At 42.4% G+C, this 144,179-nt stretch overlaps 1 protein-coding gene and 1 long non-coding RNA gene across 4 annotated transcripts; both read left to right on the forward strand.

The window, feature by feature from the left end:
- The first annotated feature begins 27,152 nt into the window (after window positions 1–27,152).
- LOC147428311 (bifunctional aspartokinase/homoserine dehydrogenase 1, chloroplastic-like) lies at window positions 27,153–75,838 on the forward strand. Of its 3 annotated transcripts, XM_086497025.1 has the most exons (19): window positions 27,374–27,488; window positions 45,830–45,909; window positions 46,077–46,144; window positions 46,265–46,642; window positions 47,638–47,726; window positions 47,848–48,151; window positions 69,809–69,861; window positions 69,972–70,201; window positions 70,283–70,370; window positions 70,470–70,583; window positions 70,659–70,757; window positions 70,920–71,114; window positions 72,157–72,239; window positions 72,368–72,593; window positions 72,782–72,927; window positions 73,023–73,158; window positions 73,235–73,318; window positions 74,983–75,075; window positions 75,153–75,838. In XM_086497025.1, exons 4-19 carry the CDS (start codon window positions 46,432–46,434, stop codon window positions 75,396–75,398), a joined length of 2,397 nt encoding a protein of 798 aa, XP_086353151.1. In that variant the 5' UTR covers window positions 27,374–27,488; window positions 45,830–45,909; window positions 46,077–46,144; window positions 46,265–46,431; the 3' UTR covers window positions 75,399–75,838. The 3 variants fall into 3 exon arrangements, with proteins under 3 accessions (XP_086353150.1, XP_086353149.1, XP_086353151.1); XM_086497024.1 differs by lacking the exon at window positions 45,830–45,909 and having other exon boundaries at window positions 27,153–27,488; XM_086497023.1 differs by lacking the exon at window positions 45,830–45,909 and having other exon boundaries at window positions 27,186–27,488; window positions 46,074–46,144.
- Window positions 75,839–137,370: 61,532 nt separating this feature from the next.
- On the forward strand, window positions 137,371–139,874 carry LOC147428312 (uncharacterized). The gene is made up of 2 exons (XR_015185980.1): window positions 137,371–138,226; window positions 139,499–139,874. It is a non-coding gene; the product is annotated as an uncharacterized LOC147428312 (long non-coding RNA).
- The last annotated feature ends 4,305 nt before the right edge of the window (window positions 139,875–144,179 follow it).

A 144,179-nucleotide genomic window follows, 5' to 3' on the forward strand; every position in this document is an offset into this window, starting at 1 on the left:
GTGGTCTTTCTATAGGAATCTAATCTCTCTAGTATGAATCAACCTTCAACAAGTCGCAAAGGGTTTTCTAGGGTTTCTGATGAATTTTGGTGAGACATAGTGCCGAATCTCCACCATACTTTTGTATGGCACTTACATAGACAATGCACTATCTACTTTCTAGGTAATTTTTTAAAAAAATCTAATATGAAAATTTGAACTTGTGTTTTGCTTTTTCCTTTGTAATTCCTCAAAGGTGAGATTTTTGTCATACAAACCTCAAGTGAAGACATCACTCATAAGGTTAGTGCTCTATTTTGATAAAGAGATTGTGTGCATGCTTTAGAAAAAAATGAGGTTTGGATCTCACAAGTGTGTTTCAAAAAATCTTTGATGTTTTATTTCATTTATCTTTTTTTGTTTAGACAAAATTATCAAGCAATTTGCCCATAGTATCCTACTTACATCGTATCCTACTTAACTACTATGACTAGTGTTTACATATTTATACCAATTCACACATTAACTACTATGATAATGCCAACCAAGTATGGTTTTTAGATTAGCATTATGTTAACTCATGACGGCATTCTTATTATTTGTAGTATTTTTTGTCATGGGCCGAGCTTGTCGGTCTTGTAGATGCACGGTCAGTGATTGGGTAATCGTCAATGAAAGACGTACCAAAAACTTTATCAAATGAGATTCCCAGTCTTCTAGTAGCTTCTCATGAAGACTGGGATAGTAACCCATTAGTGGAGCATTTATATATCCTTGAGAGGCTGGATGAAGAGAGAAAATTGGTCGAAATGCCCTTGTGGAGAAGAATAGGAGAAAGAAATGGTTTGACCTCCATTTAAAGAAAAAGGATATCAAAGTTGGTGATAAATTCCTCATGTATAGAGTGCATAACAAAAAGAAAAAGTCGAAATATTGGAAAAGAACCATATAGAGTATGTGAAATTACCCCACAAGGTACCATTCATGTGGAAACCCTTGATGGGGTTGAAACCATTGGATTCCTCAATGGGAGTAAATAAAAAAGATACTATAATCCTTCAAGTCAAGAACAGCTACAATTCATCCGTAAAAAAGAAGGCAACCAAGGTACAAGCAGAGTTGAAAAAGATACAAGCCCAAATTGAGGCTTGAGAGCAACAGTAGTATATAAGGCACCAAAGAGAGGTTAATCTTGGAGTTTCATACGCATTCCAAGTTGAAACACATGACGATTCTATAGAGTCTATGACCTGCCTCTACGATACCCAATTGAGTTAAATAGATTCTATGGAAAAGTATTATACAAGGCATTATTGGACGCGGGATCTCATCATAATTTGCTATACTATGGAGTGTGGTGTCACTTACGAAAACCACATTTATCCAAGAGTACCATCCAAGTTAAGGGTATCCATAAAGGAAACCACTTTGGAATTCTCCACACTCTTGTCGTATAACAATGAAGCCATGGTTCAAAGCCTTTTGGTCGTACATGTTGGCATAATAGAGGGTAGCACAAACCTAGGCTGCAAGTGGATGTCTACAACTAAGTGTACTATCATTTGGGGGACTAAGAGTATTACAACACAAAATCCAAATCCCAGTGTCCTACCACTCAAGAAACGACACATGAGCTATCACCTTCTGAGGGAACACACGACAAAGAAACATCAGAGATATAAGAAGTTAAAACATTTTTTCGAGTGGCACAACTCTTTAAAGCTTCAGCTTCCATGGCTAAGACAGATAGTGTTGCACCTAGGACTTAGCCTTATTTGATAGAAAGTATATATAAATGGGTCCCAAAGGCTTTGTTAATGATCACTCCTACTCTTCAATCTCATTCAAAAAAGAAACCTTGTAGGAATGCGTCCACCCAGCATAAGAAATGCAAGGTTACATCGTGCTGGGTTCTTAAAGAGTTGCTAGAATCCTAGGGCTACTATGACAAAAATGATCAAATCTGGGTACTTAAACGTAAATTGTGTCCTATCGCCTACAAAACCATGTAGGTCAACTCTTGTAACTCCAAAGCTGATTGAGGACCATGGGAAGGGAAAGATCATGAAGTACTCCACACCTCTTTCAGAGCTTGTTTGGGTTCCAAACCAAGATCAATTTATTCCACATAGCTCAGCTCAAGAAGGGGGGAGTCACATGCAACTTCTAGCTCCTCATGTCATTCATCCATTGATGTAGAAGCTTCCACACAACATCTACCTAGCATTGTTAGTCTCCACAAAGCTACATAAGAGGTGTGGAAAAGTACCTTAGCACCCTCACAACTTGATGATGCACCTAAAATGCTGGAAAACTATTGGCTAAAGTCCTCACCTATTACACACTAGAATAATTGGTTTCAAAGGGTGATGACATCTTCTTACAAGATATGATCTACCCAAGGAAGGGGGGATGCAACTTAGCATGTATTTCCTTGTGAATTCCCTCTCAACCTTCCTTCCTTTACTTTTTAACCTCCAAATCTCAGGGAGTGTATACATATATTCTTATACTTAGACTAGGAAAACAACAAAAAAATAAAACAAAGTAAAAGAGCAAGAGCCATCTAGCAACAAAAGTGAGACATCACAAATCCACAAGTCTCACAATGTCACATCATACACACTGAACAACCTAGAATTATTAGGAACCTTATCAAAATCTATTTGTGTTCACAGATAGGGCTATATCACTAGAGTCATCCACTTCTACAATTGGTGAGAGATATCCTATTGACTTTTCTCAAGGATGATGAATGTGTTTTTCTCTTCTATTCAATTAGTGGGATATTGTTATTAACCCATTGTGTGAGGAGAATTATGAGGAATTAGAATGGCTATTGCGTTTAGTGTGACCATGAGTGATCCCTACACAGTAGAGGATATTGTCCCATTGGCACGTGCTTACCCCTTCGACAGAGTGTCTACCCATGCATGGTAACACTCTTAATTTACATATATGCACAAGAATATGAAGAAGAATCAATAGATGATAGTGAGGAAGAGTATGGTCTCACTGAAGATGACTTTATTTATCTTGATGATGAGGATAAGGCTTACTCTTAAGACTCCAAGCCAATCTATGGTCTCACTGAGGATGAATTAATTGATCTTGATGATGAAGATAGAGGCTTACTCTTAGGACTGCAAACCAATCTATACAATATCCTGTTACCTTGAACATATAGTGTGGTGCAAATAGATAGGTTAGAATTAGATATTTTGCTTTAATATTGTTCAATAATTGGTTGATGCATTTTTCCATTGATGTGCCTCATGAAAGCATATTGTATTGTTTACTAATGTGTATAGGAAAACATTGGAGTAGCTTGACTTTTTAGCATCGTGAGGTCCTCATCATGTCTATACCCAAATGCATCAAGGAATTACTGCCATAACAAAATAGGTGTTTCTTGTCCATTCTTGTTGCTTTGTTATTTTTTCTAGCATTCATGCTTGCCTGTTTCAAGAGAAATTGGTAATTGTTTAGTATTATGCTTTAAACTCAATCAAATTTTACATCATAGTCCCATGTTTAGGTTTAATAATCAAGAATTCAGATTGAGCTAGTTTATCCAAGGTAGAGCATTAGAGATCTTCTTTTAAAATCGTAAAAAGATGTCTTCCTAATTGTTTGTAGTTACTTTTAGCTCTTAGTCTAATATTACGCAGCGTTGTGTGCAATGTGTCAATGCTCTCTACTGGGCTTAATTTCTCCTGTCCTTTGGCTTAAGTATTATAAAGAAATTTTTGCTATTGTGATTAGCATAGGGAGGGTAATAGTGTCAAGATGACCCCCCAAAACTACATAATTACAAATCAACAAGTAGCAAGTCCACTCAAAAAATTCATTTTAAAAAAAAAAGAGTTCAAAAGTAAATCAAGGCTCTATGTGGCAACAAAGTCTATAGTGAAAACACTTTGGGGGGTCAGCTAAAGGAAATCTATTCAAGAGATGATTTCATGTGTGATTTCCTTTATTGTACCTCAACTTGAGGGTCTTCTAGGTATAGCCTCTAGTCAGTTTTGAAACATGAAAAAAACTGCTTACATGATTAGATAGCTCTAAATTGACTAGGAAGAATTAGAAAGATTGACTATGGGATTAACAGTTGACCTTTACTACCCTACTGACAGTATAACTAGCAAAGCTAGAGTCCTTGATTTGTTGACATCTACAAGTATCAGTGAGTTTAATTATATTGTGTTTTAATGTATAATGTTCAAACACGTTTGTTTCATATTTTGTCATTGATTACTCTCTATGCTTACTCACTCCATATAATTTTTAACTAGCCATATTCCTATGTGAATGTAGTTATTGTGCTATTTTCTTATGATTTTGCAGTGTTCAAGTAAAGGTAAGGAGACAGAATATTGCAGAGGATGTATGCATTTTTGTTTACCTAAACATTTTGATTGTGAGCATATCCATGGGTCACTACTCTCATCAAGATGTTTATCATTGCTTACCATCCTCGCCACTTGCTCCAGTTTGCACACTCATAGATTGTGAGGAAGAATCTACATCAAGAAAGGGGGCATGTTGACCCATGATGACATTCTTATTATTTGTAGTATTTTTAGTAATGGTCAGGGCTTGTTGATTTGGTAGGTGCATGGTCAGTGATTAGGTGATCATCGATGAGAGATGCACCACAAATTTTATCAGATAAGGATTTAGTGTAGGTTGGCTGAATGTGGGTGTTCGTATGTGAACGGAATGACCCACATAAAAGGCATTGTAACTTAGTTTTGGGTCATTCTCAAAGGTACTAATGTGGAGTGTATGTGAGCGTGAGAGAGAGAGAGAGAGAGAGTGTGTGTGTGTGTGTGTGTGTGTGTGATTGAGCATCAATGGCAGTACGACGGTGATGAGACAGTTGAGCAACAAAGGCAAGCTCCTTCTTTGCTACAATGCGAGATTCCCTCTTTGACAGAAACACATGGAGGTGAGTGACACATTGGCTACATCTGCTTAGCTTGTCTACTGTAAGTTTGTGTGTGATTGTTGCCCTCGTGGCTCGCACGTGGTGCATACCAAGGCCCCTTGTAGTTGATACATCCAAGGTCATTAAAATCCAAGGATAAAAAAGTGAAAACATCATCATCTCCTTTCTTCAAATCTCCTCCACTTGCTCGCAAAATACACAAGTGAAAAGGCCAACCCCTTCTGTGTACAGGTTTTCTTTTGCATTGTTGTGCTAAGAGTGCATTTCTTTCACTAATAAAGCAAAAGTACATTCATTTACATGGACAAGGTGTATTTATTTTGGGGGGTATGTGATTTTCTTCCACAAAAAGTGAGTATAACGATGACTCTTTGGGTGAGTGTGCACAAGAAGTTATGTGCACCCTTTTTTTGGGGTTGCATACTCTTTCAACTAAGAGAGTTAGATAGACTAAATTAAAATCCATGCTCGAAATGAGCCATGAAGGCATGGAGTGAACAAAAAGAATTCCCAAATGTTCATAGGCAAAGAGAGGAAAGGCACCCCACTACATACCACAAGATTGCGTTTCAGTTACAACGATAAAGACGCTAGCATGGGATCCACCCATTCATGAAGGACCAATAGCACAACCAACAAAGAATAGAAGCATACCATCTCATAAGAGGGGAGCATAGAAGCTCCATCACCATCGAAGTTGACTCCACTACTTGCAAATCAGACAAAGCAGGATTCGATCTAGCAACAACAAACAACCTTAAATAGGTTTTGCAACGAGAGCCTTGCACCATCAAGCTCCATCAAGTATGAGGCAAAGGTGCCCAAGGATTCCATGGGATGAGGTACTACTACCACCATCATCTCTTCCCTCCTTTGTCTACAACATCCCAAACGCAACCACCTTCGCTAGATAGAATTGGCCACCGTTGCCCACCCTAGGGTTTGGAAGGACAACCTCCACCACATGCACAAAAATACGCTTGGGCGGCAAAACCCCCATAGGAGGAGAGCACAATCCAATGGGCATCCCCCAAGATAGCTCCTAGCCCTCCACCATGCAGATCTCAACCCTTACAGAAACAAAACCGCCATTCTCGGCTTCGCAATAGATGCAGATACACATCCATTCCCCAAACAACCCACCCATGAACCCTCCCTAGTTGTTGTAGCACCACTGAAGCTAATAACCTGCATCTAGGGTTTTTCACGGAGCAAAAAATCTTAAGATGTGCATATTTGAAGTTATGTGCACATTTAAAGTTTGTCAAGCTATGTGCATACTTTAAAGTTTGTCAAGCTATATGCACATTTTGAAGTTTCTCCTCTAGCAAAGAAACAATAATAACGCCTAAGTGTTGAATTCAAAAGAAAATTTAGGTATAATTTTTTTTCATTTTAAAATGAATTAACCTAAATGCTCTTAGAATATAAACAAGTGATAAGATCACGAGGCCTTCCTTGTCATTAAGTTATTACAAAATAGTCTTAATAATTAGTATAATGAGGTTGAATGGAATAAGTTTTTAATTGTCAGCTTTGCAGTATCAAAAAAATACATGGAGAGAATATTCTCTTCTTGAGAGCTAGGTTGATAGCAAGAGGTGTGCCAAAGAAGTCCAAAACTCCATAAGATCCAAAGGAAAATTTGAAAACCTACACAAGAAGATCTAGACTTAAACTATGAACCTTTTGTAAAGAGGAGAGAGAGAGACACTGATAACAATTTGTGGATCTTAACATGGGATGATTTGGAGCGTATCATGCAAGAGTTGGTGTTCTTTGCCTTTCCCAATGCATGCTACAAATGCCATAGGATTGGTTACTATGCTAGGAACCGCTCAGTGGGTGCACTTGTTCACAGTCAAGTGATCGAAACCACATAGAAGCGGATTGATCGAGATGTCAAGCCATCGATGGATGAGAATGCATGCATGCCAAAAAAAACAACATGTGATAAGGGTATGACTGAGCATGAAGTTACCACATAATCTAATCATTTGACTCCAAGAGCACACGAGAAGATGTAAAGTACTAGATCTGAGTTAAAATTCTTAGACCCTTTGCTATACCTGACATTTGTATAAGGGGACGTGCTTTGAGCTTCTGCTTCAAGAATCCTTTCCACAACATCTTCTAGAAAATTTGCATTTTGATTTGTATTTTTCAACGATTGAGAGATTGGATCCCTCATCGATTTGTGCACTTCGTGGGGCTACCTCAATGACATACCACCACCTCAGGTCCAAATTCTTCGGATAGAAAATCACCTACAAAGAGACATAAGCACGTATGAGATAACATGTGGAAAATTCCCACAATTGGTTGCAGTAAGTTACATGGGCCTACTTGTTCGTAGTGCATGAAAAGGAGGAATACGTTTAGAAGATCGCTTTATTTTTTATCCAATTACACCTCAAGAAAGACTAACTCTCCTCTACGCAATGTTGGAGCACACCCCTCCATGTTCAACCCATCAGTAGTGAAGACCTTTCCATGTACCTTAAGTAGCAAGGGTCTTCCCTCAATGATTTCCAAAGGTGCCTTTCCTGTAGTAGTATGGAAACTGTTATTGTACGCATTCTGGTAGATACTTCTACCATTGTGAGCGTTGATCTACTTCTTTAACATAAGTCTTTAGTAGATCAAGAATTGTAAGGTTAGCTATCTCACTTTGGACACCCGTTTATGGGTGGTAGATTGAAGAGAAATTCAACCTTGTACCTAGATTTCAAAGAGACTTTCCAAAAATTATTGGTCATTCTAGGATCTCTATCTGACATGATGGATGTTGGCAGTCCATGGTGTTTGAGAATCTGAGATATGAAGAGGGTTGCCATTTGGTGTGCCTTAATAGTCTTTTTGATAGGAATAAAGTGTGCTTGCTTGCTAAACTTGTCGACTATTGTTCATATTCCCGTATTCCCATGGATAGACTAGGGTAATCCAAAGATAAAATCCATGGATATACTCTCCCATGGAAAATTAGGGATTGGCAATGGCTGGAGTAATACAAGTTGCTTCCCACTATCATACTTTGTCTTTTGGCATGCCACACATTTTGAAACATACTCTGCTTTCATGGTGGGCCAATAAAAATACGTCTCTACTCCTCAATGAGTAGGTTGAATCCCTCTATGCCCCGCATAGGAAGGAGCATGGGATTCACACATCACTTTCTCATGAAGGGAGTGAGTAACACATAGCCTGTTTGCCATGGAGAAGATAACCATCTTGCAAGGTGAATGGTTCCTCTTTCTTCCCTAAGGCAAGGCCTGACATTATGTCCTTAAAATCAAATTCATAGGCAAATGTTGCAAAGACACCTCCACTCTCATCTGGAATGAAGTGACCAGATATTGAAGAAATACAGCTCTTCAATGGTCTCCTTGGGGCCCCTTGATTGCAAGACGACTCGACAACGAAGGATTTGACACCTTGGCCTCCTTATGGAATCACCATGAAGGAGGATGTCAGTCTTTAGAAAGATTAAAAGAGGTCAATAACCTTTCCCTATAGGAAGAGGTCCTTGTGGGTAGGCTCTTAGATGCACTCTTGCACATTTTCCTCCCACTGTGCTCTACGTCCATTGAGTGGAAAGCATGGAAATGGCTGGGGGGGAAGTCATTTGCTTCTCCCTTGAAAAAGAGCAACTACAAGAAGCTAGCTTTCTCTTACCAACAAGTTGGACATCTCAACAAAACCTGATCCAAAAGGTGGAGCAAGATCAAATGGAGCTAGGTGATAAGAACATCTAGCACTCTAAATGCAAAGATGATCAGTAAGTCTTCCTATGGAGAATGGTTTTTGGTTTTCTAGCAACCGGGGACAAGGCTAGGGTGAGAGGTCTTGGTGATGGAACCTGCATCAGATGTAACCAACAAACCGACCATATATCGCATCACTCGGGGATGTCCAGTAATCAAGAACTTCACTGGAAGAGTCTACAAATGGGTGTTCTATAAGCTAGGCACCCCTTTCTTTAGATGAGACCTAGCGCTAGTATCCAGACGTGTGGTCGATGAAGAGCTGTTAACAAAAAATTGTATAATTAGAGATGTTGTCTTGAAAGCCATATGGGTTTCCAGGAATGAACAACGATTCTAAAAAAAGAACGGAGTACTACATGCAGACCTAGTGTTGGAAACTTGTGGATCACTTCGTTCAAGCAGGAGAAAGCAGCTTGTCGAGAAGAAGAAGATATGACCTTGTAGGGAGGCTATAGGAATTTTTGTAACAAGGATTAAGGGTAAGTATGGGCTCAATGGTCTCAAATCCCTTAAGGAGCTTTGTGCCCATTGAAATGACCTCTTCGTATACATTGGATGATCCGTGTGCAAAGGATATGCCAAGGTTTGATGTACTTTTTTAACTCAATGCAATTTAGGCTCAAATGAGCATTTAAAAAAACAAAGTTTGCATTTTAGATTTATATTGCGGTATAGGTTTACACTTGTGTTGTAGGTTAAGGGTTTAGGTTACTTTGCACTAGAGATTTATGCTTCTATTTGAATTTAGGTTTGCGTTAGGCTTTGAGTTTTTGGTTTTAAGCTTTTTGTATTTAAAGTTTGCATTGTGGTTTACGTGTACAATTTACATGATATTTTTAGGGTTTGAGTTTAAGCTTGCATTGTAAATTTAGAATTTGAATTGTAGCCTTTAGTTTGTGTTTGAACTTTAGAGTTATGTTTGAACTTAGAGTTGTGTTTGATGTTTAAAGTTTGAATTTGAGTTTGCATGTTAGGTTTACATTGTGGTTTCAGTTAAGGATTTGTGTTGTCGGCTTATTGTTTGAATTTAGATTTGTATTCTAAGTTTATGGTTTAAATTCAATTTTATGATTTAAGTAAGATTTATGTTTTAGGTTTACATTGTGATTTCAGTTAAGGATTTGTGTTGTCGGCTTACTCTTTGAATTCATTCTAAGGTTATGGTTTGAATTCAAATTTATGATTTAAGTAAGATTTGTGTTTTAGGTACATGTTTGCATTTAGTTTAATTAACTAAATAAGCATTTAGCTTTGAATTTTAGTTTTATCAACAAGTGCTCTAACCTTATCTCAATCAGTAGGTTTAATATCAAACAATGATCTCAAATAGTAAATCTAGGTTACTGTACAAAAGAAATTATGAGTAGTGATGATACGTGGGCTCTTAATTTCGATTGAAATGTCTATCCCTTGGCCAAGATCAGTGCAAATGTGATTTACATGGGAGTTGATAAATTGTAATGCAACCAGTTCATGCCTTTGGAAAATTTGATCCATGTATAATGGATTGAGTTGTTATCGAGCACAATTTGTTGATATGTACGGATGAGAACATTAAGATACACCTTACGCAATTATTGTGCATTTTGTATATTGAAAAGTGCTTACTTTCAAGTTGTTAGGGCTCTAATGGTGGAAATTAGGTAGCAATTCTGCAACCTATAAGGAGCATTTGTAGACGATCCACCCAAACATAGAATACGACACTTATGTTTAAATCACCTTCAATCTTGGAAAGTGATGGAGGTGATCAGTGCCCCCCTAACCAGTGATCTAGAGATCGATGATATGATTGCCATAATCAAGGACTCAGAGATGCTTGCTTAAGATTACATGAAGCATGAGGCTAGTACCGTATTGTATGAGGGAGCTAGAGTGTTTAAATTGAAGATACTCTTGGTCCTTCTTAATATGCAAGTAAAGATTGTATGGAGAGACACTAGCATCATAGAACTTTTTAGATGTCTCTCTAAGTTTTGCTAACTTCAGCTATGCAATGACCGTTTCTAAAAGCTTGCTTATTGCTTTTTTGTATGCAAGTTGCTTAAGGAGCACATATTGCTAGTAAATAATAGCTTGAGAGATGATGTAAGAAAGGTTCTATGATAGTTGGGGATGGATTAAAAGTCCATTCATGCTTGCCCTAATGATTGCATTTTGTAGAGGGGAGCATGTCAACATGAAGATATATCTAAAATATGAAGCAAAAGGATATTAAATAGATCTATAAGGACAAAAAGTGCTACAGATGTACAAAGACATTTTTTTCTTGTGCCTTGTATTAAGCAATTCTTCCAATGCAAATCAATGGCATCTCTAGTATCAAGACACAAGGAGATGCAATCTTCATATGGTGGCATGGAACCACATTGATGACATATGACCAGATTTTGCACAAGATCCACAGAATTTGCAGTTGGACTTTGGCTATGGTCTACGCTAACCCATTGGGGCAACGTTCCACGTCCTATGGTATATGGTTAATTGTCCTTGTTAACTATAATATTCCATCGTGGCTAGGAACTGAGAAGGGATACTTCTTCTTAAGCTTGGTTGTGTTGTGTCAATATAAAGGAAAGAATATGGATGCAGATCTTTGTTCTCTCCTTGACGAGCTAAAAAATTTATGGATAGGCATAGAAGTGGTGGGCATGAGCCAACATGCAAGTGGGTGTAACACCCTCATTAGAGGCATTCTTATGTGGACAAGCATGACTATCATGGCTATGAAGAATCCTTAGGTAAGCAACCAACACACCCTAAGTGCTATGCAAAATTTTTTGTACCTCATGTTAGTTTAGTTTGTGTGCAAAACTAAAAATAGTGGGTATAATGCAGTATCACGTACGGCACAAGGATATGCACTCATTGAGTACCTATGTTGATGAAACAAATTTATCAAGGTTATCAAGCACATCTTCTAAGGAATCATGATCTACAAGAGGGTTTTTATGGAAAAGGAGCCGGTTAGAATGCCCACTTAGAAATGGTTGGAGCTAAAAGACTGACATGAAAAATGCCTTTCCCTAGGAATGAAGAGGTTCTCAAAATGGTTTATGCTGCCCTATTGGACAAGATTGAAAATCAACCACCTGCTAGATCCAATTCACATACACAAAAATGTGGGAAGTTTATTGTGGGAGCATCTCATTGAAAAGTAGGATACCCTTGCCACCAAGGTGGACTTGAGGGATATGGGTTGTATGGAGTGCTACTGGCTACAAAGAGATGCTCAAAGTCCCTTGGATTTTGATTGCCACCCAAAACCATGTGCAAAGGCCCAAACGCATAATGCACTCACTTAGGACGATGTTCATGAAGGATGTGAATCTCAATCTCACTAGTCAAAAAGTCACACAATTGACATAAGATGTGTCATTTTTTGCTAAATTAACTTGCCAATACCATACTTGATCATATGTGCAATGAGACTAAGTCATGAAACTCATTTTCTAGTTTAATTTTCCCTTGGATGTTGAGGGTTCTTTGTCTTTAAGTGTCTATGCCACAATCTACAAGCTTATGACATTAGTTCATTGGATTTTCCAAAAGGAGATTGACACTACCTCTATATCCACCCGTGAAGTAGAATGCTATAGAGGTGGTTTGTATGTTTGAAACACACTTCCCCACCACCATGCTTACCATTCAAACACATTTCCTAATGTACAGTTGACAAAGTGGAAATACCAAAGATCATGCATTCCAAATGGATGTTATTCCTAGAGCACTTCATGAAGACACTAAAGGGATTCTTTGTCAAAGGATGGTCCCAAGGGGAAGCATGGCCTAGACTTAGCTAGTTCTAGAGTCACTAGTGTACATTAGTGGCTCTTTGGAATTGATTGTAGAGAGGACATGCTATGGAAGAGAGTGGATGATGAGTGCCTAGTTGGCATTGTGATGGTGGTCCCAAGCATGGAGAAGAGAAAGAGCATGGATTTGGAGGTAAAGATCAACCGATTCTACATGCATCACAACCCAATGATGAAAAAGTGCCTTGCTTGATTTGAGAATTCAAATAAAAAGCAAGAAGCTTCACGACATGCCTTTAGAAGGGTGAAACAACTATTTAAACGTTATTATGTAGATCTTGAGCCATTTTTGTCTTTCATGGGTCTAAGATGGTTGCACAATGCTATGATCAGGGCCCAATGTCATAAAATCTAATATGTAACTAACCCAAATCATTTTCTCATGTTGAACTGATCAATCTAATATCTAAGTAACCTAAATGATTTCTCGTATTGAACTGATTATTTAATGTGGGAAAATAAACGGGAACAAGAGCTAGAATATAGACATGTGCTTTTAGATCAGCAACTAAGGTTTTTGAGGTACCAAAGCACAAAGTAGCATATACATAAGATTAGTTAGCATGGTTGACAATAATAAAGAGAGTAGAATGAATATTGACAACTTTGATTTTGCACATGAAGGTGCTACTGATGATGCCCCAATGTTTGTGAACTATCTTGTTACTGGGTTGCAACAAGCTATGCAACCCTGCCTTGCAAGCCAAAGTTAACAACTTCGTGCTTATGGGATTTCCCTACCTCTCCAAGAAGAGAGAGAGCTTAGGAAGCCTCTTGTTGAGACTTCCAAAAGAAGACTCTCTTTGATAAGAGAAGAGGAGGAATCCAATGAATGAGAAAGAAGTGAATCTCCGAATTCCTCTAAAGATGTGGCTCCACGAAGATGGCGGTCTTGACTATGCCCAACTCCTCTCAAGAGGAAAAGATCATCCTATAGTTCTTCTCCTTGTCACTCTAAAAGGAAAGAGAGGAAACAAAGAAAGAAAAAGGCGAGATAGAGGTCACCCTCTTCTCCTTTTTTGTCATCTTCCTCCTGGTTGGAGAGAATCTTCAAACTGCGCCATTCCTTGCAAGTGGTCACCGAATGGCGGAGTTTGAAGATTCTCTCCAACCAGTCTATCCACAAATATGTAGACAAGTTTTGGAATTTACATCTCAAAGCTATTATCTTTCAAAAGATAGACTTCATCGAGCAAAAGAAACAATTTTGTGTGGGATTACCTTAAAAAATGACCGACTATGTCAACTCACAAAGGCCAAGTACTATCGCTAAAGTCATCCACCACAATATGGTTGCTTCTCGCATTAATTTCCAGCAAGGGGCTAAAAGGAATTCCAAGCCCATGGAATACAAAGACCAAAATGATTCAAGGGGGAAGAACAATGCTCAAAACTCTTCCCAAGGTAGCTCCAACAACAACAACAAGACCAAGGAGAAGGAAGTTTACAAAGGTAATAATATACTCTCTCTTGAAGAGCTAGAGGCTTTTTGAAAGGATCATAAATGTTTAGGGAGCAAGGACATGGTTATCGTTCTTGCCCCAAAAGAAATACACACAATGAGACTCCCAGAGCTTCCAGAGTCGAAGCTCCAAAAGAGGATGCTCATTGCAAAGGGTCATCCATTTCCTATGCTTTGGGAAAGGTGAGGGAGCATGATGCCTTCATCCTTTTTGACCCTGGCTCTACTCACAACTTCATATCAACGGAGTTGACCACTAAGTTGGGTATTACAAACTTTTGAGATGGGAGATACTGTAACTGCCGATGGAGCTTTCAAGGGACATCAAGCTTCCATTACTCTCTTGATTGGGAAGTTGAGGCTTCATGTCCAAAGCTATATTGAGAAAGAAGACTTTTTCATCTCCCCTCTCCAACATGAGGATGTTATCCTGGGGGCACCATGGTTCAACCGCATGGCTACCAACATGAAGTTCCTTGAAAGGAGAATTTATTTTACCTACAGGGAAAAGAACATGTATATAGCTAATGAGTCGGGTCGTACTATACCTCTTGTAAATTCACATGATTTTGATAAGTCAATAAAAAGCTCAGTTTCCACATACATGATTTTTGTCAAAGAGTCCATAAGTGATCCTAATGTTTTACCAAAACAAAGTGGTAGGAATCAAGAAACATTAGAGTTGTCTAATTTTCCAAATAGATTCCAAGATGTATTTATCGATGACATCCCTATGGAGTTACCTCCAAAATGAGGGGATGATGACCATAGAATAGAGCTTCTACCTCGAAGATCACCGGCTAATAAGCCTCCTTATAGAGTTTGTCAAGCTCAACAAGAGGATATTATGAGGCAAGTGCATGAACTGGTAGATAAGGGGATGGTGAGACCTAGTTCCTCTCCCTTTTGTTCACCAATCCTATTAGTGCAAAAGAAAGAAGACACATATCGTATGTGTGTCGACTATAGAGCACTAAACTGGATCACCATCAAAAACAGATTTCCCGTACCGCGGGTAGAAGATCTATTTGATAAGCTACAAGGCTCTACCTACTTCAGTACGATTGACCAAAAAGTGGCTATCATCGAATAAGGATAGTGAATGAAGATATTGTAAAGTTTCTTTTTGCACAACGTTTGGTCTTTATGAACATCTTGTCATGCCTTCTAGTTTGACAAATGCTCCAGCCACATTCAACCGCCCAATAGAGAAAATTTTTAGGCCCTATATCACAAGTTCACTGGAGTATTCTTTGATGATATCATCATCTACTCCAATTCTCTTGAGGAGCATAAGCAACATCTAAAGGTAATCTTTCAAGCTTTTGAGGGAGAATAAACTTTTCATTGACCAAAAGAAGAGTGAATTTTTCCTTCAAGAGCTTCAGTACTTAGGTCACATTATCTCTCAAGATGGTATCCATATGGATCCATCAAAGCTAGAGGTAATAAAAGGATGGCCTAACCCAAAGAATCTACATGAGTTACAAAGCTTTATTGGTATGTGCGCATACTATAGATGCTCCATAGAAAAATTCTCTCAACTAGCAGGACCATTACTACCAAAATGCTTTTGACAAGCTTAAACCAGTGCTTTACACTACCAGATCTCTCAAAACCGTTTGAGGTCCAATGTGATGCTTGTGGAGATTGCCTTGGAGCAGTTTTGCTCCAAGAAGGGCATGCCATAGCATACGAAAGTCGAAGACTCAATGCCGATGAATGAGTGTTGGGCATATACGAGAAAGAGCTACTAGTTGTTCTACATGCCCTAGACACATGGAAGCACTATCTTTTGGGAACTTCATTCATCTTACAAACGAACCACCAAAGTCTCAAGCACTTCATGACACAAACCAAACTTTATGACAAACCAATGAGGTGGAAAAATTTTCTTTCGCAATTTAATTCTCATATTGCTCATATTGATGGTAAGCATAATCAAGTGGCCGATGCACTATCACGATGACCAAGGGCAAATGTGGTGTCTATAGCAACTCACAATGATCTATCTTCCATGATAGATGAGTATGCTATTGATTCTAGTGAAACTACCTGTCTCCAATTACACTCCTTTGGAGGGCAAAATTTGTTTTGAACTCATATTCAACTTCTTGCCCCCCTTAGATTTCATATTAGCACTTAATATCATTTCCCTAGCCATACAAACCCACCTCTCATTCGATTCTGGCAACGTCCTAAATAATTTTGCACGAAGGGCCTCACTGTGAATGAGAGGGTCTAGGATGCCTAAGCCTCCTTGATTCTTAGTCTTGGCTATGACATCCCACCTACCTTGTTGCCATGGTCTGCTTCCAATTATTATGTTTCTCCATAGGAACTCCTTGATAGGCTTGAGGAATGTCTTCTAGTTCTTCTACGATAGATAGTAAGAAAGGTGAGGCAAAGGTGATGTATGGTATCAAGAAGGTGTTGATGACCCTTGCCGTGCAATCGAACAAAAGCAAGATGATTTTCCATCTTACCAATCAATGTCTTGTTTGAAGGTCGTCCCCTCCCCCATAGGCACTCCCAAATGTCTGAAAGTGCTGCCCCTCTTACGATCTCTCCAATTCATACATCAAAGTCAAAATTGTCCCCTTCTGAAAGAGAGATTAATCTCGACTTCTCAATACAAAATTGGGAACCAAAATTAATTGCAAAAGTCTAAACCATTTCTAGTGCCCTACTGACATTGTTATGTTCCGCTTGCAAAAACAACAATGGGTCGTCTGCTGCAAACATTTTAATTAGCATTTGGTTGCCATTTTGAATTTCCAATCCTTGGATTTGTCCCCTTGCAACCACCTGCTCCAACATAGCTATTAGAGGGTGGGTGCATGCAGCAAACCAAAGAGGGGCTAAGGGGAAGCCTTGACAAATGGATCTCTTGGCATCAAATGAGCAACTAGTCTCGAGTCAAATAGTAACTCCGAAGAGCTACCTTCACCAAGGGTGAGCATTGTTTGAAAAATTATTGTGGCTTGTGGAGCTCAGTCCCTTGCCACCTTGATATGTGAGCTCTATGTGTCGAGCTCATAATGCCTCCATAGCCATGGAATCTCCGAGCTTCAATGTGTTGCCGATATGAAGCTCGTCCGAAAGAGAGAAATGTTGTGAGAGGAGTAGCACTACAACCTTCGGCTCTGATACCAGAGTGTGTGGTGCATGGAGAGTGAGAGGGAGAAGAAAAGCAGACAACATTGTTGGTGGAGCTCTTAGTGAGGATTGGAATTTCTCACTACTCCTTATTAGGCTCAAAAGAATAGATAAGGTTAGTATGGTCAGTGTGATGGGTGTTCAGCCAGTTGGCGTGAACCCTAGCAAGGAGATTCTGATCCATCCACACTAGGGAGGCGCTACAATATAAAATGCCTATCACATAGGTTCAATAATAATAATTTTTTAATTCTATATTTTCTTACATTTTCACATACAAAAGGGTGTTGAAAAAATGATCTTGCAGAAAAATCACAGATTGAATAGGAAATAAAACCCTTTTATTGATGAAAAATTCATAACTAAGAGGTTTTATAAATATTCCTTGAATGCATGGATATATAGGTTTTACATATAGTGACTCCTTTGAGCATCCACATGTGTGTCTCATCTCCTCCTTCTCCATAGTATATTTTCACCTACTCTCCAAACATACACATGCAAATTGTTGTAGATTTACACACAGACACATATATACACACATAATATCATACATATGTACGCATATACACACATACACAAGAAAAATACAATTTGCATTGTAGATTCGAGCTCGTGTTCTAGGTTTAGTTTGCGTTTAAAGTCTTCATTTTAGGTTTACTTTGGATTTCAAGGTTTATGGGTTACCTTATTAGTTTAAGCTTTGTGTTTGCAATTTAAGCTTATGGATTGCATTTTAGGTTTAAGGTTCCCTTTGTGTTTCATGTTTAAAGTTCACATTTGTGATTTAGAAAGTAGCTTTGTGTTTGCATTTTATGTTAGGTAAATTAAGTTTACATTTGTGCTTTAGAAATAGGTTTGTGTTTGCATTTTATGTTAGGGCAAACAAAACATTAAAATATATGGCATGAGAAAGGAGAACATACTATTCTACTCTAAGAAAGGGCAAGGACAAAGGTCATTGCAACTCACCACCTCACGAGGAAGGATCCGCTACCTCCCTCCACATGTCAGGACAAGGGTCCTACGGGGCAAGGCCCAACCTAGGGGGTCATGGACCTAGGCCAAGGGCCTAGACTGGACCAGTGTGGACTGGGGATCCGCTTAGGGCAAGAGCTAGGAGCTAGGCCTATATAAAGGGCGGTAGGGAGGAGGATCCTACGTCTGAGTCCCCTAGGTCTTACATTGGTATCAAAGCCTCAGGTTTTTCAGGGCAAGGCGTGGTCCTCATCTTTTTTTAGCATGCTCATGCAAAGCAAGGGAGGAAGAAAAAGTCTCGCAGGCGGGCATGGCCGCTTAGCAGGAAGAGAGGAAGACGGTTGGGCTCACCGGACCCGACCCTACCGAGGAGGGAGAAGCGGGGAGAATTCCATAGAATTGCTCCCGTTCGGGCTCAGGAGGTGCGCAAGGGGACAAAGGACAAAGTCTGTCACGTCCGCTGCAGTCAGGGAGCTTCAGCCCGTGCGCTCTCTCTCTTTCTCTGGTAATTGACGCCTCTGCCCGCCATCGCCAAAGCTTGGAGGTGTTTGCCTTTCCATACTTGGCCGCCCAAGGCCTTAGGCCATGTTCAATTTAAGTTTTAGAGTAAGGATCTGCGGAGGCCGCAATTTTTTTGCTTCAAGGGCGTACTCGACTACCCATCGGCAAAGGGCCGGGCTTTCTGCAGCAATCTTGTCGGGCCTTCTTCAGCAATCTTCAACAACCACCAATCCGCTGCATAAATTCGAACATTACAAAATTTTACCGATTGGATACAATGTCCGTACAACCCTTGCATTAAAGAAATCGACATTGGCAGATAAGTTTTCCTTCCAATTGTTTCGCTTGTGGCTAGGTAACAAGATTTTCCACCTTTTTTGCCTCCAACGTACCGAATCAATTGGCATGGTTAATTGATTGCGGTCGTGGCGGTTTCTGGCCTCTCCAAATTCCTATTTGTTAAGCCACGAGCTTTGCACAACTAATTACTATTTGTCAAGACACGCACTTAGCAAGGCTAATTTCGGTGCTTCACAGTACCAAGCAACATCGTCATGGATACCTCGACTGATTTGCTGGATACGGAACTTGCCGACAATCATCTTTTTGACTTTGAACTTCCTTCTCAGGCATCTACTCCTCCTCCTCAAAGTGTACTTGAAATTTTGGAGGATACTAGCAATCTCCTCGATGACAAAGAATACGTTACACGACGTGAATTTCAAATATTTAAGGAACGGTTTCGCAAATTGGTGGTTCACATCCAATTACTGGCTACCCAGGTGGATCACCTTACAGAGCTGGTAATCTTGTACATCCCAGAGGCTACCGTATCTACACCTGTGGCAGTAGTCGAAACAGTCTCCACCAAGGTGGCAAAGAGGAGACTTTCCCCAGTAGACTTTCAGAAAGCCAAATTGCAAAACTTATGTTTCAATTGTATGGGATAGCATCAACCGAAACATTGTCCCCAAGTATTGGATTCTTAGGCCTTTTTGATGGATTTTACCGCTAAGTAGTCAATGAATTTCTTGCATGCTCTTTAGTGGTTATCTCCTCTTTCAGATAACCCTTTTGGTTGGTTGTATATGATACACTACCTTGCTTAGTATAGCATATTCCGTCACGATATACTACATCATGCTTGCTTCTTTGAGCAATTTGTGCCACGTTCGATTCCTCTCCACTTGGACACATGTGTGTCAAAGGGAGCATACATGAGCATCATCACTATATGAGCACATGAGCATTAACGTGAAGCACGGCTTCTTTATGAAATTTTTGGAACATGGCTTCCACAGGTTTAAAATATGTTAAATAACAAGTTTTTGCATCACAAGACCCGATATATGGTGCATGTAATGACATCTTCTTCGTACCACATATGGCTATGAGCCACATTGCAAAGAGTTTTGCCAAACTCCATGCACTTGCCACATCTAGGCGACTAACATACACATTTTTACAGTTTCTTTTAGACTAGCAATGCTTGCCTATGGCGCACAGCAACGTCCTTTAACAATTTAATTCAGACAACAACAAATTGAGCTGTATCCTTGCTCGATAGTGCAAGGCACTTTAGGTATCAATTGATCGAACAAATCGATGTTGCCCAGGGCTTACACCTCTGCGTGCATGGCATGCGAACGAGATTGGCAAAGTTACCCTAATACAATCACGGTCCCATACACGGTCCATGGGACATGATATGACTTCAAGTACCTATCTCTACAAGGGAGTGGTACAAGTACACAATTGTACGCTTATGGGATAAGCTAAACCTCTCTCTGCAAGGATGTGTAGTTGTATGCTTATAGGATAAAACACAGATATGGCTCAACCCAACACTCTCTCTCTCTCTCTCTCTCTCTCTCTCTCTCTCTCTCTCTCTCTCTCTCTCTCTCTCTCTCTATTCCCACTTTCTATGCGGGAAAGGTGAAGCTAGACATGACTTTCTTAAACTCTTTCTAACATAATACAGTATAACAGGACCGGCTATGAGCCATCACTTACCATCTCTTTGCAAATGGACAAGCACGAGTCTTGCCATTAGTTATTTTTTCGACATTATTTTTGCACGCCACACTTTAAGTGTGACAGTCAAGTAGCGTTTTTTAACGTCTTAAACTCATAAGGGCTTATCTTCTCTACCAAGGTGTATGGATGAAGCCATTATTTCAGACTGCATGACTACTCACAAAAACCTCAGCTTATGGATTTTTGGGTCCAGACATCCCAAGGTTATTTGTGCAATATTAATTGCATTTCACTTCGTGTTCCTAGGCCTTTGCAGGCAGGACAAATTAGGCAGGTGCTTTTTACTTCGGATAAGTGAACACAATGTTTAACCTACAGATACGCCACTGTTTGGTTTTGTGTTTTGGTTTTTTATGTAGAATGCATGAAATATGTTTTCATCCATTTTTGTTCTTACGAGAAATGACACGGTCATCTAAGAACCAAGCAGTTTGGGCTGTAGTGTCCAACATAAGTTCCTCCATGATGCAGTTGTAGACCCACTTGTAGGGTTTTTTTGGCACATGTTGTCACATGGGCTGCAACATGGTTTAGGAACTCAAGGAGTTTGGTTTAGCCAGTGTGGAGCAAGGCTAATGAGGGTCCCTCTCACTCCCGTCGTAGAGTGTTTGCAGTTATCTCCACACACAAGTACATCTTGATGTTCTTTTCTCAGACATCCTTAGTTGAGACATATTCCACATGTGGCGAATATGAGTCTCTAGGACTGACACTGGCGCCCACTATTTCAAGTATGTGTCACGACAAGGTCCCTATGTGCTGGTCAAATCTGTTTTCTAGACCATTTTTTGCACGATGTATCAGGAGCAATTTCGGTGGCCAAAAATTGTCGGATACTTAGCATGACTTGTTACGGTACAAGTGCAGCTAAACAACATGACAGATGGTTGTTTTAGCATATAGCAAGGCTATGAGTTGTTAATGAAAAAGTTTCATTGTTTGCACCTAGAAGTGACTTTTGTTTCACCTCATATTATGGTTCAGACGTTTCAGCAAAGCTTGCAAAAGATTGCAACTGAAGTATTTAGTTTTTTTTTAGAACTATTTACATTCCTCTTAATGTGTGCTAGGCACATCACATTTGCCATCAGTATTGGCAAAAATTACCACAGATATATAGGTTCGGATCTGTTTTCTGCTAAATGTATGCACACTAGGTGTTATGGGCCCTAGTATTTAGCAAAGGCTGATTTGCAACGGCATGCATATTCCTCAAGTTGTTGCTTATGAAGCATTTTGCACTCTATGTGCAGTATCTCTAGGAGATTACTTTTGGGTCTACTAATCACCAATAGAGGTCATGGCTCGGTTTGAGTGCTTGTGGATTTTTCAAGTTAACCACGATGGTTATTCCAGACATTGTTGACTCCTCAACAATGTTACACGATATTGTGATTCCCATTTACCAGTCATGTGGGACGACTGTCTGTAAACCGTAAAGAAACACACCTCAGTACTGTCAGTTATCCAAGGGGATATGCAGATTACAAAGTGTAATCTTGGGCTAAAGGATATGCAAAGTGCATACATTAGCACCAAGCATATCCAATTAATAAGCATTTGGAGTTTATTTACTATCAGTTAAAGCATGTTTGCGATTAGGTTTAGTCTCTTCATGTATAAGTCAGGTTCTCAACTTTGAACATTAGTTATGGTTGTTTATTGATGAAATTTGAGAACAAGTCAAGGACTTAAACTTGGCCGATGAGTTAAATCAGCAAGTCACTTTCAAGGAAACTGAAAAAAGTTACACACTTTAGACTGGAACATGTGTTTTCTGTTATGATCTAATGTGTTACCTAAGTAAATGAATGCTATCCATCTATGATGACTTGTATTCTACAGGCTAGGATAAAGGTTTGTTACTACATGCACACGAGATGTTATGGGCCCTAGTGTTTAACACTCTTATGTCTAAGGCGGCATAAGACTACATCTCCAATTGTTTCAAGGATGAAACCTCTCTTTCGAAGGGAAGGAGTAAATCATCAATCATTCCTGTAACTTAAGTTATGAGCATGTTATAAACAAAGGTTTATATTCTGCAACTTAAGAAAGGACAATAGACATGCTAAGAGCATAAACTTGCTACGAGCATAAAATATAGGTGGCTACACCATTCAGAGGTGCTAAGAGCATACATTTAGGATATGCTAAATAGCATATGCACATTACAACTCTTGATATGATTCTTATGGTACGGTTTAAAGATGATTTGACTAGTCTACAGTCAAGTCTATTGCTTTACAACTTTTGTGAAAACTTATTATTTTCACTCTAGTTTTTGAGGATGAAAACTCTTCCTTAAGGGGGGAGTAATGTCAGAACAAGGGTCCTACGGGGCAAGGCCCAACCTAGGGGGTCAGGGACCTAGGCCAAGGGCCTAGACTGGACCAGTGTGGACTGGGGATCCGCTTAGGGCAAGAGCTAGGAGCTAGGCCTATATAAAGGGCGGTAGGGAGGAGGATCCTACGTCTGAGTCCCCTAGGTCTTACACCACAATGCTTTTGAGGTGTTGCAAGACATGATACCCCCGAACAACCAAGAACCACCCTTGACAGCAGGAGAAGAGAGGTTGTCTAGGGATCATAGTGGATCTGATGTTGAGGAAGATGTCCCTCTTTCCCCATGAATCCTATTCTGAAAAGAGAGGTGTCATGTTGGTATATCCAAGAGTATCACCTTGATGCAACCTTTTCAAGAAAATCACATTCTTGGGGAAATCCTATTGTTCTATGGTACTATACCAGATGGGTCCAACGAGGTTCTGATAGGAGTTCATAGGGACTTTGAGCCAAATATTGTCTACCAACACCTGTCCAGAAGGGCACTCAATGTGTTAATCAAGCTAAATGATACTAGGATTATGATCGTCAATGTCTATGCACCCAATGACTCCAAAGGTACAAGAAATCTTTCTCACCTCCACCAATCATATCCGAATGTTGGATCGATTATGGCCAATGCGTGCTTTGTTCCTTTTCCTGGAAGGACTATCAGTTTCGAAGAATGCTTTTTGTATTGGGCTTGGAGTTTTGATGGTAGCATAAACTCATTTTTTGCCATTATCTTCTTGAGGGCTAGCGCATACTTGTCCTACATCAACATTCAAATATTATTTAAAAATAAAAATCAGCATTCTTTTAAATCTAGTTCGAAGATCTCTGATGCTTCGGGACTTAGACACTTACCGGTGCAACATCTGCGATATTAAAGCACAGGCACATTGTACCATGCTCTTTTTTTTACTCTTCTGTAATGTCTGCCTGCATCCAACTATACACTATAGAGAGGAGCTTAGCCATGATGGCTTCCTTGCACGTCACACCCGCTGCATGAACCATCCATAGCATGTTTGTGTATGATAATGGTACATAGCCTGTGTCGTTCAATCTGCGAATGGATAGACAATGGCATATATAGCCAAAGAGACCTTCGCAACATTGAAACCCATTGGGGGAGTTGGTTATCTCAACAATAATAAGTCAAAGATGACTATGTTGTCATGTAGCTCTGCTACCATGCTAAGAAATATATTAGAAAGATGCACATCGGGCTTAATTGAAGCTTACTTGATTAATGATCAGTGTTCAGGGCTTGGTAACAAGCTAATTTTATGGTTCATGTATGTCAAATGCGGCTTTAAAGGGCCAACAAATGCCTTAATGATGCTAAAAAGGAGTATGCTTGAAGTGAGCACAGATGGGAGATTATGATCTAGAACTGTAGTGCTTGAAGTGCTCTACCGGCCTGTCTTTACGGCTCGTTGATTGGAGCTACGGTGCAAAAGTTATGGCAGGTTGAAGTTTAAGTTGATGCAGATCCGTACCGGATTGGGCAACTGCAGCTGAGGGGACAAAAATGAAGTGAATGTATGGGCATGAACTGCTTACTTTGTGGAGCGCATCGGTCTTTTCAGATCAACGATCGGAGTTCGGATTGCCAAGATATTGGCCGTTAAAGATTCACCGAGGGTCAGTTTCGTACCAATCTAGTCCGCTCGGTCGGTGTGCCATCTGGGAGTTTTTGAGCTTCAACCAGGGTTTTGAATGCAGTAGAATAAGTGCTCGAGGAGAATCTTGTCCAAAATGTCATCACTTGCAATGCACTGATAGCTGGGTGTGCTCGGTGGTAGGCAAAAATGGAGCTCGACACTGCTTAGGTCAAAAATATGGAAGCTCGGTAATGCTTTGGCCGATGCGTATACCAAATGTGGTGCCATTACGAAAGCATATAAAGTTCTTGATGAGATTTCAATGCAAAACGTCGTCTATTGGAAAACGTTGATTAGGGGATATGCCCATTATGGTTGTGACATGGACGCTTTGGCTTTGTTAACCGAATGCGAAGGGAAGGTATTTCTCCAATGCATCCGCCTGTGCTCTCACCTTGCCGGCTCGGGGCTATCGGAGAACTACGTGGTGCTATGTAAAGCCTTTGACAAAGTGCGTGCCAAATGGGGTGCCCTTTGAGGGCCGCCCATGAACTTAAAGATAATGGCCGTCCACTTAGTGAAATAAACAAGGGCTTCAAAGTGTGAAGGGGAAAAAAAAAAGAAGGAGCCATGCGTGGATCAGCGGGCAGTGACGCAGAGAGAAGAGACGAGCTCGCGCTGGGCTTGAGGAGGTTCGGACGCCCTTGTGCATGAAGTGATTTCCGATCAGGGCTCCATGCCGCTCCCAAATGTACCGTTTTCAGCAGATTCCGCGCCGATCAAGATATGCCTGCCACATCATCAAGACAACTATCCCGCGCCACGTCAGTCTCACGGTGCCGTGATTGCATGGCGTGGCCTAATTTTGGGGCATCAACGAAGGGAGGAGGCTATAATAAAGACGGGAGATCTTGAAGTGAAAAAAGGAGGGGAACGAAGAAGAGGATTGGAGAGCAAGGAAGCAAGGAAATCTCTTTCTCGTTCTTGAAGCTAATCAAGGGGAATAAGCCTCTTTCTCTCTCGCTCTCTGATACGAGCTCTCTCTCTCTCTCTCTCTCTCTCTCACTCACTCACTCACACACACACACACACACACACACACACACACACACACACACACACACACACACTCTTGCATAAGCAAGGGAGAGAGGAGGGAAGCATGGTTTTTCTCTCACTCTCGGAACTAAGAAAGAAGGAGATCACTCGCTCTCGGATATAAGCAAGGTATGCAAATAAGAGGAGAAGAAGGGAGAAGGAAGGCATCAGAAACCGAGGTCGGCAAGTGGGGGATAGACAAAAGAAATCGAAAAGCTCTCTCTCGCTTGACTCTCTATCTTTCTCTCTCTATTATCTCTCTTACAGATAGAGGGCAAAGAAAGTTGATTAGAGGAGAATTCGAAGCCTGTATGAGCAGCAATTAAGTCAATGTAAAGCAAATAGAGCAGAAAGATGCAGCACATTTGACAATAATTGAAGCATGAAGAATAAGGCAGCGAGCAAAATTTAAGTTTGCAAAATCCAAGGGCAGTTGAAGCAGATAAAGCGACAGGAGGGAATGTTCATCAATCTCATTGGCTAGAGATTGATTAAACATCCTGTTAAGTTCCGGTGTCATTAACGACCCGATTAATCTTGTAAAACGGGAGCCTAAACTCCTAGTTAGCAGATGATCCAAGTGACGGTGCTGTTAACAGCCCGCCTTGGCTAAGGATTAAGTTGTACTTAAAACTTGACTTGATTAATTGAAGTCTACGGTGATTGCCTTAGCCTTTTTCACCCACTGTTCTTATTCTCTCTCACACCTCTCACAACCAGAGGCCCGACGCTTTTCGGCTCACGTTTCGAACACATATCCCCCGACAACGTCCGAGTACAATACTTATTATATTGTACGCTCTACTACTAACAACTCTGTTATTATATTCATACATTCACGAGATACCTCATGAACCCATCCTTACATCCCATTACTAAGGTTGTAACTCATCCGAGATCTCTCTCACCCTCTAAAAGGTGTCTGAAGGATTCGAACACGCAACAACTGCGTGAAGTAACACCGTGTGAAGCGCGCATAGCGAACCCAACATCCACGCGATGTTGCTACGACGGGCAACCCGGACGTTATAAAAAAAGCATCAGTCTCTTGTGTACCCATAACAACCAGCTCCCTTGTGCACGACTGTTATCCTTGCCAATCGCCTCGCGAAGCACGTAGATTTGCAAAAGTATTAGCTGAAAAGGGCGGATACAACATTGCGCACACGAGAGAGAGAGAGAGAGAGAGAGAGAGAGAGAGAGAGAGGGGACACTTTAAAGGAAAAAAAATGCTAAAGATAAATAAAAGAGAAGAGAAACACCTCTTTATATTTTATATGGACAAACAAGGTCTTTTGATTTTTCACCTTCATCTGTCTTTTCATTTCATAAACTCACCCTTCACTTATGCGCATAATAGATTTTTTTTAAATTTTTATTTTTCCTAATTGCTGAGAAACTTGCATGGAAGAGAATGGTAAGTGCGAAGATTCCATTAAGAATGGTAATTGCAATGTGAGTTGTCCGTCCCGTAATTTAAAGTGTTCTAAGAATTTAATTCACGCTACCATTTTGATGCGATTTGAGCAGCCTTATTCTTTATCTCTGTCATCCTGTTCATAGCGAGCACGCAGAGTGTTCCCACGAACACTCTGTTCGCCAGCGCAGTCTCAAGAGAGTGTTGTGCAATGGAGATGGCTGCCGCTGCTCATGGTGTAAATGTAAAGGGCTCTTCTATGTCTCCCTTGGAAGTAGCTTCCTCTTCACTACAGCGTACAGCTCGCACTCATTCATGGCTTACTCCGGCAGGCCGTATTGCCCATCCAAGTTTTATGCCGAAGAAGTTGCGCCATGAAGACTCTCTCAGGTAGGAAAGTGATGAAGTCTTTTTCGGAACTGTGCGTTTCCTGTCTTTTTGAGTTCATGGGACATTATCGTAAAAAAGTTGATATGCCCCGTGCATTTTTTGTGTTTGTTGGTCGTGTCTGTGTGTGTTGCTAGGGCCAATCGTAGAATTTAGTTATCCACATGAGTCCTTCAGCCCATACCAAAGGTTAAACTTTTGAGTAGGAACTCATCTCTGTGTGATCTTCTCCAAAATTACATCACTTGCGATTTTCTTATTAATTTCAACTCTAGCATGCTTGCCATACTGTATACCTTCCTTTACACTCAACCCCTTGGTCAATCAATGACATTGCTTGATTCACTAAACGTACTAACTAGAAGTGAGTCATCTGTGAGTGGAAGGCACTTGATTGGCTTGAATGATTCACAACATTAAGGAACATTGTTGCATCAAACCACTTACACAACGATGATGAGAATCAGTTATGGCTAGAATGGGGGAAATTTAATGCTTAAGCTTGGTGCATTTTTCACCAAACCTCTATCTTGACCTAGCATTCAATCTAGCTTATTTTTAGGATCATGACATGGATGGTTAACAATCCAGTAAGGAAAATTTTAAAGGCTATGGATGACACAAATGCCTCTACCTGTTGAATTCATGACTTAAGGACAAGCTTCACCATTTGTCCATGTATAGTCTGAAATTGGTCGACATGTAAGCACGATGCACATGATTCACTCACGGATGAGCACAGAAGCATGAAGCACACTCTAGAAGTTTGCGGATTCCGTGGCAAGACATAGTCACAACAAAAGCATTGGCACGATTGTCCATCAGGCATTGGTATTCTCTTCGTGGTTTGCCAGAGTCGATAGTTTTAGGTAGAAAAGATCACTTTTTTGTAAGCAATCTTTGAAAAGCTTGGCACTTCGCCACATTTTTCTCTTGCATTCCATCCACAATTTGGTAGGAAGCATAGTCCATTTCTAGTCATGAAAAAGGTAAAAGATGTGTCTATGAAATTGTGGTTGAAGTTGTATCAAGGAGATCCCCAAAGGAGATTCTTAAAGAGGACGAACCATAGATCGTAGACAAAGGTGAAGGCATGGAGTTGGAGCAGTTTGTATCTCGACACCCACGTAGTAGAGTTGGCCGATGAAGAGTTCTTCGCAAATTCCACAGAGTTGTTGGCTGACTACATAGAAGCCATGCAACTCGGTACGAGCACATCACCTTGGAAAGGAGGGTGCACATCTAACCCTATGTGCATGTGGACAAGCTTAACTCCTATTTTCAGGATTTAAGACAACCTAGAAATTTTTATGGCACCCTTGTGAGCCTGTACGCAGGACATGCTTGTCTAGGCACTTTAGATTAGTTGCATACCCTCTGATTGCACATGAGCATAGCCTGTGTCTGCTACGTGTAGGCAATGGGGAGTGTTCTAATACAATTGCATTAGTACCTAGTCTAGCTATTTATCTGCATGTGAAGGTTGATAGTGAAGCACCTCTTATAAGTGAATTATTAACTCATTAATAAGCCACATTTTAAGAATCCTGGAATTTTTATTGGCGTTGCCCGACCCAGCTTTAATCCCATATATTATTGATCTTAGGAGTCACTTCTCAAGTGTAAGTCAATACTCTCTCAATACATGCACCAAGTACCCACAGTACCTCGGCATCTCTGCGTTTTTGCACCAGACCAGGCCATCAGTACGAGTGTTTTCAGTTTTCAGCTAGAATCTCACCGGACCATTGTAGATCTAGCCATCAGTACTGACGTTTTCAGTTTTCAGCCTAAGACAGCAGATCAAGCAACGTTTTTAGATTCAGCCCTTAGTTTCAGCCCATAGCCTCATCGTTGTCATAGATCCCATTCAACATCCCTAGTGTTTTGCATTTTCACCCCTTAGCCTTGCGGATCAAGCATCAATAGCAAGATCCCATCGGCATCTCAGCCCTCAGCCTTGCAGATCCAAGCATTGATAGGAAGATCCCATCAACATCTCAGCATCTAAGATCATTGTATCAGCATTTGTGTAATCTAAAGCAAATACCTCTCTAGCGATAGAGAGGGCCCTTGGAGGTGGTTGGGGACTCCATCAGGTGTTAAGTTTTCTCTCTCTCTCTCTCTCTCTCTCTCTCTCTCACCTTCACTCACATCGTGGACGATTACTCTTCTTTCAAGAGGGGGTTATGTCACAAACTGTTGACGTGGCAACCACTAAAGACCTTGAAGGGGGACTAGGACTCCCTGATCCTAACCCTAGCCAACTTACAGATCCTTGCCGAGGCGCCTAAACCCTCATAGAAGAAGAGGAAGATCAACTTACTCAAGACGGCCGAGGGGCCTAAAACCCAAAGGGGGTTAGGATTAAAATCCTAACCCGAGCATAACTTGCATATGCTACAGCCTAAACCCTAAAAATATAAAGGAGAAGAATAAACTCACGCAAAGGTAATGATGTGGTAGATTGTATAGACAATCGCGGAAATTCCGGTGACTACTGTATGGATTTCTTTGATTACATTGGCAGCTTTGGGGCGTTAGATTTTGTTCATGAAGCTTTTAGAAGTATTGCTTTTTATGTAACTGCTCTTGGGAGAGGCCAAGGGCCTTTAAATATGTGTGTAGGGCTCTCATTTTGGTATTCCACCTTGTGGGGAAGCAGAGAAGAGTCCAAGAGCTTGTACCTTGTTGGAGCAATATAAAGAAATAGCGGAAGGGGCGCGAGGGTTTGGGGCAAGTGCTATCTGGGAGTGGAACTCCACCACTCCGTGTCTCGCATGGGTTCTCTCTCTCTCTCTCTCTCTCTTAGTTCAGTTGTTTTGAAGTGCTAAAAGTCTGTCCTTTTAAGTTGGCACGTGGTGCCGTCCTGTTACAGATATAATTGATAGATTACATGATTCTACTTGTTTTAGCAGAATCGATCATAAAAGTGACTATCACTAGATAAGAATCAATCTTGGAGATGTACACAAGACTGTGTTTGGGACATCCTTCAGATTGTATGAGTATTTGGTCATGCCTTCTGGTCTCACGAATGCCTTGCAATGCTCAATAAGATGATGCATGCAATCTTTCAAGAGCATAGACAGTGTGGGCACATTTTCTTTTTCTCCAAACGTGAAGTAAAACATCGAGAGCTTTTTTTGCAAGTGTTTGATACACTACACAAACATAGGTTGGTGCTTAATGAATAGAAGATTGAGTTCTTTGGGTCAGAGATACACTTTTTGGGACACATTGTTTGGGAGGTGTTAGTATGGACCTTGCTAAGTGGTGGTTATTCGAGATTGACCTAAATTGAAGAATGTAATGATGTTTGTAGCCTTTTGGGGATTATGCTCTTTCTACAGGCTGTCTGTTTGTTGCTTTGCCTGCACACACCAACTTAGAAAGGGGTAACCTTCACAGATTGCAACTTTTGTGAGGCTTAAGCAGAAGATGACTAGTGACGAGTGTTGAATAACCAGAGATGCAGAAATCTTTTGGCTTACTATGACACTTGTGAAAGGAGTTTGGGAGCGCTCTTAATGCAAGAGGCCATTTCATAGCTTATGAGAGTTGGATGCTCTCAAAGCAAGAGAGGGTTGCACAAATTTATGAAAAGGAGCTCTTAGCAGTTATTCATGCTTTTATTGAGTGCAGGCATTACTTGCTAGGGGTAGATTTTAAAGTAACACGAATCATCAGAGAGTTTACAATACTTCTTGTCCTAGAATAAGATTTCAGAGAAGCATATGAGATGGGCAAACATTTTGTCGCCGTTTCGTTTCTAGACAGTATATTTGAAGGGAATAGCGGCAGATGCGTTGTCTTGCAAGCTGCAACCAGCTGGTCTACTGCCCATACAGTAATGAACAGCCCAAAACAGAATCTCAGCCCACAGATGGTTGATAAAATTACTTATTACTTGATAGATAATAGATAATAGAGATCAAGAGACAAAATGAGTGAGAGAATGAGAGAGAGAAGGGATAGGGGGAAATGGGGAAGTGTCACAAACAGGAGCGCACACGAATAATCAACAAGATGAAAATAAATAATCTTTCAACTAAACAGAGTTGAGGGAGAAGTTCGACAGAGTATTTGGGACCAGAAGATGGGCTGGTCCCCCCCCTTAAAGAGAATCCTTTATTAGGGAGAATCTTTTTACAAGCACAAGAATCGGAGAAAACCCCTCCGTTCTAAATCTCTGACTCGATGGTCTTTCCTTCCCGTAAGGGAAATCAGAGAGACGAGCTCTCAATCCTTTTTCCGTCTGTACTCGGAGTCGAGACTCCGCAAAGAATTTCCGAATTCCGTTCCTGGAATTTCCAAGCGTAGGCCGAAGCCTTCTCGCTTCTCCTTCGCGATGAAGTACCTGCAAACACACACACAAACACGTGACAACAATTCGTATGGCGAATCCACAATAGATACCTGTCGCTCTTGCACGGGAAAAGCGACTTCCGTGCTTCGTAGTCTCGCGATCTCTTGCGTTATCTGGCGACAGAGTCTTCTCTTGCTGACGTTGGTAACTCCCTTTCAGTGAGGGCGGTGCTTTTATAGCTCCTTCGCCACGGCACGAATAGCTGCTCGCTTAGAGATCGCGGCAGTTTTTTTTTTGCTGCTCTACCCGAAATAGGGAGAGAGAATTCGTTGGCTGGTTTTGTTGCTTTATTTTTGAAGTGGTTGCCCACTTATTAAGTGGGCGGCCGGCATATTTTAAAATTGGTCTGAACCTGCCCAAAAACTCAATAAAACCTTATAAGTTAAAAATAATGCCTTTCACAACACTTCCCAGGCGTCCCTGGATGCAACCTCATGCACGAATGCAATGCAAACATAGATTCCTCGCGGGAAAGCGTCTGCTCTTCCCGGAAAACTCGTTAAAATATTCCGCTTTTTAAGAAAAGCTTCTCAGAACCCATCTTTATTCTTGTGCTTGCTTCTTTACGCGTATTTCTCTTTCCAGTTTGGGTTTCCTGCCAGACCAACAAGATATTCCCTTTCCGATGCTCCCGTCACCCCATCACGTGACGCATCAGGAATATTCGTTTCTCGGTCTCTCCCACCGAACTAATGGTAAAACCCCTTCGCGATGCTTAATGTCACCCATCATATGACACATCAGAGTTTTCCGTTCTTGATGGCTTTTAATAATTCCAATAGATCTATAGTTCCTAACCTTACGGTTCAAGTGCACATCTTTAAATATCCTAATTTCAATAAAAAGAAATTACTCGAGAAAATAAGAAAATAGTCCATTTAGCAACATCCCTCTGGCTTCTAAACAGTTGTCGTCAACTGTAGTGCTTGTACATATCCTTTCAGAATCTCGGGATAGGGTGCTAATTCTTGCTCGGTCATCTACTAAGCATCTAGAGTAGAATAATTCTTAAACTTTACCAAATACTTCCGTGTAATCTTCCCGGACTCAAGTGGCCGCTCTTGATGATGAATGATCTGTTCCGGTTGGAGTATTTCTTTCGTTTCCTCAACCTCAGGAGGTTCCTCAACAATAGGCTGACTTGGAGGCGGTCCCACATATGGCCGGAGTAAACTAACATGGAAGGGATTGTGGATCTTCCAATTAGATGGTAAGTCTAATCGGAACGTCACATCGTTCACTTGGTCAAGTATTTTAAACGGCCCATAATAGTGATTGGAAAGTTTTACCACTTTCCCTTTATGAGTTGCTTGTTTCTTTAGTCTTGTCTTCTCAAACTTGAGTAAGACTAGTTGACCGACTGTTAAGTCCAGATTACTTCTGTGCTTGTCTGCAGCTTTCTTATGTTTTTCCTGAGAGCGCAAAATTGCTCTCTTAACTTGCCCGTAGGCCGTGTCCAACTCCCGGACAAACTCATCTCCTGGGAAAATCTTATTCTTAGTGACAAGGATCTGTGGAAGCAAAGGCTTACCATAGAGAATCTCAAAAGGTGCTTTCCCCGTAGACGAATGCACGGTATTGTTATACGCGTACTCAACAAGGGGCAAGTACTTCTCCCAGTCAGACTGTCTTTCTGACACACAAGATTTCAGCATATCCAATACTGTGGAATTAGCGATCTCATTCTGCCCATCCGTTTGAGGATGATATGCAGAAGAAAAATTCAACTTTGTGCCAAGGTTATCAAACAAGGCACGCCAAAAGTTGCCTGTCATGCGAGGATCTCGATCACTCACAATAGACTTAGGCAGCCCATGATGCTTAAAGATCTGTGCTAGAAAAATTCTAGCCATATGGTCTGCTTTGATTGTTTTCTTAACTGGAATAAAGTGAGCTTGCTTGCTAAATCTGTCCACGATAGTCCAGATCGCATCATTTCCAATTTGAGTCTTTGGGAGATCCATAATAAAATCCATGGCAATACTCTCCCAGGGTTGATCAGGCACAGGTAAAGGTTGGAGTAACCTAAGCGTCTTATGCCAATCATACTTTACTTTTTGGCAAACCAAGCATTCCCTGACATATTGATCAATGTCTGCTTTAAGGCTTGGCCAAAAGAAATATCTTTCCAATGCTAAGGTCGTAGGGAGAATTCCCCGATGACTTGCATATGGTGAAGCATGTGCTTCTTCCATGATTTTCTTTCTCAATGGTTCTGCCACGCAAATTGCTTGGTGGTTATAGAGGTAACCATCCCGAATAGAATAGGGATATTCATTCTCTCCGTTCTGTAATTTATTCCAAGTGGCAGAGAAGTCTGGGTCATTCGGATACAACTCTGGAAGTGATTCCAATTCTTGGTGATACACAGAAGTAACTGCGTTCACCCTAGGCCGTCTAGACAATGCGTCTGCAGCCACATTCTTACTCCCAACCGTATGGAGGATCTGGAAGTGAAACATGGACAAAAAGTTGGCCCATCTCATTTTCTTCTCAGATATTCTTTGCATTCACATGCAACTCATGCTTTTGCAATTCCTGAAACACTTTATCCAAGTGCTTCCGATGTTCCTCCTCGGTCTTTGAAAAGACGAGTATGTCATCAAAGAACACTCCTGTGAAAGCTCGATGTGGGCTGAAAATTCGGTCCATCATTCGATTGAATGTGGCAGGAGCATTGGTCAAGCCAAACGGCATTACCAAAAATTCATAAAGTCCAAAAGTTGTGCGAAAGGCAGTCTTATGGACATCTTCAGGGGCTATGCGTATCTGATGATACCCGCTTTTTAAGTCAATGCGACTAAAGATGCTTGCTCCTTGCAGCTTATCGAGAATGTCATCAATCCGGGGTATCGGAAAGCGACTCTTGATAGTGATCTTGTTTAGAGATCGATAATCTATGCACATTTGAAACGTGCCGTCTTTCTTCTGCACCAGTAGAACTGGAGAGCAGTAAGGCGAAGTACTTGGTCGTACTAGACCTTTTTCTAGAAGCTCGTTGACTTGCTTCAAAGTTTCCTCTTGCTGAGCAAGACTAACCCGATAAGGGGGTAGGTTTGGGGGAGAGCTACCTGGTACGAGATCAATGCGATGATCTTCCGGACGTTCCGGAGGTAGCTTGTCTGGTAGAGTATTCGTGAAACAATCTTTATACTTTTCAAGAAATTGAAAATGTTTAATTTCCAAACTAAAGAGCGAACCCTCATTAGTTTTATCTCTTTCACGTGCGAAAATCAAGTAAGCAGAAATGCACTTCTTTATTTCCTTCTTAATGGAGATATGGCTTACAATAGGGAATAGCCAATTTCCTGCATCAGCAAAAATTTTAATGTTCTTGCCCTCATGCTCAAAAGCGAGGGTCTTTTCTACATAATCTGGGACCGGTTTCATATGGTAATGCCATGGCATACCCAAGATGATATCACATCCCTCGATAGGTGCCATCAAAAAGCATTCGCGGTCCTTGTATTCACCAGTCCAGAGATTGAGTTGTCCTTGCACGGGAGTTGCATTGGTGGTCAACCCCTCAAATGTTGATCCGGAAGTGATTGGAGTTCCAAGCTGAGCCGGTGTAAGGCCCAAGCGTTCTGTAGTTTCGAGTGAGATGAAATTGTCCGTCGATCTAGGGTCGTAGAGGATCAACACCCGTTGGTTATTCACAGATCCCCAGCCTTTAAGGAGCTTGCATATGTTCTTTTTCACCACAGTAGAAGCACCTTCCTTGCTCTTTGAAGGTTTGTACTTGGTTCGGCGTGAGATACTTAAGCCGTTTTCCGGTACCCTCTGGCTTCTTAGGCTCATCCGGATCCTCTGGGGAACACTTTTTGCCTTGGTTGCCATGGTCATCATAGACAGCTCTTTGCCTTGCACTGTATATGCTATGTTCCATCCATCTGGGGGTACCAGTGAATTGCCGACTCCATCATCCGCTGAAGGGTGTCATGTGGGTACACCTTCATACTCTTCCGAAGCGGTGGTTGAAGTCTTGTTTCAAATTTTCGCATCTCTTCTTTGTCGGAAATCTTCATAAAAGGCGTAACTTTTAGAAGAACCGACCAAAACTTGTCAACATAAGCCGTGACTTTCTCTTGTTCCTTCTGGGCGAGCCAGTCCCATTCCTTCCGAATGCCCTTCTCGAAATCAAGTGGAAGAAATTGTTCATAGAATTCAGCTTTGAATTGAGCCCAGGTTCTGTCTTGAGTATCTTTCAGAATTTTGGCTAGCCACCAGTTGCTTGCAGTCTCCTTGAGATGCATCCCAACATGACGCAACTTGGATTTTTCAGTGAAGTTTTCGTTGGTGAAAGCAACATCAAACTGCTTGATGACAGACAGTGCCTTGGAGATATCTCTCCGTCCTGTGTAGTTATCAAACTTCACATCCTTGTCACCGGATTTGAAAATCCGCATCTTGGGGTGACGTTTGCAGTTATCCCTCTTGAACTGGGGCTTCTCTTTAGTAGCATGTAGGGAAGTAGTAGGAGTTTTCGATTTAGATACTGTATGAGAAGTAGATGTAGTAGTATAATCAGGAGAGTATGATGGAGAAGAGATAGAGACATCCTTGCTTTCATTAAGCAGAGAAAGTTCTTTTTCCTGGCCCTTGCTCTTGGAAGGCCGTTTGTCCTGATCCGGAGATCCCTTGTGCGTTTCGGCACCTTTTTTCGCACCATCTGTCACAAACGGGAGCGCATAACAATATAAAATACATTCGGATAAATAGGATTTATCACTTATTACTGAAGCCAGAGGATATAGAGAGATATAAATAGAGAGAGAGAGAGATAGAGAGTGAGAAGATCGACACAGTACTGGGGACCAGAAGATGGGCTGGTCCCCCCCCTAATAGTATCTTTATTACTGAGGAGGAGTCTATACAAGCACTTGAACCGAACGTATTACCACGTTCGTTCTAGAATAAGACTTGATGGTTCCCGGAAGCCTCAGCTTCCAATTCCTAGGGCAAAACCCTATTCCAAGGAACTTCCGTTCCTTATTCCAATTCCTCGAGAATCAAGGTTCTCGCCTCTGGATCTCACCTTCCAGACTCAGGGCATGGCATCCCTGCAACTCTTTTCCAACTCTCTTTCCAGAGTCCTCTTCCCGTAGAACAACTCTGCTTTCCCGGACACGAAGTCCTTACTTGGGAATCCCAACTTCCGGATCACAACTTGAGAGACTACCTCTCTCCGATCCGTGGATCTACTTCCCAAACTCGGGTACGAAACCCTTGGGCTGATCTGGCTCTCGTTCCTCAGAGCGCTTTTCTTCTGCAGAGGCTCATGCCTTCCTCTGCTCCTACTCCCTCACGAAGAGGAAGTACACCTGCAATCAAATACTCAAAGATCAGAACATGCAAAACGTTACCTTCAAAGTCTCGACGCTCGAAACGCAACTCCGTTCTCGAAAAAGCAATTCCCCGGAAGAGATCTCTCCATAGAAAATCCTCTCTTCCAATCCTACACACAAAAGAGGTGTGTTCTCAGGTTCCTTCTCGTAAATCAGCCCCGTCTATGACGTTTATGGGCTGAAAACAGAGAAAAACAGCAACTTGTCGCGATGGAAACACGCTTCGTAGGCACTTCTTCGCGAGGGAACTCGCGCACTGGGTCTTGGCGACATCTGGTACACTCGGGGCAGCCATGGGCATCACCGGCAACGTCTTCTTTACAGCTGAAATCTGCAGTAGCATCTCCTCCTTGCAAAGATTGGTCCTCCTCTCTCAGTGAGGGCATGTGATGCTTTTGTAGCTCCTAGCCACGGGCACGAATAGCTGCTCGCGTCGAGATTGCGGCCGTTTTTTTTTTTTTTTCCAGTTTTTTTTTTCATTTTTTTTTTCTGTTCTGCCAGAAAAAGAGAGAGAGAAAACGCTGTCTGATCTGTTGCCTTATTTATCAGATGGCTACCCACTTATTAAGTGGGCGGCCGACGTATTTTAAAAATAGTCTGAACCTGCCCAAAAACTCAATAAAACCTTATAAGTTAAAAACAATGCTTTCATAGCACTTCCCAGGCGTCCCTGGATGCAATCACATGCACAGTTGCAATGCAGATATAGACTTCCTCGCGGGAAAGCATCTGCTTTCCCGAAAAGCAATCTCGCTTTCTCAAAAAGCATCTGTTTTTCCTCAAAGTTTCCTATGAACCCATCTTCATTCAAGTTCTTGCTTTTTCCTTGTGCACAATTCTAACTTAGTTCGGAATTTCCTCCCGACTATGGATATTCCCTTTTCGATGCACCCGTCACCCACCTTGTGACGCATCAGGAATACCCATCACCTAGTCCTTTCCTACCGAACTTACGGTATAATCTCCTTCACGATGCTCTATGTCACCCATCCTATGACGCATCAGAGATGTCCGTTCCCGGATGGTCGGATACTTCTTTCCGATGCTCCCTGTCACCCATCCGATGTGACGCATCAGAAGTACCCGTTCCTGGTGGCCTTACAGATATTCCCGTTCTCAGTGTTCCCGTCATTACTTTAAATGACGCACTAGGAATACTCTGTACTCGGATGTCTCCAGTGAGAAAAACCCTCTCACTTAAAATTCCAATAATTCATTTAGAATTATTTTTTCCTTGGTGTTCCAAGCGAGAAAACCCTCTCACTTATAAATCCAATAATTCATTTAGAATTATTTTTCTGTAAGATAAAGCCAATTTAGCAACATCCCTCTCACTTATAAACAGTTGTCCTCAAATGTAGAGGTCCAACTGAACTACCGGGGAGAAACCGGAAAGATTCCAAATCTTGCTCAATGGTGAGTTGAGCTGGTCCTTTCTCAGTAGAGAACTTAGAAGTAAATTAAAGAAAAAAAAAAAATCATAATTCAATACTTACCTTACCGGTTCATGTCCTTCCTCTAGTACCTCGAGGATATCCTTCACCAATCATCAAACTTACGAGCCGTGGAAGAACTCGTCATTCGTGTCTTTCCAATAGATCGAACGTTTCCTCATTCGAGAGTGTTAACTCAATTCCACCTTCTCAATCCGAGAAGAATAATCCTCCTAGAATCAATCTAGGTATCTGTCCTTGCGCAGAATCCTGCACTATTAGTCCAGAGGGTATTAAACCTCTTGTGTCCTCCCACATAGGGAATGCTCAAGTCATAGAGCATTAAGCTCGATGTCTTTCTTTCACAAACAAAGTTTGCGATCACCTTAAAGAAGGTTCTTGTTTCGGGCCGTCGCTCAACGTAGGCGGACGGTTCCAATCCGAAGATTCTTTGTGCACCGCGGCACTTCCTTCCAATCTTTTCCTCCTGCGAGTTATTACCACCAGCAGTGATTTCCCAACGCCCATTAGCGTCTCTTCCTTACAAAATCATAAAAAATGATTCACCTTGCGAGCATCAATGACGATTTGCAAAATCTAAGGCAGATAGGATTCTAGCCAGAACATTTTTTGAACGTACGTTCAAACCCGGTTCACAATAGAGCGAACCTTCTTTGATTCTCAGGGATGTTCTCCCATATGTAATTCTTACCATTTTGAAACGGTTGGCGAGCTATATTCTTACGAACATAATAGTTCGAATTTATTCCAGCAACGTGTAAATGCTACTTGACCTTCTCATGGAGAAACATATACCGCAACCAAAGGTTGCTACTGTAATGGTAAAGGCACATAGCGTACTCAATGATCAACGACCATCGGAAAACCTCTTCTCCGTAGAGAAACTCAAATTCCTTCTACCAAACACATCTCAAATAGAGATTCTCGTGTCGGAATATTCTTGCGTGCAAAAAGGCGCTCAAGAGAGTATAACGAACTCTCGTCCAGTTCCTTGGCATAGGTCTGCATCTTCGTGTGTTATCCATGTACTCAAAAGTGTACATAATTCTTAAGTTGTGTTAAAGTTTCGGTGAACATGGGAAATTACCTTCCCTTCGTAAGATCCTTAGAGCGAAGACGCTCAACTTGACGATCACTTGGCTCGATCTTAGAGCAAAACCCGCTCATCAAATAATCTAGGATTTTAATCCTTGGATTCCTCAAGCACAGGCTTGGTCGTCGCTTGTTCCTTCCCTTGTAAAGAGAGTGTTCATTCACTTGTGCAAAAAGCACTACCATATCTTCCCTTACCGGGTAGGGGGTGTGGGCTTAAAGAGTACTCAAGCTTCATGAAAGATTTTCTTTGCTTGAAAACTCAGAATGGTTCCTTCATAATTTCCTACCCGCAATAGCAGGTAATTTGTTGGAGAACTACCGGATACCAGATCAATCATGGACATTCCGGATGGTTAAGCAAAGCAGTTCATCGTATAAACAATGTTCCGACTCAACCTTACTCTCATAAACACTCGAGAGTGATTGTCCTGGTTAGACACAACCATACCTCGGGCAGAAAAGCGAACAAGCATAATGCACTTTATGATTTCCTCAAAGATGTAACTTTGATTGAAAACCTGCCCTCTCACTTAAAGTTCGAGGGTCTTCTATTCAAGAACTCAGGAGTTAGATTGAATTCCCTTACTCCAAACTTTCTGTGTTCAATGATTCCCGTCCCACTACGAGGATTGGATTCTATGTACGCTAAGGTGTACACTATCAGCTTTTATTGCTGACTCCACCATCTACTGCAAAGTATCTTGCAGATGCGTTTACAAAATTTGTGCAAAAGTCCTTCGTTAAATTTGTTCATCTTTCCTTCCTTGGAGAGGATCGAGAGTGGAGCTACCTTGGCAAGAGTGAACCACTACTTGCTTTGACTCACTCGTGTTCCTATTGGGCAAACCCATCCCAATCTTCTTGGATGCCTTCCTCAAAGTGTAGAGGAAAAAAATTTGTCGAAAAATTCAGCCTTGTTTCAGAAATTGCCGTTTGCAAAGGCAACTTCAAACTTGTCGAATCAAAGCGGTAGCTTTCGGGGCATCTTTCCTTTCGTCAAAAGTATCAAACTTGACTGGAAGTGTTCCTAGGTCTAGAGACCTTCTTCATATCCTTCCCGGAATGACGGGATTTCATGGCTATAGTTCTGGATTGACGTTCATGGATATTTTCTGGATTCTGAAGAATCTTGAGCATTCCGCTCCTTGGATTCTCTAGGTTCTTGAGCATCATGCTCTTGTCGCCTTCTCAGAGAATCCCAAGCCTTGTGTCGACTTCTTGCAGAGAGAAAAAAAATAAAAATTTCCAACTCTGCGAGCTTTTCCTTGCAGGACTTAGGGTTCCGCCTGCTTACTTCTCTCTTGGCTTGTCATGGCTTCTTCCCGTATCTTCCCAGAGTCGTCCTCCTTTACTGAGAAAGAGAGGAGACCATGCTCTGATACCACTGTCACAAACGGGAGCCCATAACAATATAAAATACATTCGGATAAATAGGATTTATCACTTATTACTGAAGCCAGAGGATATAGAGAGAAATAAATAGAGAGAGAGAGAGATAGAGAGTGAGAAGATCGACACAGTTCTGGGGACCAGAAGATGGGCTGGTCCCCCCCCGTAATAGTATCTTTATTACTGAGGAGAAGTCTATACAAGCACTTGAACCGAACGTATTACCACGTTCGTTCTAGAATAAGACTTGATGGTTCCCGGAAGCCTCAGCTTCCAATTCCTAGGGCAAAACCCTATTCCAAGGAACTTCCGTTCCTTATTCCAATTCCTCGAGAATCAAGGTTCTCGCCTCTGGATCTCACCTTCCAGACTCAGGGCATGGCATCCCTGCAACTCTTTTCCAACTCTCTTTCCAGAGTCCTCTTCCCGTAGAACAACTCTGCTTTCCCGGACACGAAGTCCTTACTTGGGAATCCCAACTTCCGGATCACAACTTGAGAGACTACCTCTCTCCGATCCGTGGATCTACTTCCCAAACTCGGGTACGAAACCCTTGGGCTGATCTGGCTCTCGTTCCTCAGAGCGCTTTTCTTCTGCAGAGGCTCATGCCTTCCTCTGCTCCTACTCCCTCACGAAGAGGAAGTACACCTGCAATCAAATACTCAAAGATCAGAACATGCAAAACGTTACCTTCAAAGTCTCGACGCTCGAAACGCAACTCCGTTCTCGAAAAAGCAATTCCCCGGAAGAGATCTCTCCATAGAAAATCCTCTCTTCCAATCCTACACACAAAAGAGGTGTGTTCTCAGGTTCCTTCTCGTAAATCAGCCCCGTCTATGACGTTTATGGGCTGAAAACAGAGAAAAACATCAACTTGTCGCGATGGAAACACACTTCGTAGGCACTTCTTCGCGAGGGAACTCGCGCACTGGGTCTTGGCGACATCTGGTACACTCGGGGCAGCCATGGGCATCACCGGCAACGTCTTCTTTACAACTGAAATCTGCAGTAGCATCTCCTCCTTGCAAAGATTGGTCCTCCTCTCTCAGTGAGGGCATGTGATGCTTTTGTAGCTCCTAGCCACGGGCACGAATAGCTGCTCGCGTCGAGATTGCGGCCGTTTTTTTTTTTTTTTCCAGTTTTTTTTTTCATTTTTTTTTTCTGTTCTGCCAGAAAAAGAGAGAGAGAAAACGCTGTCTGATCTGTTGCCTTATTTATCAGATGGCTACCCACTTATTAAGTGGGCGGCCGGCGTATTTTAAAAATAGTCTGAACCTGCCCAAAAACTCAATAAAACCTTATAAGTTAAAAACAATGCTTTCATAGCACTTCCCAGGCGTCCCTGGATGCAATCACATGCACAGTTGCAATGCAGATATAGACTTCCTCGCGGGAAAGCATCTGCTTTCCCGAAAAGCAATCCCGCTTTCTCAAAAATCATCTGTTTTATCTTCAAAGTTTCCTCTGAACCCATCTTCATTCAAGTGCTTGCTTTTTCCTTGTGCACAATTCTAACTCAGTTCAGAATTTCCTCCCGACTATGCATATTCCCTTTCCTATGCACCCATCACCCATCTTGTGACGCATCAGGAATACCCATCACCTAGTCCTTTCCTACCGAACTTACGGTACAATCTCCTTCACGATGCTCTATGTCACCCATCCTATGACGCATCAGAGATGTCCGTTTCCGGATGGTCGGATACTTCTTTCCAATGCTCCCTGTCACCCATCCGATGTGATGCATCAGAAGTACCCGTTCCTGGTGGCCTTAGAGATATTCCCGTTCTCAGTGTTCCCGTCATTACTTTAAATGGCGCACTAGGAATACTCTGTACTCGGATGTCTCCAGTGAGAAAAACCCTCTCACTTAAAATTCCAATAATTCATTTAGAATTATTTTTTCCTTGGTGTTCCAAGCGAGAAAACCCTCACTTATAAATCCAGTAATTCATTTAGAATTATTTTTCTGTAAGATAAAGCCAATTTAGCAACACCATCCACCTGCGGGTTACTTCCATTAACAGGATTTTCTTGACGCCCATCGACATCCGTTCCTTGCAGCTTCTTGATTCTGTCCAAAGCCTTTTGGATAGCCGACAATGAAATGAGTTGTTGCAATTCTGCGAGTTGGGCTCGCACTTGGTGAAGTTCGTCTTCAGCGGTTCTTTCGTGTCTTGTCATGGTTCTTCCCGTTTCGTCCTTCTTTGCAGAGAAAAGAGGAATCGAGCTCTGATACCACTGTCACAAACGGGAGCGCACACGAATAATCAACAAGATGAAAATAAATAATGTTTCGACTAAACAGAGTTGAAGGAGAAGTTCGACAAAGTATTTGGGACCAGAAGATGGGCTGGTCCCCCCCCTTAAAGAGAATCCTTTATTAGGGAGAATCTTTTTACAAGCACAAGAACCGGAGAAAACCCCTCCGTTCTAAATCTCTGACTCAATGGTCGTTCCTTCCCGTAAGGGAAATCCGAGAGACGAGCTCTCAATCCTTTTTCCGTCTGCACTCGGAGTCGAGACTCCGTAGACAATTTCCGAATTCTGTTCCCGGAATTCTAAGCGTAGGCCGAAGCCTTCTCGCTTCTCCTTCGCGATGAAGTACCTGCAAACACACACACAAACACGCGACAACAATTCGTATGGCGAATCCACAATAGATACGTGTCGCTCTTGCGCGGGAAAAGTGACTTCCGTGCTTCGTAGTCTCGCGATCTCTTGCGTTATCTGGCGGCAGAGTCTTCTCTTGCTGACGTTGGTAACTCCCTTTCAGTGAGGGCATGTGGTGCTTTTATAGCTCCTTCGCCACGACACGAATAGCTGCTTGCGTAGAGATCGCGGCAGTTTTTTTTTTGCTGCACTACCCGAAATAGGGAGAGAGAATTCGCTGGCTGGTTTTGTTGCTTTATTTTCGAAGTGGCTGCCCACTTATTAAGTGGACGGTCAACATATTTTAAAATTGGTATGAACCTGCCCAAAAACTCAATAAAACCTTATAAGTTAAAAACAATTCCTTTCACAACACTTCCCAGGCGTCCCTGGATGCAACTACATGCACGAATGCAATGCAAACATAGATTCCTCGCGGGAAAGCGTCTGCTCTTCCCGGAAAACTCGTTAAAATATTCCGCTTTTTAAGAAAAGCTTCTCAGAACCCGTCTTTTTTCTTGTGCTTGCGTCTTTACGCGTATTCCTCTTTCCAGTTCGGGTTTCTTGCCAGACCAATGAGTTAATTTGCATGAGTCACCAAGTGCCCACCTTTTCTGCATGTTTTGCAAGATAGAGGGGGTGTTGATTGTCCACTTTCTTTGCATACTTTGTCATTTTGAGGGTTCCCCTGCTTCAAATGCCTTTTAACGCCCTCTCCTAGAGGCCTTGCAACAATTTAGGCACCTGAAGCTTCTCTTTTGGAGTGGCTCCTACAAAAATTCAGCAAACATAACAAATGCATTCAACAATTGCAGATAATTTGTCTGTACATGGCTATGGGCCAAATCGGTGACATTCCCTCCCCTCAAAAGAAGAGTAATCGTCTCCGATTACACCTGTAGAGACAACATAAAATTTTAGTAACGATGGCTTACAAACATGTATGCAAATCATCGTGTCAATGCATCATTACACAATATCATGTATGGCATACACACCATAAAGCATTCATCAACATTTCACATTAAACTTTTCATGTGGGTCCAACATTTCACATTGGATTCCACCTCTTGGTCCAACCTTTTACATTAGACTCGTCCCGAGGTCAATCACTAAACATCACACCTTGGCTCGACATATCACATCAAACCCACCCAGGTGTACCAATGGACTTGTCACGGGCAAAGTATTGTCAGCTCATTACCTTAGTGTGTTAAAGTGACTATTATGTTCTCACATCGGTCAATGTGTTTACAAGAGAGCACACAGTGCTCCCCTTTATACAACAAGCACTACACCTAATTGCTAAAATGACCTAACCAAGCTTCTTCCTTGGAAGCTCCAAAACCAAAGGTCTTAAGGTATAGATTCCAAATTTGAGGGGTATCTGCCAATTCACCCTCCACTCCATCCAAATTATTAAGTATCACCAACTCATACTTGGCCCACCTCCAAATAACTTGGAAAGATCTACCCTTTTACCTTTTCTTAATCTTGTGGATACTTCAAAGTGAATCACCACTTGGTATTTGAAGACCGGTTAATGGATCTATCGTGATCGTTCTTTTTAAAACAAATTGAGAATCCTTCACTAATATGTATCTGTTGCTTTCACCAACATAAGGGTTTTTTTTTGGGCCCAATAAAGTTTTTGATGTATCTTGGCACGTGCTTTCATTAACTTTGAATTGCCGATGCAATTACAAGTGGATTGACTAGCCCTTGAGCTTAGCAAAGCAATAAAAAGGTCTTTTCTTTATGTGGGGGCCATCATCTATTGAACGTTTGTAGCCTTTTGTTTGAGACAGTATTGTTTGAGCTCCTGAGGCAGCCCACAAGTATTGTTCCCTAATTGCTCTTCTAGAATAACTTGCTGGTAAGAAGGTACAAAAATATAGAAATTCCAGAACTTCCAGCTCAGAGTAAAGGGTTGCCTGTAGACCTTGCAGGAAGACTTTAGATAATTTAGTATTTTTCACTTTAAATCTTGTCCTTTGATTGCTATCGGGTAAACTCTCTCTATCTTGTGTTTTGCAGTTTTCTCTAATTGGTTTTCGCTTGGTGTAATTTCAAATGAGTGTTCTGGCATTTCCAGTCTTATAGACAGGTGTTTTCAGGTATTGATATGGGTGTCTGGTGTTGTTTTATCTCAAGTGTTGGATGTTGAGAAGTCAGTGTTGAATTTTTAGCAGTAAAATTAAAGCAGCTTGTTTTCTGAAACTGTTGCATGCGTTGTTTCTCATTTTCAACAACTTTGCAAATGTTTATGGCATTGCAAAAGCAGGTGGGAATGTCGCAGTAGTGAGAATGCGCCCAAACGTTGCTCTATTGAAGTTCAGGCTGCTGTTGCAGGTTGTTCCCGACTTCCCCCTTCATTAATGTCTTCATTTCTTTCCCTCAGCTATGCTTTCTTTGAAGACGTGAGTGCTTCTTTGTAATAGTAGTTGCAGTCTGCTCTATTTGCTTTTGCAGATCTTCTTACTCAAGAAGATAAAGCAGTGGTTTCTGTTCCGAAAGGGGAGACTTGGTCCGTGCACAAGTTTGGGGGCACCTGTGTTGGCACATGGGAGCGGATTTGGAACGTGTCTGGCATAATTGCAGATGATCCTTCACTTCGAAAGCTTGTGGTTGTTTCAGCCATGTCAAAGGTCACAGATCAAATGTACAGTCTACTGAACAAGGCACAGAACAAGGACGACTCCTATGAAGCTGATTTAGTTGAAGTTTACGAAAAGCACAGAGAAGCGGCTATGTCTCTTCTGAGTGAGGGTACAGAGCTCGATGGATTTCTTAACAACCTTCAAAGTGATGTAAAAAATCTACTGGCCATTCTGCGGGCTATATACATTGGTACTATCCTTGTTTCCAGTTCAATCAGCTCAGTTACATGAAAGTTTTAAAGCATATCAAGTGTACTATGAGTCTGTAACTTGCACTTTTTGTCAGAGGTGAATTTGGGTTTTTTCTCCATTGACCCAGGCATGTCCACCTGTAGAAAAATGGGAGTTTGCATAAGTTACTGACCTGCTTTTAATTTTATTGATTGATATTTCTATTTCTACTGCACTCTCGCTGCCTTCATCACATAACGAGCTTTATTCAATAGTGTTCCATTTTCATGTTGCTTGTGTGTCTTTGCTGCCCTTGAGGAGGAAAGGAGGTAAGAATCTGGTATCCCATTTACTTTTTGCTGCACTATCAAGTCAGCACACGATGCTTATCTAGTGAGTGGATCCGATTGGCAATGTTAGGTTGCTGACATGTTACCATGGACACCCTTATTCCTTTGTTTTCTCAGTGGTTATAATCACTTACTGAAGTTAAATGAAGCCTTGACTTTTTGTAGTCATACCTTCGCTTATCAGAATTCCCTGAATTTAAGAGGGCATCTGCAGGTCTTACGATCTGCTTTGAAGACAAGTACAAGTTTCCTTGCATGGGGTTTTTAAATGTTAAGAATAGGGACAGCGACAAGAAGTGTGGGCTTGGGCCCTGTTTAGTTGTTTGCCATATTCGATACTAGGTCTAGAACAATTTAATATTGTGGGGAGACAGATCACAAACCTTTCCTTCACTTTTACGAAACTGGTAGTCATTTTTGGTTTGATATGGCTGGACCATGAGATGGACAATGTTGAGGCATGTATTATTACCAAAGTTTGATAATGCTGTGCACAAGAATTTGTGAGGGTGTTCTTAATAGGTGATTCAAGTTTTTTTTTGAGATGCAGAGGTTAGATTTGTCAAATCTGGTAAAAGGGACACTGAAATCTCCTTTTTGGTTACCAAACTATAGTTAAAGGGTTCAGGCTAATCTGACGTTCTTCTCTTTGCTTGAAGTGTAGCTGGACACTGCACGGAATCTTTCTCCGATTTGATAGTTGGCCATGGTGAGCTTTGGTCGGCTCAGATGTTGGCTGCCTCAGTAAGGAAGGTAAAACATATGGACTTATCATGATGAGATTTGACAGTGCCCGTCTGGCATCATGAATTGGAGAATCAACAAGGTACACACTGCTGAATCTCTTGCTAAAGTTTTGATAATCTTCTTGTAGAGGGGCTTGTTGTGCAAATGGATGGACGCACGAGATGTTCTTGTTGTGAATCCAACCTCTTCGAACCAAGTAGATCCTGATTTTGAAGCCTCAGAAGAAAGGCTTGAGGCTTGGTATAGCCAGAATCAGGCAGACACCATAATTGTAACAGGGTTTATTGCCAGTACTTCAGATAATGTTCCAACCACACTGAAAAGAGATGGCAGTGATTTCTCTGCAGCTATTTTTGCTGCGTTGTTTAGAGCAGGACAAGTAACTATTTGGACTGATGTAGACGGAGTGTACAGTGCAGACCCAAGAAAAGGTACCTTGCTGTGTTTTCTGTACAGTTTTTACAGAGTAGGTTCTTACTGAGTCTTGTTCAGCATTCTTTCGAAGGTAACTTTCAAGGCGCTATTTTGACATCCCCTCTCTGTCAGCATTTTGCATTCATACACCCTTTTGTTAAAGTATGTGGCCCCTATTGCAGGATTCGGCAGATATTAACAGTTGTGAGTGTTTTTCTTGGTCCCCTGACCTAGTCGCAATGTTCTGGTTTCTCCAATGCATGCCCCCCCCCCCAAGCTGATACAACAACATGCAGAAGTGGCATGGGAGGGGCTGCTTATATAGGCACCTCAGCCTCAGGTCGGCCAGCCCTCCAAATACTCAACGTGCCTCTAGTGTAGGTGGGCTCTGAGATCTGCTGTGATGACTGCTCCTCTGGTTCTCCCCTGGTTGGTGTAAAGAAATCTGTGATTCGTCTCTGAGACTGTCCCTCTCCTGATATCCTCAGCAAGCTCTCCCTAGATCTGCGCAGCTCTAGCAGGAACAATCCGAGACATCTCTGATCCTCGTATCTCATGACTCTAGAAAATGATCCGAAACCTTCTTTGAACATACAGTGAAGCGGCCGCGTATCTCATAGTATGCTGGGCAGTGACATGTGTAGTGCAACTCTGTCTCTGGCTCTAAGTGACATAGGTGACATATCCTGGCCTATGCTGGTACCCCTCGAAATCGGCTAGTCTCGATCTAGAGCTGATGTGAGGATGTGCGTATCTGCCCAATAGCGCATCGTATCCCATGAGATAAGTGCGTATCCTTGTATGCAGGCCTAGTCACAAAACTGTCCTCTGTGAGTTGGAGAAGATGCTCTCCGTAGAAGGCCATCTTCATGCCCAACTCCTGTGTCGGCTGTATCCATGTGCTCCTGGTATCTAGCTGAATCAGATCTTGGCGTATGAGTCTGGTGGTCTCTGTCTGTGTGAGAGACATGGAGGGTGTCACAAATTGGTGACGTGGCATTGCCCCAGATACATACACTTTGACGTGGACCCGCAATATGCGCTGACATGTTGATGTGGCATACCATATGGACTTCCGGGAATTTTGCCGCAAAACACGTTGACAGGGTGACGTGGCACAGTGTACGGAGATCCCGCTTTTTGCGGAGCTGATGACGTGGCAAAATGTACGGAATTCCTGATTTTTGCGTTGGCTGAAAATCGGCAGCTTTTTGCAATAGTTGCTTTATTTTTGAAGGCTTTTCACTTATTGCTGGCGGGGCCTCACTTTCTCAGAGCATCTGGACGCAGAGTCTAAGAGTGAGAACCCTCCCACTCCCTTGTACTTTGAACTCAGATTAATACAAAAAGAAATACCGAAAGGGGCGCCAGTCTTTGGGGCCAATATCTCTAGGCACGGAACTTTGCCGGGCTGTGTCGATTCAATTGTGAGCTGTGAACTGTTTTGAAGTGAATCTCTGCTGTGTCGCAGTAGAATCTTGACTTGGAGTGTCCAAGTTTGTTATAGAGGGTGCATCCAGGGAGTATTGAAACGGAGGCAATCTATCCATGCTGAAACCATGTGGCTGAAACCATGCTGTCATCTGTCCATACCAACATGTTGTATCGCCTTGTAGCGCTAGTCGTCGAGATGACTCCTGGGCAAGCCGAGCATATCTGTCCCCTGGGAGGTCCCATAAACTGTGCATAAAGGATACTGATCTAGTCAATGCCTCAACCACGAGGGGGGGCGCGGCTAGCTCGGCTCGGATAATCTCATGCGGCACTGAGGCCTTAGCCGAATCATCCGAGTGATCATAGAGACCAAAGGCCTCTCTATATATCTCCATCCATCTGTGTTCACCAAAAACTCAAATAACCCAAAAGTCGTCCGAAAAGCTGTCTTGTAGACGTCTCCCGGCGCGATTTTGATCTGATGATATCCAGTTTTCAAATCAATCTTGCTAAAGCACGAGAATCCCTGTAATTTGTCGAGTATATCATCGATCCTAGGAATCGGAAATCTGTTCTTGATGGTGATTTTGTTGAGAGCTCTATAATCGATGCACATTCTCCAAGATCCGTCTTTCTTCAAAACCAACAACACTGGAGAGCAATACGGTGCAGTACTAGGCTGGACAAGACCCTTTTCTAAGAGGTCTTTCACTTGTTTCATAATCTCTTCATTCTGTGCTCGGCTCACGCGGTAAGGTGGCCGTCTGGTGGTGTGCTTTCAGATATTAGATGAATGGTATGATCTTCAGGACGAGCAGGTGGTAACTCGCCTGGTAGGCCCTCTGAGAAGCAATCGGCGTGAGAGTGAAGAAAATCTTGGCGTTCTTTGTCAAGTTTAGACATATTTGTCCTATCCTTATCACTCAATTCTTTCATAAAGATCGAGTAAACAAACAGATTGGATTTCATTAATTTAGAAATGGCCGAAGCCGATACAATAGGGACAGACTCGCCCTTCAATTTAATGTCAAGTACAATGGTTCTGCCCTTCTCTGTAGTCAATGTCGCTTTCCTTGCCCGATAATCGACCATGGCGTTATTCTTGTGGTACGAGGGAATTCCTAAGAGAACATCACAACCTTCCAAAGGCATTATGTAAAAGTCCTCATGCCCCTAATACCCTTGACAATGCAACCGAAGTTTGCCAATGACAAGTGTAATGGCTATGTCCCTGTCGGTAGAACAGCCTCCGCAAGTGGTCCCATCCGATCGGGAGTGATCTCGAGCCGCGCCGCCAATTCCGGTGAAATGAAGTTGGCCTTGGCTCCTTCATCAAAGAAGATCAGGGCCTCTTGGTCTTTCACTTTGCCCCAAGCTTGACAGAGTTGTGTACTCTCGTCCATGGTGTTGGGATCGGTACCCACACAATCTGGAACCAGTCCTGTTTTCATCCTGCCTTTTCTTCCACGTTCCTCAGCTGCTCTCGAACTCTCAGGCCTTTCGTCGTCCTTGTCATTCTATTCTTTGTGTGCCTTTTTAGGGCACTTCGCGGAGATATGTCCATGTGTCACGTGACACATCCAACCCTATGTGTCCGTGGACAAGCTACAGTACGACAAGGGTTCAGTTAGTCCAATCAGTCTAGATTTAGAAGTGTTATGACACTTTTGTGAGTCTGTTCGTAGACCGTGCATGCCCAGGCACTTAGTGTAGATGCATATCCTCTGGTTGCACACAACATGATCATAAGCATTCCCAGTGAGTGCAAACTTGCGTATGCTTTGCAGGTCGGCATCCAAAGTATCAAATCCCTTTCTACAGTGGGAAACGGAGGCAGAGGCGGAGATACTTGGGGAGGGTGGATCTACAGAAGTTTTACATGAAGTGGATGATGTGGACAAGCCTGTTGGGGATGAGGATTGGGATGACATCATGATCTCCAGGACACCACTACAGATTGGCAGGTTGGCTCTTCTGCCACTGGTCCTTGAGCCTTGGTCCTTGACATGTTTCCATTTTGGCATTTTGGCATCTATGTATTGAGCTCTTGAGTCCCTAGTCTTGACTCTTAAGCCTCGACTCTTATCTTTTCTTTGAGCTCTCAGTGCTTACCTAAGCGCCTTGGCTGGCCTTATAAGCCACACTTGAACTTATAGTCATGGTCTTTTTAGTCCGTCTTTCTGTCTATTGAGCTCTTCAATCTTTGCACTTCCTAGATAATGTTATTTGTGATGCGCTTAGTATGTTGTGAGGTGTCTACAACCCCGATAAATTGAATTTACGTCCGCAACCACTAACGCGCACAAGCGACATGTTGAAACTTGAGACATGCTTGAACATGATTCTAATTGTCCAACGAGGTGTTAGAAGCTTGGATTATAGTTGTTTCCTAACTTATAGGCTGTTTTGAGGCTAATTTCAGCGTTTTTTTGTGGACCGTTCCGGCGTTCCCGTTCCGGTCCCCGTCTATACGTTTCGATACCGTTCCGGAGCCCCCCCGTTCCCATCCCTGTTCCTGTTCCAAGCAACTTTGATAAAATGACATCGGATCTGATCAGCGGGATGTGATCGCTCATTCAAAGTCTATGAAGAGTCACATGAAGTGAACATCTATCTCATGATATGACGGAAGCATGCCATCAGTCATACCATGTCAAGATCTATAGATTCAGAACGCAAGCTAATCCAAAAGCTTCTTTGTACAATTGTATCATATCGTCACGGTCTGTCAGAATTGAGGCATCCCATGCAGTCGAAAGATATGCTGTAAGAATAGAGTTGCCATTTTATCTGCTTTGATGGTTTTCCTCACGGGAATGAGATGAGCTTGCTTGCTTGCTGAAGCGGTCAATTATAGTCCAAATTTTATTGCAACCCGATGATGTAGTTGGCAAATCGAAGATGAAGAGAATGCGAAAAACTTTACTGCAGCATCCCCATCTTTTAAGGGTTTTGGACCAACGTCCGATGTCGGAGGCGCATAATAGTTGTAATAGTGGTGAAGTTGCCCATCTATCGCGTATCTAGGTGGCAGTGGAGCAGTGGGTGGTGTTGGAGGAGTATAAGGTGAGGGTCTAGGGGGTAGAGGATCTGTGGCAGCATGAGAACGTTCTTGTGAAGCCATCTGCTTAAAGATGCCTCCTAAAAACTAAGAGATATCATCAGAAATCTATCCGGAAGAGGCCACAATTGGATTTTGGGGTACAAGAGGATGTATGAGGGAGGTTTGTTGAGGGACAACTGGCCCACTGGGGCCGCAGGAGGATTTAGAGAGCCCAAATAATTGTGGAGGGCTTCTAAATCAATTCGATCATCTGTCAGGTTCTCCTTTTGTTGTTCTGCTAAATATACCAATTGCCGCACCACATACTGGGCATGTGTCTCGTCAGTGTGGATTTCCTCCTTCAACAATGTGATCTCCCGATGCTCTGTCCATGTCGATAGGATCTTGGGTTCTTTATGGCTTATGCCCCTTAAGATAGAGCGGTAAAGACGGGGGTGCGTCCGATGCACGATGAACTAAGGGTGGGAGTGGCTAGTAAGTCGGAGGCAGGGGCAAAGATTCTTTGATAATTAAAAAAATCGTGTAAAATCTGGAAGCGCTGTCCTGCTCTGTCTCCTCTTTGGTCGGACCGGTATGCTTTCAGAAAAGCATATGCCTGAAGCTCTGATAGCACTTTAATCACTTTGACGAGTGATCGAACGGAGAGACAGAATCTACACACTGGGCAACACGTTAAGTACTGCAAAACAACTTAAATAGCAAAGAGAGAGAAAAAGATGACACGATGAGGTGGAGTTCTGAGCCAAGACGCATTGGCCCCAAAGACTAGCGCCCCTTTCGGTATTTCTTTATTATTGCTTCAAGATTGTACAACTCCCGAGGGGTCCAACTCTTCAGGCTCTAGATGCCCAAAGACTGGCCCATGGGGCACTTATATAGAATACAAGGGATGCTAAAAAGAGAGCCTCAAAAAGCCTTTACTCTAAAAACATCTGCTCCAAAAGGCTGGCGCTAAAAAGTGCTTAAATCAGCCAGGTAAAAACGCGAAAATCCGTATAGCTTTGCCATGTGTTAGTTCAACGCAAATCGCGGAATTTCGTATAGCAGTCAACGTAATTGGCAAGGGTCCGTACAATATGCCACGTGGTAGCGTTTGGGCAGCTTTCATCTTTAGATCCCTTATAATTTGCTTAGGACCCCTCGATGTTGTTTATAAGTTGGTAAAACTGCAGTTCCTCTTATTTTGGTGCCTTTTTAAACAACTTATGGCCTCGGCAGGAATCATAAGGTTGTGTTGCTTCTTTCTCTAGGTTTTAGGTCCCTCCGCAAGATTCTGCAAAATTCAATCAAGTTAGCTCCAAACGGGAAGGTCACTCAAATGTCCTAATTCTATGCAGGTGATCACAAATGCAGACACCACTTAGGGAGATCTTTTCACATTACAGAGGATTTTGGCTTTGATCAAGAGATTGGCATGGACCACCTTTCTAGGGAGAGTGAGTCTGTGTGACTGGTCAAACGTACGCATGGATCAGATACGTGAATGACCTAGACACAGAAACCCTAACCCTAAAACCCGTCACACCGGGGCCCGGATTTCTCCCAAGCCGTGATCCATTGGCGTTGCAAAAAATCCTCATTCACTTTGGAGTCTATGGAGACATCATGAAGCAAGTTTACTGCATCCCATCTTCCAAACCACTTCTTGATGTCTTGCATCCATCCTGAACTTACGGTTTTTTTTTTGTGCATCTTTTGGACTTTTGTACTTGCTTCCCATGCAATCCTTGGAAGTCAGTGTGAAGTGTTTTGCTGCATCTTAACCCTGTATTCCATGACACTCTCCATACCCATAACCTCGATAGGTAGTGTGATCGGGACTCAAGAAGTAAGAGCTTGTATGGTGTTTGTGTCTTGACTTGGAGTGAAAAATCTTTTTGTCACGATTGTGACTATGTTAACAACAATACATCTACTCCTAGTTGCAGATACGCGAAGTGCCATGCCAAGGAGGACCCCTGTGCTTGGATGGTCACACCCCTTCGCCCAAAGGACGTGTCTCTTCGCCAAAAGCCACACTCCTTCGACGACTGGTCACACCCCTTCGCTCTACGGGTGCGACTCTTCGCCCAATGGTTGCAGCTCTTCGCCGAAAGGATGTGTCTTTACGTCTAAAGTCATGTCTCTTCACCAAGAGACGTGTCTTTTCATTTGTGTCTTTTCGTCTCCTGTATAAGGAGCCCTTGTATCACACATTCGATCAACCACAGAGTCTTCTAAGTCTTGTTTCTGAGTTCAGTTCAAGTTTTTTAAGTCTTAATCATGAGTTTAAGTACTTAATTAAGGATTAGTACCTAGAATCCTACAGTGGTATCAGAGCAAATTTTTTCCCGGGACCCGAAGGTTGTGAGCCTCTCACCCTCGCCTCTACACTCTACCCATTTCCCGGAGTTGTATGGAAGTAGAGGAAAGGTGGTACACACATCGGCATGAGGTAATCTAAACTTACTCCTGTTCTAATACTAAAAATACAACAAGAGACAAGCGACAGCCGCATGGACCACTCCTTGCGGGATCGCATTTCCGAGGCTGTCCCTTTTGCGCAGCCTTTGCTGCCCTTGCGCACCCTAACCTCTTGGGTAGGCAAAGAACGCTGGACTGCTTGTGCAGAGAATTGAAACGCTGGCTGGAAATCTCAAGCGCTGGGCTGATATTTCTGAAACGATGGGCTGAAAACTGCACGCTGGGCTGAAACCTTGCTGGCAGACACTGTTTCGCTGGCTGAATTTTACTCTCTGCCTTGGCTGAATTCTTACGTTGCGTTTGTTTTCTACGCTGGCTGCACTTACTTAAGTGTCAAAACATTAAAAAAATGTTTTAGCTTGTTCGCCCACGCAAAATTGGGTGACCGGCCAAAGAACCCAATTTTTTAAAACCCATGTGAATGCACTCAATTGATCAATTAAAACCCCCAAATAACATTTTCGCTGGGCTATTTTGCTCGTAAACAAAAACTCTTCAACCAATCAACGCCAGATTATTTTAACACCTTGCAAGCAGCCCATTTATTAAATTGTGGGGTGGACCACTTTTCGGGCGGCCTATGGTCACTTAACCCCAAAATTTTACCCAAATTTTAGAAGCTAATGTGAAAAGACCCATGTAAAAGCCTCTTCAATTAACCTCACGTCAAAAAAACAAAATAAACAAATTACGCTGCCTCTCCCTTGCTCTGCTCTGTGTGCACCTTCTCTACGCAAGACCTTTCACACACATGGCAGACGCGGACCAGTACATGAAATTCCTCGATGAAATTTTGCGGGTGAAGTTCTCTACTCAGAGCCGGAGGTGATAATTATTCCCAATTTCCCGACTCCAGAGTGTGAATTTATTCTAGAGGTATTTTCCGCTCAGGGAGCACCCGACCCAGAACCTGTTCCCGACCGAGAACTTGCACCTGTTCGAGTTCCTTTTATAAGTAACCATGCCGAATTCTCAGGACGGAAGTGGTCAATCTGACGATGCCCTTACTCTTATCAAGGAGCAGATGGCCACACTTTCTATAAGCCTCGCATCACTTCACCCTCGCTTGGATGAGATGCAGACGCAAAACACTTCTTGAAGTCGTCTTGCTGTTTCTCGGACTACTAATGCAGCATCTTCAACACCTTCTTTCGAAGCTTCAGTGGAATAACCAAATGAACCAGACCCAACTGAAGAGGTAGACAATCGCGAACTTCAATTACTTTATAAAATTTTTAATGCTGCACAAAAGAATAAGCTTGATGTTAAATTGCCGGAACCATACACTGGTCGCCGCGACAAGCGCGTGCTGGACCAATGACTATTCAAAATGGAGGTCTACTTGTCGAACACAGACTTGGTCGAGAGTAAAAAAGTTGCACTCGCTAGTTCTCTGCTCAAGGACACAACATTTCTTTGGTGGCAATGACGGGTTGCTGATGGTAAACACACACCTTCTTGGGATAAATTCCGGCGTGCTATTCACAAGGCGTTCGAACGTGCCAATGTGGATTTTCATGCCCGGTCCTCTCTTCGCCGCCTAAGCCAGACAGGTTCCTTGGCCGCGTATATCACAGAGCTCCAAAGGCTAACTCTGGAGATAGAGACTCTTAGTCCCTCTGATAAACTTCACAGCTTTATCGACGGACTCGAACCCAACCTGAAGGACCATGTGCACAAATACAACCCTACCACCTTGGATGCTGCAATTGCCTATGTGGAGCGTCTTGGCGATAATCGGCGTCGTACACGGAATTTTCTCCATGGTGACAGACCTTCAAACAGCGCTCGCTTTTCATAGCGCGATCGCAGAGACAGCTATAGCCAAAGTCAGCAACATCAATCTCAGTTCAGACAGCAAGCAACGCAACCTTATTCAGCTTCAAGGTTCTATTCTCAAGATCGACAATCTGAAAGCAGATCTTCTTCACATGTTCCTCACTTGATCGTGGTAAAGGACGTGATTTTTCTCAAGATCGGCATTCCAATACTTAGCAAGGCTCTTCGTCAAATGGATCTTCGACTTCAAAGAAGGAAGGATTATGTACAATTTGCGGTGGTGACAATAGATGGTATCAATGTCCAAAGAAACCAAATCCGTCTAATTCAAAAAGAAATTCCAACGCGGAAACATCATCGAATTTTGAACAACCAGATTTTGCTAAGAATAAAGGAAAATCTGTGGTCAATACGATTCGTGTCTCAGAGGATATGACTATTCTTATGAAGCATGCTTAGTGCAATTCTTTAATTTTGGAGACTCTCTCAAAGCAGGTTTTGAGCCTTCTTGGAATACTCAAGGGTCGCTCCATCAATATTTTGGTGGACAACGGATGCTCGAATCATTTCGTCAGCACTCAGATAGTTCAATAGCTTGGCTTATCAACTCAGAAGACATCTCACTTATATGATGTGGAATTAGCAGATGGATCAATTTTGACTTGTGATCAGACAGTTTGACAGTTGCAATTCGAGATTCAAACTTATGTAGATCAATTGGATTTCGAAGTCATGCCTTTATCTTATTACGACATGATTCTTAGTCAGCATTGGTTATTCCAATATGATCCATCAATTAGTTTTCGAGGACATACTATCAATTTGTTCAAAGATGGACGTGAATTGACTTTACACGGGCTTTCTCATGTGGAAAGAGCGATTCAAGCCTCACGTGTACAAGTCAAACAACATGATACAGTGGATTATGAAATGAATATGATCCCCGATGCAGATGCAGAAATTAATATTGATGAATTTTTGAATTCATTACTTTCTCCTCAATCAATTGATGCGGACAAGCATGATTTTAAGCAAGAATTTTTTCCAAGTGATACTTTGTTACCAGACAAAGATAAGGACATAGTTGCAAATTCCGAGTTTGAAGACGACTATGCTTTCTTTGATTCTTTACTGGATGATGATATGCCAATTGCAAGTCATGAAGTGACAGTTCCTGAAGATGATTCTGAAGAATTTTCCTGAAGATGATTCTGAAGAATTTTGGGATTCATTCTTGGAAGATGATTACAGTCTCAAGCCAAAATCCTCTCCAGTGATTACTAAAGTTGAAGTCACCCCATCTGAAGGGTACCTTGAGAAGATTTCCTCTTCCCCAAATATTTCGCAGTTACTGGAAGATTTTGAACCAGAAGTTTTACATCGCATGAAGAATTTTGAAGATCAATCTCTTGTTGCAGTCAACCTGATTATGGCAGATTCCTCTAAAAATTCTTTGAATAATGCAATGACATGGGATTTAGCAGTCAAAGCAAAAAGGTTTCGCAAGAAGCAAAGGTTCAAGACAAAGGTTTCAGATAACTCAAAGATTGAAGATTTTCGAATCTAGAGTTCTATCAACATCAGAAGTCATTTCTTTGACACGGGCTCTCATTTTAAATGGGAGGGAATGTCACGATTGTGACTATGTTAACAACAATACATCTACTCCTATTTGCAGGTACGCGAAGTGCCATGCCAAGGAGGACCCCTGCACTTGGATGGTCACACTCCTTCGCCCAAAGGACGTGTCTCTTCGCCAAAAGCCACACTCCTTCGACGACTGGTCACACCCCTTCGCTCTACGGGTGCGACTCTTCGCCCAATGGTTGCAGCTCTTCGCCGAAAGGATGTGTCTTTACGTCTAAAGTCACGTCTCTTCACCAAGCGACGTGTGTTTTCATTTGTGTTTTTTCGTCTCCTGTATAAGGAGCCCTTGTATCACACATTCGATCAATCAACACAGAGTCTTCTAAGTCTTGTTTCTGAGTTCAGTTCAAGTTTCTTAAGTCTTAATCATGAGTTTAAGTACTTAATTAAGGATTAGTACTTAGAATCTTTACACTTTTGGACATTTTCACACTCTTTCCAAGTAGACTTAGAGATGCTACCACCCCATACTTCAATTATGTAGAGAAGCACCGGCGTCACCTACGTGTCAAAGAGGTATTTCTTGAGAACCAAACATTCAACATCTCCCGCATTGCACATGTTCTCAAATGCATAGTAGGCTCTCTTTCCCAGCTTCCAAGTGTCACAAAAATATGGAAGCGTAAAGTGACTTTTAATTGTACTTCAAAATACCCAAGAGAATTGGAGAGAGAGAGAGGAAGCTTGACACTTCATTGGGGACTAGATGATGGGTTGGTCTCCCCCCATAAAGAGATTATCTTTATTACTAAGGGAGAATCTTTACAAGCACAGGAACGGGGCAAAAGCCAGTCCGCTATTCTTTCTTTTCTGCTTCTGACTGAGAGAGTGAGAAAACTACTCTTTGCATTCTGAGAAGATTTTCCCTTTGCTGTGAGATTTTGGAAAGCTCTCGGAAGCGTGAGTCTATCTTCCACAAAACTAAGCGGAAGCTCTCGAAAATGAGAGTCTACCTTCTGCTAACTATGTCCCTTTATGCATAATCATTCCTGCAATAAAAACAAGGGAGAAACACGCAAAATGCACGCACACATGCTTGCTGTAATTTTCTGCACATAACCTGTAAATGTTATCTAAGCATGTTCCAATGCCGAAATGGAGACCTTTTTCGCGATGGAATCGCACCAAACTTTGTGTACGCGTAGTGTAGGTAGAGAAGAAATAGATTCTATGAGTACTTTGCTGAAATTCACCTTAAAAGAGATGATTAGGGGTTGAAAACAAAGAATTTACAGCCACCACACTCTACGGAGAGAGTGCCTGCTGCAACTTCTCGCGATGAATCTTCACCGAAAGGTGGCTATGGCCATGAGAACCCTTGTTATAAACAATGGGAGCACGAGACCACCACATATGTCGCAAGGGGCTGCTCTCAAGCTTCCATGGAGGGCTCCAATGTGTAGAGCATACTCACAATAGGGGGGATAGGAGCACTGCCAACCTAAGAAGTGGGGGAGGGGGTGCTCTTATCAAGCCAGCTAGAGAGGGGGGCGCTAGGAGAAGAGAGAGGGTGAGAGAGTCAGTTTGCATTGGTGAGTGCCAAGTGACACACTTAATAACTTTAAAACCATTCAACTTTCACATTTAAAAGTTCCTATTCTATTAATGAAATGTGCAAATTAACTCACAATTGCACACATAGATGCAACTAGTGAAATGTTAGCTGCTCCCCAGCACAATGCCGTACCAGCACTGCTCTGGCATTACTTGTTCGCACTTGTCCGCCCATTTGGTTCGGCACAAACAACTTAAATTAGTTTAACTGACTTATCCTATAGATGCAACTAGTGAAATGTTAGCTGCTCCCAGCACAATGCTGTACCAGCACTGCTCTGGCATTACCTGTTCGCACTTTTCCGGCCATTTGGTCCGACACAAACAATTTAAATTAGTTTAATTGACTTATCCTAAGGCCTTAAAAATAATTCAGCCCTTAGGGTTATTGTTCTAAGGACCCCATCTCATTCTTGTGCTCGCACTGACACGCGTATTTTTTTGAGCGTGAAATCTGAGGCTACTATCTACCCCTATATTGAAGACCCAATTTCCCAATCACTAGGGCTTCAGGGTATTTTCTGCTAGGGTCTCCCTGAGGTGCTCTAACCCAAATTTGGGCGCACTTGAGGCCCCAAACTCCTAGATCTATTCTAATGTGCACTCAACTAATTAGAGATAATTGTTTTCTTATAAATAAATTAATTATTTACAAAGTTTGACATTGTTACACCAAGTGTCATGTAGCGCAAGCATTCTGTTCATGATTGGTCAGAACTTTTTTTTTTCCAAGAAAAAGATCCTTCTATTAGTTAATGAAAACTGCCCATAGGGCTATATCCACCTCTGCAGGAGAGGGCTACAACAAGCATGATGGGGAGACTCTCCCAATGAAAAAACAGCATATATACAATGAGGCTAAATCAAGAGATGGGAGGAGGGAAGAGCCACACAGGTGGACAATAGTGCCATCTGAGCACCCCTTGGACAATGGTGTAGAAAGGCCCAGGGCGCCAGAGTCGAAGGAAAGCCTCGCGGCGCTCCCGCATGCGGTCGGAGCTGCCCTGTAGTCCCTCAAGCTGTCCTCTGAGAGTATGGATCAGCTCTAGCCAAAAGTCACGAACAGTCTCTGCTGGTGGCATAGGGCGAGCCTCTAAGATGCGGAAACAGCGGGCTCGCCAGATGAACCAGAGAGCTAGGCCGCTGATGAGCTCCCAACACTCCTCTCTCTCACTGCACCACTCTTGTGGAGTAAGATCTGTAGTAGCAGGATGGAGTGTAGGTCGCCCCCCCTGCATCACTATCATCCTGCTGGTGGAAGATAGCTCAAACTGAAGTGCCGGGCCTGTGAGGGTGGACCAAGCCGTTGCCCCCCAAGTGTATTGTCGAGCCGTGGAGAGGGCAGGCATCAGCCGAAGAACTCGTAGCCACACCTGCTGGGCCGAGGGACAGTCCCAAAGACAGTGACGCTGACTCTCCACCAACTGGTCACAGGCTGCACATGCGGCCGAGAGACCACTATGCACAAGCCAGCTCCCTACTGCTGTGGCTCTGTGTGCAACCAACCACTGGAACAAAGTGACGCGCCTCGGCTTTCTGGAGTCCCACAGCCTCTGCCAAAAAGCTGCCAAGAACTCGACTGTGAGGCCCTCCTCCTGCCAATGACGTGCTGCAGCGGGGCGGGCCTCTCTCTGTGCTGCAAGTACATGACGTCCAAGTTGAACAGTGTACTGAAAGAAGGGGACTCCTGGGCGGTCTGCAGAAGAGAGGGGGTCCCTCCATAGCCACTCACCAGGATCCCACTATACTCGTGCCAGTGGACAGCACTCCCAAGCCCATAGCCTCCAGCGTCCTGTCTCAAGAGCTGCTGGGTCAGGGTCTATGACGCAAGTCCTCCCACAGATGCCCACAACTCGGATCCTCTGGAAACAGCACTCTGCTACCTGTGGGGCCTCTACTGCAACTCGCTGTAATCGTCCCCCACCCTGAAGCTCGAAGAATAGGGCTGGGACAGTCTCTGAGCAAGCTCTGACTGAAATGAGAACCTCCAGTCGTGTGAAGGCTCCCATCCACCGGGGTGCTACTGGCTCGAGAGGCGTGAGCCACTCAGCTGGAACTGACTCTGAGATGTCCTGATACATGCTCTGCACCCCTCTCATGCCCTGTAGCTGGACAACCTGCACCTCCTCTGACAAACCTGTGAACTCTAGCCAGTCACCTAGAGAGCGCTCTGGATCTGCTGCCATGGGACCCCAAGAAACATGAGGCCGACTCCCAACCAAGTGGCCTCTCTGAGTGCTAACCATGGGGTTCCAGACGAGGGGCTGCCGTAGGCGCTCCTCCGTGCACGTCGGCTGTCTCTGCTCTAGGCCACGCCGTAAGAGCTCCCAAGATCGAAGCAAACTCGCAGCGAATCGGTCCTCCAGTCTCTTGCTCAAACCAACTCTGCGCAACTCTGTAAAGATCCATCTGGTCGAAGGTTGCCAAGGGCCTCCTGACTGAGGCACCCTGGCACGAAGCCTCTGCAGTAAGAACTCCTTCCAGGGCTCCTCGCCTGGAAGAAGTCCTCTGACGATGAACTTCCCAAGAAGGGCTCTGCTCTGCTGTGCTGGATCAATGATCCCAAGCCCTCCTTGAGAACAAGGAAGTGTGATGACCGACCAAGCCACCTTGGCTCGGGCAATCTGAGTGTCGCGACCTGACTAAAGGAAGTTCCTGATCAGCCTCTCTACCTGGCTGATACAAGAACTCGAGAAGATCTAGCAAGAAGTGATGTATCACATAGTCGCAAACAACACATGGTTGGCAACTACTACTCTACCAGCCAGCGAAAGTCGTGCTGAGCTCCAATGTAACAGCTTTCTCCTGATGGACAGGAGAAGAGGAGCAATCTGCTGCTCGGGGGACAAGTCCAAACCAACCTGACAACCCAAGTACCGAACTGCAGTCCCTGGAGGAATCCACCTGAAACCCTCTCCTGGCATCCAATCTGGCACAGGAGCATTGCCAACCGAGAAAGCCACTGTCTTTCTCCAGTTGATCAGTGCGCCCAATGCATAGCAGAAGGTCTCTAAAGCCTGCTCACATCTGTGTAAATTGGCCTCCTGGCCCTCTAAGTACAAGGCTGAGTCGTCGGCAAACTCAGCGTCCAGAAGCTCATCTCCCCGTATAGGGAGTGCTAAGCCCCTCAGACCAACCTGCTGTGACACCAAAAATTTGCTCATCGCCTCCGCATAGAACAGAAAGAGAAAGGGGGCAAGAGGACATCCCTGTCTGACCGATCGTGTGAGCATGAAGCGCTCACCTCTGCCTCCTGCCAAAAGCACCTGACTGTGAGCCTACCTGTACAAAGCTGACACCCCTCTGATCCAAGCATCTTCCTGCGCAGCGTGCCCTCTAGAAAGTCCCAGTCAACTCTGTCGTATGCCTTCTCAAAATCGAGAAGAAGAATCACAAGGTCCTCCCCACGGAGTCGTGCCAGGGCAGAAGCCTCCCAGAAAGTGAAGATGTTGTCAAGGATACTGCGTTCCTTGACAAAACCTGTCTGAGTCCCATGTATAAGGCTCTCCAAAAGTGGCTGAATCCTCAAACTCAGAGCCTTGGCAAGAATTTTGTAGGCTGAGTTGAGGATGGTGATGGGGCGCCAGTGTCGAATCTCATCCAAGGAGCCACCCTCCTTTGGAATGAGGTAAATCAGGCCCTCACTCATGCTATCCGGCATCACTCCTGTGTGCAGAATGTACTGAAAGGCACTACAAAGATCTGGGCCAAGCAGGTCCCGGTACTCCAAGAAGAAGCTGGGAGTCAACCCATCCTCACCTGGACAGCTACCACGGGGGAGGGCCCTAAGAGCCTTGAGTAGCTCCTCAAGCTGAAGAGGTATCTCTAGCCTCTGGCGCATCTCCTCATTCACAAGACAAGGCATCTGTGCCCAAACCTTCTCCATGCATGCATCCTGTCTCTCTGACTGGGGCTCAGCCGACAGTAACTCACGGTAAAAGTCAGTAGCAACTGCACGCATATCCTTGGGCTCACAAACAACTGACCCATCGGGTCTCCTCAACTGATTGACCTTGGCATGCGAGTGTCGAGGTCCCACTGTCTCAAAGAAAGCACCTGTCACTCTGTCACCCACCTGAGTCCACTGAGAAGCCTGTCGGTGAAAGGCAAACTCATGGCGCCTCTCCTCCATGCAAGCAAGCTCCTGTCGAGCATGCTGTAACTGCTCCTCCAACCATGGACTGTCTGGATGCTGCTCCTACATCCTCTGTAGTGAAGCAATGCCTCGTCTGAGACGCCGCTCCTCCTCTCTTGCTGCAGCCCGTCGAGCCATAGACTCCTGGAGAAAAAAGTGGCTAAGCTGAGCTATGCCTAAGGCCACTCTGTCTACAGGTAGAGCCTGGCTGTCCATGCCCTCTGTCCAGAGAGCCTCTACCCTCTCTCTGAGTGCTGAGTCCAACAAGACCCGCTCTGGGATGCGAAGCATCGTGCTCCCACTCCTCTGCCTGTCTGCCACTGTGAGGATCACTGGTGCATGGTCCGAGAAGGATGTCCCTGCCAGGATGCCCACTGATCCCCCCAAGTCACTGAAGTGGTCACTAGTGTAGAAGCGATCTATCCGCGATAGATTCACTCCTCCCACTCTGCGGTCCGATCTAGAGAAGGCAAGACTCTCTGGTGGCCTCACAAAGCCAGAATGCTGCCATGTATCCGAGACCCTCAAAGTCATACACAACCTCTCCCAAGCTGCTAACTCGACTCCATGCACAGTAGCATGGTTGCCTCCGATCCTGTCAGAAGGGTCCTCCAACATGTTGAAGTCCCCTCCTACACACCAATGGTCAACCTGTGGCAAAGACTCAACAATCTGTGACCAAAACTCTACACGAGCACTCGCCACATTGGGCGCATAGATGTTCATGAAGCCCACAAGGCCACCTTGAACCTGCATAGTAATCCACTGAGCCCTGCCTGGCACAATAATCCCTCTGTCCACAATTGCCTGCTGCAATGAGTCCGCAATAGTCATACATACCCCACCCTGGATGCCTCCAGGTCCAAAAGCAGCTGACCAAAAGGTATCATAACGTCCACGCAAAATCTGACCACATCGCCGAATGCGGCTCTCAGACAAATGGTGCTCCTGAAGCATAAGGAGATCAATCTCTCCTCCCACAAGGCAACGCTGAAGCTCTTGACGCAATCGGCCCCGCTGTTGCTGAAACTGGGGCCCACCTAGTCCCTGCACGTTCCACGAGACGATCCTCATGGGGAGCGAGAGAGAACAGATGCTGCCGCAGCAGCAAGACGGGCTATCTTCGAGGCAGGCTTGGATGGGGAGTAATCCACATCCGAGCGTCCTCTAGATAGGCGAGATTGCAGTGAGTGCCTGGCCCAAGCTCAAGTAGAGCGAGCCATGCGTAAAGCAACCTCCTCTGTCCAGGAGTCCTCATGAATGTATACATCGCAAGGCAAACACTGCGTATCAGCAAAAAGTACACCACAATGTGCCTACATCCTGCTGAGTCTGGGGGTGTTACCGCAAACTTGGCCAGTGGCCACAAAGTCTGTAGCAAATCTGTAACTTCAAGTTCTCCCATGTCGTGAGAGAACTCGAGAACCTGTGTATGCAACCATCCCACCACTGAGTCGAGGGACCACTCTGTCTTGGTCCTACCATAGAGGGGGAAGGAGAAACCAACTGTTGAGTCCAGGGCCTCTGTCCCCCTAGCGGCGAGGAACAAAGCGTGGACCCTGAAGCAGGCTGCCTCGTGGTCTGTTGCGGAATCGCCGAGAAAGCGAGTGAACCCGTAATCGAAGAAATCCCAGCGGCGTCGGAGGTCAATGCTCGTCAGACCACGAGGGATAGCTGCAAGGGAAGATGTCTAAATCTGTAGAGGGGGCCGCAAGAAGGGTTGACCCTCTCTCGCTAGGCGACTCGTGGCAAAGGCGCTGCCAAGAGATCTCCTAGCTGCCGGCGAGGGACCAGTCTCCTGAGTCGACTGTGGTATTGAAGCAGGAGGAGGGGGAGAAGGAGCTGGGGGGGGGGGGGGGGGGGGGGGGGGGGGGGGGGGGGGGGGGGGGGGGGGGGGGGGGGGGCGGAGGAGAAGAGAAACGGGGTGGGGCGACAGAGACAGGGGGGCGAGGTGGGGAGTGGGCGGGAGCAGAGGGCGGGGGAGGGGATGAGGAGGAGGGGAAAACTGAAGGTGGGGCGGCTGGCGAGGGTGAAGCGGAGGTGGAGGCTGGCGCAGGGGGCTCCTCTTGCTCAAGAGGACCAAAGCGGTTCCTCGTGGGAACCCACTGCTGCCGAGTAGGCACCTGAGGGCCACTCTGAGTGCGAGGCTGTCGCTGTGGCCCCTGGCGTCGATGGCCACGGGCGTGCTGCCACCCCTCCTCCGTTGGAGCCCCAGGCTCGGAGGGTGGCTCTGAGCTGTGCCGCTGACTGTGGCTGCGGCCCAGCCTTGGCAGTAGGCTGGGGCTCAGGCTGAGGTGCAGGTCGTGGCCTCCTCCGTGGACAGGCCTTCGCTAGGTGGCCCATCTGTCTGCAAATGAAGCACTGGTTCGGGAGACCCGAGTACTCCACACTCTGTCTAAACCAACCCCCACTCACCCGAGGCAGAAGGATGACCTTCGGGAGCGTGTGGGTATCTCTGACCAAAACTCGAATTGAAGGGATGCCAGCCGCCTTGGCTGCTATTGATGCTGCCGTACGAGGTGTCTCCAGGACGGTCCCGATGGCGGAGCCAATCCTGGAGAGAAGTGGAAGGTACTCCCTCCGTAGACCCGGAAAGCAGACTGAGATGGGGACGTCTGCCTCCTCTACTAGCACATCCGAAGTCGGGTCAAAACCATGTCGCCACTGTCGAAAGTGGGCGCGTGATGCTGGGATGGCCAGTGGACTCATATCTATGACCTTGGAGGCCATCTCGGAAGTCTCGAACTTGATCTGGTAGTACCCCCGTCCGAGAATCTTGACATCCAAGATCTTGCCCACCTCTGCGAGAAGGCGGGCTTGGAGAAGGTCTCGCAGCTCTCCTCTGCTAGGACGGGTGCAAGTCAAATGGTGGGCTCAGCCGGGTCGGGCGAGGGGGCTTCAGGCGAGTCCCTCTGTGGCGGAGCTGGAGCCTCCATCTGTGTCTACTGCTGAGTCGGAGAAGCGGACGGTGAAGAAAATCTGCAACCGAGTACGTCGAGCACTTGTCCGAAGAAAAAGTGTTGCAGAGCCAGGTGCAGAAGACCTTCGGGAGCGATGAGGACGGGGGGGGGGGGGGGGGGGGGGGGGGGGGGCGGATAAAGCTGCGAGCTAGAGTTCAAGAGGCTGCGGGGGGCCGGGGGGGGGGGGGGGGGGGGCGGATAAAGCTGCGAGCTAGAGTTCAAGAGGCTGCGGGGGGGCCGGGGGGGGGGGGGGGGGGGGGGGGGGGGGGGGGGGGGGGGGGGGGGATAAAGGGAGGATCAAGAGGCTCAGGGGGGCGGGGGGGGGGGGGGGGGAGAGAAACGGCCAGGGATTGGGGGGCAGCGGACAGGCTTGGGGGCAGCTAGGGGGCAGCAGAGGGCAAGAGTGGCGGGCTGGGCTGGGCGAGGGCGAGGGGGCAGCGCGAGGGCGGGGGGGGGGGGGGGGGGGGGGGGGGGGGGGGGGGGGGGGTGAGGGGGAGCGATGGCGCAACAGGGGGGGGGGGGGGGGGGGGAGCGTGCAGCAGCAGCGAGCCAAGTCCTTCGATCAGCGATCCATTTGTTAGTTGATTGGTCAGAACTTCAAGGCCAAGGTACTTAAAGCTCTCTACCACTTTTTTATTGTACACAATTTATGGCTTCTTGTTGTTAAGAGTTTTCACAAGCTATCCAAAAGCACTAATTATCCGCTTACAACAAAAGCATGATCATTACTCTCCCAATCCAAACCTTTTCAATGCCTTCTTGTTGCATAAACTCAAGGAAGGAGAGAGAGAAATGAAATGAAATGAAATGTTATATTAACGTCTTCTAAAGGCCAAAATGACCTATGAGACCAATCAGTTACAAAATAGTGAATCTAATACCATGTCTGGGTACAAAAGAACTAGAAAAGAACTAGAAGTGGAACAAAATACTACTACTACTACTACAATCTAAAACTACGTGGGTGTAGCAGCTGATACAATAGGTACCCGGTAAACTGGATGTAACAGTGTGTGAAACAAAGATGGAAGAAATGGTGAGGATCCATCCTCATCTGCACTCTGGATGTCGAGAGAGTATGGCTCGAATCTTCTGTTGTAGTCTCCGTCGATGCTGTGTAGCTCCTCTCCTCAGTCGCGGTCGTCTGTATCTCTGTACCTCCAATGCTCGGTCGATGAGAGTGCCAGTAGTGGTCGAATGAGTGTGGGACGAGCTCTGCAGTGGTGGCTGCTCCTCTGGCTGTCCTATATCTAGTGAAAAGAAATCTGTAATGTGTCTCTGGGACTGCCTCTCTCTAGCTCTCCCCAGTAAAGTGTCTCTATACCTGTGTAACTCAAGTAGATATAGTCCAAGACATCTCTGATCCTCATAACTCATGACCCTAGATAGAGGACCAAAACCCTCTCTGAATAAGCAGTGGAAACGCCCCCGTATCTCATAGAACACTGTGCAATGACATATGTAGTGCAACTCTGTCTCTGGCTCTCTCTGGCATAATCGGCATATCCTGCTGTCTGCTGGTATCCCTCTGAATCTACCAGTCTCAATCTCGAGCTGATGTGAGGATGTGCGTATCTGACCAATGGCACAACGCAAACCATGAGACATATGTGTGTCCATGTAGCTGGGTCGAATCACAAACCCATCTCCTGTGAGGTGGAGAAGATGCTCTCTATAGAAAGCCATCTTCGTGCTCAACTCCTGAGGCGGCTCTATCCATGTCCTCCTGGTGTCGAGCTGGATCAGGTCCTGACGAATGAGTCTAGTGATCTCCACCCGTGTAAGAGACAGCGAGGGTGCCTGAAGAGAATACTGGAAAGGGGGCAACCTGTCCACGGTGAAGCCATGCGTCTGAAACCATGAAGTCATCTGTGCATACCAGCATGAAGTGTCCCCCTGTAGAGCTAACTGTCTGGAAGACTCAAGGGCCAGTCTAGCATATCTGTCTCTAGTAGTATCCCATAGGCTGTGCACAAAGGACACTGATCTGGTAAGCGCCTCAATCTCCATGGGGGGGGCAGCTAGCTCTGCTCGAATGATCGCGCGAGGTACGGAGGCCTTGGCTCTAATCAATCGGGAGATCATAGATACCAAGGGCCTCTCCATACGTCTCCAACCATCCTGGCCTACAGAAGGTCCCCATACCTGTACCCCATACATCATAGCTGAGGCTACTAAAGTATCAAAGAGCCATAACTTTGTCCGAGGTTCCTGGAACTGAACCTGCGAACACATCCTCTTCAAGCCTCCCAAGGCCGCATAAGCTCTGGTCAGTCTAGTCTCTGCTGCTCTCCCCAAAGAAAACCTCGGCCCAGTGAAGACTATCCCAAGGTAAGTGTATGCATCTGTATACTCCACAATCTCTTGACCATACGTGAAGGTCGGTGCCGATCTCCTGATCCACTGCGGTGTGGTGTTAAACACCATGACCTTGGTTTTACCAAGGTTTACAGACAATCCACTATCCTCTGCAAAACTGTGAGAGAGAGAGAGAGAGAGAGAGAGAGAGAGAGAGAGAGAGAGAGAGAGAGAGAGAGAGAGAGAGAGAGAGAGGGGGGGGGGGGGGGGGGGTAATTCTCAATATGCAGATCTAACTTACGCTGTTTTGTTGTGTTTCATTGTTAATCACAAACTAAAGTCAGTGAAGCTGTTATCCTGAAGACCCTCTCCTATCAAGAGGCCTGGGAAATGGTGAGGATCTTTATCTGTTGACAGTGTTGCTCTCTTATTTGAGGATAGCTTTTGTGCTCACCTTTGTACTTAACATATGCATAATCTAATGGTGTTTATATTCTCTTCAGTCATATTTTGGTGCCAATGTGCTTCATCCACGAACAATCATCCCAGTTATGCGATATGACATACCGATCACAATCAGGAATGTGTTCAATCTTTCAGTACCAGGCACAAAAATATCTCGTTTTACTGCCGTAGACACTGAAACACCGCAGCTGGGAAATGAGCCTGAAGGATGCTCCTCGGTGAAAGGGTTTGCTACTATAGATAATGTGGCTCTTATTAACGTAGAAGGGTAATACATTTTATATAAACACTTTTCAGTTTAACTTGTGAACATATGGCAGTTTGTTATTCTTTAATGGTTAACTTTCAGAACTGGTATGGCTGGTGTTCCCGGAACTGCAAGTACAATTTTTGGAGCTGTTAAAGATGCTGGAGCGAATGTGGTAATGATATCACAGGTAAATGGACAATGTATGAGCTGCACTAGCTCTTCATTCTCTCTGTATTTGACGATGTAGTGTTCATAGAACTTATTTTCTCTTTTCCTTTCCTTGAAGGCAAGCAGCGAACACTCCGTCTGTTTTGCTGTTCCAGAGAAGGAGGCAAAGGCCGTAGCTAAAACTCTGGAAGCAAAGTTTCAAAGAGCATTAGCAGCTGGGCGTCTGTCTAAAGTATGTAGCTGTGTGCTCTTTCAGAAAATATCTGTTTTTTGAAGAAGGGTCTTACAATGCTTCAATTTGTTGCAGGTAGATATTATTCCCAATTGCAGCATTTTAGCGGCAGTTGGGCAGCGAATGGCAAGCACTCCAGGAGTTAGTGCAACTCTCTTCAATGCACTGGCCAAGGTGATTTCATGCAGAAGATAGTTCTTGAATTTTTTTACCCTGTTGCCGAGCTCCATGCTTGCAAGAGGGTCTGAGGCTCTGAGCCTGTCATTTTTTTTGCATTATATATTAGCTGTCTAGAGTGTTTCTACCTATTTTGACACCTACTGCGATATCTTGTAGGCCAATATCAATGTGAGAGCAATAGCTCAGGGTTGCTCTGAGTATAATGTAACCATTGTTGTCAATCGAGAAGATTCAGTGAAGGCTCTTAAAGCTGTCCATTCGAGGGTTTATTTGTCAAAAACAACCATGTCTGTCGGAATTGTAGGGCCAGGTTTGATTGGTGGGACACTTTTGAAGCAGCTGAATGAGCAGGTATTCAATATTTTTTGTGCTAGCATACTTATTTGTCATGTGCATAAGGTTGGCCTTGAAGGCAATTCTGCACTTGGTTTGCTATTTATAAGGAAGGTCAAGCAGCAGAAATTGCATGCAGTCAGCTAGTCTCATTAGGCTATTAGGAAATCAGACGGGAATTTTTTTTTTTTGAGGGCTAGAAAACTGTGTTGCATTTGATTTGTCTACCTTTGAAACTTTTTCATTTGGCCAATTTGCGACTAGTACAAGCCTAGATAAGAGTCACACAAGGAATGTGAATGATAATTGCAAAATATTGAAGCTTCACTGCTTCAGAAAGCAACACAGTGTGAAATTGAGCTCTTGCATGCTTAACATTAAAGAGTCCTGGGGTATCCTCTTTTATTTCTTACCTTTTGTTTTAGTTTTACAGTCAATTGACACCCCACAAATTTTTTGGTACAACCACATTTTGTAATTGCAGGAGCTTGAGACTGGGTTCTGATCACAGTCCATCCTTAAAATTAGTCAGAGGGCAATTGAATTTGAAACTTTTGGCTAGGTAATGCTTCATGTGCTCCACCTAGAAGACCAACATAATTTATTGGAGTGGGTATAGTATGTTTGTTAGTTGCTTTGATATTGGCATCAATATTTATGTGAATTCTAGTGCTGGAAAAGCTCAGAGGGCTGAAAACGGTGCCTGCTCTTAACCGTTTTAGCAGCGTGTCTATGGCGGTCTGTTCGGTTGATACTCTTATGATGAGCGTATAAATGAGTGCATAAAATGATTTTAGTTCGAATGCTGGGGAGAACCATGCTGTTTTGCCCATGCTAAGATCGGATTTCTAGGGTAGCTCATTTTCTGCAATGGAGGAAGGAGGCTAGGGTGAGCTATTTTGATTGTATACCTGGTTGTTCTCTTTCATGGTCTATCATACTTTGGTTATACGAGCAGCATGCCAATGACCAGGTTTACATGAGGATATGCAACCTTTGTTTTAACCTCAACAGTCGTATGTCTATCTGTTGTGTTAGTGTACAATTGTCTTTATTGCAGGCAGCTACGTTAAAGGAGGAATTCAATATTGACCTTCGAGTTATGGGGGTTTTGGGATCAAAGACCATGCTTTTAAACGACAGGTGAATTCAAGAGCTCGAATATAATTGTCAGCTTCGGTTCTGGTCTCTGTTTAAGGATGAGGTTGTGTTTGTTAGTTTTTGGGAAGGTTTCAATGACTGTTGTTGAATTATCCCTTTGATCTGTGCAGAGGAATTGATCTTGATTCATGGAAGCATTCACTTAAAGAGAATGGGGAACCCGCTAACATCCAGAAGTTTACAGAGCATTTGCAGTCAAATCACTCTATCCCTAACACAGTGATCGTGGACTGCACTGCAAGTGCGGAAGTTGCAACGCATTATCACCATTGGATCACGAGAGGCATACACATAATTACACCAAATAAAAAAGCAAATTCTGGTCCATTAGATCAGGTACCTCGAAAGTGTCAAAGTTCTACTGTGTCCAAAACTTAATTGAAATTTTTGCTGTAATTTTTATCCTCAAGGCGAAAGCATTTTGTTCTGCTTGCTGATTGTCATGAACATGTCTACACAATGCATTGCACATGTCTTTTGAGCAGCATTAAGCAAGAAATAACATGTTGTACTTGTGTGTGAAGTATCTTCGGCTTCGAGCTCTACAAAGGCAATCATACACACACTACTTCTATGAGGCTACAGTAGGGGCTGGATTACCCATAATCAGTACATTGCGAGGATTACTTGAGACTGGGGACAAAATTCAGCGTATAGAGGGAATTTTCAGGTTATTACTGATATTTTCAGCTGCTGATAAATTTTCATTTTTAAAATTAAAATTATTAACCTGGATTCAATGGACATATCTTCCAATGTTTGCAGTGGAACTTTGAGCTACATCTTCAACAATTTTACTGGTGATAAGTCCTTTAGTCAGATTGTTCTGGAGGCAAAAGCTTCAGGGTATACGGAGCCAGACCCTCGCGATGATCTTTCTGGAATGGATGTGGCAAGGAAGGTATGCAGCACAATTTTTGTCAAATATCTTATTTCAAGAACAATGGATCAAAAACGTTCTGACCTTGTACTAACAGGTGACCATTCTCGCAAGAGAATCTGGCCTGAAGCTGGAGCTCGAAAATGTCCGTCCGGATAGTTTAGTTCCTGAACCTCTAAGGGTGAGTAGCTCTATCTTGGAAATTTCACGAAGGTTACTTCTAGGTAGGAGCATAGCTACTCTCCCTGTTTTATTACGCAGACGCTAACACCAACGTCCCTTTTGGCTATCCATGGATACTGTGCACCACAACCGTATTTTGTTTTGTTATGATGTTTTACGGTTCAAAGTCATCATGATGTTTTACGGATCAAAACCGTTATGATGTTTTACGGTTCAAAGCCCCTGGTGAGTTCTTGTTGTCTACTAAATCTGGAACATATTATGCGGTGTTTCATAATCAATGTAGGTTTTGATGAAACAGCTAGCTTCCTGCTACTGCATTTTTGCTTGTGTAGCAGGCCTGCATTTCATAGTGCATATTGATAGTGGGAAAAGAGCGACAGTTAGAGAATGGAATCTAAGCAAACCTGCTGATTGTGCACCATCACCATGTAACATGCTAATATATACAATGGTAAGTCATGGAAGCTCTTAGGTGCTTTAGCCAGTTTAGCTTCCACTTTCTGCTTTGTTATCAGTCTATCCAGCCCTAGTGGATCAGGCTTGGCTCCATTCTGGGTTTTCACATGCCTTTCTTTCCGAATTCGGTCTTGCATTTAGGAGCGGAAATTTGAGCAAATGCATGCTTGTTCTATCTCGATAGCCTTGGCATATATAGGATGATTCTTCTGGGCCTCAACTCTTATCTGGAATGCTTCCTTGAGCAAAGTTTCTCTGGACCGGTGTTTTTCATGTTGTGACACTTTCTCATTCAAATACTCTTCCTAGCATACCATTTTTTTAGTAGAAGAAAACTATTTTTGATTCCAGAAAGAAAGAAAACTTGCTTCAAGAACATGTAAAGAATGATGTGAACGCTGCTATGCATCGAACCTTTTTATTAAGAGGGTGAAGGCTCAAACTCTCATATTGGATTCTGATAAGATTATGGATGCCGATATTTACAGGGAAAGACTGAATGTACCTCAGTATGACACGCACAAGATTGGATTGGATTTATGTGTCAGATAAACGAAGCAAAGGCATGGTTTGGCAGGGTGTGTGTTACACTTGCTATGGCTTGATGTAGTTTGACCCAATGCAAACCAGCAATGGATTGATCTGTCAGGAAAAAAACATTTAGGCATGGTCTGGCAGGGTATATGTTCTGGATAATATACGTAACCATATAAGATGTGTCAAATACATTAGGCGCCCATTTTTGGCACAAACCAAGAATAGATTAATGTGCCAAGAGCAGGGGGCTTCCTATTTGGGAAGTGCAGGTTTGGTAGTTCACGCTGAGAATCTTCTTCTACTGTCTTTTTGCTCTCTTTCTTCATAGTTTTTAGATAAATTTTCCTTTTTAGCCGGGGCTTTCTCCTCCCTGTGGCTTTAGTAGTCTATCAGTTTTTCATTTTTTCGATTGCGTCTTTGCTGCAGTGGCCTTTGGGGCAATTACTCATTCCAGTTGTATTGATAACTAGTAATGACCCCTTGTGTATCCCAATCATATCAATTGTACTGATTTCTCCATTGTATCTTTGTTGTACTGGGACATTACTTAATCCCAGTACAAGCTACGGGCTGTCATTATTTGTGGCTCAGAGCCTTGCTTGATTAAACGGTATTGATGCCCAAGCCTCTACTGGCACTATATTTGAGCAAGAGGTGTTTGTGCAGGAGGGTTGCTCTACAAAAGAATTTCTAAGCAGGCTCCAGGAATTTGATGCTGATCTCACAAAGCTGAGAGCTGAGGCTGAGAAATCTAATGAGGTAACAATATTTTTTCTTGGTAGAGACATCTATTCACAGAGGAAACAATGGTAGTGAACTTTTGTTTTCCTGTGCAGGTATTGCGCTATGTTGGAATAGTGGATTTGCGAGAAAAGACGGGCAGTGTGAAGTTGGAGCGGTACCCGAAATCGCACCCTTTTGCACAGTTGTCCGGGTCTGATAACATCATCTCTTTTACAACACAAAGATATCACAAGCAACCACTTATTGTGAGGGGCCCGGGAGCAGGAGCTGAAGTCACGGCAGGTGGTGTATTTAGTGACATTTTGCGCCTAGCCTCTTACTTGGGAGCCCCATCTTAAATATGCTGCAGAGCAGTGACAGGAAAGGTTTTTTTACAAACTTCCGTGTCTCATGGAACTACTTTGGCAGATGGCCTTGTGCCTGACGAGGATCCGCATGCAGAGCATGTGTGATCACAGTTTTGAGCAATAAGGGAGCTCCATGTTGCATAAATTGTGCAACCCTGTATTTTTACCTTTCCAAAAAATTGCATGGTCTCATCATTGAGTTGAGTTCATCCTTTAAAAAAAAAACTGCTGTTAAAGCTTGCTCGGTTGTATGCTTCGAAACAATCGATATTGATCTCGGAGAGGCATTTTTTTGCCTGCATTAGGGCCTTAGAATTGCACGTGACTCTTGGGAGCAATCATGGAAAGCTTGCCGCTAAGTGCCACATGGCAAGGTAATTAGATGGCAATTTGTGGCAATTTTATTTTCTTATAACAGGGGCATTGACTAAGCATCGTCTTATGTATAAGGCACAACCCCGCCCCCCCCCCCCCCCCCCCCCCCCCCCCCCCCTCTTCCCCCTCCCTCCTTTTTTTTTCTTATATGTTTAGGCTATTGTGACTTTTCACCCTGTTTTTCTGAGAGATTGGATGTATTGTATGTACCGACACTTGTGAATATTCAAAGAGTGGGTTATTTTGTTGAATGTCTCTTCATTGGCTATCAGACATACCTTGAAAGGTAATTAAGATCTTTTAAGGAAAACTGCCGCATATGAATCTATTCTATCTCCTAAGACAATAAAATTTGAGTTCAGACGGAGTGCAAGAGGAGGGATATGGTTCTTTTAATGCCTGGCGAAATGGTGTGGGCAAGGCCCTGCTCAAACCCTTCAACCACTACACATGGTCATTGCAAGAAGAGCTTATATTCTTGAACGTGGAGCGTTAGAAATCCTTGTTGTATCAAAGAAAAGAAAAGAAAAGAGCAGCTGATACGGGCTCAAACTATGTGCTTGCATCCCTTGATCATGGAGTGAACTTGTATGGGTACAATTACGCATCTGTCTATGTTGGACACAGGCATTGAAGCTACTTGACATGCAATAATGGCGTAGGGAAAGGACACCGAGTGTCGTTTCCACGTAATAGTGGCGATCCATTGACGGAGGTAGGAGGCCATGGGAAGCCATTATTACGTGGGGAGGACATTCTATGTCCTTTCACGACCGTCAAGGTTGGGATGAGAGGGACTGCAGTGATCAGTGACCACTCAATGTCCGCAATGTGCCTGCGTTGGTGAAATGATGAGCAGATCTATGGATCGTTGACACCTCAGCGCCAAACACAGCAGGCTCGGGACTGAATTGGATTACTCCCACTGATATGTCAGCATGGGAAGCATAGATGCAATTAGCTGAGGGCAGCTTCGCTCATGGCACGTTATCCCTTAGAGCAGGTGACAGTGACCAATGAGTAAACAGAGGGGATTACGAGTACTGACGTGTTGGCAGTTGAGTGCATTCCCATTGTTGGTGTGGACTGATCCTATTGGTCGAATGGCGAGAGCTTGCCGCATGCTAACTTGTCAGACATTTGATGGACGACTGGTCAGATTTTCAGGCATCTTGATTGGATGGTCAGGATCTTCAACCCCTCGTCTCACGACCTTGATGGTACTACTAGCTTTGTTCCCACTCGAAGAAAATGCCGATATGATGACCCCTCTAGGATTCTAGTGCAAAGGCTTTTATAACTAACATTAATCCGATGCTTGCTAATAAAATATGCTGTATATAATGACTATACTAGGGTCCAGTGCAAGTGGCTCACATAAAACACCAATTTGAAGCATCTCTACAAATGTTCAAGAGATGGTATATAAATAATTTCTTGGACATCTATAAATGTTACACTTCTTAGGGTTTTTATGCATTAAAACTATGTGAGATGATATGTTCACAAAAGGTGAATGCATGAAGGGCATTGTTAGAAACAACATGCTTACTACATAAATATTTGGACTCTGTTATTTTGAGGAGAACAATCAAAGGTAGATGCAACCTAGCATGAAAGACAAGGAGAACAATCAAAGGTAGTTGCAACATGATTTCCAATGAAGTGCATATATTCTTGTTAATACACAAAGATCCACTTCAAGGGGCATCACATTGTATGAGTGCTGGGAAAACATTTTTGTAATCCTCCTCTAGGCCGCACCAATGTAGATTGATGCCAAACAAGAGCAGAGGCTTATGTGGTTTTGTCACCCAAAAGATGGCAAAAACACCTTTTCATTCATTTTAACAAAAAAATGCTCATGGGACTATTGTACAAACAAATAAAAATCTAGAGGTCTTGTACTCAATTCCTTGCAAACAACATACAAGTGACCATTTTCCCCTTCTAAAGATGAATTGATGTCACTGATAGGATAAGAGAATTGAATAGAGGTATTGTACTCAACTAAATAAAAATCTAGAGGTCTTGTACTCAATTCCCTGCAAACAACATACAAATGAACATTTTCCCCTTCTAAAGATGAATTGATGTCATTAATAGGGTAAGAGAATTGAATAGACCATAACTTTTATTGAAAAACAACTTTGCATGCTATTCATAAAATAAACAATAAATGCACGTATTTTGTGTAGGTTGTTGATTCTCACATTGCTCTCCGTGAAACTAGCCTTAGAGAAAGACATCGAGGATGACGATAGAGGAAGGGGGGAGGAGAGAAAAGTGATGGTCCACAAATATTTTAACAAATTTAGTGAAAAATGGAAACGAGCTTGAGTTGCACTTAAATTCACTTTTTAAGATCTTGGCATTAGCATGGAGAAGTTAAATGTTGGGCATCTTTCCCCGGGAGATAAGCATTGGGCACAATTTCCAAAGATCTAGCCATTGATAGTGCTTCATGGTTGAAGTATAAAGCCCTCCATTCCACGTCCCTAAATGCTGTGATTCTCAAATGCCTATCCTCATGCTTGGCTTTCCTCCTCTCTTGGCCTTTTGCCACAACTTCTGAAGGCCATTGAAATTATAGGATAGGAATGAAATGTGTATTGTTGAAATGAATGAGAAAATTTATTCAAATTTGTCCCTTTTCATTGTGTGTAATTGTTTTTATCATGCACCAAGACTTTCTACATTGCCAAGTTGAGCCATTTATGACCTGTTCAAATGTTTATGAAGTTATTGAACACTATTTTCAACAATCCAAATGACATTGTGTCTTTTGTTCTAGGTTGTTTTGATGCCCTCTGAAGAAGCTTGACATTGGTAGGACATTTACATAAAAAGGTATCACTTTCTAAGAACCTCCGAAACCAAGAGCTCTTCAATAGGGTTGTTTTGATGCCCTCTGAAGAAGCTTGACATTGGTAGGACATTTACATAAAAAGGTATCACTTTCCAAGAACCTCCGAAACCAAGAGCTCTTCAATAGGGTTGTTTGCAATCACACATAAACCAATGCCTTGAAAATTTGTAAGTATGTGTACAGAGAGTCAATTGTTTCTACCTTAGGGGCCATTACTAAGAAGAGGAAGACATCAACATAGATAAAACATCCCATCTTCCAAGGAGACCTTCAATGGACCGATTAGTTTGTCACTTCATTTCCAAGTTTTTTCTCTTCTCGGTATCTATAAAGCTTTCACAAAAGATTGCATGGGTCATTTGTTTACTTTAATAATACTTTTTAGCTGGAGAATATGGTGTAAATTTTTCATGCCTCTTGTTTTCCAGGTTAAGTCACTTTTCACCCTTTTAGGAAATCCAAGTGGGATGCAGTTTGGAAACACATAGAATAAATTTTGGGACCAAGAAAGGGGCAAATCTCGAACTGTTCACTTTGGCATTTTGATAGTCATTGTCAAACATGTCCCAAGAATGTTTCAAACGCCATCAAAATATCCCTCTTATTGTCATCTCATTTTATTCTAGTCATTAATCTGTTGGATGGTTTCTTTGGTTTTCCATTTTCATCTTCATTAGCTCTTGATGTCTACTATGAACAATCTGTCAGAGGCTTGAAGCCTACTAAAAAGAGGTCTATGACATCTCCATAATGTGTTGAAAGATAGACTATGGGCCTATTGTAATGAAACCTTTTAGCATGAGGGTGTTGGAATTAGGGTTGCAGGGAAACACACACAGCTTGGAGAAGATGAAGGAAGCTCAAGGCACACAACAGAGAGTGTATTACTTAGTGTGCAATGGAAAGATAGATAGCCCTAGAGTGATGGGCGTATATACAATGCACGAGAAAAAAACTTCCTAAAGAGGGAAAAAATGCCCTAGCGGTCCTAGTGTGTCACACACATCACTACCACATGTATATGATGGTAACGAATCTCCCCTGGGAGTGATGCAGTGAATGAGGGCTGGCACGAAGAGTAAAGGGAAGTGCCATGCCCTGAGGATAAGATCACTCCCGGGGGGAGCAAGCCAAAAGCTTTGCGAAAAGCTTCGAAGTTCTCACGAGACAATGCCTTTGTGAAAAAATTTGCAAGGTTGTCCTGTGTTGGCACATAAGTCTAGCTGATATCTCCTGCTTAGAGTCTCTCCTTGACATAGTGGTAATGCACCTCAATGTGCTTTGTGCCAGCATGAAAAACTGGGTTCCTTGCAATTACCAATGCGCTCTGACTGTCAGTGTAGATGATGTTGGCAATGTCTTGTCCAATACCCAAATCAGCCATAAGGCGTCTGAGCCACACACACTCAATCGTAGCTATGAAGACTACCCTGTACTCAGCCTCACAATCGGAAGTGACCAGAGTAGGTTGCTTCTTGCTCAACCATGAAATACATGAACTACCAAGCATGAAACAAAAGCCACTTATGGACACTCGCGTGTCATAACAACCACCCCAATCTGAGTCCGAAAAAGCATGTAAATCTGGCAGCAATTATCCCCCCTTGGGATAAAACAAGCCAAGATGCAAAGTGCTACTCAAGTAGCGAAAAATCCTCTTGACTGCAAGGCAATGGCTTAGACCCTGGGATATGCATAAATCTGTCGACCTGTGAGACTGCAAATTGAATATCCAGCCTTGTATTGCATACATAAATGAGGTAGCCAACAACAGTTTGGTAAAGAGTGACATCAGCAGGATCACCAGCATCATGAAGACTCAACTTCAAACCTGTTTCCATGGGAGTGGCAATAGGTTTGCAATCCTCAAGTCCAAACTTACATAGCAATGTCTCTATGTAACTTTTCTGACACAAGGCAATACTACCATCACACTGCTTAAAGTATATGCCCAAGTAATGATGCAATAACCCCAAATCTTTTATCTTGAAAGTAGCATTCAAAAATAGTCTTAAATTCAGCAATATGTGCCTCATTGTGACCAGTGGTCAGCAAATCATCCACATAAAGAACAACAATGAGAAGTATATCGCCCTCACGCTTGACATACAATGTGCTTTTTGTTGGATTGTTACAAAAGCCTCGTTTGACCAAATGAGTGTTAGCTTTCCCATACCAAGCACGAGGAGATTGCTTCAACCCATACAAATCCTTCTTACATGTGCACACTTTGTCCTCTTGTCCTTTCTTGACAAAACCGCGAGGCAGCGTTACATAGACTTCCTAAAAAATGTCACCATTCAAGAAAGAAGCAACAATATTGGATTGATGTACATCCCAACCAAAATGAGCTGCCAATGCACATAGAAAACAAACAGTAGTCATACGACAAGTGGGAGCAAAAGTTTCTTCATAATCTATGCCTTTCTGCTGCGCATAGCCTTTTGCAACAAGTCGAGCCTTATGGCGATCAACCTCACCATCCGGCTTGCGTTTCAACTTGTAAACCCACTTTGTACCAATGGCCTTTTTGCCAGGAGGCAAATCACATAAAGTTCATGTGTCATTTTCTATAGTGCATCATATTTTGATTGCATGGCAGCCATCCAATTTTCTGAATTCTATGCTTCATCAAAAGCTAGGGGTTCCTCTCTATCACATAAGCTAGACACAGCCAAAGCATAACAATCTGATGCATAAGAGGCATGGTGAGAACTTGAACGAGTATGAATAAAGAAAGGTGCATCCAATTTACTGTCACGCAAAGTGTGTACCAACCATTTTGGCATACCTCTAGCCTGCTCATTTTCAGCCCTTTCCTCATCAAGTACATTTGCATCAGTAATAGGTTGATCTGTAACATTTTCAGAAACCCCCATAGGTTGTACATTTGCCTCATTAGAATTTACATTCGAACTTCCACCACTAAAAAGAGACAATAAGTGTCATAAATGTCTTGTGAGCTTACATTACTATCTCTAGTACATGACAACAAAGGTTGAACAGAATCTTCTACAAACACAATATCATGTGAGACCAAAATGCACTTTGTTTGTGGATGGTACAACCTATACCCTTTTCTTTGAGCACTATAACCAACATAAATACATTTGACAACCTTATCATCCAATTTTTTGCGCTGCGCTTGTGGCACTAAACCATAAGCCAAACAACCAAAAACACGCATGTGCTCAATAGATGGCTTTCTATCATGCCATGCTTCATATGGAGTCATAGAATGCAATGCTTTCGTAGGAAACTTGTTGAGTACATAATTTGCACACATGATAGCCTTGAGCCAAAACGAATGTGGTAAAGCTTGACTCTTGACCATACATCGTGGCATTTTTGTAGGAGACCTGTTTTTTCTCTCAACAACATCATTTTGTTGAGGCATACACGGCACTGTATATTGGGGTTTTATCCCATGACTATCCAGAAATACATTAAATTCATGAGACATGTACTCCCCCCCTCGATTGAAACGGAGGGTGCCCATAGTACATTTCGAGTCATTTTCAGCCATAGCAAGAAAATGCTTGAAGCACATAAACTTTTCGGGCTTAGCTTTCAACGGATATACGCATGCATGCCTGGAGTAGTCATCAATGAAATTCACAAAGTACAAGTAATTTCCCAAGGACAGAGTTTGCATAGGCCCACAAACATCACTATACACAAGTTGCAAGCTACATGTAGCACGAACTGACCCATCATTTAGAAATTTAGCACGCTGCATTTTACCCAAAATACAAGCTTCACAAACATGTTTGACAGGTGCTTCAAGAGGCGGCAAAGAAGCAACCATATCAGATTTCTGCAAACGCAGCAAACTGGCAAAATTCAGATGCCCAAAACGTGCATGCCGCAGTTTCGCATCTGAAACAGCCCTTAAATCTGCAACTGCATTTGTAAAATTTTGTCCACATTTGTCATACAAAGTGAGCTTATACGACCCATGACACAAAAGGCCAGATGCAACAATTTCATCACCAAAACTGAGATAATGAACTATACATCTTCCATCCACAAATTTGACTATGAGACCAAGTCTAGCAAGTGCAAATACAGACTTTTGATCCTAGGTACATACAATGTATCAACAAGTGTGAAAGATTCACAATGCAGATTCACACATGTACCTGTTAGTGGTATGTATGTCAGTGGTATGTATGTCAACAAGTGTGAAAGAACTACCACTTGCAGCAGTAAGCACAATCTTTCCAACTCCTTGAACATGATAAGAGGCATTGTTGATACAAGTCACCGTATTCCCATGAGGGACAGACTCATTAGAGGTAAACAAATCACGATGTGAGGTAATGTGCTTTGTAGCACCGCTGTCAAAAAACCACATGTGTGAATCATGCAGATTCACACAATGCAATGGTATGTATGTCAGTGGTATGTATGCATTGTATGTATGTCAATGTGAATGTGCTTTGTAGCACCGCTGTCAAAAAACCACATGTATGCATCAAACTTGACAACTTCAGGATTTCCTTGGGTCTAACAACAGTAACCCTTGCAGCAAAACTTGGAGCATCCTCAACATCACCTGCATCCACAGTACCAAGACGTACATCAATACCCTGCACAATGTTCCAAACTCCCTTTGATAGAAGTACATGTTGCATCATGTAAGCCCACATAGGGTAATTGTCCCCATCCGATCTCTCCTTAGCAGCAAATATCTTGAACACATATGTGTTGTTGTCAGCCATGGAAAATGCACGTACTTGATGTGAAAATTGTCCGAAATGAGGAGAAACTGAGTGAGACGAGCATGTGCTATTTAGCACAACCTGCAGGTCCCATACAGTAGACTATATGGGACTTGTTATGCAATAATTGACACTAACAAAAATTCTACACAAAATGACAAAATTGCTTGTGCCAACCTGGCTGTAGTGGAAACGGAGGTCAAAATGAGCCCGAAATGAAATTCTGGCAGACATTTTTTGTCAACTTATTGATGCTCGCCAAAGCTCGTTGAAATCTGAGAAAATGAGCAAGGGTGTTCTGGCGACGCTGGCGACTAAGCCTGAGAGGACGTGCCCTACTTTGATACCAATTGTTGGAATTAGGGTTGCAGGGAAACACACACAACTTGGAGAAGACGAAGGAAGCTCAAGGCACACAACAAAGAGTGTATTACTTAGTGTGCAATGGAAAGATAGATAGCCCTAGAGTGATGGACGTATATACAATGCACGGGAAAAAAACTCCTAAGGAGGGAAAAATGCCCCGACGGTCCTTGAGTGTTCACACACATCACTACCACATGTATATGGTAACAGAGGACACATTCTTAAGTTGTATCTTGAAGCAAGAGGAGACAGTGTTAGGTTGAAGAATCATTTGCAAAAGTGGCAAATTAGCCAACTAAAGATTGATGTGTGGTGATAGAATCCTTCTTTTTTTAGTAATGATTCCAAAAAACAAAGCCGATTGATTGTGAAAGGAACCATATGGAGTTGAGGAGTAAAGAGGACGAGGAGATTGAACAACATTTACAATCAATTATGTGGAGATGGCGGTTTTAGCAAATAAAAAGATGTAATAAGTTCAAATTTCGTCAATTTATTTAGTGTATTCTATAAGTTAGATTATTTGGCACATGGGTCAAGAGAAGGAGATTGACCGACATTTAGAATCAGATATGTGGAGGTGCATGCTAAAACAATAAATAGAAGCAGTAAGTTTAAGTATGTTGACTTAACGTGGTCTTGGGTTTGATGCTCGTGGTACTGATCATAAATATAAATTCACCTTATGAACGGTTTGATGCTTGTGCTAGTGATTATAAATATGAAGGGTTTGAAATGTTATTATTTTTCATTTATAAATATAAATTAGCTCACACTAGTGAGCATTGCTATTTTAAAAACAAGTTGAAAATTCACAACGGCCTATGTACAGTCAAACTTGAACGGGTGAGAGAGACGGGACAAAAGTCAGAGGCTCAAATTGATGCTACAGCCAAGCGGGATAGGGCTTGCCAAAAGCATTTCTCCTAACCAAAGAAAATAAGGGCACCCTTCAAACTCTTTTGGTTTTTAGGTCGAAATTTGAAGCATTTGCCGATATTGACACTAAAGCTTGTAAAATTTTTCCGGTGTTGTTAAAGGCAAGCTCAAAACCTAGCCATGAGTTTTCACTTTTAGCTGGTTAAAATACACTAAATCCTGTTTTTTTTGAACACTAGAGATGCATTACCGTTAAAGACAATGTTTGGGATGACAAATCAATGCACAATTGAAAAGAAAGACTCTCTCTCTCTCTCTCTCTCTCTCTCTCTCTCTCTCTCTCTCTCTCGCAAACGTTCCTACTACCTTAATTTTTGATTTCATTCCTTCTCGCACTTGGTGGATAGACATGCGTGTGCTACACTGTCATTGTCACACGGGCCCTAGTAGTTATCGTTTGCATGTTGTGCTGCTTTCGTTCTAGTCATGCATACTGCAAAAGCCACCAATTGGAGGTTTAAAGCAGACCAAAAAAAGGGAGAGTATGTGTTGTTGATGGGCCCTAGTACAAAGAGCGGATGCTGTTGTGATCTAGGCTTAGAGCCAATTCACATGAAGCATGGGTTTTCAATAGGTTGCTGACTAGTTGCAAACCATTCTTGTTTCCATGAGAAAGTCCTGGAAAAAGTGTGCAACTTGTTTGCAATTAGTTGTGAGCCGGCTCCTGCTTTGTTTTTTGTTTGTAAGAAAAAAATACATTTGTTTAAAGTTTATATTGAGGAGTTTTCTTACAAGTCCCATGCACCATGTGGACTTAATCAGCTGGGTTGCTAGTTGCACACAAGTGTGCAACCTTCACAATACGTGAACTGGCCTTTAATTATCTGTAAGTGTTACAGATAACTATGCCTCGTTTGATTATTGGCTTAGGGGGTGGTCGTGCAAGGCACAATTAACAGCCTAATGTGCTCTATTTTAGATTAAAAGGCACCTACTGAACCTTCAATCTGATCACAAACAAATAACTGAGCATAGCTCGTTGCCACTTGGAGGTTGTGTGCACGACACCAGTCGGTTTTCACCTTGAAAAATCTACACAAGAGCGAAAACTGAGTGCGGGTGATACATGGTGTAAAAGCCTGAGTGTGTGTGTGTGTGTGTGTGTGTGTGTGTGTGTGTGTGTGTGTGTGAGTGTGTGTGTGTGTGTGTGTGTGTGTGTGAGAGAGAGAGAGAGAGAGAGAGAGAGAGAGAGAGAGAGAGAGAGAGAGAGAGAGAGAGAATTGTGGCGACCACAAAATTTGGAGGCATCCATGTTGTGCAAATTGTAGTACCGAACTTCCATTGGCAAGGTGACACAAGGGATACACTTCGTCACGTGCCCTGGCATAAAGGCTATCTCTGTTCCCTTTTGCAAATATGCTGATATTGACATATGTTGATGGATTCACTATACAAATGCCCACCTAGCCGAACACTTATCCGGGCAACACATTTTCAATGAATCTGTAATCTGTTATTTTTTCGAGCTAGTGTAGCGACACTGTGTGTAAATTTGATCCTAGAGTAACATGTCGATTTGCTGAGTTGTAATTCTGTCATGATATGTGTAAAGGTCCACATGAGCCGACCACTGCCATTTAGAAAGCCCTAGGTATAAAAGTCAATAACCTTAATGTGAAAAGAAGGCTTATCTTTTGGAGAGAAAAGAACTCTATTGTACTTACGCTCAGAGCGGCCAAGCAACTACTACTTGTAATCAACATGTCTTGTGATTGGATAATCTTTTTTCCATTTCAAAACTTGCATTGTGTTCCTCTTTTCATTCTCTTTCAATTAAGTGTAAACATTACAAATTTTATGGTGGTTTGAGACTACGCATCTACGAGTCTAATCTTTAGATTTGAGTGCTTAAATCACTATTTTTTGACGTTTTGGCTATAGATCTTAGGGCGACTTGTTGGGACTATTTTGTTGTAGCTTCTGTGACTTGGATCATGATGAATCGTGATCCATGTACCTTATCAGATAGGAACGAGACTTTCACTTTACGCCTAGTGAAGCTTCCCTTAAAGTTTTGTGACGATACGAATCCATTTGATCGACCGATGATGTGATGATCTAGAGCGGTGAGAAGGATATATATAGTTTTTCGATCATTGAGTGGTGGTTTGCTTGTTAAGTTGTTGGGTTTTCTTGCTAGGTTCACTTTTTGAGGACTAACAACCTCAAAGAGTCTTCGTTCCCTATCCGAGTCACTTCCCTGAGTATTGACATTATGTTAGTGCCAGATAGCTATGCTATAGACGTCAGTCCTGACAACTCACTACTAACATTGGCATCGTTGCCGAGGAACGATCCTTAGGTGGTAAGTGATGTAGTGTGTATTTAGAGCGTTCTTTTTCAAAGATTAGTTTTTTCATCGATTTACACATTAATAGTGAAGTAACTAGATACGAGGTTTAGTGCTTGATAGAGTCTAGAAGTCGGAGACTTGCTAGATCTATTCTCTCGTTTCGACTTTAATTTGTATTGTTTTGTTTATTTTTGTTCCTACATTCATTTAAGTATACATGAGTAGGGTAAGTAGAAACCAACACCGTCAAATTGGGCTAAAAGGATTAGGGAAAAAAGGGCTTAAAACCATATTCTGGCCAAAGCGACCACAACTTCTGAAATTTTGAAATTTTGACGGTAGAGACTTGAAAGGTGATCCAAAACCAAAAATTTGGTGATCAAGAGCATTAAAAATCTCAGTAGAAGCAATCTAAAAAGTTTCACTAGATTCTGTGGAGGAACATAGATCGCGATTCATGTATCTTAAAGCCCATTTTTGCAGAAAAGTGATCAGTGACACTTGGCATAAGTAGGACATTGCTATGAAAAGTTTGTTTGAAAGAAAAATTCAAAAATCACATCAAAATTAGTTGATAGGGAAAAAATCACAAAAACATGGATTCAAACACAAAATTGGGCATATCTTGAGATTTGTGTCCCAAATTTAAAAAAATTTGAGCATTAGCTTCTACAGAGCATACACAACCAATTGGCAAAGTTTCATGCCAAAATGTTGTCAAACATGGATTGCAATCCATGTATGTTTTCATGGTTTTGGTTAGAGATTTGAATAGCAGGTAGGTGAGGCCATTTAGAACAACTTTTCCAAAAGACACATTAGCAAAAAGTTGGTCAAAAGTGCTAAACATCAGAAACTAGTCAAAAATCGCAAAGGAGATGCAAAATTTCACTTTATATCGGTAAAAAAGTGATCCAAATCCAAAGCATTTTGGGGAATAGCTTCAAAATAACAAGGACTATAAGCCGACCACGTTTCATGTCAAAAGGAGGTTAAACATGGATCGCAATCCATGTACCTCATCATGATTTTTGACTGAGATTTGAGCAATAGGTAACTCAGACATAGAAAAACACTTTTTCCAAAAGAAGTATTGGCAAAAAAGTTAAAAAAAGTGGTAAAAATAGCAAAAAATAGAGGATAGTAAAAAACTACCACAACAACTCAAGATTTTATTTTTGATTGACCAAAACTTGTCCAAATCCATTTTTTTTTTGGTGATAGCCTAAAAATACCTTCATCTATAAGTGATTCACATTTGGGATCAAAAGCTCTCCCAATATGGATAGCGATCCATGTATCTTTCCCAAACTTTGAAACCCAAACCTAGTTACTCCGCCCTACATGCTATTTCTAGCCTAATCTCAAAGTTTCATCTCATCTGGATATCCAAACCCAAGTCAAAATCCCAAACTTATCCAAGTACTCTGAGCAAGTGCAAACATTGTCCTAACTTCCAATCCAAAGGTCTAAACCTAAAAACTTTGATACCATAACATCTACTAATCATGATGATCCTAATGGTACAAAGAAAAGTCAATTTGGCATCCAAAATGTAAAGTAATTTTTTTTAAAGCTTATGATCTCAAGAATGTTCACAAAAACAATGAGGTAGAGTACTTGGCTTTGCAGTTGGGGTTGAAGTAGTGTACAGAGTGTAGTATTTCTAGACTCATAGTGAAAGATGATGCTCCCTTGTTCATTAAGTAGCTTTTGGGGCAATGGCATGTAAAGAGGGATTCTCTTAAGCATTGGTTTAGTCCCATTAAAAATTTGTTTAATTTTTTGCAGCGATTCAATTTAAGCATGTCAAGATAGAGCTAAATTAGATGGCAAATCAGTTGTCTAGTAATCGTGTGTGAGGTGCATGTAGTAGGTGTACATGTGGCACCAGCCATGTATGTAGTAGTAGGTAGAGAGACCTTGAAAGAGGTTGATGATTTTTTGGGTACAAGTTAGTGTTCACTAGATATATCAAAGTTGCATAGGAGGATAATTGTTTAGAAAGCTTGCATGTTCACTCTTGTGGGAAAAATTTGATGGTTTATGGTCATGATGTGTTACTGAGGAGAGTCGTCTACAAAGTGAAAATTGGAATGGTTTTGGAGCAATGTCATAAAGAGAGTTGGCATCAATGCAAAGATAAGTTACTTTTTTCATATTCTTAAAGCTGGTTTCTAGTGGTCTTCCATAGTGCATGATGTTCATTATTGTTGCAAGACTTACCATAGGAGTGCAAAGGCTTGTAGTAGAATCACGGGGCTGGGGGGGGGGGGGGGGGGTATTATTATTGTTTAGAATGAATTCGAGAAGTGGGATTTGGATGCCATTGGTCCTCGTCCAAAATCAGCTAGTGGGTTGAGGTAAAGGCAATTTTGTCAGAATTTGTCTTCGATCATATTTGTTTGTCATTTTGAAGTAGCTTGGGTTTTGATCTATGATAGATATCAAGGATTTCAAGAAAGGTAGTGAATAAATTGGCTAAGAAGCTGGGTATCTAGCATGGTTTTCATCACCTTACCATCCTCATTGAAATAGTTTGGTTGAGAGTGAAAATGGACAGAGTGTCAATGCGCTCATGAAGTATGTTTATAAATAGGTTGAAGAATGGGAGGCTAATATGACAAAGTGCTATTGGGCTTACATGATATCTTATAAATTTGCTAGTAGCTTTACTCCATTTGATTTGGTTTATGGTGGAAAAAAGAGAGTGTTGCATGTGCATGCTCAATTAGGTGCATTAAATGTGTATGGTGAGTTAATACATCTCAGTAATATTTTTCATAGGACATGATCACTTGCCTTGAGACATTGTAGATGAATAGATAAGTAGTGGTGGACTTTTATGTGAAGCAGAGGGAGAAACAAATTGTGAAGTTTAATTAGAGCTTGTCAAAGAAGAAGATACACGAGGAAAACTCAGTGTTGAAATAAAAGAGCTACCTGGATTTCACACCTTCCAGAAGAATTGTAAGAAGAATGGATTGGACTATAAGGTACACAAGACTTTTCCAAATGGTACCTACCAGTTGGTGTGGATGAACGCTAAGCATCTCGATCATATAGTCAATGGAGGGAAGCTCAAGCTATACTTTGACAAGGAGTTGGTACCAGATGTGCATCAAGTTATGACTGAAGGAGTTGGGCAACGAACTTGAAGGAGTTCTATAGAATTTGAGAAGAAAACTTTGTACATATAGTTGTATTTTTTTTTCTTTTGCTCCATGGATTGCTCAAAATTTTGTAATTTCAAGTTCAATAAACAACTTTTTGGTTGAACATAAATGTTCAACGAGTGGGTTGGGCAACGATGGTGCAACCAAAGTGTGTTAATGGCAAGAAAGGTGGAGATGTCTATCGTATGGTATGCCAGAGTGCCAAAATAGGTATGAAGACCACGTGCAGCCAAGGGGATCTAAGTTTTTATATTTTTAGTGGTTTTTAAAGCCAAAAGTTCTTGCTTTGGGGTTAGTAAGAAGGAATGCTTAAGTGGAAAAAAGTGCAGGTTTGAAGGTGTATGTGGTGCTCTTCAAAGTGATAAGTGTTCCCATGATATAATTCTTATCATATTTAGTATTTTTAGTCATGGACCAAACTTGTCAATTGCGTACATGCGTGATCATTGATGGGGTGATTGCCAATGAGAGGAACACCATAAAGTCTAGGAGATAAGGATTTAGCGTTTTGACCGACCGAGTGTGTGCGCTCGTATGCAAATGGAATGACCCACATAAAAGCCATTATAACGTAGATTTTGGATCCTTCTCAAAGATACTAATGCAAAGTTCTCTTGCTCTCTTTTATCTCTTCTCTTATCCTCTTGTTGTCTAGGGGTGTGAGTGTGTGTGAGCATGAGAGAGAGAGAGAGAGAGAGAGAGAGAGAGAGAGAGAGAGAGAGAGAGAGAGAGAGAGAGAGAGAGAGAGAGAGAGAGAGAGAGAGAGGGTGTGCATGATCAAGCATCGATGGTGATACAGTGGCAATAAGGTGATTGAGCAATAGAGGCAAGATCCTTCTTCAATGCAGCCTGGGATTGTCTCTTCAACAATGACGCAGAGAGGTGGTTGACACACCATCCACACTTGTTGAGATTTTTTTCAGCAAGATTGTGTGATTGCATCCTTTGTGGCTTGGACATGGCACATGGCAAGGCCCCTATTGTTGGAATTTTTGACGCTACTCCTAGGGAACATGTTGTGCATCAAGCTTTAGGTGTAGACTGTTGTCGTGCCACTCCGCTTCCATGATAGGAAAAAGAAGTAAAGGATGTAGATTAGGTTTATTTGAGGACTATAAGTTTATTGAGAAATGGTCAAGGCTTGATAACAAGCAAGTTCAATATTGATATGTATGCCAAATATGGTGCTTTGTGATGCTTGGTTGATTATGTATGCCATGAAGGTGGATTTTGGATAGCCATGTTGTGTTGGCAATGCCTTGGTCATTATGTATGTTAAACGAGATGCCCTTATGAAAGCACATAAATTTATTAATGTGATTTCAGTTCAAATGTCATCCATCGAAACATGTTGAACGCCAGCTTGTTAACTGAGTGAGAAGTGAAGGCCTTTTGTGAAATGCAATTACCTATACTTGCATCTTGAGGGTATGTGGCACTATCCAAGACATTGATAACAACAAAATTCACGATGATATTGTCAGTGAGGGGTTGCTGAAAATGGAAATTGTGCAAGGCATTGCCTTGGTCGATTGAATATGGTGTACCTAAGTAATATGTCCACCCATTGGGGTATAGTGGCCGCCCACCCATAGGCCGCCCACTAAAGTGAAGAGGGGAGGTGCCTTTATACGAAACCTTGTGATTAAGAAAGATCACTTCATCCTCACCTTTGTGACATTTTTTGGGATTGAGTTGACCTCCCATGTTGTAAAGTTTCTTCAAATCTTCTTCTACCTTTTGTAGGTGCAATGATTTTGCGCTATAAATACAAAAATAATCAATAAAAACTCTAATGGACTTTCCAAAGAGTGCTTGAAACACCATGTTCATGAAGCATTGTAAAGTTGCAGGAGCATTCGTAAGGCCAAATGGCATGACTCTAAAAGCAAAGCAGCCCGAGGGAGTGATGAAGGTTTTTTTCAATTGATCCTCCAATGCAATACCTATTTGAAAGTAGCTCGAGTAGCCATCACACAAAGTATACTTCTCATGGCCAACTACCTCATTTAGTATCTCATCTTGAAATGGAAGGGGAAAGTGATCTTCCTTGGTTGCCTCATTGAGCGGCCTATAATCAACATACTCTCCACTTCCCATTCTTTTAAGGAGTGACCACAAATGGAGAGACTCACTTTGAATTCTCCACGGGATCTATAAAACCTGCTGGTAGAGCTTCCTTACCTCCTTGAGAAGGGCTTGCTCCTTGATAACTCCTACCTTCATAGCTTTTGTGCCTTAGGTGTGGCGTCAAGCTTTAGCTTGATTTTATGTTGCAGATGATCTACTCCACGTACATATGTGTAGTCATTAGAAAAAAGCCTAGGAAACTTCCTTAGCACACCTTTAAACTCCTCTCTTTCTTCCTCTATAAGTGTTTTTGACAACATATCTTCTAGCATCCCTTTATCTTGTGCCCCTTGGTTCTCTTGGGGACCTACCTCCTCCAAGCCATGACAAGAGGTCTCTTGGTTGTTTTGCCTAGAACTTACCCCCATGACTTCAATGGAAGACTCCTCTTTTGTAATGCTACCACTACTTTCTTATTCTGGGGGACTCTCGGTCCAGTCTTCCTCCGTCTCACTTTGAGATGATTCTTCATGGAGCTCCTCGTGGTGTTGCTCCTTCATGTCAAAGACAAACTTCTTGTGATTGTCATTTTTGCAAATCAACTTTTCACTTTTGCAATATCCTACAAAGCTTGCATTTTCATTAGCCATGGTCTTCCTAGGATAAATGGATAGCCATGTCCCTTGATCGACATAACATAAAAATCAATAGCCTTCTTAATGCCAAAGGCCTCCACAAAAACTTTTTACAAATTCCTACACACCTAGCTTTGCTATTGTTTGCCATCTTGACTTTGATTTCAAGTGTCTCGTGGATGTGCATGCCCAGTCTTTGCATGAGGCCCTCTATCATGATGTAAATTTATGCACCCCCATCCATTAGACCTTTCCTAACCAACCTTCATTTGATGTAACAATCTGACATAGGTGTAATATCCTCATTCGCTTTAGCTTGTGCAATCTTCACAACATGCAAATTCTCTTCAACTTTCTCCTAGTGCTCACTGCCTTTGTTAAATCCCTCTTAACTTGTGGACACAAGGCAATAACTTAGGCCATGAGATATCAGGACCCTTACCTCTCATGTCTTCCAATAAGTTGTATGGAGCCATACCATGTCCAAGTGGGAAGCCTTGGAGGTTGATACGATATCGAATCCTCTTAGCTTTCTTCATCTCCTTCACCTTCTTCCTCGCCCATGGTCACTTTGTGATATAACTCCTTCTTTCTCCTTACCTTTGACACGGCCATGATTGATGTCATTTGCTTCCATGTCCACCTCATTTGAATTTGTCACCTCTACCACATGCACATTTGGATCTAGCAAAGATGGAATTCCTTCCACTCCTCCTCGTGGTTGAGGTCTCGCTGCATTTGGCCTTTGCAAAAGCATGGGTTGTTGACTAGTTCCTTCACCTACATTTAACACTAGATAATTCAAGTTAAGCCTCCTTGGCTCCCCACGGGGCCAAGGAAAAGCATACATCCCATGTACAACTTGTTTGCAATTCCAATGCTGTAATACTTGCTTGGGAGGTGGCTCTTGTTCCTCAGCTTTCTTTGTTTGTCCCTTGGGACCTACAACTTGTGCAAGGTGAATTTACAAGTTGCTTAAGGATTGTTCAACTTTTCAATTACCTCAGCCATTACCTCAAGCATATCCTTGGAAGTTGATGCTTGTGTTGTCTCTTTACGTCTAGGACCCTCAGCTGAAAGCTCTCCTTGAATCCACTTCAATTTTCTATACTTCAAAGCAGCCCTAGTTTCGACAACAGTAAAGGTGGAGGGTACACCTATCTCAAATTTTACCTTGAGTGTGGGAAATAGACCCGCTATGAATCTCTCCTTCTTTAGAAATTCTGCACCATCCCCAGGGTTAGCAATATTCCTTACGCATATAGCCCAAAGACGTAGAAACTCCTGCTTGTAGTTGTATTAGTCATCTAAGTCTTTTTGCTTGTGGGAAAAATATGTTGCCATAGTTTTTGAGTGTTTTGGGCTTTGAAAAAGTATCACTTGAAGTGATCCGATACCTCCCTATAGATTCCTCTAACTTCCCTCGACAGAGAGGAAAACCACGTACTAGAATATTTCCTCAGAACTACCTCAAAAATTTCTAAGCATTCCTCATTACCTATCAGCCTTTTGATGTGGCAAGCCATTTTGAAATTTGCTAAGAATAACTTGGCATCCTCGCCAGGCTCTCCAAAAAAGAGAGGACATCCTGACATTTGGCGTTGGGCCTCCATCGAAACAATTTCAAAGTGAAAGCACCTTTCTTTTGTTTTCTTTCTTAAACTAACCTTCACACACAATGTTTGCTAGGTTGCAATCTATTCTAAAGAAAAATAAAAATGTGCACATCAATGATGTGTGATAGTCAATAACAAGAAAGATGAGAGGTTGTGGGGATGCAAGGATTTCACCTGCCCTTTGAGCACCATACATTATCAAAAATGGATCTTGTTACTAATGGCAACGTTTATCTTAATATGTGGTGTACATTGAAATGGATAAATCTCTATTCTTGGTCCATTATCCATGGTGTATGCATAGCCTAATGCTTAAAATAGAACAAAAATATAAACACTCAAATTAAGATTGTACCTAATGAGAGGCAATATAAACGGATTCATTGATGTATTTATTTTTGCTAATCTATGAGGATCTTGAATTCTACAAATGACACGTTGGAATTATAGCAGTGCAAACAATGATGTGTACTTTTTGACTTGCAATAAGATGAAGGGATAATATAAATTTTTGTTATTCATGCAACCTACTTGGCTACACAAAAGCCTACGCAATATGAAATGAAAATATACAGAAAGCCCTCCTTAGTGAGAGCATCAAAATTGAGGTGGTCCTGGGCGGGGAACAAGAGAAACGACCTCTAAACTCTCCTCAAGGATCTTGTGCTGCTCAATTGGGGATGGGGCAACAAAAAGCACAAGGCACAACAACAAAGCCACATCCAAACCTAAACAAGAAAAGGGGCACCACCTAGTTATAAAGGATGCGAATTAGGACGCAAGCAGATTTTGTCACGACCAAAAGAGGCACATCAAAACACACACAAACAATTCCACACAAAGACATGTACCAAGTGGAGTAAGAATTTATGTAGAGAAAAGGAAGAGAGAGAGGAATGGAGTATGTGCAATACCTGGTTTGCAACTTTGCAATATGAAATTTTTTGTTGAGATGTTTTCACGGAGCTTGTACACAACTAAACCAATGCTTAGTGAATGCTAACCATTGCCATCACAAACACCAAGTGTGAAGATCACAAAGTAGTCACTATACCTAAGTCTCTCCTCGCGCATATAGTGTTGGGGTGCTATGTGGGAGATATGAGATTAGAGATCCGAGATGAGAGATGATTTACACAAAGGAGAGGGGCCTATTTATAGGTTGGAGACCGCTCATTAAGGTTATTGGTAACCCTATTTTACAAGCTAATCAAATTGAGATTATGATTTTTTTGAATATCAAAACATTGCGGGCCTTCTTTGTCTACTTGAGTATGGATGTGGGCTCAAGAGAGAGCATTATTGATGGTGGATAAGGTGAAAGTAGAGTTTTAAGGGGGGAGAGAGAGAGAGAGAGAGAGAGAGAGAGAGAGAGAGAGAGAAGAAGAAGAAGAAGAAGAAGAAGAAGAAGAAGAAGAAGAAGAAAAGAATTCTAACGTTGTAGGAAACTACCCCAAGAGAATGAAATGAGGGAATCCTTGTGATGGTGAAGCTTTAAAGAAGTTGGACTCACCCTTAGGCAGGTTCTGCTCGAAGTAGCCCTCCCTTCCTCATCCCCCCCCCCCCCCACCAATTTTGAGTAACAAATCTTGAGTTAGACTTGTTAGATTGATCTCTAAGATCCCTCCTCATGAGTATATATATATATATATATATATATATATATATATATATATATAGAGAGAGAGAGAGAGAGAGAGAGAGAGAGAGAGAGAGAGAGAATTAAAAATCCCTTTATAGCCCAAATGTAGTAGAATTGTGATCAAAATTCCCTTATGAGGAAAAGGTCCAGCATATGCGAGATTTATTTGAAGGTATAAATTGTCTTCTTCTTCTTCTTCTTCTCTCTCTTGCTCTATCTATCTATCTATCTATGTGTGAGAGTAGTCAACCCATTGTTTCATCACAAGGAAAACCCCGCTTATCATCTTTTACCAAAAATTGAGAATAATTCAACGTGAGCAGTTGTCAAAAATCAACCTCTCTTTGATCTCTTTGTCTCTCTTTCTCTCTCCCCCTATCGTCCTTTCATTGATCAGTGCCTCTCTCTCTCTCTGTCTCTCTCTCTCTCTCTCTCTCTCTCTCTCTCTCTCTCTCTCAGACACACACACACACTCTCTCTCTCTCTCTCTCTCTCTCTCTCTCTCTCTTTCTCTCTCTCTCTCTCTCTCTCTCTCTCTCTCTCTCTCAGACACACACACACACGCACTCTTGCACTGATCGTGGCATATCTACCATCCCAAAAGGAGATTCATACAAGCAATCGTGCTCATGCCAAATCTGATATTGGCCCAGCTTTGTCGTAAGCAAGCAAGCGCCCTCTCTTCATAGAAACATACTCAATGTTTGAGTTTTTGTTAGTGTCTCTATTATGTGCGTGCACGTACATACATGCATTCATTGTAGTAGCCGACAAATTTGGGGAGGAAGGACAGTAGCACAAGTGTTTAATGTTCATCAATTTTTCAAGCACTTTAAAAAAGGGTATAAAAGTGTCTCTATATGGATATTTTTAAGGTTTTAAAATATAAACTTACACAATTTAAAAAAATAAAATATTAATATTGGTCTCCAAAAAAGCCCTTGAAAAACAAAGCCAAATATATCTTCAAAAATTAGATTTTCATTAAATGACAAATCTCCCCCAAAATTGTCTTTTTCTTGTTACGTTATGTGGACTTAAACTTGTGCATTTACTTTATGTAAAGTAGAAATTCTTTTGACTTTCCATTTCCAAAAGGCTTTCCATTTCGTGCAATGTTACCCTTACTTTTGCATGTTAAATCTTTTTACCCCTTCACTTTTGTTTTTGGAGAATTACCTACAACTTTGAAATCACAACATGCACAGACTCAACCCCCGCAGGTGGAGGCAATCCGACTTTTAAGGTGAGTCTTTCCGATCGAATAAAGTTGGCCAAACCACATGGGAAACACTCCTAGGGCCTAGAAAATGGTTTTGAATGGTCAAGGGATGTTGAACCCACCACCTTTGAACTCACAAGTTATGACTCTTCCAACTAAGCTAGCACAGTCATTGACTACCTCTTCACTTTTTCATTTTAGATTGGAAGTTTTTGTAAGTTTTTTTTTGCAGTCAACCTGGATACCCTTTCCTTCCCTGAAAATTTTAAGCTCCATTATACATAGTATAGCTCACGCAACCCATATTCAATGGGTCTTGCTCGCTCTTACCAATTGTGCATGTATGTGTCTATCTTCATACATCTTTCCATGACACATGGTATTTATTGTTACCATTGTTAACCCTCACGGCACACGGACACCCTATGATCTATAAACGTTGTATTATTTAGAGTCAGGTAGCGGGCTTGTCGGACCAATAGGAACAGGGTAAGGGTGATCGCCGATGACAGGCGCACTCTAACTGGAATATTCAAGGAGTTAGTTGGCTAAGTATGGGCGCCCAAGTGTGAATGGGGTGAGCTCATATAAAAGCCACTAAACCTAATTTTTACTCATTCTCTCATTGTGCAATAGAAGCTGCTCTTGCTCCATCTCCACCTTCTCCTTCACCATCTCCTTGTGTGTGTGTGTGTGTGTGTGTGTGTGTGTGTGTGTGTGTACGTGTGAGAGAGAGTGTGAGAGTGTGTGTGTGATCGAGCGTTGCGGCGGCACGACGGCGGCGAGGCGGTTGAGCGCGGCGTAGCGGCGTCTCCCTCTTCTTCGCGGCACGGGAATCCTTCATTCGCAACTACGCAGGAAGGTGAGTGACACACCATTCTTCCTTGTGAGCTTGTCTGTTGTATGACTGTGTGCTAGGAGCCTTTGTGGCTCGCATACGGCGCGTAGCAAGTCCCTAGCCGTGACATTTTTGGCGCCGTTGCCGGGGAGCTGCTGCGCGTGAAGCTCCAATGGCGACCTGTAAATTGTATTGAAGCTATTTTTTATGTAGGAAAGGCGCGGCTTAAGTTTGATTATTGTTGTTATGCAAAAACAGTAGAGAAAGACACAATGTTGTTGATTGCATTCAAGTTTTCTGTGTTCTGTTAAGCTCTGTTTTGCTAGTTCTATTAAGCTCAGATTTCAGCTTACACAGTTAGCATTTCTTGCGTTTCTTCGTTTTTTGCATTTTCTGGTTTGCACTGCACAGTTCTGTCAAGTTTCAATTTTCTGCATTTTCTGTGTTTTCTGGTCTGTGCACAGTTAGGCGCACAGTTAGTTAATTAAGTAGGTTAGTAATTAGGTGAACCACTGATTAGCAGGTCAGTAGGTAGGTGGGACAGTAAATAGTTAGGTGAGGTCAACGTGCACCAAAACGCGTACCAAATAATATCCCAAAAAAAAAAAAAATCGAAAAATAAAAACGTGAGTGAGTGAGGTTATAAAAACGGACGGGAAAAAATCAAAAATATGTAAGCATGAGTGACTGGGGGGATCACTAAAATTTTGATCGGGATCGGGATCATTTCCCCAAGCCCAAGCCCAGGCCTCAGTCCTATGATATATACTAGACTCACTCTTATATATATACCCTACCCCCTCAAGAGGGAATGAGAGCATGTGGGGCAAGTCCTCCACTCTCCTCCCTTCTCTTCCCACTTGCACCCTTAGACTTGCTATTTGGAGCCTAGTTCCCAACTAGGAAAAGACTGTTTCGGGCTTTTCTGGAGCAAAATAGAATTCGCGTCCCTCCTAGCGATACGCTCGTTTCGAGCTATCACACGGCCCATTCCACGACACGCTCTAAAATATCTAGCAAAAAAACAAACAAAAAACACGCAAAAAACTAGTCACAAGGCCTCCTAGAGCAGCTTGTTGACACTTTAGGGTATCAAAAGCACATGCACTTACGCTCTGGGCGGGTGCTAGAACACGAGCATATTGAAGGTGCCTCTGTTCATACGGACACCCATTACCCATCCACGATAGGCTCTAGACCCTCAGCGGGGACACAAGGTAGCACCACCCAAGACCCTAAAATAGCCGCTAGTGATTCCTCCTCCGACTCAGAAGTCATGGAAGCATACCCTACCCAAAACACTGAGAGAGAAGGCCATGCACCTCCCGAAGCTCCACAGCCTAGTACTAGTATGTTTAGCCGTTTCATGGAAACATTAGGTAGAGCTACTCGCTCGAAACCTGATGCAAATGAAGCACACGAAGGGGGTGGGGAAGTGGACTCTCCTTTCACATCGCACGTGGACCCCACACCACCAAAGAGTGTCCATGTGGATATCCTGCCAACTTCTTACCAAGAAGGCCCTGTTGAGCTGCCTCCTTCAGAAGTTCCCTCTAGAGTACCGTTGGTGACAAGTAAAACCACGGGGAGCAACATTGCTTCTACCTCACAAGAAACCGTTAACACGTCGACTCTAGAAGGATTGTTCATTAATGATCATTGGACATACGACCTCCACATTGAGCTGTTGACGGATCTACACTCTGGCCACGCCTACCATGTAGGATGGATAGAGATTGTACAATCCACCTCTAGTGCCACGAGCATCGAAGATCAACAGAAAATGATTTGTAATGTTATCCATGGCATTATTCAATCAGAAAGGCAAAACCGAGGGGTAAATATACTCTCAACTGGCCCCATGAGATTTTTGGATACGAGCAAGGCTCAACATCCTACTCTATCACAAATGGAGACTCCTCTAATGAGTCCCATGGACCCATCTTACGTCATTTCACCTGGGGTCTCTATGCAATCTGAGCCTCCGAGCGACAACTTTAGCTTCCCTAACTTGGCTCAACCCTCTATTAAGGAAAACACAGTGCTCACTCCAGGGATAGGCCTGACAGAGAATGTACCGATGACATCTACGATTAGCGCAGTGCCACTACCTAGTGTCGTAGTACCTAATATGGGGCCTCGACCGTATGTGCCTCTAGCCCCTTATGCACACATGGCCCCCACACCTCCAATTGTACCACTTGTTTATGCTCCTCGAGTGCCGCTCCCTAGCCCTTATCCGAGTGGACCTATGCCCGGTTATGTTCCATATCCTGTATCATCCACACATATGCCAAGATCGGTACCCGTCCCTCTCCCACATATGATTCCAAGAGTACCTCCACCGGCCCTGCCTCCTCACATAGGTGACTTGGCAGCGTTTGCTCAAACCACAGGTCGATCTATCGCGGAAAATATGCGTCATGCATCTGATAGAGAGCCTAGAAGTAAGGCAGTACAAATTGCCAAACTCACGCAAAAATTCAATGGGGACGAAGATGCTAGAAAACACATTGAAGTGTTTTAACAAGTATGTGATTCCTTAGGGGAACGCAACGAACTACATAAGTGCAATGCCTTAAGCTTGACATTAAGTGGGAAGACTGGAGATTGGTATAGAACCCTAAGGGTGGACGAGAAAACAATCTACCCTACCCTTCGAAGGTTGTTTCTAAAGGAGTACATACGAGAAGGTGTGCTTTGGGGTGTAGCATCTCAGCTACAGAAGGCCGAACGTAAGGAAGGAGAGTCAGTAAGGGACTTCATTAGTCGTCTAAAGCACTTAAACTCTCGCTGCCCTGTAAATGAGCGCTTCAACAATAACCAACTGCTTGATCGATTCATTCGATGGTTGAGGAATGAAGGAATCTATAATGGACTAGTGATTAGAGGTATCACAACCTGGGAAGATGTCACTGCCAATGCAATCCAATTAGAGGACAACTTGATGATAGCAGGCATGAGGGTGTCTACTGACACGAGATCCACTAGCTCACAAGCCATTGAGTATGAACCCATGACTGCAAAGCCCATTGCCAATGAGCCAAAGGTATTTGAGACATTCTTGACAGACCTCACCAAGGCAATCCAAGAGTCTCTTAAGGATAATCGACCCCCTCAAAATAGTCACATGTATCCAAGAAGGGAGCAACAATGGTGTTCCATTTGCTTAGGTCCACATAGCACTAATGAGTGCCCTACGTTTAGAGTAAAATTTAATGGAACTTGCAATGCATGTGGTAGGTATGGTCACCAAGCTAAGGATTGTTTAATGATCAAACGTATGATGGCAAGTAGACCACCTGTAGCCTGGACGGATGCACCTCGAGCTCCTGTATTGATGCTTGCTCCACCTGTTGAGCAACTACCGCAACACATGGTCCCTAGATCTCAAAATGTTGTACAAGCTACACCGCTACCACCTCCTGTGCTAGGACCGCAGCCCCCACATCCAAGAGTCGCCCCTATGAACCAAGTGGGTTGTGAGCCATCTAATGCTTATGCAGATGGCTGTGAGGAGGAAATAGACACTAGTATTGCCTACGGACTTGATACATTGGAAGAGTGTCCTATATACTACATGGAAGATTGCTGGGGGCAAGTCAAGCCGGTTTATCAAGCTGCTGCTCTCGCATCCAGAGGTCAAAATATCAACACCCAGGCTAGGAGGCCACCTCTTCAATGCTACGAGTGTGGTGGACCACATCGGGCAGCGGAGTGCCCTATTAGGCTGCAAAAGAATGCTGCAGAGATGCAAATGAATCAAGGGAGCACGTCTGCAATGCCAATACTCACATGTAATCGTTGTGGCATAGATCACTTGATTGCCCAATGCCTCTATAACCCAAATGCGCCTAAAATCACACCCCTAAATTTGGTCGAAATTGCTAGTGTGACATCGCCAATACCACCCGTCGCACCCGCTTATGCGATTACACGGTCCATGCTTCAAGGGCCAGGCCATATCCTCGAAGAGAGAGATACCGCGTCAGTTATCCAAGCAAAGAAAAAGAAGACACGAAGGAAGAGGTCGCAGAATACCGGAAATTCAAAGCCAAGTTCCAAAACAAACATAGGAACAGGAGATGACCCCGTGTATATGAATGACCTCGAGGATGATTCAGATTGAGTCGAGACAATGGAGACTAGAACCAATACCACAAAGGGAAAGACCGACCAAGAAAACAGTAACATGGAACCAAATGAAAACCGAATAAGAGAAAACCATAAAGAGCCTCTGAAAACACCACAAGTGTTTCCAAATCCAATCCAAGACCCCCAAGATAAACCGCAGGGGAAAAAAGGGAAGAATCGTAAAAAGAAGATTGGGACGTACCCAAACCTAGTAGACAAGATTGAGAAGGTGAAACATCTAAGAGGTTTAGTGGAGGAGACTCAAAGGAAACTAGAACCAGAACCCATGCATGTCAAAATTCATGACACAGTGTTTCCCACGCAAGTTCATCCTCCCCACATAAACCATAGACCGTTAGCCATATCTAGTATCATCCAAGAAGGGAGTGAGGACGGGACATCAGAAAGTGAGCATACACGTTTCTTGTTGGAAAGGATGTTTAACGAAGGAATACCTGATCCCATTGAGGAATATGAGATTCCATCCTCACCAGTTCCTAGTCAAGGACCTACACCCTGCAAATGCCAATGAATGTTGCCAAACTAGTGGACTTCATGTCTTCTGAGGTCCGAACCACGATCATAGCAAAGCTGTATGGAGATCCTGAGTTATTCTTTGCACTTCGAGCATTCCTTAACAAAGAGCTACAAACGGGATTACCGCAGTTTGCGCAACCAAATAGGCCTGACTCGATTATGATTGATGAGGAAAATCATGTGCAATCACTTGACTTAGATGGACACGAGTCTGTGATCGAGGTACCCATCAACGAATTAGGGCAGTATTTTGAAGGCGACGAGTCTAATGCGACCCTACCCATCACTACCAAGGGATTAACTATAAAGGGAATTCTTGATGGTGGTGCGGGAGTTAGCATCATTACAAAAGATTGTTGGGAATCCATGGGAAAACCCTGCCTCAGTGTTACTAACATTGTGGTAAAGATGGCAAATGGTACCATAGCCAAACCTATGGGGATGCTCAAGGATCTTAAGATCAAAGTTCTAGGACACAAGGTACGACATACGTTCATTGTAATGGATTTCTCTAAACACCTTATGTCATATGAAATGATTTTAGGACGACCATTCATGAGGGAAGCACAAATGGTTCATGATTGGTCTAAAAATCATGTCTATTTGCAATTCCAAGACTCTGTCCTTAGAGTGGATTTGGTGATTGGTAAGGTACACCCCTTAGGGAGTAAAACCATTATTGATCATCGCTCTGACACCACAGTTCACTCGGCCCCACTACAATATTGTTACACTTGTAAGAAGGATACAGACATTGGCCAAGATTCTCCTTCAATGGATGTGTTACCGGGTATGACGGAATCAGACAACGTGGACTGGGTACACCTAGCTGCAACCATAGATACCTGGGGAAATAGAGGAACCACTTGGGTCACACCAGAGGGGGAAGAGGTACCACAAATTTCACCTCTAAACATGATAAGTGCCATACATGCATCTTCTAAGGGCAAGGCAATTGTAGACCAATCTGATAGTGACACCGATAGCTCAATAGAAGACTTTGACCAACACGACTCAGACACGGACTCCCAGAGTGAAATGGATTCTGAATCTCATGAATTAGAGAGTGGAGCAAGTTCAGAGTCAAAACATTCGGAAGGACCGAGCACATCAACCGATGATAGCTCCTCCGAGAGTGAAGAGGACACCAACGAGGACTCCTTTAGTGAGCCAGATCTAAATGCAAATCAAAAGCAGGTCTCAAATAAGAAAAAGAAAAACTTTAAGAGGCGTCGATATCGAGCCAATGTACGTGCTAGGATAAAAAAGAAGAGATCCTCAGCAGAATGGCTCAATTATATAGGAGCATGTGATGCTCATCCAAAATTGGTAGACGATTGGGGTGAATATCTCCAAAATGTTATGTGGTGTAGACCACGACCCCATGACATAGCCCAATTAGAGATCATAGACAAGCCAAAGTTGAGCCGCACTGCAAGGAGGCGTCAAAACCAAGAGTTAGCTCGACAACACAAGAAAGCAGAAATGGAAGCACAAACCAAAGCACAACCAGAATCCACACACTTGCATCCTGCACCAGAACATTTCAAATCTTACATCACAGGGGAAGCAAAGGTTGTGTACACAAAAGCCCAAAGAATACCTATCGATGGGAACAATGGAATCTATGATGGTCCTGCAATAGTTAAAGAAATAGAATTAGCCGACCCCGGTGAAGAATCAAAACCTGTTTTTATTGCCCAAGACCTTACAGAAGTTAAAGAGGCGGTCCTCAAAGAGCTTCTCAAGGAATTCAAGGACATATTCGCTTGGACATACCATGATATGAAAGGTGTTCCACCTTCTGTGGTCCAACATACGATCCCTATGATTAGCACTGCGAAGCCCGTACAACAAAGACCCTACCCGATGAATCCTAAGTATGCAAAGATCATTCAAGAAGAACTAGAAAAGCTTATCAAATGTGGGTTCATATATCCTATTGAACACTCTGAATGGGTGTCTCCAATAGTTATCGTGCCAAAAAAGAATGGGAAACTCAGGGTGTGCGTGGACCTCAAAAAAGTTAATGCAGCTACTAGAAGAGACCATTACCCCCTACCATATTCCGAACATGTACTCGAAAGAGTTTCAGGCAAGGAAGCTTATAGCTTTCTAGATGGGTACCCAGGCTACAACCAAATCACGATAGCGCTAGAGGACCAAGCTAAAACTGCCTTCATCACAGAATTTGGCGTGTTTGCATTTCGTGTGATGGCTTTTGGCTTAACAAATGCCCCTGCTACATTCCAACGATTAATAAACACTGCTTTTAAAGAATATTTGAGAGAGTTTTGTGAAGCTTTCTTAGACGACCTTTGTGTTTACTCTTCTTGGAAAGAACATCTATCATGTTTGCGGAAGGTGTTTGAAAAGTGTAGGTTATATCGTATCTCATTGAACCCGTTCAAATGCCAATTTTGGGTCAAGCATGGAGTTATTTTAGGGCATATAGTATCTAAGAATGGTATCTCAACCGATGAGAGCAAAATTAAAGTGATTCTAGAGTTACCACCACCAACCAACTACAAGGGAGTTCAAAGGTTCATGGGACACGTGGGTTATTATCGACGGTTTATTTTATTTTTCGCTGAGATAGCACGTCCTTTGTACAAGCTTCTCATTGAATTTAAATGGACTGAAGAGTGTGACCAGGCCTATGAACAATTGAAGAAAACACTAGCAAGTGCTCTGATTTTAAGGACACCTAACTGGGATGTCATTTTCCATGTGCATATTGATGCATCAAACTTTGCTATTGGGTGTGTTCTCACTCAACCAGGAGAACATAAATTGGACTATCCCATTAGCTTTGCAAGACGTCAATTGAACGATGCTGAAAGGAACTACACCACTACAGAGCGAGAAGGTTTAGCAATAGTTTATGCAGTAAAGAAATTTCGCTACTACCTTCTGGCAAACAAGTTTGTATTCTATGTGGATCATCAAGCATTGCTGTATCTGGTAAACAAGCCATGCTCCACAGGAAGAATCACACGATGGTTGTTAATTCTTCTGGAGTTTGATTTCACGATTGTAGTGAGACCCGGTAACTTAGGCACGTCATGGCTGATCATTTGTCTCGCATACCCAATGGTGAAGCCCCTACAGGAGTTGATGATGAATTACCCGATACTTCCCTATTCATAGTTGAGACTATGCCTGAATGGAGTGAGAACATTGTTAACTTTTTAGTTAATGGTTTTCCACCCAAGGAACTTCGTAAGGATATCGCTCGAAGGCTAGTAAAAGAATGTGAACCCTATTGTTTGATTGCCGGAACTCTGTATAGACTAGGCAAGGACGATATTCTTAGGCGTTGTGCCCGTGAGGATGAATATTTGTATATCTTGCAAGAAGCACATATGGGCATAGCAGGAGGACATTTTTCAGGAGACCTGACTGCTAGAAAGGTGCTGCAATCAGGCTATTGGTGGCCAACTTTATTTAAGGATGCATCACTTTTTACAAAAGGGTGTGATGAGTGCCAACGTTACAAAACCACACAACGCAAAGACAGAATGCCCTTACATCCTATTAAAGTAACCCAACCATTTGAAAAATGGGGCTTAGACTTTGTAGGTCCAATTAGTCCCGCAGCTCGCAACACTCAATCTCGATATATTCTAGTTGCTACGGACTATGTAACAAAGTGGGCTGAAGCTAAGGCTTCACAAAAAGCTGACGCGAGGACAACAACTAAGTTTCTTTTTGAGAACATTATCACAAGATTTGGTTGCCCTTTTGAAATTGTTAGTGATAATGGTACCCATTTTATAAATGAGGTAATAAGAGAGCTTACCACGACCTTTATGATATCCCACCATAAGTCTACACCTTATTACCCGCAAGCTAATGGACAAGCCGAGAGCACCAACAAGACTCTAATCTCTATTTTAACCAAGACGGTAGAAGCTCATCGCACTGATTGGGATTTGAAGTTGACATCTGCTCTATGGGCTTATTGTACTGCTTATAAAGTGGCTATTAATTGTACGCCATTCAAAATGGTATACGGCCAAGAAGCGGTTATGCCTTGGGAGTTTGTCATTCCTAGTCTTAGGGTAGCTTCACAGGAAGGATGGAATGGTAACCCCTTAACCGAGTGTTTGTATATCTTAGAAAAACTAGACGAAGAGAGACAGTTCGCTGTGCAAAATGCTCTTGTGGAAAAGGATAGGAGAAAGAAGTGGTTTGATCGCCATGTGAAGGACAAGGACATCAAAGTTGGTGATAAATTACTTATGTATGGAGTACGTAAAGAGAAGAAAAAGTTGAAATATGCTGGTAAAGGACCATATAGAGTATGTAAAATTACCCCACAAGGTACCCTTCGTGTGGAAACTCTTGATGGAGTTGAAACCATTGGATTTCTCAATGGGAGTAAATTCAAAAGATATTATGATCCTTTAAGCCAAGAAGAACTACGGGCCATTCATCAAAAGAAGGCCGCCAAAGCACAAACCGAGTTAAAGAAGATACAAGCTCAAGCTGAGGCTAAGGAGCGACAACAAGGCATAAGACAAAAACGAGAGGCTAACCTTGGAGTCACAAATGCCTTCCACGTGGAAATCGAAGAGGATTTTTTGGACTCTGACACACCTCTACGATACCCTATTGAGTTAAATAGTGCCTATGGAAAAGTGCTATATAATGCCTTATTGGACACGGGTGCTAAATATAATCTGCTATCCTATGGGGTGTGGTGTCAGTTAGGGAAGCCACCTCTATCTGAGAGTATTATCCAAGTCAAGGGTGTCAACAAGAAAAAAACTATGGTTTTTGGAATCTGGCACACTTCTGTCAGTTATGACAATGGAATTGTAGCTCAAGAATTTTTGGTCATGCCTATTGGAACTATGGAGGGTAATATAAACCTAGGACTCACGTGGATGATAGCCACCAAATGCACTATTGATTGGGGGACTGGGGGTGTCACAACGCAAAAACCAACTCTTATCCCTACCACTCAAGCCATAGTCCCTGAGATATTGCCTAAGGAAATAAAGCCCAAGACATTGCATGTCCAGGAGGTTGAACCATACGTCCCCATAGCCCAACTCTCTAGATCTTCAACTGATGTAGTTCAAAGAAAGCTTGAGACACACAAGAACCATCCTAATATAACAAACAAAGCATACAAGTGGGTCCCTAAAGCTTCTTTAGTAACCATGACTGATGCTAAAAAACGGAAGCCTCGTAAGAAACGTCCCACTCGCTCCAAGAAATGTAAGAAAACGTGGCGCTGGATTCCTAAACGACTATTAAAAGCCCAAGGATACTATGATGGAAATGAGCAAATTTGGGTACCTAAACGTAAAATGTGTCCTTCTCTATCGACAAAAAACCCATATGAGTCAAACAGTGTAACGCTAAAGCCAATGGCAGACCGTGGGAAGGGAAAGATCACAGAATGCTACACACCTAGTCCAGAGCTAGTTTGGGCTCCAAGGCAAACCCAATTTATTCCACCTAGCTCAGGAAGGGGGGAGTTCCATGAAGCTTCTAGCTCCTCATGTAATACATCCATCGAGGTAAAAGCTTCTACACAGCCTCCATCTATAGTAATGGACCTCAATGAAGCTACAAAAGAATCCACACCTCCCAGTGTTCAAGAATCACCTGATGAACCACTTCAAGTTCGATCCTGGGAGAGTACCTTACCACCCTTGCAACTTGACGAGGCACCTAGGGTAATAGAAAACTATTGGCAAAAATCCTCACCTATTACCAACTGGAACAATTGGTTTCAAAGGGTGACAAGCTCATTTCAAATGGTATGATCTACCCAAGGAAGGGGGGAGTGTTTGTGGACATCCATCATTCACTTGCTTCCCTCTCAACCTTTCTCCCTGACCTCTTAATCTCCGATCTTAGGGAATGTATATATAAAGCCTTATACTCACAAAAACAAGATAAAAAAGTAAAAGAGCAAGAGCCATCACACAAATCATAAAAACAAATTTTGCACAAGAACACGACCCTTGTAATATTTGCACTCTAACCATCATCTATTTGCGTGTACAGATATGGCTAGTACGCTAGAGTCATCCACTCCTGCCTTGGGTGAGAGGTACCCTCGTTACTTTTCACAAATATTTCACATGGTCTTTCCAGTGCTTGCATGTGAATGGGATTTGATAGGTACGCTAGCATGTGAGAGGAGTTTTGAGGAGTTAGAATGGCTGATACGTCTCTTGACCACGTCTGATCCATACTTAGTAGTGAGCGTTTCTCCCATTGCACAAGCCTACCCTTTTGACCAAGATGACTATAGGCGTCTGGTGACCTTCTTAGTAAACATGGGCACCTATGATGAAGAAGAAAATTTACATGACTACACGGATGGCACATATGGTCTCATGGATGATGACTTTGTTTATCTCGATGACGAGGATAGGGGTTTAGCCTTAGGGTTTCCCCCCAACCTCTACAATATCCTATTCCCTTGACTCTTTAGGGGGAGTGCAAATAATTAGGTTAGGGTTCCTTATGTTTTTTGTTGTGTTCAATAAGTGTTGGTACCTTTTCCCACTAATGTGCCTCCTGGAGGTATTCCTTTTGTTTCCTAGTGTGTACAGGAGCGTGTTGCTATTGATAGGATTTGGACCTTCATGGAACCTTTCTCTCGTTCCCACTTCAAATCAAGCGCGACCATCAACACAAACAGGTGTTTTATGTCCATTAGCATTGCCCTTATCTTTTTGCATCCATGTTTGTCTGCTTTGATTGTGATTGGTAGCATACTATTCAGCGCATTTGCTTAGTATCAAACATTTAATTCAATGTAATGTTTTGTCATAATCACTTGTCTAGGTTTAAAAATCAAGCAGTCCGACTAAGCTAGTTTGACCAAGCTAGGTATTAGAAATCTTCTCTTAATACCATGGGGAATGCCTTCCTAATAAGCAATGGTTACTTAGGTTCTTAATCCGATTTAGGCAGCATTGTGTGAAATGTACTAGGGCTTTCTAGTGGGCTTAACCCTATTGACCTTTAGCTTAAGTATTATAAAGGGAGTTTACTAATGTGATGAGCCTGGGGAGGGTAACAGTGTTATATGACCCCCCAAAGTTACAAAATTAAAATGCTGAAAATGAACAAACAAAAAATCAAAGTGCCACAATGTAAAATTTTAAGCTGGAAGAGAAATCCCTGCTTAAATTGGTACTTCACTCACATGTATCGCCTATGGTACTAGAGCCCTAGAGGTTCCCAGTGTGGGCGCTTTTCCTTGAAAAGCAAAAAACCCAAGGCATACAAAATAAGCACACACATCAAAATTGAATCAATGTGAAAAGACTTTGGGGGTCAAAGAAAAGGTAATCAGTCAGGCGATGATTTCATGAGAAATTCCTTTTATCGTAGCTTAACTACAAGGTCTTCTAGGTATAGCCTCTAGTCAGCCCTCGAACATCAAATACTTGGCTCTCGCGATTAAACAACTTAATTGACCAGAAAAAATTGAGAAGTTACCCATGGTATTAATAGTCGAGCTCTAGTGCGTTTTGACCGTTAAATTAGCGACCCCAGACTTGTTTAATTTTTTACCTTTACATCTGTTTATGCATTTGATTATATTGCAATTTAATGTTTATTGCTGACAAATTGTCTAAAATTCTGTTACCAATCAATTTGTCTGTCTATTGCATATGATTTTTAATTGTATATGAGAATGCAATTACTGTGGCAATGTTGTTTGATTTTGCAGTGATTGAAGAAGACTACGCACATCCATGTCGAGTGCTCTCCCATCTCGATGAACGAGCTTCAACTGGATAGCTTCCGAGGACGGAATCTACATCAGGAAGGGGGGCATGTTAACCCTCACGGCACACGGACACCCTATGATCTATAAACGTTGTATTATTTAGAGTCAGGTACCGGGCTTGTCAGACCAATAGGAACAGGGTAAGGGTGATCGCCGATGACAGACGCACTCTAACTGGAATATTCAAGGAGTTAGTTGGCTAAGTATGGGCGCCCAAGTGTGAATGGGGTAAGCTCATATAAAAGCCACTAAACCTAATTTTTACTGATTCTCTCATTGTGCAATAGAAGCCGCTCTTGCTCCATCTCCACCTTCTCCTTCACCATCTCCTTGTGTGTGTGTGTGTGTGTGTGTGTGTGTACGTGTGAGAGAGAGTGTGAGAGTGTGTGTGTGGTCGAGCATTGCGGCGGCACGACGGCGGCGAGGCGGTTGAGTGCGGCGTAGCGGCGTCTCCCTCTTCTTCGCGGCGCGGGAATCCTTCATTCGCAACTACGCAAGAAGGTGAGTGACACACCATTCTTCCTTGTGAGCTTGTCTGTTGTATGACTGTGTGCTAGGAGCCTTTGTGGCTCGCACACGGTGCGTAGCAAGTCCCTAGCCGTGACAACCATATACATGTGGTAGTGATGTGTGTGAACACACTAGGACCGCCGGGGCATTTTTTCCCTCTTTAGGAGGTTTTTTCCCCCAAGCATTGTATATATGCCCATCACTGTAGGGCTATCAATCTTTTCATTGCACACTAAGTAACACACTCTCTATTGTGTGTCTTGAGCTTCCTTCGTCTTCTCCAAGCTGTGTGCGTTTCTCTGTAACCCTAATTCCAATAATTGGTATCAGAGTAGGTTGCGTCCTCCCGGGCTTAGTCGCCAGCTGCTCCAGTACATGCCTGCTCACTATCTCCAATTTTAGTGAGCTTTGGCGAGCGTTCGCAGATCGACAAATATTTTGGGTGAGCTCGTAGACCCTAGTTTGCTCAGATTTCTGATTCGGACTCATTTCGGCCTCCGTTTCCACTACAGGCAGTATTGCACAAGCTATTTTGTCATTTTGTGCACAGTTTCTGTCAGTGCCGTTTTCTGCATAACAGGTGCCTTACAATCTTCAATAGTTTGTGCTATATAGCACATGTTGTCCCCGCTTCGTTTCTCCTACTTTTGAGCAGTTTTCACATCATGTGCAACATTTACCATGGCTGACAACAACACAGATGTCTTCAAGGTGTTTGCTGTTGAGGACAGGTTGGATGGGGACAATTACCCTATGTGGGCTTATATGATGCAACACGTTCTTGTGTCAAAGGGCGTCTGGAATATTGTACAGGGCATTGATGTACGTTGTGAGTGGGATGGAAACACACACAACGCCTCTATAATGACCCAACACACACTCTTGGGATGATACACACACACATTATGGGGCACCACTCGGCTTACACAACCAGCCTGGCCGAGACAGGAAACACACAGACGGAGTGAGAAGAGAGAGATTTCCCACTTGCCCACTCAACACTCACACATACACACTCACACACACACACACTCTCAAATCAACTCAAAGGAAGCAAATTGCTATTGTTTAGACTCAATGAAGCTCAGCCCAACACCAATGGGCAAATAGTTTACACAGTATTGAGGAAATACACCATATACAACCACAAAGTTAAGCAGAGGCTTCACTCACCGGAGAAGATTACACAGAAAAACAGCAAAAAATTTGTGAGAAATTTGGCAAAATGGACAGCGCCATTGCGTCCGGAACGCCTAAAAACCCCACCCTACAATGTCACAGTGCTCAAATCCGACCTCGGATGAGCAATTTAGGGCCACAAAATGCTCCAAAAACAGCAAAAACACACTTGCGGCTGTTCCTCCTCTCTTCTCCACATCTTTTTATGGTCTTCTCTCTGTTTTTTCAGTTCCCACACTTAGCTTTATTAGTTGGGCACCCGTGGCCTTTTAGATGACCTCAAACGGACCCTGAACAGGCCAAAAACTGACCTCGCAGTGCATAGTTGTCACCTTTTTGCATCATCCGCACACTTGGCACTCATTTTTTCCAAATAATGCATCCCGCAACCATGTGAAGTGGTCCCAAAAATTGGTCCTAATGATGACCTTTCTGCATAACTTTGACAAGAAAACACCCACATTGTGTCCGTTCTCATCCGCGTGCAAATATTGACCCCGTTCGCCCTCCTGACGCCACTAGATGCCATCTGACGCACCTGCTTACCTCATGTCGTCGGCCCGCGGATAGCTTCCTTGAGAAGTTTTACGTACTACCAACTCCTCCTTATTGTAGAAAAAACACACTGGTACTGATAATAGTGAAAAACGCTGCGCTATGTACACCCTGTCCTACTGGTACACACGTGGGCCCCACGTAACCACCTGGCTATGGAAATTGGGTAATCCTTTATTCGATGCACCATGCATGTGTATGTACATATGCACAATCCCTTGCTCAAAAAAACTCCTGAAATAATTTGCCCATCCCCTAGCCTGCTAGATCATTCATGGTCAGCAGCGGCAAAGAGAGATATGAGACTCGCCGCATCACAGGTCTCCTCATCCCTCACAGACATCACTTGCTCCACAGACAGCTCATCCTGCTCCACCATCATCAATCTAGCATGATACAATTTAAGATGCAATCCATTTACCCTTGACTTATGTAGAACCCCATCCAGGTTAGCCAATTGATATGTACCATTCGAGAAACACTCCACTACCTTGAAAGGGCCTTCCCACTTAATTTGAAACTTCTTTTGGAAGGTGTTGTCCAGCTTACTGTTGTAGCTCAAAGCCAAGTCATGCTTCTTGATACCCTTACTTTTGACCTTTTCATTTATCTTTGCCAAATCCCTATCTTGCATTTGCCCATAATTTTCCAATGCACTCATCCTATCCAGCTGAACCTCTTGTAGATGTAAGAGCCTCTCTTCGAATGCATCACTAGGCGGCCCAAGCAACTTCTCTAACATCTTGACCGCAGGCAACTCTACTTCCACAAGCAATAGTGCTTCCTTTCCATACACCAAATGAAATGGAGTAAACCCTGTACCTGTCTTCACCGAAGTACGGTAAGCCCATAATGCACTAGGCAATTCCAAATCCCAATTATTTCCTTGGTGCTCTGTCACTTTAGAAAGAATTTGTACCAACTCACCATTGAATCTTTCATTTAAGCCATTACACTGCGGGTAATAAGGAGTGGTATGCTGATGCCTAATCTTCATCTTTGCACATAAAAAATCTAGCAGTTTAGCTCTAAAGCCAGGCCCCTTATCTGAAAGTAGCTCTAGTGGCACCCCAAACTTGCAACATATTTCATCATACACAATTTTTTTCACATCCTTTGCAGTGATCTGTTTTACTGCTATAGCCTCTGCCCATCTAGAGAGATAGTCCACTGCCGTCAAAATATAGCTTTTACCCCTGCTTGTGATAGGTAACGGGCCTATTGCATCAATCCCCCACTTTTCAAACACATCAAATGCCATAATGGTTTTTCGTAGCTCTGGCTTCAACACTCTCTTCCCAAATGCTTGACACCTATTGCAAGACCTACACCAATGGTGAACATCCTTGTGCAAACTAGGCCACACATACCCCTCTTGCAAAATCTTATGCAAGGTGATCTTTAGAGCAAAATGGCCACCACATGCGCCTTCATGATTGGCTTCCAACACTCTGTAAAGCTCCTCCCGCCAAGGCACACATGTCAACACGAGATCAGCCCCTTTCATGTATAAGACATCACCAATCAATTTGTACCTGTATGCTCTACGCACAAAACCATACTTCTTAGACTTCTGAATCTCCTTTGGAATAATTCCTGTTAGCAAAAACTCCTCTTCTTGAGCCAAACTTTCCCGGCCATGATAAAGAGGTAAAGTGGTCCTCAACACAAATAGCTCCCCAATCATGCCTTGAGCTGCTTCATGTGCCTCTCCATTTAGAGCACGCTCAATGTTTCTGATGATCCATGCTTCAAACTTTTTTAACAGGCCTTTAATTCTGAAGCACATTTCCTTCAATGAGGTGTTCTTGCTCTTCCACACACCCAGCACTTGCTTCACCACTAACAAGGCATCACCTTTTATGCTCAAGCTTCGAACCCCATGCTTCAAACAAATGTGTAATCCGGCTTCCAGAGTAGCATATTCAGCCTCATTGTTACTATGAGCATCCAATTTGAACCCTCTCTTGCATACTAGCTTCCCCTCTGGATCATAAAGTGCTATACCCCCTGAAGCTGCATCATGGCTCTTTCTGTATGAACCATCAAAGAACAACACATGTGCATTGCTGATCTGTGGCACTTCTTCAACTACCTTTCTCACCACCTCTTCCTTAACAATAAGGAGATTCTCCTTGTAGGTCAACAAATCAGCTAGGGTAGCCCTTGTACTATCTTCCACTAGAAAAGAGAACTCAAACTCTTGCAGCTCAATTACCCATTTCTTCACCACATTTGACATGTTAGTATCATTAATTAACTGTGGCAAAAAGGCATAACTCGTCAAGAAAACAAAAGGCCGTGGTAGCAAGTAATGACGAAATCATCGACAAGCAAATATTACACTGGCCATCACTAGCTCTACTTCCGAGAACTTTCTCTCCGCTACCAACTTCACTCGGCTTGCACAATACACTGGCCTCATATAATGGCTGCCCTTCCCCTTTTGCAATAGCATGGCTCCAATGGCATCATCCCCTACTGATGAATTTACATAAAACACTTTCTCCCAATCAGGAGCCTGCATGGCTGACAACCCCCCTAACACCTCTTTCACCTCTTGAAACACTTCTTCACACTTGTCATCCCATTGCAATGGATAATGCTTTGCCACTTGTTGTAATGGATAAAGAATCTGAGAATACAATGGAATAAACCTTGCCATGTACTTCACTTTGTGTATAAAGGTTGCCAATTGCTTCGTACTCGTAGGTGATGGAAGATTAATAATAGACTTAACCTTGTCTGGATCAGCCTCAATGCCATTTTTTGACACCATGTGGCCCAATAACTTCACCCTTGGCTGTGCTAGATGACATTTATTTGGATTTAGCTATCCTCCACATTCATCATATTGAGCCAATACCATCTGCAGCTTCTCATGGTGTTCAGCCCTACTGCTATAAACACAAAAGTCATCCATAAAAGCTTTAAGACAACTACCAATGAATGGTTCCAACACCCAATTTGCTCTCTCTTGATAGAAGGAAGGTCCATTTGACAACCCAAATGGCAATACTGTGTAGCAATAGCAGCCCCATTGCGTAATAAAAGTGGTCTTTGTGCGGTCTTTAAGAGCAATCTTCAATTGAAAATAGCCTGAAAAACCATCACACACACTGTACCTCTCATAACCTGCCACTGAATCCAAGATCTGATCGATGAATGGAAGAGGATATGGGTTCTTCTTAGTGGCTGCGTTTAAGGGTTTAAAATCTACACAAATTCTCCACTTCCCATCCTTCTTTGGACTGACTACAACTGGACTCACCCATTTTGTGGTCTCCACAGGGACTATGAACCCTGCCTTCAACAACTTGTCCACCTCTTCTCGCAAGGCTTCCATTTGCTCTTGACCCATCCTTCTTAGCCTTTGCCGCACTGGCTTAGCACCTTCTTTCAGCTCTATATGCATCTCTTCGCCCTTGAACCCTTTGATATCTTCATATGAAGTAATGAACAAATCAGGAAAACTAGCTAGCATGTGCAAATATATATCCTTCTCCATAGCTGAGAGGTCTCCACTGATCATTTGTGTCATCAATTCCTGCTTCTTTGACAACTCAACCTTGGTTTGCATCAACCCTTCAATCACTTCATAAGGCCCTTCACTTTCATCTTCAACCTCATTCGCAAATGCAACTAAACCAAACTCCTGGATTTCTTTGTCCACCAAAAGAAATGCAACATCAGCATCCTCATCACTGCTGGTAGTGCTATCACTGTCCTCATCTGTCACTGTGGAAGAGTCTTCATCACTAGACTCATCCTCATCTTCATAAAGCTCCTCTAATCGTTTCCTTGTGTCCATATTATAAAGCTTCTTGGTACCTGTCTTTCCATAGAGGCTAATCGTACCATGTCGCCAATCTTGAACAGCTCCCGCTGCACGTAACCATGGTCTGCCCAGTATAATAGGATATGCTCCCAACCCTACTGGCATCACATGAAAATCAACCACTGCCTTTGCATCATATGCCTCCACTTCTAAGCTCTTTACAACACCCAAGAATTTTACTTTTTGATGGTTTGCCAATCTGATCCGAAAACCTGACACCCCAGCCACTGTGAGACCCATCTTCTCAACGCATGAGTGTGTTATGACGCATATTTGGGCTCCGCCATCCACATAACCTTGTCCCAAATTTTTCCTTTTATGCCACACATCTACTATTGGACAAATGTCTGGTACCTCATCCATTGTCAACACCTTTATTGAACCTCTCTCTGGCTCTTTCTCCATTGGGTTAACCATCCTCTTCCACTGTCGCTTTAGCTTAGGCACCATCTCTATAAGCTGCCCAAAAGTAACATCTGCCTTCCTGCTCGTCAGATCCTCCTTCAAGTCATAGCTTAATTGCCCATTCCCTAGTGGAAAATCTGAAACATGAAACTTTCGACGAGCTCTCCTTTTCCTCTTGGCCTTGACATCTTCGCCTTCATGGCTCTTTCCTTTCTTCTTACTAGGACCTAGGGCACTTCTTCCTTCCTTATCCTCTGTGGTCCTCTTTCTAATAGGCATCACTAATGTATCCTCTAGCTTTGATGCCTTCTTCAAGGTGACTACACTTAGCACTTTTATCTTTCCCTTTTCCTCTTGGGTTAATCCACTGGTTCCTTCATCTCCCTTAATTTCGATGCCATAATCATTTGACCTAGTTAACACCTGTCTTGGCAATGGATACATGTCTCCCCCCATCCTTGGTGGCTTATCACATTGCGGGCTGATGTGACCCAACTCTCCACAATTGTAACATGTGGGCGTCTGCCTCCAAAACCTACCATTGCTTTGTCCAACACCATTCCTAGGTCTTTCTTCACCTCCTGGCTGATTTGCAAACCTCCCTCGACCTCGATTATTTCCCACTTGACCTAGCATGTTTAGGCTGAGATTCTTCATCAAATCTACCACTTGCCTCATGTCTTGCCTTAGCCCATCATCTTGCACCGATGTAGTGACCACTGTTGGCATAACTTGAGTAGTAACAGGAACCACTGGTTCATGATGAACCCCTGACATGCGACCTTGTAAAGAGTCCATAGGCTGAAATTCAGACCTCAGCTTCCACTCTTTGTTCCTTGCTACCTCTAGTGCATCTTCATATGTCCTAGGCTTCTTTAGCTCCACTCTCCAACGTATATTCTCCCAAAGACCAGCCAAGAACCTGTCCTTCTTCATCATGTCAGGCGGGGGTACCTGTGGTGCTAAGGCCTTGCACATCCGCTCCCATGCCAATGAGAACTTACGTATGTACGTATCTACTGGCTCACCTTCCTTTTGCACCAAACCTTGTACTTCTTGCCACACTTTGTCAGGATCTTCTATCTTCACAAACTCCACTTCCAACCCATGCCTTAGATTGTCCCAACTCAAGCTTACAGGTGGATCCGCTGCACGCAACTCCTCTTCAAATGTTTTGGACCAGACTCGTGCATCATTCTTCAAACAAATTTGGAGAAGACGTAACATCTGCGCAGGGTCATGAATATGGTTTCTAATGTAGGCAACCTCCATCTTTTCCAAAAAATCTTCCACATCTTCATCACTTCTTCCATGAAACTCCGGATAAGAGAAAGCCATGGCTACCCAAGTTACAGTGCTTTGAGAACCCCTTTGAACACACGTGCAAGAACCCAAAACTTTTGACTACCCAATCCCCAGAAACATCAATGGAGCTCAACTTTAGATAAGGACAAACACATGCACATCAAATGAGTTTTCATAGTTGATCATCGGAATTACAACAGGCAAAGGACATTCCAAGATCTCTCGTAATCTTCTTGGCCCGAACATAAAGACTATGCACTGCTGGAAAAAAATATTCCTGGACACATGAACATTTATCTGGATTCTTTGAGTTAAATGAAATGGAGTGAATTGAGGGCCATTTTGATCATCCATTAAAGCCAACCATGAAGCTTCCAAGAAGGCACACCTGACTTATCCTCTGATTTTGCCAAAATTTGAGCAGTATCACAGCATCAATGGCTCAAAAGACCGAAAAACCAGCCATCACAACTCGGAAAAATTTTGGCAGAGTTTCCCTAGAAGTAGAGCAGTAGGAACCCAAAATATAGACTGTATATGTATGCATAAACTGTCAACAATAGAACCCGAGCATCAAATAGGACTCACTAGTACATAGCCTATGGCAAGGTCACGAAAAGGGTGCTCCAGCTACTTGTATCACCGAAAGGATCTCCACATTTGAGAATCCCCCAGCTCAATAAAACCTTATGCTATCGACCCTCACACGAAGGCTTATGCAAATCTCGTATAGTCACATCTCAGAAATCACTATCTTCCAGACCAAGTCTCAGAAATGGATGGGACTACCAAATAAAACCAAGTATGGCTCCACAAAGGCGTACAATTGGCAGTTTCCACAAGTAACGTACAATCCAACAGACAATGCGCTCAAACAGGCGCCAAATGATGCATACCCACAACAACTGCAAGTGACACCACTGCTAGTATATCACTGTACTCCAGCTACTTGTACCTATGTGAATCACCTGTACCTGTACCTGTAACCTGTAGTCTGCAACCTGTAATCCTGAATCTGGAAGCTTGAAGCTCGAAGCAGAAGGTACTCGAAGAAGATCCTCCGTGGGGGCGCCAAAAGAATGTGAGCGGGATGGAAACACACACAACGCCTCTATAATGACCCGACACACACTCTTGGGATGATACACACACACATTATGGGGCATCACTCGGCTTACACAACCAGCCTGGCCGAGACAGGAAACACACAGACGGAGTGAGAAGAGAGAGATTTCCCACTTGCCCACTCAACACTCACACATACACACTCACACACACACACACTCTCTCAATTCAGCTCAAAGGAAGCAAATTGTTGTTGTTTAGACTCAATGAAGCTCAGCCCAACACCAATGGGGCAAATAGTTTACACAGTATCGAGGAAATACACCAGATACAACCATAAAGTTAAGCAGAGGCTTCACTCATGGGAGAAGATTACACAGAAAAACAGCAGAAAATCTGTGAGAAATTTGGCAAAATGGACAGCGCCATTGCGTCCGGAACGCCCAAAAACCCCACCCTACAATGTCACAGTGCTCAAATCCGATCTCGGATGAGCAATTTAGGGCCAAAAAATGCTCCAAAAACAGCAAAAACACACTTGTAGCTGTTCCTCCTCTCTTCTCCACGTTTTTTTCTGGTCTTCTCTTTGTTTTTTCAGTTCCCACACTTAGCTTTATTAGTTGGGCACCCGTGGCCTTTTAGATGACCTCAAACGGACCCCGAACAGGCCAAAAACTGACCTCGCAGTGCATAGTTGTCACCTTTTTGCATCATCCGCACACCTGGCACTCAGTTTTTCCAAACAATGCATCCCGTAACCACGTGACGTGGCCCCAAAAAGTGGTCCTAATGATGACCTTTCTGCATAACTCTCACAAGAAAACACCCACGTTGTGTCCGTCCTCATCCGCGTGCAAATATTGACCCCGTTCGCCCTCCTGACGCCACTAGATGCCATCTGACGCACCTGCTTACCTCATGTCGTCGGCCCGCGGATAGCTTTCTCGAGAAGTTTTATGCGCTACCAACTCCTCCTTATTGTAGAAAAAACACACTGGTACTGATAATAGTGAAAATCGATGCGCTATGTACACCCTGTCCTACTTGTACACACGTGGGCCCCACGTAACCACCTGGCTATGGAAATTGGGTAATCCTTTATCCGATGCACCATGCATGTGTATGTACATATGCGCAATCCCTTGCTCAAAAAAACTCCTGACAACGTCTTGGTTCTGAGGTTGTAGGCGATGTTGAGGATGTTACAGGTCTTGCTGCTATTAGAGTTGTTTGCCTACGGCAGAACAAGCCTGTGGGATGTAAAGGATGAGCAGACTCATGCATTGATTGTGTTTTCTGTGAAGCGCACCATTGTTCCTCACATCCATTCATCAAAATTTGCAAAACAGGCTTGGGATATTTTGGCTGGTCTTTATGCAAGCCGCAATGAGGCTAAAATTGCTTTGCTGTGTAAAGAGCTGGAGTCAAAGATATGCATGAGGAAGATGATATGGAAACTTTCCTTGCTAGTGTCAAGGATATCAATGAGCAACTTATCTCTGCAGGTGAAGTCATTTCATACATTTCCCTTGTGCAGACTGTTCTTGATGCCTTACCACATTCTTACCAGACTTTTGCTAGTACTTGGAGACTTATGACCCAAGGAAATCCAGAAGTTGTCAAGTTTGATGCATTATGCACATTGCTGTTGCAAGAGTCACTTTCTAGAAAAAACAGGACTAGACAGCGTGCAGTTGAACAAGCTTTTATTGCTTCTCAAAGAAAGGGTGGTAACAGCAATGCAACCACTTCTTATTGTTCTGCTGCGAGTGGCAAAACTTCTGTTCCTAATGCTTCTGCTGGCATCAGTTCGTTTGGCAACTCTGATGATAAGGGCAAAAAGAAGATGCATTGCCATTATTGTTAAAGCTAATGATCACTTGATCAAGCAGTGTCCTAAGTTGAAGGCCAAAGAGGCTAAGAAGAAAGAGGGTGGTTCCACTGAAAATGTTGGTTCCACTACAAATGCAGCCATTGTTGAGTCTTCTGTGAAAGGAGAATGTGATGCTGATGTTGATGCAGAATGGGCTTTTGGCGCAGAGTGCACTTACAATCCTGCTGTCCATGATGCATGCTTGTCAGTTGCTGCAGATTCACATGTGTGGTATTTCAACAGTGGTGCTACAAAGCACATTACCTCACATCGTGAATTCTTCACCTCTCTCGAGTCTATCCCTCATGGGAATTCTGTCACTTGTGCCAACAATGCCTCTTATCCAGTTCAGGGAGTTGGAAGATTGTGCTTATTGCTGCTAATGGCAGTTCTTTCACACTTGTTGATGCACTTTATGTACCTGGGATCAAGAAGAATCTCTTGTCTGTATCCGCACTTGCTAGACTTGGACTTGTAGTCAAATTTGTGGATGATAGATGTAGAGTTCATGATCTTAGTTTTGGTGATGAAATTGTTGCATCTGGCCTTTTGTACCGTGGGCTGTATAAGCTCACTTTGTATGACAAGTGTGTGAAAAATTTTGCAAATTCTGTCGCAGATTCAAGGGCAATTTTAGATGGAAAACTTTGGCATGCACATTTTGATCATTTGAATTTTGTCAGTTTGCTACGTTTGCAGAAATCTGATATGGTTGCTTCTTTGCCGCCTCTTGAAGCACTTGTCAAACATGTTTGTGAAGGCTGCATTTTAGGTGAGATGCAGCGTTCTAAGTTTCCAAAGGATGGTTCAGTTCAGGCCACATGCAGGTTGCAGCTTGTGCATAGTGATGTTTGTGGGCCCATGCAAACTCCTTCCTTGGGCAATTACCTTTACTTCATGACTTTCATTGATGATTACTCCAGGCATGCATGGGTATTTCCTCTTAAAGCGAAGTCCGAAGTTTTTATGTGCTTCAAACAATTTCTGGCTATGGCTGAAAATGTATCGAAATGTACTATGGGCACCCTCCGTTCCGATCGAGGGGAGGAGTATATGTCTCATGAATTTAATGCATTTTTGGCTAGTCGTGGGGTAAAACACCAATGTACAGTGCCTTATACACCTCAGCAAAATGGTGTTGCTGAGAGGAAAAACAGGTCGCTTAAGGAAATGGCACGATGCATGGTCAAAAGTCAAGCTTTGCCGCATTCTTTTTGGCTTGAGGCCATCATGTGTGCCACTTATGTACTAAACAGGTGTCCTACAAAAGATTTGCAGTCTATCACTCCATATGAAGCATGGCATGATAGAAAGCCTTCTATTGAGCACATGCGTGTTTTTGGCTGTTTGGCATATGCTTTGGTGCCACAAACACAGCGCAGAAAATTGGATGATAAGGCTGTCAAATGTATTTTTGTTAGTTATAGTGCTGAAAGCAAAGGCTACAGGTTGTATCATTCGCAAAAAAACGTATTCTGGTTTCACGAGATGTAGTGTTTGTGGAAGATTCTGTTCGACCCTTGCTGTCATGTACTAGAGACAGTAATGTAAGCTCACAGGACATTTATGACACTTTGTTGCCTCTTTTCAGTGGTGGAAATCCGAATGTAAGTTCCAAGGAGGCAAATGTACAGCCTATAGGGGTTTCTAACAATGTTACAGATCATCCTATTACTGATGCATATGTACATGATGTACTTGATGAGGAAAGGGCTGAAAATGAGCAAGCTAGAGGTATGCCAAAATGGCTGGTGCACACTTTGCGTGACAGTAAATTGGATGCACCTTTGTCTAGCCGTACTCGTTCAGGCTCTTGCCATGCATCTTATGCATCAGATTGTTATGCTTTGGCTGTGTCTAGCTTACATGATGTTGAGGAGCCTCTGTCTTTTGATGAAGCAAAGAATTCACAAGATTGGATGGCTGCCATGCAATCAGAATACGATGCACTTATAGAAAAATGACACATGGAATTTATGTGATTTGACTCCTGGCAAAAAGGCCATTGGTACAAAGTGGGTTTACAAGTTGAAACGCAAGCCGGATGGTGAGATCGATGGCCATAAGGCTCGACTTGTAGCAAAGGGTTATGCACAACAAAAAGGCATAGATTATGAAGAGACTTTTGCTCCCACTTGTCGTATGACTACTGTGCGTTTTCTATGTGCATTGGCAGCTCATTTTGGTTGGAATGTACATCAATCAGACATTGGTAATGCTTTCTTGAATGGTGACATATTTGAGTAAGTTTGTGTAACACAGCCTCACGGTTTTGTCATAAAAGGACAAGAGGACAAAGTGTGCAGATGTAAGAAGGCTTTGTATGGGTTGAAGCAATCTCCTCGTGCTTGGTATGAGAAAGCTGGCACTCATTTGGTCAAATGAGGCTTTCGTAACAGTCCAACAGAAAGCACATTGTATGTAAAGCGTGAGAGTGATGTACTTATCATTGTGGTTCTTTATGTCGATGATTTTCTGATAACTGGACCAAATGAGAGACATATTACTGAATGCAAGGCTGATTTGAATGGTACTTTCAAGGTGAAAGATTTGGGGCTGTTGCATCATTACTTGGGTATACAATTTAAGCAGTGTGATGGTGGTATTTCCTTGTGTCAGAAAAGTTACATAGAGACATTGCTATGTAAGTTTGGACTTGAGGATTGCAAACCTATTGCCACTCCCATGGAAACAGGTTTGAAGTTGAGTCTACATGATGTTGGTGATCCTGCTGATGTCACTCTTTATCAAACTGTTGTCGGGAGCTGCCTCATTTATTATGCAACACGAGGCCGGATATTCAGTTTGCAATCTCACAGGTCAGCAGATTATGCATAGCCCAGGGTCTAAGCATTGGCACGCTGTCAAGAGGATTTTTCGCTACCTTAGTGGCACTTTACATCTTGGCTTGTTTTATCCTAAGGGGGGATCATTGCCACCATACTTACATGCTTTTTCGAACTCAGATTGGGCTGGTGGTTTTGACACACGAGTGTCCACAAGTGGTTTTTGTTTCATGCTTGGTAGTTCATGTATATCATGGTTGAGCAAGAAGCAACCTACTGTGGCCACTTCGAGTTGTGAGGCTGAGTACAGAGCAGTTTTCACAGCTACGGTTGAGTGTGTATGGCTCAGATGCCTTATGGCTTATTTGGGTGTTGGACAGGACACTGCCAAAACTATCTACACTGACAGTCAGAGCGCATTGGCAGTTGCGAGGAACCCAGTTTTTCATGCTCGCACAAAGCACATTGAGGTGCATTACCACTATGTCAGGGAGAGGCTCTCAGCAAGAGAGATCAGCTTGGCTTATGTGCCAACATAGGACAACCTTGTAGATCTTTTCACAAAGGCATTGTCTCGTGAGAAGCTTGAAGCTTTCCGCAAAGCTTTGGGCTTACTCCCCTTTGTGGACTGATCATGTCCTCAGGGCATGTCACTTCCCTTTACTCATGTGCCAGCTCTCGTTCACCGCATCACTCTAGGGGGGATTTGTTACCATATACATGTGGTAGTGATGTGTGTGAACACACTAGGACCACCGGGGCATTTTTTCCCTCTTTAGGAGGCTTTTCCCCTTGAGCATTGTATATACGCCCATCACTCTAGGGCTATCAATCTTTCCATTGCACACTAAGTAACACACTCTCTATTGTGTGCCTTGATCTTCCTTCATCTTCTCCAAGTTGTGTGCGTTTCTATGCAACCCTAATTCCAACATTTATAAGGTGTTTAAAGAAATATTTATTCTTTAAAAAAAAGGCATTTGTCACATAAGTTCATGTTCATTCATGTCACCTCTGTTTCAGGTCTTTTATTCCAACTCGGCTCATCAATGTTTCCTTGCATTACTTTGCCATGAATTGAAGAGCTCAAACAGTCAAGACATGAGGAGGTAGTCAATGTGCAAGACTCTGTGGAGGGCTCCATTCTTGTAGGTGCCTCTTATTGCCTTTATAAGTGCAACTTACCATTTTCTGATCCTCACACATTAGGAATGCCTTGCAATCATTACTTGTTTCCTTGCATTACTTTGCCATGAATTGAAGAGCTCAAACAGTCAAGACATGAGGAGGTAGTCAATGTGAAAGACTCTGTGGAGGGTTCCATTCTTGTAGGTGCCTCTTATTGCCTTTATAAGTGCAACTTACCATTTTCTGATCCTCACACATTAGGAATGCCTTGCAATCATTTTCCAAGAGACCACATCCCAAGACAAAGATCTGATGAAGCAATATTCTACATTCAAAATCACTCCCCAACCAGCATAGTGTTGAGTAAATCAATACAAAGCACAACGTTTTTCCAAGGGCCTTCGACTAATCATCTCAATCATGAATCTAGCATACACCAATCAAGCTTGCTGCTAACCCCAACACACATGGTATTTAAAATGATTAAGGTTGTGCATCACCATGATAACCCACATGTGTCCTTACATTCTGGTTGATTTCATGCTCCCCTCCATTGTGCTTTTGTAGCCAAGAATAACGGAGCCCTAGCTTTGATTGTTGTATGTTGTCACTTGCTGCCCTTTAAGGCCGAATATGCTTTCAATGTCACCTTGGCCACGTATTCTCATCGATGCATGTGGATTGGGTAGGACCATAGAAGGCTGGAGCAGGTAGCATTGAAATTGTGTGACAGGGGAGAGAGAGAGAGAGAGAGAGAGAGAGAGAGAGAGAGAGAGAGAGAGAGAGAGAGAGAGAGAGAGAGAGAGAGAGAGAGAGAGAGAGAGAGAGAGAGAATGCATGGCAATATGAAGTAGTCAAGAGTTGGATACAACCAGAGGCTCACAAATGTGAATACGTGTAAAGATTATCAACTTTACCATTATATGAGGCAGAGGGGGGAGGGGTTCCTCCCCGATTTATATATAGTATAGATGTCCAATTGGGCTCAAACTGGATCATCACACTTCACAGATCGGCGTACCCTATCTTTGTGTCTCCTTCTGTGTATGTATTAAGTGCATGTATGTTGAGTGTGTAGCTTAATTCAACAAAAAGCTCATGTAGCTACATGCACTCTTTGTGCGTCAAGATTAAAACCTATACTATCTGTGTATGTCTTATCTCTAACCAATTAGATAAAATGCCAATATATAAGTCAAATTTTGCATCAAACTTGGAACTTATGGTCTATCAAGACCTTTAAGATAACTGCTGGATGTGCTTTGCACCTTTGAAGTGGTCACCCATGAAGAAAGATTGAGGGAGAAGAATCCTATTATTAGTAAGGATGTCTCCATCCCAAGAAAGAAGCATCGCCTTTGGCCATGAGCTTATATCCATGGGCATGCGATGCCACAAAGATGGATGTGGTTGCTTGTAGATCTCTCATGTTGGCATCCTAGAAGCTCATTTTTCTTTCCCATGTGCTCTACCATTGCGCTACACTTTCTTGCTTGGTCACGTGCATAGGTTATTATAAAATGGTACACATTGTTGGGTGAGGAAGGGTTGTGAAAGAAGATTTATTGCAGCTCCAACATGGGCTAGAAGGGACTCTTTGTACTCATGAGAAACCACAACAATGCAAAGCTTGCAACAGAACAAGCTTTGACAATGCATGAGGGGAAGGGCATCCTGATGAAAACACGAAGAATGGCTGACATGAAGGGGCTGATAGTAGAGGCGCCTTGTGAAATCTTTTTGAGCACCCGAGCTACTAAGAAATACAACATGTATGAATCCTAGCTTTCTTAGCTTAGGCATGCCCACACTATCTACATAAGCCCCCGAGAGAGAGAGAGAGAGAGAGAGAGAGAGAGAGAGAGAGAGAGAGAGAGAGAGAGAGAGAGAGAGAGAGAGAGATGAGGTAAGATCCCTACGTCTTACCTCATCTCTCTCTCTCTCTCTCTCTCTCTCTCTCTCTCTCTCTCTCTCTCTCTCTCTCTCTCTCTCTCTCTCTCTCTCTCTCTCTCTCTGGGGCTTATGTAGATAGTGTGGGCATGCCTAAGCTAAGAATCCTTGCTTTCTTAGCTTAGGCATGCCCACACTATCTACATAAGCCCCACACACAAAGAGAGAGAGAGAGAGAGAGAGAGAGAGAGAGAGAGAGAGAGAGAGAGAGAGAGAGAGAGAGAGAGAGAGAGAGAGAGAGAGAGAGAGAGATCTCATGCACCCTAGTGTAACATTTGTCTCATAAACCAACTTTGGCCTCCTCTTCACCCATTGTATTAGCAATCTCTCTCTCTCTCTCTCTCTCTCTCTCTCTCTCTCTCTCTCTCTCTCTCTCATGCACCCTAGTGTAACATTTGTCTCATATAACAATTTTGACCTCCTTTGCACCCATTGTATTAGCGATCATACATACCCCACACAGTCCAGCTAGTAGCACTTCTAGATTCATTATAGTATCTTTTTTTTTGTACTCAAACATGGTATCAGATTCACCAGTTTGTAACAGATTGGTCTCATAGGTCATTTTGGCCTTTTGAAGACATTAATATATCATTTCATCTCTCTCTCTCTCTCTCTCTCATGCACCCTAGTTTAACATTTGTCTCATAGACCAATTTTGGTCTCCTATAGACGTTAAAATATTCTCTCTCTCTCTCTCTATCTTTATCTTTCTATTTCTCTCTCTTCTTCATCTGAAATTTGATTTGGATGATCTATAGATTCAATCAAAGAGCACAACACCCTCTATGTATTGATGTAAAGACAAATAAATTTGGAGTTATGAAAGGCATTTCTGTAGTAGCAGCCTTTGTTGAAGTGAACAGGTTCAGGAAAGTTGACTCTCATCTCCTATTTTACATACAATGTCTTTCGGCACTCGCAAGGGTTCTTCTTCTTCAACAAGGCCCATACCAATTTTAGAAAATGATCCAAAATCTCCTAAGTGTGGAGATATCAACACAACCACTCAACCCACGACATCGAAAACCACGATCATGGCATACTTGGTATCATTGAAAGTGATCGTAAACAAACAAGGTGAAGACTTACGGAGACTTGCAATGGAGAATGGCATGCTAAGGGTTCTTGTGGTTGAGAATGAGAATCTCAAGAGGACACTTGAGTTGAAACAACACGTTTGATGCAACTTGACGAGGAAGTCAAGGAATGTAAAATCTCTCTTGTAGACTTGAATGCTTTGAAGGAGCGCATGAGCAAAGTAGAGCATGACCATGTATTGAAAGAGGATAAATTTGACACCATGAGCCGGGATGTATGCGACATGAAAAAGTATGCACAAAAAAGTCTTGGGCTAATGTATGTGGTAGCAATGTGATTCCCAATTCCTCCCTCATGCAAGCTATGGCTCAAACAAAGAATGTTGAGAATGTGGGATGTAGAGGAGTTGAAGGAACATGAGCGACATTCCAAGAACAGTTGGAGACATCTCCTTCTCTTGCCATTGTTATCAAAGATTTTTTCAAAACCAACTTTGGCTTGTCCGGAGTTATGGTCTGTGGAGCACACAGAGTGGGTAAGCAAGGAGCTCCTCGCTCGAGGGAACGTCCAATTGTATACACCATGCGGGATGAGACCAAACAAAATTTTTTTCTTGATAATAGTTGGATCTATTTGAGGGATACAAAAAGTTTTGTATGTGAAGATTGCATGATTAAGCAACAAAATATGTGTCGCAAGGCATATGAGCAGAGGAATAAGAAAAACAAGGAGATCTCTCATGAAGAAAATGTGCCCAAGGAGGAGGCAAGTCCCTCGAGTAAATAAGAATGTGCGATCTATGAGGCCGAGTTACAATTGAAAATATACTTTTGGAATTGCAATGGATATACATGGAATGCAGGGGTGGAATTGATGAACTAACAAGCAATGCCGATGTTGTACTTCTTGTTGAGGCTTGGGAGCATGATACACAAAGGATTAATGGATTGGAGGATTATAATGTATATTCATTGATGTGGTCAAAGAATCTCAAGCATGGAAGAGGGCAATGAGGAGTATCATGTATGGTTAAGAAAGAATTGGAAGATTATGTATCAGTTGTGAAAGACGACAAGTACAAACAGTATGTATGGCTGAAAATTATGACACCAAAAAGAGCACCCATTTTTGTCGCTGGTTTCTACATTCCTCATCATAATTTTCACTTTTATGCTTGTATGGATAGAGATCAACCATTTTTTGATTTAGAAGAGGACATTGCTTATTTCAAAGGTGAAGGGATGTTATTGTCTCTAGGGATATGAATGCTTGCACAAAAACATTGCAACATGATGCTCAACAATTTGATATGCCATACATTTCAAGGGAGTTGGAGAAAGTTCACTTGTACGATTGTACTTCAATGGATAAGAAAGGCACATACATGTGGAAGATTTTGGAGAAACTTGAGGGGCAAGTGGGTTGAGAATTTTGGTAACTTGAGTCTTGTGGATATACACACACACATTGTAGGCAACTATATGAGCAACCCAATACTGGAAAAAGTTCATTTTATGGTTCACTCCCATGTATGCTCTCTTTTTTTACTATTGAGGATGTATGCGGTGGGCTTGAAAAGTTGGCCACTCGCAAAGTGGGAGATCTTCAAGGTATCAAGCTAGAGATGATTAAATGGACGAGATACTTTACACATGAGTGGATTTGTGATATGTTCAACCTTGCACTTCAGCATGGTATGCCTTATGATTGGAGTGCTAATTGGGTCAAGCCTTTGCATAAAGGAGGGGATGTAAAGACTGTAAATAATTATTGGACTATAATGATTGGGTCTCTAATGGAAAATTTGTTTGGGTGCATAATGGAGATGAAAATGAGTGATTGTGTTGAAGAGAATGACAAGCGTGCAAAAGGACAAGCAGGTTTTGTCGACGCCATAGCACCATTGATCATCTTGTCACTCTTCGTGTTCTCATGGAGGAAAGTCGGTTGAAAGGAAAGCGATTGTATTGTTGTTTTGTGGACTTTAAGAAAGCCTTTGATATGGTTCCAAGTAACAATTTGTGGAAAGGGATGGAAGAACTCCAAGTTCCAAGTGAGTTTATGCTTGTAGTTTCTTGAATCTATGAGAAGGTGATGTGTCAATTGCGCATGGGAAGAGGAATTTCAAAAAAATTTGCAAGCACTATTGGGGTTAAACAAGGATGTCCGTTGTCAGAAACTCTTTTTGCTATGCATCAATCAATTGGAACAAATGGTACTTGACTTTATGGAAGAAGAAGTCATTGAAGAGGTCACTATTTGCAATGCAGTAATCATGCTTTTGCTGTATGCGGATGATGTAGTTCTTCTAGCACACGCTTTAGAAGATGCACAAAAGCTTATGGTTGTCCTTGAGAACTTTTGCTTGCATAGTGGACTGATTGTGAATGAATCCAAAACAACGGTTATGCTTGTGAAAACCAACCATAAGGAGAAGCCATGCATTGTGTACAACAATGAGACACTTGAAGTTGCTGAGAGCTTTAAGTACCTTAGCCTTGATATTTTGGCCAATCACAAGTGGCCATGCAAGTGGCATGAATGTGCTATGCATCATTTGGAAGCAACAAACAGAGCATACTATGCATTTGAGAACATGTGTAATGCAAGAAACATCAAGTGTTGGGTCCTCGAGAAGTACCTTTTTGGCACATTGGTGATATTGGTTCTTCTTTATGGAGTTGAAGTGTGGGGTGGGAGCATCTCAAATTCTACTCGAAAAGAGTTCGAGATTGTCCAAAAGCGTTTGCTTACAAGCTTTTTTCCAAGTTAAGACACAAACACCATATATGATCCTACTTCTTGAGTTGGGATCCCTTCCAATTGAGTTTGTAGACATGGAAAGGATTGTGGAGTACATGATAAAGATGCGACAAAACCCCTCACATTGAGTTCCTAAAATTGCATGGGAAGCAAGCTAAAAAGTTCAAAAGATGCATAAAAGCAAGATCTTGAGCACGGTGTGGATGCAAGGCATAAAGAAGTGGTTTGGGAGATGGGGTGCATTATACTTGCTACATGATGCCTCGATTGACTCGCAAGTGAATGAAAATTTTCTACAACGCCAATGTATTATGGCTTGGGAGGAATCTGGTGGGTCACGCTTCATACATTACACCACCCATATTGCCCCCAACTACAAAACCATGTTCTTCGCTGAAAGAGGAAACCGTACTTACACTTACATGCTTGATACGCACTATCACAGCCATTTGGCTAAGCTTCCACTCCCTTGGATGTGAGACAGGGCGTTGGGGCAATGGAGAAGAGTCAAATTGACTATGCACATTATGCTCACTACAAGTTCAAGAGTCTGAGTACCACACACTACTAGAGTGCTCAATTTTTTGTCACATTTGAACTTGCTTCCCTCACATTTTTAGGCATGACACAGACCTACACACTTTCCTCTCCCAACCACAATGTGGTCTCTCCATTGCGACTCTCATCACCACAATTTTGGAGCATCGAGAGTCACTCATCAGCCATACACATACTACATCACATGTAACTTTGGTCCTATAGGTCATATTTGGCCTCTGAGGACAATAATAAAATCTATATATCTCTCTCTCTCTCTCTCTCTCTCTCTCTCTCTCTCTCTCTCTCTTCGTATCCTTCTTCTCTCTCTTTCTCTCCCTACTTTCTCTCTCTCGCACGCGTGCACGCTCTCGGCTACTTTTTACATCCTCTCTATCTATTTCCTTCTCTCTCCCTCTCTCTAGATTTATATTTCCCTCCCTCTCCCTAAAGGGTTGCAGAGCGTCATGTTCCCAGAACAAGGCATTGTGTATGCTTGACATAGGTGAGCTATAGAGGACGACAAGGAAGAAAATGTTGGCTTTAAGTTTACAGCTCTATAAAAAAAAAATTGTGGGGTGGTTTCTCAAGAGTTAAACTTGTCTATTACCTCTTTTACTCCTCCTCCTTCTTCTTCGAGACTTTTGAGCATCACTCACCTTGCTTACTCCTTCTACCGTAATCTATCTAGTGTTTATCCCCCCCCCCCCCCCCCCCCCCCCCCCCCCCCAACACACACACACACACACACATCTATACATCAGATTCAAGCAAATAATTTTCATACTCGGATTGATTTCTCTACTATAATAAAATAGTTTATGTCAATACGATAAAAAATTAATGACTATGTTAACACTAGACTGGTAACCTAACAAGACATAAAAGTGTCCTTTCAGGGTTTTGGAAAAAATTCCAAAACCATAGTAGATCCACTCATTTTGAAAAATCCTTTCATGAGCTTATAGTTCAAGAACTACTACATATGGAAACAATGAGAAACTTGTAAGATTTCTCATCCCTTGGTCAGTACAAGCCTCCAAAGTTGATGGACCAGTGGATTTTGCCCAAAACAACAATTTCTTACGGTTGATTGCATATAAATAAGAGTGGGGATTTTTGTAGGACATGAGATAAAATGCCCCATTAACTTCAACGGGTTGGTGATCAAAGCATATGGTTGCTTTCACCTCACTAATTTTTTTTGGGCAAAAAAATGGGTACAAAAAAGTTGCATTTTTGTCATTTTGCAGACCTGTCATCAAAGTTTTTATAGCCACGCTCAATACAGATACTATATACATGTTTTCTTAGTTCCCTTTTTGGGCCTTTGGGTTCAAAAGGAGCTATGGATAATGTCAAAAGGATAATGGATCTCTTACTAAGTGGAACCTTGGGGGCAATGATAAAGTGCTAAATACAGCAAACATGAAAAAACTGGGTTTAGCGTTATGACCTTTAGAAACCCATAAAAACTACTCAATATCTAACCACGTTTGTAGTTTATGATTAGATATGGTTACTACCTACAAAATACACACAATTGGCCTAAGAGACTATCAATATTGAGAAAGTTATACTTGCTACTCTAAAATGTCTCGTATTCTTCAGCAATAAAAAAACTCAACCATCATCATATACTATTCTGTAGAGTGTATTAGGTCCCCCAAAACTCAAGGAATATTAGCTTTATGTTATACATTACTCTGACACAATCAAAATTGAATTTGGATATCAAGAAAGCCACCAAAAAAATCATAAAAGTGCTAATTTTGGCCAAAAAAAAGGATTATGCAATTCTTGTAAGTTGGTCATAACTTTCAATTTTAACACTTAGCTCTCCCTACAAGCATCAAGACATGTTGAGAACTATGAAGGCTTATCCTCTAGCAATCTAAACCTCACAAACATGAAGTTTAGAGTGGTATAGTTCCAAAAAATTGAAAAAACGCCAAAAACAGGACCTGTTTTTTCACACAGTTTAGGTTCAAAAATGTTGTACAAGACTAACGTTAATGGTGAAATTGATACTCCAAAAAAAAATGTCAAGTTTTTTTCAGCTCATAAGGCAACTTTGTGGATATATAGCACCTAGAAATTCATTTTCATACTCTTCAAATAATTCAAGCAAAATGGTGACTTAACAGGACATAAAAGTGTCTTGTTACCATTCTAGTGTTAACAATATTTACGCTTTCGTAAGTATGTAAGATATCATATTTTTTTTGGTCGTCCAATTCATGTTTACTTGTTAGCGTCACAATTTCTACAGGGGTTACTATTAAGTGTATCCCAAAATATCCACAGATATACAACGTTAATAAGAGAGATTAAACAAAAAAGTTATATAACATAAAATAAAAGTATGTAATTGTACTTATCTGTGTTACAGAATTGTGAAGAGCTATGTTGCTGAAAGGTAAATCTTGCACTAGGTATTTTCTTGTTACCAAAAGCGTATTCTCAGCTTTGATACCACTACTGCAAGCAAGAGTGTAGAGAGCCTTGCAAAATACCAAAAATAATATACTACAAGCCATAAAAATGACAAATTTGAATACCTAGCGAACCCCATAGCACACAATCAAAGTTGTATGCGATCGGAGAGAGATATAGAGTGGGAGAGAGCAAGAGAGCACGTGTAGATGCACCTCCTAGAGCGGAGTGCTACACTGACATATTGAGAGATAAGAGAGGAGAGGAGAGAAGAATAGACACAGGCACTCGATGCAATCTCCCCCGTACAAAAGTGAGCATTTTCCTTTTGCACGTATTTATTTGTAGATATCTTGAATGCTCAAAGTGAATACATACTACTATCCTTTTGCATAATTCTTAGTTTTTTTCACCTATCACATGCAATAAATATATCATTTTTCATTTTTATTACAATGACAGCCATTAGGTCTCCCCAATCTTAAAAAATTCAAAAGCTTTTAAAAACATCAAAAAGTGAAGGGTGAGTTTAGGAATGAAAAGACCCATGGAAGTGCAAAGTCAAAAGCCATTTTGTGTTTATATAAAGAGCGATGGTAGAGTGCACATTTTTCTTTTAGCATTTTCTAGTGTCCTTTTACTATGTAATTTTGAATCCATTAGGAACAACTTTTCTTTATTTTCTTAAGCAATGTTGGACCTGAATCATTGACCAATAAAGAGCTGCCAAAAAGCCTAGGATTTGGGCGACTGAAGACATGTAGCAAATGAATGCAAGGGATATAGCTGAAATCAGTAGATTGAGTACCCCCTAATAGCTTGCTAATTATACTAGCATCGTTCCCTCCTCACATGGTTCATGGCTCATGCTGAGAGTTGAATATCAGGAAAAACAAAAGGACGATAAGATAATGTAAGCAAGAAACTCAATACTCTTCTTGAAAGCTCTATACATATGAGTTGGCTCGCACAAATTGGTAGCTATGATGGAAAGATTGAAAAGAAACACTATCCATAGTGAGAGCAACAACTACTTAGTCTACAAATGACTGAGTGTCCTCAACTTATGACATATGAGGAGGTCGTGGGCAAGAGCACTAAAGCAGTGTAGTTGCCAATCTACAGTCACAACATTCAAGTAGGGAAATCATGAAAGCCTTGCAGTTGCACAAAATCAAAGAGAGCAGAGTAGTGGGTGGACCTTTAGATGGTTGGACACCATGCACACAAAAAGGGAGCCTTTTCAGGGGATCGCCATCCTATGACTCTTCAATGTGTTCTGGAGGATGGAGGACTGATAGTCGACAGAGGAGGTGCAAATCAATTGGTCATTAGAGCACAAAATTGCACCATGTGTCACAAGAGGAGCACAGGTAGGCTGCATGGAAGTAAGGACACAACAAGGTCACTTTGTGAGCTATGGCCTATTTACACACCATTATACCAGCTTGTCAAAATGTCAACCACAAGATTGACTTCTCTAGCCTTTTCCCTATTATCACCCTCAATAGCCCCATATTTGGCTCTTATTAGGGGTGACTCCCTTCCTCGTCCTCGCCAAGCTATTCTGCTCAACCCATCAATGCTTATCATTACAACCTAACTATGAGCTTCCATGAAACTATTGGCCTATAGCCGCCACCCTAGCTCTTCATTTGCCCTCGTGGCTGGTCACTATCCTTGTTCAATCTACAAAATTGTCATTGGCCATTTTTGGGGGGCATTTGGCCCAACTTTGTAGACAACCACCGCTAGCTATACTCCTTATTTTTCTCCAATGCCTTAATATTTTGAATACCTATTGTTGGCTATCATCTGTTGCCATTATGCATGTCGTCTACTATCTTTCATGATCGCCACTGCCTTGCCTCAACTTCTCCATACTCAATGCCAAGTGGTGACTAGCATGTTGTGTGTGTGTGTGTGTGTGTGTGTGTGTGTGTGTGTGTGTGTGTGTGTGTGTGTGTTTGAGAGAGAGAGAGAGAGAGAGAGAGAGAGAGAGAGAGAGAGAGAGAGAGAGAGAGAAATCCATGTCCTCGACACTTCAAGACACCACAAAGCTCCTAATTCTGCTAACTTCCATGATCGTCACGGCCTTGCCTCAACTTTTTCGGGTTGAATGCCAAGTGGCGATATCCATGCGTGTGTGTGTGTGTGTGTGTGAGAGAGAGAGAGAGAGAGAGAGAGAGAGAGAGAGAGAGAGAGAGAGAGAGAGAGGCCCGAAACAATGCGTGTTGTTCCTGTGCGACGATCGAGCTGCAAGGTTCACTTGCCGAAAGGAGGAGCTTCTAAGTGACCAAAGAAGCCTCCCCCTATTATATATAGTATAGATAGATTCTTCCTTTAGAAAAAAAAAACTAATTTGAGCTTGAATTATGTTGCCTCAGATTCTTCCTTTTTCTTCCAAGAGGGGCATTAAGCTTACGTGGGCCATAGTGAGTAGATAGTTGATTCTTGTGTGCTAAACAAAAATGATATTTATTTGTTGTCGAGAATAAAAGAGCAAGTTTTAAGTCACGACGAGCACTAATTATTCCAAAAGCCACCTACAAGTTTGCCACCCCCTTAATGCACCAATCAAAAGGTTTTTTCGATTAAAAAATTACATTGCTATTTCTCTTAAAAATAAAATAAAATGCACGGTGCTACTAACAAAAAATACATAGGACTCAAAAGATTCAACACACACATAAATTACCAAATGTTGACAATATTTTAGCATTGCCCACAATATGAGCAATAGGGCCTACACAATAACATAGAGAAAACAATAAAAGAACAATATGAGGTCGGGTCTTTCGATCGCTAATCTGTGCCAAGGTCGATGAATGCTACAATCCACTAACATTAGGGTTGCAAATTAGGTCCTGCATAATCGGTCACCTATACCTAACATTAAATGGAGAATTGCATTTGTTGACATAACAAACTCTAGCGGAAAGAGCATTAACTCTGCACTATAATGTTTTGGATTGACATACAAAGAGGGGAGGGGGTATTAGGAAAAACATGTCCTGTGGATTTTGTCTTCCTTGGTGCTTCATCTACTAGTATACAACTTTTCTTTGCCAAAGCATCCCCCCCCCCCCCCCCCCCCCCCCCCCCCCCCAAAAAAAAAAAAAACCACCAAAAAGCTTCACAACCATAAATGTGCGTCCTCAAGGGCCATTCACTCAAAAGCAAGTATGGTGGACAAATTGGAGAGTGTATTTGTGTTGCAAGGTGCAGCGTTCGAATCACAACTATAACTGGTGGCACCCCAAAAGCACGGTGGATTATGCGACCAAGTTTGGTGGTGGCGAATGAGCATTCTGAGAGGGTGCATGGATTGGATGGCAATGCTAGTATTGACATGGTGGCAATATGGCTCATCATTGTGTGGATATCTTCATATAGAGATCAATTGTAAGATTCTAATAGAGTTTAGCAAGTGAGTGAGGGTTTTGTAATGTTCAAATCACACCTCTCATTTGGTTGCATCCAAATAGCAAGGTGAAATATGAGATCCAAGATTAAAGTGGTGGCAAATGCGAGGGGGGGCGGGGGATGTATAACAATCGCATTGGATGTGGAGGATAGAAGATACCAAAGCCCAAATCGGATTGGATGGGGAGGACGAAAGATGCCAGATGCCAAAGCCCAAATCGGATTGGATGAGAAGAACGGAAGATGCCAAAGCCCAAATCGCTTCAAGCCTGCAAGAACACGAAGCCGAGAGCACTTCGTAAGCCAAAGAACAAGCGATTGTGTGGATATCTTGATAGAGTTTAGAACACCTTAGGTCCAATGAGGACCAAAATCCAAAAGTGGAGCTTAGCAAGTGAGTGAGGGTTAGGAGTGGAGCTTAGCAAGTGAGTGAGGGTTTTGAAGAATGGGTGAGTGAGGGGGCAACAAGCGGGGCAGGCATGGCTACGAATGAGGGGCGCTCCTCCAGACCGGCCACGACCACGCAAATGTGAGGCTGCGAGGCGCCCACTCTCACAGCCAAATGTAGAGGAAGAGGGCCAGAGAGAGGAGTTTCTGCATTATATCGTCTTTGCTGCATCCACCAGGCGCAGAGCTTGCCCCATGAGAAGATGGTCACGCAGAGAACCGCTCTGACAAGCACAAGGCAAACCACAATGACGGCAAGTACCACAAAGTAGTCCTTCACGGGGTAGGCTTGGGAGCTGCTGCAGGGACGGCCGCCATCGCTGGAGCACGCCGAGGTAGAGGACGCCATTGCCGCGGCCATTTTTCAGGTAGTCTCTCTCTCTCTCTCTCTCTCTCTCTCTCTCTCTCTCTCTCTCACACACACACACACACACACACACACACACCTGCATGTAGCCTGCATGAGCCCTTAAGGCTACCCTACATATACCCTATATCCTCTCCCCCGCTTCTTGTGTGAGCTGCCCTCGACATTGACATGCCCGGATTCTCCACATTCTAACAACCATAACGATATGCAAATAAAGGAGATGGAACCAGGCCACCATCCAAGGGATTGTGTTGTTGGGATTACTCTTGCTATTGCAAACATTTAAATAACACATCCTATCGTGGGCTTTTAGCCTCTAGAAATGGATTTTTCATGAATGGTCGCACCCCAGGAAGACGAACGTATTTTGATCCAAGCGAAGCCCTCTGTAAGCCCCTCATTGTGTCCAACATGTCTTTCATCATATGGGATCATGGGAGATGTCCGCGCACTGTTAATGCTGGCATATAGCCATCCTCGCCCCCTACAAAATTACATCGGTCAATACGGTGAAATGTTTGCCAATCAAACTTGACACTGTGTTGGCTCATCGGTTTGTTAAAGTAGAGCGTTTTGATTTTGTATGTGTGAGTTTTTTCCTTGATATGCACCTCATATTTGACATTTATGATGAAAGGTTTCTTTAGTATAGTAAATCAAAAAATTGTGCTTAATCTTTTTCATGAAAGTCTTCGTACAGCGTATGATTGCACCTACCGTATGGCTATACATTATACATTCGTACGGCCGTGCTTATATAAATATGGGCTAACTTTTAAAAAAAAAAGTTTGTAGCCCTTACCGTGAGTATTTGGTCTTTGTGCCCACTTCCTAGCTTATATTTTCTAAGTTCGTCTGACCCTTTAACCTTAGACTTAGGTTTAGTCGTAAGTCACTAGGTAATTTGTGAATGTTTTTTTTGGTTTTAAAGAGTTATGTTTTAAGGAAACACATTGTATTTATTGAGACAGTATGATATAATTTGAAATACACCAAATTTTTGCGCACGAAACCGTATCGTACTTTATCATACAACCTTATCTGTGATCTTTTTCTAACCATGCTTATTATTTCTTTTTTTGTGAGTGTCAATGGCCTTTAATCTCGTTTTGTATTCTCAATATCTCAACGTTTCTTCCATTGTTAAATGCTTTTGGAGAATGAGCTTATGATTAATTAAGTTTAATGATATACACAAGTTATTTGTTTCATTCATAATCCTATTTTCATAATGGACAATCTCTTTATAACTATATAATTATTTTCCTAGGTGTCACAGATTTATGTGAGGGCTTAAACATCGCTCACAGATACTCACATGACCAAGTTAGCCTATAGAAGGCTAGTTTCGTTTTGCCACTTTTTTTCTTCTAATCTTGTGCTTTACTTGCCATACCAAACAATCATGCCTCATTCTTGGAGTTTACAATTTTAAATCCACATACTATAACTATAGACTTGAGAAAGCATCTTGTAAGCTTGACAAGTTTCTGTAAAAGTATTCAAGTATCAAAGCAATTGACTCTATGGTGAGAAACATGATGTGCATTTGGCTTATACCATTAAAAAATGGTGTCTTGTGCAAGAGCTTACTAATTACTATCTATGTAAAGTTTTTAGTCATTTGTAGAACCGCTTTTATGCTCTGCTAACTGTTCTAACCCACATGACACTAGTGTCCGTTGTGCATAAAATTGTAGCCGAGGGGGTTGGGCAACCCACCTAAGAAGGATAATGTGCGGTGGAGATGAAGTTTTGTACATATCTTGTACAAATACATATGTTTTTTCAGTTTTCATGAGTGCTAGTACGGTGTTACAGTTTTCAAGTTCAATAAATTTGCTCGAGAAGGTAGTGTGTCAATCGCAGTAATGATGGAGAAGATATGTCATATTAAAGTTTGGTGTTGTTGACGGTGAGGAGGTTCCAGATAAGTTTTCATTGTTTTGACGGCTTCGATTGGCGATCAGAGCGGGTAAGTTCATTGCTTGTCATTCCACACAAGTTTTGTGAAAGCTGAGTAATTCTAAATTCACCATTTGGCCATATTAGAACGATTTGACATGGGCATTCCAAATCCACTACTTGGTCAATCTAAACAAGCTATTGTCGTTTTTAACTTGTTATGAAGGATATGTGTATCCTAGATCCACCACATAGCCAAGCCATATAAGTTTTGGAAGAGAATGTGTATCCAAGATCCATCGCTAGCCATTTTGCGCAAGATGTGCAAATCCATGTTACTGCAAGGTATATTGTGAAATTCATGTACTCATAAGTTTAGAAACATATGTCCATTACATATAATGTTATGGCGATCATTTTTTTTTGTCATGCGACGCACTTAATAATGATTTTCAAATACATTAATGATAACTTTTACATAAAGGAGTTTATTTTAAAATTCAAGTAATGTCACGTCAATTCTAGTATGAAAGTAATTCATCACCACTTTTTGTGTGGCATAAAGTTTCAACATAAACAAAATCACATTTCTCCAAGCTAATGTGTGTTGTGACGAATTTGTGCCACGTTGTAAAATTGATATCAAAAGTAATATATATTTCAGCTCATATTCAAACCATGAGCTCTATTTATATATTCTGCCACATTTTCAGCTTTCGTATCACTAACAATGTACACTTTGTCATCAATAAAATTGACGATTTGATCCTTTAGAAGTGAACATACTCTTGGAAATACCTCCCACAACTTTTCAAGTGCCATGGAAATACTTGTCACTACCAACATGAAGAATAGTTATATCTTTTGAGGAGATATATCCATAAGAAGTTCATAATCAGCTTCAAATATATTTGAAGCTGATATTTCAAATAATACATTGTTCAACTCAAAACTTATCCTTTGGAATGAAAAAAATTTGTATATTAAGAGAATCAATATATCATAGAGAATATGCAAGACGTTGTCTTTCAATACCTTTTGTCACTTTTGTGTTTGCAACACAAAAGTATATAACACATCTAGTTTAAATATCTATTATGCTTTGGTTAAATTTTGTATATTATGAAAAACCAATTTAATATGGTGAAGAAACAAATGTTTATATGTCAATTTACATTGAATAAATTTTTAGTAGATGTGTTACTTTGTAGTTATTGATAAAATGAGCAATGAGTTATCTTGTAGTATTAAACTAAGATGTTTTGTATCCAGTATTGTCGCTTGTGTCCTTGAATTTGAAGAATGCGTAAATCTCACAAAGACATCTCCTCTGCTTAAGAATAAAAGTGTGGCGAAGAGTTGTATCGCACCATATCATTCTAAGTCCTTCGCATAGTGCAATGGAACAATAGTACCATGCTTGACATACTCTGCAAAATACATTGTAATTGTACATATTCCTTGTTATTCAAAAAAAGAAAGGAGCACACGTTGTGGTTCTATTGGGATTCTCGCTTCATTTGAAGAGTGAAAATATGTATAGACATGTGAAATATCTATACTTGAATTTGCTTTGTTCTTCACAACGTTTGATAGTGTACTCAATGTAATCCGTCTTCTGTGTACCATGTTTAAATTGTGATGATCGCCAAGTATTACAAACTGTCAAGAAATGGGAATAAACAACATCGTTAATATTATATACAATCAAAAGCGCCTCCGAGCTTTGACATGGTTTTTGATCATTAAGCACATCGAACTTTTTAGGAAAGGAATTTTAATTAATTCTATCTTGCTTGAGTTGCATGATACGCTGTCAAAATGTTTGTTGTCTTCTCAAGAAAGCACATGACCTCTTGTTGTGAGAATTTATAAAGCAACTCTAAAAACTATATGAAGGAGTTATGCCATAGATGCCATGAAGTTTAGAGTTTGGTGTAAGGAGTGCAATCAAAGAAGCCCCATACTCTCTCCTTTGCACTCACACACACTCAAAAGAAAGGAGCACATGTTGTGGTTCTATTGGGATTCTCGCTCCATTTGAAGAGTGGAAATATGTATAGACATGTGAAATATCTATACTTGAATTTGCTTTGTTCTTCACAACGTTTGATAGTGTACTGAATGTAATCCGTCTTCTGTGTACCATGTTTAAATTGGGATGATAGCCAAGTATTACAAACTGTCAAGAAATGGGAATAAACAACATCGTTAATATTATATACAATCAAAAGCACCTCCGAGCTTTGACATGGTTTCTGATTATTAAGCACATCGAACTTTTTAGGTAAGGAATTTTAATTAATTCTATCTTGCTTGAGTTGCATGATACGCTGTCAAAAAGTTTGTTGTCGTCTCAAGAAAGCACATGACCTCTTGTTGTGAGAATTTATAAAGTAACTCTAAAAACTATATGAAGGAGTTATGCCATAGATGCCATGAAGTTTAGAGTTTGGTGTAAGGAGTGCAATCAAAGAAGCCCCATACTCTCTCCCTTGCACTCACACACACTCAAAAGAAAAACACAAAAGATAAAAGGGTTAATAGATGAGTTAATTGTATTCAGCCTTTGCCGATCAAACAAGCCACGAATTGTTTTTTGGAACTGTAGTTTTATGTTTACTATGATATATATGTTTTGTCTAGTGATTGTGATTAATTGTGTTTAGAAATCCTCTTGGTTCATAGCAAAATAACTACACTTATATCAAAAGAAAAGTTATAATTTAAAAGGGGTCGTATGATGGGATCCGATGAAAGAAATATTTCATTGAGTCTAATTAGACCAAAGAGAAACACTATACATTGTTAAAAGTATATTTTATGATTAATCCATACGTTAATTGTAATAGATCGCATAGAGTGAAAGCGAAAGAAATTCACATTATGTGAATTATTCATCTATGATAATTCTAGTATGTGCAAAATTTAGGTATGAGAGAAGGAAAGAGAAGATAATTTTTCCTCCCAACTCTTATTCTTATCTGTAGATAATAAGGATAATGCGAGGAGAGATGTACCTGTAGTAAGGAGAACCTAAATTTTATAGAGAGAATGAGCTTCTGAGAGCAAGAGAGATTATAAAGATATGACTACTCACCTTGTACATTAACATAGTTGTTCGAAAAGATTGATCGTAGCTTTAGCGGAGTATTGTAGCTTGAATGCCTTCAGTAATTAAGGCACAAGAGAGATAGAGATAGAAATAGATGTAGAGATAGAGATAAAGATGGGTGTAGAATCAAAAGCGGATAATAGCTAGGCTAGGGAATAGATTTGGAAATAAAGATAAAGGTAAGTGTTGGGCTAGAGATAAAAAACAAAATATCGAGAAATTAACAAAATTACAAATCAGATTACACCTTGTTTGATAACCCTTCAAGATTTATTCGTCGTCAATTTGATGTAGACAGAAAGAGAGAGAACACTTATAGCCTTGAATGATGCACAAAAACCAAGTCCTTCTTTGATATTACAAAGATTGCTTACAAGATTGACTGGTCTTTTCCTACAAGCAAGTGTAAATTTAAACTTATGTTTATAGCTAAGTAGAATTAGACATTAATCCTCGCTCCCTAATGAATAGTTCTCAAGAAGGAAGAGGTCCCCTTTTACAGGTGAAGAGAACTTTCAAAGGTTACACAAAAAAGAAAGGAAACAAGTGTGAACAAGAAGTGATAAAGTTTGAAATAGGTTATCCTTGTATGATTTAGACAGACCAATGTCCACCATTTTGAGCATATTTTCTCAACCATTGCTCCAAATACAAAAATAAAAATAGGGGCAAAAACTTCAACTCATGAGTTATGATTTCAATTTTATATACTTTTTTTAATTCGGATTGGAAACTCGTGTAGCAAAATCATCAAAAGAGGGTACTTTTCTGGCAACAAAAGTCTTCTTGTGATTCTTTTAGCTTATACTTTCATTTGATTTCAATGGATATCTCATGCAATATGAAAGCATGACATTGCTTTTTGACAAGTTTTTGTAAGCATCCTTGCAATAATGCATTAAAATAGATGTATCTTTGAAAATCATGCAAA

This window comes from Adiantum capillus-veneris, chromosome 23, assembly GCF_014529385.1.
Source record: "Adiantum capillus-veneris isolate H3 chromosome 23, ASM1452938v2, whole genome shotgun sequence".
Taxonomy (NCBI): domain Eukaryota; kingdom Viridiplantae; phylum Streptophyta; class Polypodiopsida; order Polypodiales; family Pteridaceae; genus Adiantum; species Adiantum capillus-veneris.

Excerpts from the sequence above, each read along its gene's own strand:
- LOC147428311 (XM_086497023.1), top strand. The coding sequence starts at position 27,310 with ATGGAGATGGCTGCCGCTGCTCATGGTGTAAATGTAAAGGGCTCTTCT. Across the intron at positions 72,240-72,367 it reads ACCATGCTTTTAAACGACAG|AGGAATTGATCTTGATTCAT; the intron begins GTGAATTCAAGA and ends TGATCTGTGCAG. Across the intron at positions 72,928-73,022 it reads CGTATAGAGGGAATTTTCAG|TGGAACTTTGAGCTACATCT; the intron begins GTTATTACTGAT and ends CAATGTTTGCAG.